Raw genomic sequence first — 143,428 nt, forward strand, 5'->3', positions numbered from 1 at the left:
TTAAATGTGTGTAGCACTTCCCCCTTCACTCTTGCTCTCCCACTCGGCCATGTGAAGAAGGTGCTTGCTTCCACTTTGCCCTTCCGCCATGATTGTAAGCTTCCTGAGGCCTCCCCAGCCATGCTTCCTGCACAGCCTGCAGAACTGTGAGGCAATTAAACCTCTTTTCTTCAGAAATTACCCAGTATCAAGTAGTTATTTATAGCAGTGTGAGAAAGGACTAATAACAGCGTCTTTAGTGAGAAGTTTATACCGGAACTAAATGAATCGTATGTACCGTGGGTTTATGTAAGAATGGCTAAATGGCTAAATGCAGCAGGATGTATTCCTTATCCACTGCTATGTAACAAATTTCACAGCTTAGAAAAACATACATTTATCACCTCATAGTTTCTGTGGGCTGGGCATCCAGGAATAATGTTGCTGGGTTCTCTGCTTCAGGATCCCCTCTGAAAGCTACAATCAAAGTGTCATCCACAAAATCTTATCTCAAGCCTTGACTAGAGAAGGACCCACTTCCAGGATCACATAGTTGAATGAATTCAGTCTTTGCAGCCCGTTGAACTGAGGGCCTCCCCAACATGCTCACCTGCTTCATCAAAGTCTGCGAGAGAGAGAGTCCACTAGCAAGAGGACATTGCAGTCTTATCTAATGCAATCACTGAAGTGACATCCAGTCACCTTGGTCACCTTTTCTATTCTATTCATTATAAATGAGTCCCAAGTCCTGCCACACTCAAGTAGAGGGGATTACCCAGGGCTGGAGTACCAGCGGTGGGGATAATTCGGGGTCATCTTAGAGTTCTTCCATCACACAGGAATTCTCAGCTCACCAAATCTGGGATTCTGCATCTGGCTATTCCTGAAGCTGAAGGCCTGGCATATTTTTGAGTGTCCATTTGGATCAGCTAATAAACCCAGGGTTTGTCTACTGGCTGGAGGAGTAAGAACTATAAGGCTAATTGAAATGACTCTACTTAAAATAGTGACCTGATTTTTCTAATAATTACTGGAAGGTAAGGGTTGATTGAGACTTTAAAATAAAACCAAAAATTATTCTAAATTTTTCATATTTTATGTAAGAAAGTTTTGATTTTTACTGCAACCATTTTCTAACTCTTAAAATAAAGGATAATTCAAGCATTGATATTTTCCCAACATAAATATACAGGAACATAATGTAGCTTACTTGTATTTTATCTTTGATTTACACAAAGAGAATTTTTATACAAATATTCTGGGCTCATTAGTTTTCCCAAAGGCTTCTCATAATCCTTTGATATTTAAATCATTCCCTTTCAAGTCATTTTTTATCTGCCTTGTCGGTACTCTTTTTGATAATTTGCCCAACTCATCTGGATCTTCCTTTGTCACTGGCTCTGTAAATTTGGGTATTTCTCCAATAATGCTCCTGTCAACTTTATGAAATCCTTTGTCTTTTGCAAGATTTAAAAATTCCCTTTATAATAAGCATTCTACAGTAAGTGAAGACTCACTAGCAAATATATGAGTGATGGATCAAGAGAGACAAAGTGTTAAAAATTGAGAGATGCAACTTTTAAAAATGAAATTCTTGGTTACAATCTAACAAAGTAAGTACAGGACCTGTATGCTGAAAACTACAAAACACTAATGAAGGAATCAAAGAAGGTGTAAATAAATGGAGAGATATACCATGTTCATGAATTGGAAGTCTCAGAATTATTAAAACATAAATTCTATCCAAATTGATCTATAGATTCAACCCAATCACAATCAGAATCCTAACTGGCTATATAAATTGACAAGCTGATTCCAACATTCATATAAAAATCCAAAGAATATAGAAGAGCCAAACAGCTTTGAGAAAAGGAGAAAAAAGTTAAAGGATTCACATTATCTGATTCCAAGACTTCTTATAAAGCTACAGTCATCGAGTCAGTATGGTACTGGCAAAAGGAGAGACACATTTTATGTATCTATCTGTCTATATATCTATGTGGAATGTAATAGAGTTCAGAAATAGATCCACAAATAAGATCAATTGAATTTTGACAAAGATGAAAAAATAATTCAATGGAGAAAGGACAGAATTTTCAATAAACGATGCTGAAACAATTAGACATCCATATGCAGGAAAAAAATGTTTGACCTATATGTTCATTTTATACAAAAAATTAATTCAAAAAGAATCATAGACCTAAATGTAAAATATAAAAACTTTTAAACTTTTAAAATAAAATATAGGTAAAATCTTCATGACCTACAGTTAGGCAGAGTTCTTGGAGATGACATCAAGAATTTAACTCATAAAAAGAAAAAATTTATAAGTTGGATTTCATTAAAACTAGAAACTTTTGCTCTAAAAAGAGCAAAATTAAAATTATAAGAATAAAAAGAAAAGCCATGGACTCTCATATACCTGAGAAAGGATATACAGACTATAGGAAGTACTCTCAAACTCAACAGTAAGAAAATAAGCAACCCAAGTTAAAAATGGGCAAAATATTTGAACAGACACTTCACTAAAGAAGATATATGGATGTCAAATAAGCATAAATAAAGAAGATATATGGATGGCAAATAAGCATAAGATTCTCAGCATCATTACTCATTAGGGAAATAAACATTGAAACCACAACGACATGCCACTACATACCTACTATAATGGGGATAAAACTGACAATACCAAGTGCAGAGCCACTGGAGCACTCATACATTGCTAATGGGAATACAAAATGGTAGAAACCACTTTACAAAAACAGTTTGGCAGTTTCTTCTAAAGTTATAACACCAAAACCAGAAACAACAAAATGTCACTCAACTGGTGAGGGGTGCTATGGTCTGAATGTTTCTGTCCTTCCAAAATTTATATGTTGAAACCTAATCCCCAGTGCATGGGTATTTGGAAGTGGGGAGTTTGGGGTGGGATTAAATTATGAAGGCAGACCGCTATGAATGGGATCAGTACCTGATATGGTTTAAATATGTGACCCTTCCAAATCTCATGTTGAAATATAGTCTCCAGTGTTGGAAGTGGGGCCTGGTGTGAGGTGTTTGGATCATGGAGGTGGATCCCTCATTAATGGCTTGGCACATCCCCTTGGTGATAAGTGAGCTCTCACTCTGAGTTCATGTGAGATCTGGTTGTTTAAAAGTATGTGGCATTCCCCCACACACACTTTTGCCATGCGATGTGCCTTCTCCTGTTTTATCTTCCACCATGAGTAAAAGCTTCCTGAGGCCTCCCCAGAAGTCGAGCAGATACCAGCACCATGCTTCCTGTAAAGTCTGCAGAATTATGAGCCAATAAAACCTCTTCTCTTTATAAATCACTCAATCTCAAGTATTTCTTTATAGCAATGCAACAATAGACAAAGGCCGAGTGCGGTGGCTCACGCCTGTAATCCCAGCAGTTTGGGAGGTGGGTGGATCACTTGAGGCCAGGAGTTCGAGACCAGCCTAGCCAACATGGTGAGACCCTATCTCTACTAAAAATATAAAAATTAGCCAGGCATGGTGCTGCACGCCTGTAATCCCAGCTACTCAGTAGGCTGAGGTAGGAGAATTGCTTGAACCTGGGAAGCAGAGGTTGCAGTGAGCCGAGATCACACCACTGCACTCTAGCCTGGGTGACAGAGTGAGACTCTGTCTCAAAAAAAAAAAAAAAAAAGAATGGACTAACACAGTGTCCTGACAAAAGAGGCCCCAGAAGATCCCCATCCACCATGTCAGATATGGCTAGAAGGTGCTGTCTTTGAACCAATAAGTGGACCCTCACCAGACACTCAATCTACCAAATCTGCTGATGCCTTTATCTTAGATTTGCCAGCCCCTGGAACTGAGATAAATATATTTCTGTTGCTTATAAACCACACAGTTTATGGTATTTTGTTATATAGCCCAAATGGACTGAGACAAGTGGATAAACCAGCTCTGGCACAGCCATACAATGAAACATTATTGAGCAGTAAAAAGGAAAGAAACATTGATACATGCAACAACTTGGGTGAATCTCAAGAGCATTATGCCATTTGAAAGAAGTTAGACTCAAAAGACTACATACTGTGTGATCCCGTTTATACAATATTCTGCAAAGGCAAAACTGTAGCAACAGGGAACATATCAGGGTTTCCAAGAGTTGGAGAGAAGGGAGGATTGGACTAACAAAGAGAAGTTGCATTACAGAGACTTTTAGGGTGATTGAACTGTTGAATACCTTAATTGTGGTAGTGGTTACACAAGTCCATGCTTTTGTCAAAATCATAAATCTGTACTCCAAAAAAAAAGTTACCATATGTAAATTAAAAGTAAACTTTTGAAAGTCATCAACAAAATTTGAAAATAATGAAAAAAATTTGATCAGGGTGTGTCTCATTTTATAAGGGATCAATTTATTGGTCACTTTATTGATGTACAAGGTTCAGGGGCACTCTGTTACTTATTCATTTATTCTTTTTTTTTTTTTTTTTTTGAGACAGAGCCTCACTCCATCACCCAGGCTGGAGTGCAGTAGCATGATCTTGGCTCATTGCAGCCTCCACCTCCCAGGTTCAAGGGATTCTTGTGCCTCAGCCTCCTGAGTAGCTGGAATTACAGGCATGCACCACCATGACTGGCTAATTTTTATATTTTTAGTAGAGACGGGGTTTCACCATGTTTGGCCAGGCTAGTCTCGAACTCCTGGCCTCAAGTGATCCACCTGCCTTGGTCTCCCAAAGTGCTGGGATTACAGGCATGAGCCACCACACCTGGTCTCATTCATTCTTTGTTTCTAAAATACCTGTTGAACAATGTACTAATGAAATTCCCTTGATTCTGTTCCTAACAGCTCTAGAAGCCCTCTCCTTCTCTACTATTCCAACCTTAGCTTGAGCATTCGCTCTACTATGGTATTCCCACAACTTTTCAATTGGTTTTCTTATTTCTAGCCTCAATCCCCCACCCCCAGGCCTTTTCCTGAAGCTACTGAAATGATTTTTCTAAAGCATAAATAAGATCTTACTCTCCCTTGCTTAAAACTCAACAGAACTTTTCATATCTTCAGTGGCTCTCCACTGACAATCAATGGAACCCAAACTCCCCAAGGCCCTACATGATATAGCTTCTCCTTGACTTCTTAATCTCTTTATTGTTGTAGCCATCCTTATGCCATACATTCTAGTCAGACTGAGTTATTAGCCTTTACTCAGACATATGGTACAGTGTGTTATTGGTCAGAATATTCACTGCCCTTCTCTGTGGGAGGGTTTGTATCCCTGATGCACTGACGTCAAGCTTGGCCATGTGACTCATCCTGTCAAATAAAATGTAAGTGGAAGAGACTCATTCCACCCCAGAGCAGAAACTTTAAGAACCAATGTATGGTTCTACTATCTCTCTTCTCTCTGCCACCAGCAATGAACATATAACATGAGCTAAAAATAAACCTTCATTGTCATAAGCTACCAATATTTGGGGTTTGTTTGTCACCACAACATAACTTAGCCTAAGCTGACTGAAACACTCTTAGGTTGAAAGCGCCCCAATTATTCACTTTGTAGTCTCTTTGCATAGTATAGACTCTTAACTGCATAACTGGCATTCACTACATACTTGTTGAATAAATGAATACAATGAGTGACTGAATAAACAAGTGACCAATGAATTAACAAGTGATCTGGGCCTTTGCACATGCTTTTCTCCCTGTAAAGAGTGGCCATCCCTGCTTCTTCACTTGCCTGACTCTTCCTCAAGTCAAACCTCGAAGATCTCCTTTAAGAAGACTTCCCTGCCTGTCTTAGGCCTTTTGTGCTGCTATAACAAAACATAGACTGGGTAACTTATAAACAACAGAAATGTATTCCTCACAGTTCTGGAGGCTTAGAAGTCCAAGATCAAGGCACAGCATTCAGTGTCTGGTGAGGGCCTCCTTGCTGCATCCTCACTCACATGGCAGAAAACAAAAATGCAAAAAGGACCTAAGCTGGTTCCTTCCAGTCCTTTAATAAAGCACTAACTCATTCATGAGGGCGGAGCTCTTTTGAGTTAATCACTTTCCAAAAAGCCTACCTCTTAATGCCACAACAATGGGGATTAAGTTCCAACAAATGAATTTGGGGAGACATTTAGACCACAGTACCATCCTCCCTCCTCTGCAAGGCATCCATGTATATTTCTGCTCTCGTAATAATTGTCTGTCTCCCTGCTCTGACTTTGAGACCCTAAGGCAGAGCTAGGTTGGCCTCACCTTAGTGGCTCCTGTGCCCAGCACAGTGCCTGGCCCAAAGCAAGTCAATGGATGAATGAATGAAGGAGTGAGACAGTGGGGAGTTTGCAGCTCTTCCAAGTAGCCACAGGCCCTCTCCTCTCCAGGCCTTTGCAAATGCTCTTCCCTCTTCCTGGAGCACCAGTCCCCTCCCTACTTGCCTGCCTAACCCTTCTAAATCCTTTAGCACCACCTGCCCCATCCACTGCCCACCCCTGTCACAACTAAGTCACTCCCTCTTCCTGTTACCACAAACTTAACATATCCCTCCAACAGAGCCCTTGTCACGTGGTTGAGATCCTCTGTGGTCTGTCTCTCTCTGAGCACCCTGAGGGCACGGATTGCATCTGATTCATCCTGTGTCCGCATACCTAACAACAACAAAATCATGATAGCAAAAACAAAAACAATAATAATAAATAACAACCAACCAGGGCTTGTTGCAGTCAAATTAATTAATATTTGAATGAATTAATGAATTAATTTGGATTGGTTCTCACCTCTTCTTCCATTGTCCCTCAGAAAGGCCCAGGCTCATTGGAGGATGACTTTCTGAATGTTATGGGACTCAGTTGAGGGGCCTTTTTTTTTTTTTTTTTTACCACCACTGACTTCTCTCCCAGTCCCTTGCACTTGTCCCTAACCTCATGGGCCACATGACCCCATAAGTGCGTGCAACAGAGCTGTAAGACTCAGCACACAGACCCCCTTCCCAAATCCACTTCCCATGTCCCCCAGCAGGCCTGCCAGAGATGTCTCAGAGCACATGACTCCAAGGAATTGTGCACACCAGGCCTAACTGGCTTGGAGCCTCCTCTAACCTGCAACCAAAGGAGATGACTAGGAGAGGGAGGAATGGAGAAAGGCAGGCAGTGAAGGAGGAGCAAGAAGGAGTCTGCATCTATCCTTAGGTCAACATGCATGGCTAATTGCATAATCAACTGCAGATGGGAGCCAGAACTCTGACAGTGAGACGAACATCCAAGGTCAAGACACACTAATCACCTCCTCACCACACATTCCTCTCTAACTGACTCTTCCTCTGGAAAATCCCAAGGGAAGAAAGGAGAACGAGAGGAGGAAAGAAAAAGAAGCACTCATTCCAAACCCATCCTACAGGAAGGCCTCCAGGAACTTCAATCACCCAGAAGCCAACCAGGAACTAGAAGCAGAAAGCTTCTGCAGAACTGATCACGACTCATCAGAGGCCATGAGAGCAAGGAAAGAATCAGGAACTGCCACGAATTGGAAGAGTCTAAGGAAACACAACAGCTATGAGCAATGTGGGATCCTGAATCAGATCCTGAAACAGAAAAAGAACACTAGAGAGAAACTGGTGAAATTTGCATAAGGTACAATAATAGCATTGTACCGGTGTTAATTTCCTGGTTTTGACCATTGTGCCGTGGTTCCGTAAGTTGTGAACATTAGGGGAAGCTGGGTGAAGGGTATGCATGAACTTTCTAAATTATTTTTGTAATTTTTCTGTAAGTCTAAAATTATCTTTAAAAGGGTGTTTTATTTTGTCTTTTAAAGGACTTCCAGGCAGCCAGCAACATCCTAGTAAGAATGAAGTCATTCCCACCAAACCTGGTTTTGCTGAATTGGCCATGAATGTGGCTTATTTATTTAGTAATCATGGATATTGTTCTCTCTAGAAAACTTCAGTTCTTCCGTGAAGTTTGGATATCTCAAACAGAAGGAGGAGGAGAGCTGGAAGTGACAGGAGGAGAGAAAGGATTAATGCAGGCAGGTTGGAGCCATTTAGCACAAGGGCAGACAGGCCTACACACCTGAAGGACCTCTGGAGGCAGCCTCCTGTTGCAGCACAATCACTGGTATCTTTATGATCCAGCTCCATTTTTGCAGCAAATGTTTCTGGAGCTCTGAACCACACATTAAACTAGGGACACAATATTGAAGTCCACAGTCCTTTGGAGGGCATGACTCAGTTTCTGCCCTCCAAAGGCTCACAAACAGGGAGGCAAGTATGCACAAATACAAAAGAAAATCATATGTGATTTCCATCATTTTGAAATGTGAGATGTGCTGTGGTACCTCAGATGAGGAAGCTACTCATTCAATCTGCAGGGAGTCAAGGTCAGAAAAGCCTCCAGAGAAGGGGGTATGGGCATTAGAGGTGCTAGAGCCCAGGAGTTGAGGTGGAGAGTGGCTAGAATAGGACCTAGAGACTGGGCAGGAACTAGATCAGAAAGGACCTTGACTATCTTGCTACAAGGCCATGTGGACTTGATTCTGCAGCAATGGAAAGTCCCTAAAGGGTTCTAGCAAGGGTGTGGCTTGATTTAAGGAAGCTCGGAGGCTGCAGTGTGGAGAGGTGTCTTTTTTTCAAGAGTCTGAGTTGTGGAGAGGTTATAGTGAGGCCAGTCTGTGCCCTGCTTTCAGGGGCAGAATGTACATTGTGTGACAGTGAAAATGAACACAGCAATAATCCAAGCACAGAGGCTGAGAAAACAACTTCTTCCGCACAGGACCTAATTCATGAGCCTCCACTGCCCATCAGGCCACCCTGCCTTTCCCCGTGTGCAAAAGCTCAGCTGCTCCAGGCCAGGAGGGTTGCTTGCTCACGTGCTAGACCGCCTTAAGGTGACATGATTAATGTTCTCCTTGGAATGACTTCCCCATAGCATTTCAGGTCCATCATGGCCAGCTCAAAATGAATAGCAAAGAGACTCAGACAGCCTCCTGGTGCCTGCCTAAGAGAAGCAGACGCAAGGGGAAGTGGAGCCCCCTCCCCGCAGCCGTCACATTGGGTTCAGGGATTCCCTGTTCCTCTGAGTGTTGCGGATGTGTGCAGGTGACATGGAGACATTCTTGAGTTCCCAAGAATCACCAGGAACCCTGGGAGAGAGCACCAGGACAGAAAGGAAAGGCACGAGCTGGGCAGGTGGCTCACACCTGTAATCCCAGCACTTTGGGAGGCTGAGGTGTTTGAGAGCACCCTGGCCAGGAGCTTGAGAGCACCCTGGCCAACATAGTGAAATACTAAAAATACAAAAATTAGCCAGGTGTAGTTCTGTGCTCCTATAATCCCAGCTACCCAGGAGGCTGAGGCAGGAGAATGGCTTGAATGCGGGAGGTGGAGTTGCAGTGAGCCCAGATGGGGCCACTGCACTCCAGGATTCCAGCATGGCTGACAGAGCAAGACTCTGTCTCGAAAAGACAGGTGAGGGAAGTGGAAAGAGGAGGGGAGGGGAGGGAAGGGGGAGCAGGAGGGGAGGGGAGGGAAGGTGAGGGGGGTGTGGAGGGGAGGGGAGGGAAGGTGAGGGGGGTGTGGAGGGGAGGGGAGGGAAGGTGAAGGGAAGGGAGGGAGGGAGGGAGGAAGGAAGGGAAGAGGGAGGAAGGAAGAAAGGGAGGGGAGGGAAGGTGAGGGAGGGAGGGAGGGAGAGAGGAAGGAAGGGAAGAGGGAGGGAGGAAGAAAGGGAGGGGAGGGAAGGTGACGGAGCGAGGGAGGGAGGCAGGCATGGTTGAAAGTCCCCAGTTACACTGCACTGACCACTTCAGCAGCAGGGACTGCAGGCTGGAGATGCTGTCAAGAAGACCCAGGTCCCAGGAAATGCACGAGGGTGACCTCGTCTGCTGGAATGACATTCTGGAAGGACAAATGATTTGTTCCAGAACACACAGCAAGTAAATGGCAGAAGGGGGATTTGAACTCAGGTCTTCAAATCCTCTAGACCCAGAGCCCAAGCCAGTCCAGAACATCTCCGTGCTTTCTGGAACTTAAAGGAGGCAGAGGCCTCACATGGCCCCCTGCGTTCCCTCCCTATCCGCCTGCTGGCCAACACTTCACAAGAGTATTGGGTATCTACTAGGGTCCAGGCCAGTCACTATCCCTCCTGAACCATGGCCTTTTCCCCTTTGTCCTCTGAAATGAACTGTGGAAATGTCTCTCACACACACAGGTTTTCTACAAATGCTTTTTGCACCATTTTTGTTTATTTATACACCATCTTCTTCCAAAAATTCATACATAGTATAATGTTTTCTTTAACAAGTGAGTAAACAGAGGCAAAGGAAACATACATTCGTCTTCATTTTTTTTTTTTTAATCAGGGAGTGATTCAAGCAATAGTTTAAAATAAACAAAAAGAATAAAAACTGTTTTTGGAAGAAATGAAACTATTTTTGTTACTAAGCCTGGAAAGAAAGTTCTCCCATAGACTGAATAAATATTAGTTCCTTTCTCTTTGCACCTTCTGCCTGGAACCCCAAATTCCTCCTCCATCTTCAAGCTGGAAGCCTAACTCTCTTGCCTCGGTTGGGCAAATGCATAAAGATAAGACACTCTTTTTAGAAAATTAAAGTATAACATACCTACATTAAAATGCACAGAAGTGTACTGTTCTGTCAATTTTCACAAATAAAATACACCTGTGTACCCAGCACCCAGCTCAAGAAACAGCATTACCAGCAAGTCCCCCACTTCTAGTCACTACCTTGCCCCAAAGGTAAATACTACTTGGGCTCCAATACCATGGATCTGCTTTTCCTGCTTTGGAACTTTATAGAAATGGAATCATACAGTATTTGGCTTCTTTAGCTCAACCCTGTGTTTGTAAGTTATTCATATGTTTGCTTGTAGTTGTAATGTGTTCACTTTCATTGCTGTGGAATGTTCTCATCCTGTGACTATACCACAATTTACTCTCCAGTAGGTTCATTCATTCTTGGTCAGGAAAATAAAGATGATCACAGGTTGCACGTGGGTATTTTTATCTGCATTAACTCTTGTTAATAATTCATGTAAGTGCTTGAGTTCAGGAGATGCCAACATTATTTTTCTAAACTTTTAAGTTAGACTCAAATGCAACATCCAAAAACTGTAAGTCTGGCAGCTGACATTATTCTGAACACTGAAATCTATTTTTGTAACCAAAGATGTCTTAGTCCTGTGGCCAGGGGAGCAACAAACAAATAGAAAAGGCATAAGAAATGTTTTTCTTTGCTCTTGTACAAATAGACATTCAACATGTGTAGGCAACATTTATTGAGACGTTACTGTGTGTCAGGAACTGTACTAAACACTTTGCATGTATTATTACATTCGATCCTGACAACAACCCTCTGAAACAGCTTTACTTGAATTACTCTCATTTTTCAAGCTCTGTCTGTGTCATCCCGTCTTTCTCATCCTCAGGACTTACTGTAGGATCCAGTATAACCAGGCACTCAATAAATGCTTATTAAATAGGGCAATGAATGAATAAAAGCAGCTACCATTTATTGAGCCCTTAGTATATACAAGGCACTGTGCCAAATATTTACATCAGTTATCCTGTTTAATCTTACCAACAAATCTGTGAGGACATAGGGAACACCTTCAGGGTTTTTGCCAGGCTCATGAGTCCCACCTTCTCTGAGAACGATGAATGCACATGAAAACAAGCTGCCATATTTGTGCTACATGATCCCACCCTTTGGTCACAGTTGATTGGACCAGGGGTGCAGTTCCACCAATTAGATTCTTTCTTGGGAATTTGGACTTGTGGTTGAAAGATGGCCAGTTAGTCCTGCCATTGAGGAGCTGTAAAGTCATTCTCAAGCTGCAGTGAGGGCTTTTTTTACAAAATAATGGAAAAAGAAGGTCTGCAGGGAGAAAAAAATTAAGTGATTAAGCAGAGAGGCACAGAGACAAGAGGCAGAGTCTTACCTAGGTTCCTGTCTGTTTCTCTGGTTCTCACTCCAAGGCCTCAGAAAGCCCAGATGTGAGTTCTAGTAAATTCTCCAGGTTTTGTTAAAATGGCCCAAGTTGGTTCCTACTAGTTACTACCAAAAAATGAAAATCTAAGCCAGGGACAGTGGCTCACACCTATAATCCCAGCAACTTGGGAGGCTGAGGCAGGAGGATTGCTTGAGACAAGGAGTTCAAGACCAGACAAGGAGTTCAAGACATCACAAGACCCTGTCTCTAAAAAATAAATAAATCTAAACGAAGATAGGTCAATATTATTTTTCCCATTCCGCAGATGAAAAAATGGAGGCTCTGAAGAAGTAAAGTGACTTGCCCAAGGTCACACATTCAGTGTGGCAGAGCAAAGACTTGAGCCCAAGCTCACCCAACTCTCTGCAGCCTGAGCAGCCTCCCCTTCCACACACCATTGTTCCTTGGGACATCTGTCCAAGCCAACGGGACATCTGTCTTTCCCTGCCACCTCCCCCCGCAAACCCCGCCGCTAGCTTTTTGAGGGCTGGGGTCATGTCTGACTCACTGTAGCAGCTCCCCCTAGGCTATACACCATCAGGTGTCACTTGCAAACCACCAGGGTGGAGATTTCACAGGGTTAGAAGAAACATCATGGCATGACTGATGGGAAATTAATGGGTTTTGGTGGCTGCAAATTGTAGAGGCAGAAAAGTGGAGCATGGAACTGAGACACTCCGTGGTGACATTGACAGAGAAGCCAGAGAGAAATCGATTAAAGTCTGTGGCAATGGACTTTAGATCCTAGATCAGAAGAGGGACAACCATAGACTAAAGCCTTTGGTGGGAGTACTGCATGTCACTGAAAATGGAGAGCCCCGGAACCTTCCTCATGCCCACAGTCTCAGCCCAGCTGTCCTGACTTCAGCCTTGGCAAAGGAAGTGGTTTTGGGTCCAGGCCAAATGTGGGGGCCTGGGCTGACCCAAGAGGCTGGACCCAGAGAATCCTAAGTCCTCACTCTGCAGAGGCTGGACCATTTGATCCCCCCTGCACCCATATACCCCAACTCATCTTCCATGCAGCAGAGAGATCTTTCTAAGACAACCTGACTGTGCCACCCCTCTTAAAGCCCTTATATGGCTCCCAAGGCCTTCACCCTATCATTCAAGGCCTTTATGGCCCGCCTTTCCTGTCTTTCCTCATAACACACCATTCATTCACACTCAACTTTGCTCCCAATGTTCCAAGTTACCTGTGTCCCTGGAATCACCTTGGTCTCTCGACACCTATTCCATCATTGTACACATAAGCTATTCCCTCTCCTGGAACAACTCACTCACTGCATCCCATCCATCTGATGAAATCTTAATTGAACTTTAAGCTCAACTCAAGAAGCACACCCTCAAAGAGGCCTTTTCTGACCTCCACAGATTGAGTTAAATGTTCTTTCTTTGAGCACACATCCGGCACAGAAAATATATTGTTCTGGGATCATTTGTTTATACATCTGCTTCTTTTAACACATCGCCAGCTCCTAGAGGGCAGGGACCTTGTTTTCCATATCCTTTTTTTTTTCATCAGTTCATAGCAGAGTTCTTGGCCTGTAGTGAGCATCAGTAAGTATGCATGGGACATATGGGTGGATAGATGCAGATGGGGTAAGTGGATGGGTGATGGGAGTTTGAATGGATAGATGAGGAGTGGGTGAATGGGAGGAAGAATAAATGCATGTGTAGGAGGATGGGGAGGTGGTTAGATGAGAGGAAGGAAGGAAGGCAGGAAGGAAGGAAGGATTGAAAGATGGGAGGAGGCCTAGGTGGATAAGTGGGAGGACAGATGGGTGAATGGGTGGATAAATGGATAGATCATAGGAGGATGGAGAAAGGATAAGTGGACCCATAGGAGGATAGATGAGTGGATGGATCAATCAGTTCTGCCTAGGCTTAGGGTTCAGTCCTTAGATTGTCTTGTGACCTGGACTCCTCTCAGAGTTCTGCTGCCTGCCGATGACTCCTGAAATTGAACATGTGTATAATCAAATTCATATTCTCCTTTCTCACATTTGATTCCCTTCTAGTGTTCTGTTCCTTGGTGACTGGCAACACCACCCACCTGCCTGCACCAGGTTGGCCTAACTTGTTTGGGGCAGGTTTAGGTAGAAATCTGGGTTCTGCTCCTAATTAGCTATGTGTCCTTGAGCAAGTTACTTGAGGGCCATAAACCTCACTGCTGCATGTGAAATATAAAGAAAATATTACCCACCTCCTCAGGATGTTGGGAGGATGGAATTAAATGCTGCATGTAGCATAACTAACACATTGTCAGGCCTCTCTAAGGAGATGTCAGGACTGGGCTGGGGGCAGGAGCAGAAAGTTCTATACCCAGTCCCTGCTTAGCGCTCAGCCGCTTACCCTGAAATAAGCTCTACCCTGAATACAGATCTTCAAGATGCCCCAGAAATAAGTTTCCCCAGAAAGGCCCCTGGAGATAGGAGAGGAGAGCCTGTCTTTTATACTTCAGCTCCTGGAGACCTAGTCCAGGGTCCTAGAAGAGAGGCTTCCCTCCTAAAGGAAGACAGAAGGGGCAGCCTGGCTGTGTTAAGCCGTTCTTACATTGCTATAAAGGAATATATGAGACTGGGTAATTTGTAAGGGGGTAAAGCAAAGACATTTCAAAGAAGGAAGGATGGTAGGGAAGTACAAGCTGATCAGGCCCAAGAGACCCTTCCAACATCTCCATGCCATGGGCTCTGTTTGGGATGAATGACATCATGGATCCTGTTCTTTGCAAACAGAAAAGACGTTTTTTGGGATTCCCTGTGAGTGGCTGGGGTAACATGAAGCACACTCTGGGGCAAGCCCCAAAGCCCAGCACTTGGGGACTCTCTGGGCATCTCACTGTCCTGAGATCTCACTTCCTGATTTCCCTCAGACTCATCCCTCCAGCATCCCTACCTATCCCTGGGCCAAGCAAACACTAAACACCATTGTGCCTCCTGGTACCCAGTAGATGCCCCTTCTGCAAATCTGACCCTACACGGAAGAAAGCCTCAAAACTATGACATACCTAGAGACATAAAGGATAGTCATGGGCATGCACAAGCCTCCCCATGAAGATGTCCCTTGCAGTGTTGTTTAGAAGTATGAAAAATGGAAACAAACTAAATGCTCAGAAATAGGGGATTGGTTAAAAAGATATGTGCAATACAACCATCTGATCCCATGCTAGGTAGCCACTAAAAGTGTGACATAGGACAGAAGATATCAGTCAGCAAGCTCACTCCATTTAAGGACACTTGTAGAGTTACACAAGTAAAAAGAAAGGAAAACAGGAAACCTCAATATTCACAATGACTGGTTTTTCTTTTCTTCTTTCTCCTTTTGGTGTTTTCCAAGTGCCCTACACTAATATATATTTGTGGATGGATACATAGACATACAGAGATTGGTAGGCACGCTGTCATAAGCCAGCTCCCTGAAGCTACACCCAACACCACTGGAAAACAGTCCTGGTTCCAGTCTGAGGAGCAAGCCAGATTTGCCAGGCCAGTGATGCACAAATAGGGGAGTGGACGGGAATTAACTCTTTAGGGCTAGGACCTTCCGCAAGGACTCACTCAAAGTGTGCCACACACACTTACCCCTGACTCCCCCACACCCCCACCACAACACACACACACACACACACACACACACACAGAGAGAGAGAGAGAGAGTCTTGCTAAAGGGGGCAGCTTACTGGCAAAACCACTCAACAACTAGAATATCCATCCTGGAAGGGTCAGCAGGTGTCCTCAGAGAGATCAAGGTTACCATGGGCACAGCCCTAGCTTGGGAGTTGTAGAGCCTCCAATCCTACCTCTTTGACCCTAGCCTATCCCCTCCTTTCTCTGATCCTTCATTTGTTCATTCATAAAATAAATGCATGAGGTTGGACAAAGGGTCTCTCAGGTCCCCTTCCTCGGTTCTCTGAGAATTTTTTCCCTTTATTCTAGCCTCATCCCTTACTCAGAGCTGATGTCCCCATGACAGCCCCAGTCTGCAGGAGGGCGGGGAGTGGGGGTGGGGGTAAGCAGTGCAGGGAGCAGAGCCCAGAATGAACAGTTACCAGAGGAGGCTGGGAGATGTCTTCGGGCACCCAAGCCCTAGACCATGCAGCTTCCCCTGCCTGGCCCCAAGGAAGCCCAAGACGTGATGACTGGCAGGACTGGGGTCCAGTGAGGTTTGTTTTCTCCACTGGAGCCTGCTCTGCCCCATCCTCTCTGCAGGGCCAGTCCCTGGCCAACTTTCCCTTCCACACCATCCCCATGGCTTCACTGCTTCCCCAAGGTTTAGCATCAACATGTTCAGCCCTTTGTCACCATGCTTTATTTTTGAGAACCACTTTCCGGCCAGTGACAAGCCTTTGGGTTTTGAAACAAACCCAGCTTTTGACTCCCCTTGCCTCCTAAGCCCCAGTTTCCTCATCAACAGTAGTGGTTCAGAGAGTGTTAGCAACAACACATTTCATCAATTCCTGCAGCAAATTCACTGAGTGTCCACTCTGTGCAGACCCCTGCAGCCCTACCCAGACGCTGCCCTCCAGACGCTGCCCTCCTGGCACTCCCAGGCAAGTGGCGGAGGTTAAATAAATAACTCCTCCATGCTGGCGAGCACCCCAACACAGTAGGGGTGCAATCATTGGGAGCAATATCCTAATGAGGACAGGGAGGCCTGAGAGATGGGCTGAGATTCGTCCAAGGCCCCAAAGCAGGATGGGGACAGAGCAGGTCCTGGAAGCCTGGAACCCCGGCCTGAGCCAGGCATCCCCTCGGGGCCGGCTTCCACCTGCCAGGGCTGAGCTCTATGCCCTGAGGTTTGGGCAGCGGGGAACGGGGGCACAGGGAGGGTGACGGGGTGAAGGAAACAGGCCTGCTGGTGTCTCCGAAGGAAGGTTTGGGCCAGGCCTAGCTGGAATCCCAAAACTCACCTGCCAGCAACCGCAAGCGGGAAGCCCTGCCAGGCTCACCTGCCCCTTCCAGCGGCCCAGCCACGCTGGGTCCCCCTCTCCATCCCGCCCTTTGCTCTTTGCCCACGACAGGGGTCCCCTGCTCAAATGCCCAGCCTAGCCTCAGTCCAACCTGTCTGGCTGTCCTTCCCTGACACCTCGTTTGTCTACCCTTCTCTGCACGTGTCAGTGGCTCCCCGCTTGCGTCCGTGTGTCATTCCCTACACACGCCTGTGTGTCCTCTTCACACGTCTGACTGGAGCGTCGGCCTCCCGCATTTCCCGGCCTCCTCGCCGCCCTGCCCCGCCTGCTGCTGTGTGGGTGTCGGGCTGGCTGTGCGCAAAGGGGCGCGGCTCGGCCCTCCCCTGCACCCGCGCCCCCCCCATCTCGGAGTGACCCGGGCCGCGGCGCCGCGGTGCTGAGGCCCGGGAGCCGCGCCACCGCCGAGGGGGGCCGGGGCCGGTGACGGTGGCGTGGGCGGCGGCGCGGGGACGACGGGCGGCCGGGCGGGGCTGCGGCAGGGCAGAGCCAGGGCCGGGGCCGGGGCCTGGGAAGCCGCCGCCGCCGCTGCCTCGGCTCGGGATCGCGGGCGGCGGGTCGGTCCGGCTCGCCCGGCTCGCCAGGCCCCCCTGGCCCGCCCCGCCCCGCCCCTGCGCGCCCAGCAGGCCGAAGCGTAGCGGCGCGCCCCCCGCGACGCCCGAACCCGAGCCCGAGCCCGAGCGCAGTGGCCTCCGAGCGGGAACCAGACTGGGAGCCGGAGCCGGAGCGGGAGCGGGAACCGGAGCTGGAGCCGAAGCTGGAGCCGGCACTGCGGCGCACGGAGCGGAGCGCTGCAGCCAAGCCGAGTAAGGGGCGTGGGGCTGGGCGGCGCGGGGGAGGGGCGGGCGGGGGGTCCCGGCCCCCTTCCCCCGCGCTTTGCGGCGGTACCGGCGAACGACACACCCGGGGGCGCGCCGCGCGGAGCCTCGGTGCGCGGGGCGGGCGGATGTGCGGTCCAGAACGGAACCGCAGCGCGCTGGGAACGGAGCGGGATCCCGGGTCTCCCGCGGACCCTCGACCCTGGGCTGGCCACTGGGATCTGCGCGAGCCGAAGCTGACCCTGATCGCGCCCTCAGGCTTCGGGGAAGGGGAGGTATCCAGGGTTTCTGCCTGACTCGAGTCCCCGACGAGCATCCACCCCATTTGGGGAACCCAAGACAGCCTCCCCACTAGCTTGCCCTCGGTTTTGGGGACCCCTGAACAACCCAACCAAGAAGGGAAAACTAGGGCGCTCTCTCGGCCGGGGTGGGAGAGGAAAGGGGCTGGGGCTTCGCAGAGTTTGGAGTTTGAACCCACCCGCACGCCTTTGAGCTAGGAAGTTTGACCCTTCGACGAGCAGGTCGCCTGGGGTATGCCCCTGTCTCCGTGCCTCTGTCTCAGCACCGAGCGTGGGAGAGAGAGCGCGCCCTCCGCACCTTCTCCCACTTTGGGGCGGACTTTCCCTTGCGCTGTCAGAGGGACCCGAGGCTGAGTACGAGGCAAGGCGGCGGCTCAGGCTGGCTGCGCAGCGCTGAGTGGCACCGCCGCCGCTCCCCAGGGCAGGGCCCACCCCACCCCCGGCTGACTCTCGCTGCCCTTCCTCTCTCCCTATCGGGCTCCGCGGTCTGGAGGCTGGAGAGCGGTGAGGACCAGGGACTGCCCTGTCCATCTCGGGCGGGTGCCAGCGTGGGTGGCCGGGCGCAGGCTGGGAAAGGGAGGGCGCAAGTAACTGGTGTGAGAGGCAGGGGTTCAGGGATCCTTGCTCTTGAGCCACGATTTCCGATGGGCCCCTGCCGAGAGCATGCCGCTCTGGACTCACTCCTCAAACATCATAACTGCTCTGCTGGAACGAGAGACTTCACCACCCTGTGCCTCAGTTTCCTCATCTGAAAGTAAGCAGGAGTCTGCTGTGAGCGGGATGTTTAAGGGCTTTGGAACCAGAAGGTGGGCTTGGCTGACTTCCTGGCTGTACAACCTTAAGCAAGACACGAACCTCTCTGAGCCTTAGTTTCCCCATCTGGAACATGGGGAAGGTGAATTGGGAGGATTAAATGAGATGATGCTGGTGGGGGTATGTAGCCTGGTGCCTGACACGCAGCCAGTGGTCAATTGTGGTGGGCTACAGGTGTCATGAGGTGTCCAGCACCAGTAGATGCTGAGATTGAGTGCCTCTGAATCTGAAGTGGTGCTCCCAGCCCCCTCCAAGGAGGCCTTTGAATTCCCCAAGCTGTTGACATTTAATTGCAAAGCAAAACTTTCTCCTTAGGGCCCACCCTTTCTCAGACACTCCCTCCTCCAAGGCTCTCTACCGCCCAGCCCAGTTCTCCCCTGCTACCTCCCATCTCTCTCCAGGGTGAAAAGGCTGCATCTGACTGTAAGGTGCACCCTTTTCCTCCTTGCCCTTAGCTGATGTCCGCTGCCCCAGAGAGGGGCACCCGCCCATTGCTCGAGCTCTGTACAAGGGAATTTAACACCTCCCTCCACTCCCGGGTGGAGGATTGCTTTCCCTGAGGAGCCATCAGGCTGTCAGGTGGCTTGGACACACCGATGGTGACGGTTCAGACAGGCAGCAAGAAGCACCAGGGAGACAGCCTAGAGGTCTGAGGGGTCCCAGCCTTGATTCTTCGCAGACTGTGATGTATTCGTCCAGGCGACTGGGCCACGAGGCTCCAGAAATGAAGGATGTCGGGGAGGAAATGGAGCCAGTGATTGACTGAGAGGTTCAAACTTCAGAGCAGGGTGTCCCCAGGAAGGGATTTGCTCCAGTCTGTGTGGCTGGGACCTTAGACCCAGAGCAGAGCAGGGCATAGGCCCAGGCGATAGGGGAGGATGCTGGGATCCTGGAGGTGGCAAGGAGCGGGTGGGCGGGCAGGAGTGATGGGAAGAAAGCGGTGGTCCAGTTCACACCCATGTTGGTCCCTGGCCACCTGTGGCCCAGCTGCCCAGAACAGGGATGGGGGAGGAATCTCAGATGAGGAAACATGTCCACATGGTGCCAGGGTACACCTGGTGAGACAGGCAGGATGAGCTGCCACCTGGGGACTCCTACAGGGAATCTCCCTCTCTCCTCTTCTTCCTCTGCAGCTTCCCCCTCCCCTTCCCCATTCACCCACTAGGGGTCACATCGCTGTGTCTTCCAAAATCCTCACTCCTCATCTTCCCAAAGGAGTTAATCAGGAACTAATTAGGCTTGAGTCTCCTGCTTCGCTCAGGATTTGGAACACAGCCAGTGGGGAACGTGACGGGGATGCAGGCATTACTGTCAGGCTTTAGGAATAATCAGCCAGACACCCTCAGAGGACCATTGTCTGAAACTGTTGCCCTGGAAGTACTCAGAGGATAGGGTGAGGGGCATCTGCTGTCAGCCTCCTAAAGGGAGAAACTGAGGCCAGGAGGGCTTCTGCAGTCCATTAGCAAGCAGGCACAAACAAGAGTCACAGCTGAGAGCAGTTTTTTGGAGCTGGACCGCCTGGGTTTATAGCATGTGGTTCTGGGCAGGTGACTTATTTTTCAAAGCCTCAGTTCCCTCTTGAAAATGGGAATAAATGTTACACACCTCCCAGAATAGTGTGAGGATGAAGAAATCATATACAGATAGCACATAGCCATGTCCAGTGTACCTCTGCCAGTGGCCTGCAGTGTCAACATTGTGAACATGCATCGCGCACACGCTGTTTCCTAAACGTATGCATTTTCTCTTTGAATTCTGATAACCAGCTCTCTGATTTAGGAACTATACTTGTCCCCATTTTATTGATGAGAACACTGAGGCTTAAAAAGTTGAAGGACTATCTAATTCTGCCAGGTATAGAATAATTAAAACATCACTATGACTCATCCTAATTGTATGAGTTTGTAAAACTGATAATTACCACATTGTAATTTAGATGACATGTAATCGGTTATTAGAATGATTCTTTCATGTACATCTTCAATCATTTTATGTCTGAGAACTGAAAAAGAATATGTTAATTGTCCACAGGCTATAGAATTTTTAGACACTTTCATATTTTGTTTTCCTGTTTGAACAGTAGTAATCAAACTGATTTAAAAGAGCAGTTCCCTGTTCATTACTTATCCTTCTTCTCTCCATTTTTCTCTAGAGCACTTATTACCCCCAACATCTATATATCTTATTCATTTGTCTATTGTATGCCCACACCAATATAATGTGAGCCCTGCAAGAACAAGGACTTTTGACTGTTTTGTTCACTATATCCTCAGAGCCTAGACTAGTACCCAGCACTTATTGTGCCTTCCAAAATTATAAAATGTTTTACAAACATGTGGTCTATTATTGTTATTATTTTTGCCAAGTGTATAGATTGATTGAAAATAAAACGTTAAGTTAATAGCAGAAACCATTCCCTCAAATATTTGGCAAATAGGACTTGCTCAAGTGCCAAGGATAATTTGATAAAGGTTAAAAACAATGGATATTATTTTTCTAATATTATAATAAAGCTTATCAGTGAGTTCAATGACAAGTAAATTAAACAAATTTTTTTCAATAACAAATGACATGTTCAAAGGCAATTAGATTAGCCTTAAAATTTTTCGTTGAGAACACCCTGGCATGGTGGCACATGCCTGTAGTCTCAGATGTTCCAGAGGCTGAGGCAGGATCTCTTGAGCCCAGGAGTTCAAGACCAACCTAGGCAACCCTGGCTCTTGACAACAAACAAACAAAAACCCCACAACTTCTAATGAATTAACGATCACTGACTTAGTCACTTAATTGCTTTCCATTTTGTTAGCACAAAATGTTTTTTTGAGTCATCATTTTAATGATTTTTCAGATTGTTATTAAAGTCATACATGTTCATTGTAAGAAATAAATTGTAAAATCATTAAAAATGTAAAACGCATAAAAATCCTCCTTAATTCCACCATTGCCCAGAGAGCACAATGACTGTGAACACATTAGTGTTCTTTCTATCTGTGTTCTGTCCTTTCTAATCTTTTGCTATGTATTAATATATTCCCTAGTTTTTTTTTCTTTTACAAAATAAGGATCATGATATATGCACAATTCTACAACCTGTTGTGTGTGTGTGTGTTTTAAAAAATAACAGGATTTTCCCCCTCTTAACATTATACTGAAAGTCTTTTTTACTTTTTTTTTCTTTTTTTTCCCCAGAAAGTCATCTTTAGACTGGACTGAAAGTCTCTATGTTATTAATTTTTTTTGTTGTTTGTTTGTTTATTTGAGACAGAGCTTCACTCTGTCCCAGGCTGGAGTGCAGTGACACGATCTCAGCTCACTGGAACCTCCGCCTCCTGGGTTTAAGCGATTCTCCTGCCTCAGTCTCCTGAGTAGCTGGGATTACAGGCTAACACCACTATGCCCAGCTAATTTTTGTATGTTTTGTAGAGATTAGGTTTCATTGTTATCGCACCACTGCACTCCAGCCTGGGCGACAGACTGAGACTTTTTCTGAAAAAACAAACAAACAAAGAAGGCCTCCTCAGTTTGAAGGCTGTCAAACACCTGGATCCCTTTTCTAGTATCAAGACCAAGTTACCTGTTTGCAAACCTCAGTGCCTCCTGCCCACCTCTTTCCCACTGGCTTCTCATTACTTTTCTCCGCCACTCCTAAATTCATAGATTTCTTTATTCAATCATATGACAGACATGAGGGTATCCACACTGGCCAAGGTATGTTCTCTATTAGGGAAGTTACTAGCTGGGTTTCACCTCACATGAAGACCTTCCTGGGACAGGAGAAAGGTGTTGCCTGCTGCCTGTGGACCCCCAACTGCAGCTTCACAAGTGAGCCCCTGCCTTGGTGAGGCAGATGCAGTCCTTTCAAGATCAGTGCAACTGACCGAAGTCCCTGGGATTTCTGACTTCCTTCTGGCTCTAGACAATCACATGCACACCCACAGATCCATGAAACCCCTGTGAGATGGCATCATGCATTCACTCAGCAGTCACGGGGCACTTCCTATGTGCCAGGCACCATGTTGAGTGCCAGGGACACAGTGATTGTCTGAGCTGTCAAGACCTGGAGTCACCATCTCTCCCATCTCCACCATCTGCCGGTCACCCAGGCAGACAGGGAATCACGTTACACTCCTCCTTCTTCCTCACCCTCTCTATCAGATCCATCTGTCCCTAAAACTCACCAAGGGTGTTCCCGCCCAGGGTCTTTTGCCCTCTCTGCTACCTCTACCCAGAATCCCCTCTCCCCAGGTATCTGCCCACCTAGCTTGCTTCCTCCAGTCTTTGCTTACCTGCACCCTCTCACCAAGGCTTTCTGCCGCCGCTGTATCTAACCATCTAACAGTGCAATTCCCACCTACACACACTACCTCTGTTTTTCCTATACCGTTAGCTTGCAGACTCCACCATTACCATTGCATCTCCAGTCCTAGTCAAAAAGGGACTGTCAAGTGTGGCTCACCAGTCTGTCCCCAGCACCTAAAACCTGCTGCACTAGGGACTTTCTTTCTTTATTTTATTTATTTGTTTGTTTTTATTTATTTATTTATTTATTTTAGATGGAGTCTCCTTCTGTTGCCCAGGCTGGAGTGCAGTAGTGCAATCTCGGCTCACTGCAACCTCCACCTCCCAGGTTCAAGTGATTCTCCTGCCTCAGCTTCCTGAGTAGCTGGGACTACAGGTGCACACCACCACGCTCAGCTAATTTTTTTGTATTTTTTGTAGAGATAGGATTTCACCATGTTGGCCAGGCTGGTCTCAAACTCCTAACTCCAAGTAATCCGCCCTCTTTGGCCTCTCAAAGTGCTGGGATTACAGGCGTGAGCCACTGCACTCAGCCGAGACTTTCAATAAACATTTGAACCAGTGATGGCAGCCTCTGCCCCTCCTCTGCAGTCACCGTTGCCTTTGTTTAGGCCCCATCACCTCTGGCCACAGCCTCCCATGCTCCCCGCCTCCTGTTTCCCTCATCTGGCGCCCCCTCCACCTAAAGAGAGAATAGCTGAGCAAGCCAATATCCTGCTTCAAATCCTCCTAGGAACCCTCTTGGGGCAGGGGCTCACCACCTCATCAGGCCCCTTATTCTTCTGAGTCTCAGTGTTGTCATCTGTGAATTGGGGATTTGTTTTGAGGATCCAGTAAGCTGACAGCATGTGGCAGCAACTGAGCAGAGGCTGTGTAAACAGGTGGCCATCCTGCGGCCTCTTTCACAAGGCCAGCCCACCCCCACAGTCCATCTCTGTCTGCCGCCCGTGGTGCGAGGCTGGCTGCTCCTGGGGCCTTCCAGCTCTGTAAGCCTCTGCCACGAGGATCCCCTGACACTGGCATGTCAGCAGACCCAGGCTCTCTCCCCTTAGCCACACGCTCCCCTGCCCAACTCTGAGTGTCACAGCAGAGCCTAGAGTGGAGATATTCCAGGAGCAGGGACGTGAAGGGGAGTGGGAATGACATGGACTTGCCACACACCATTCAGCCACTTCAAAGCCTGGAGTGCCACCCGCCCGCCCTCGAGTTCCCAGCCAGACAATCCAGTCGGAGATGAGTCACCGGCAGGAGCGAGCCTCGCATGCTGGGCTCAAAGAGAGGCGGGCAGGGGGAGAGGTGACCATGCTTTGTCTAGCAGCTGGGATGGGCCTGCCCCCGACCCCGACCCTGACCCCTGGCAAAGGAACCACAGTCCCAGCCCATCTGTGCCCCTCATGGCTGTCTCCTCACAGCAACTTCAGTCACATGTGCGGGACACCAGGATGGGCACTTGCTTACCTGGAGCCCCTACTCCCAGCTCCTTTGTCTTGACAAAGCTCTACCCTAGCAGAGGGTCTGATGCCACCAGGGAGTGGTTTTCTTCTGGGTCCTCTGGCAGAAATCCTGGAGTGGGGGAAGGGAGAAGGAAACAGGCAGCCAGGTTGAAAGTCCAGCTCCTATTTTAGGACCCCCCAAAGTCCCTCCATGTGTTTTCCAAGGGTTTTGTGGGACACTGCGTAGGTGCTTGGGAAATGAATCAATGGATGCAAGCCTGGGGTGCTAGGAAGTTGCAGCAGGAGCCTGTGTTTAAAGTGCTGATGGCATCGCAGGAGGCAGGGAGTGGCAGCCCGGGTTACTGTCGACATCGTGGTCACCAACAGTGACAAGATGCCTGGGAAGCATCTCAGCTTTTTGCACAGAGATCCTCCTCTTCAGCAAGCCAAGCATCTTTGAAAGGCAGCCTCCACCCCTCAGTCGTGCACTTGCATCAGGCTGAGGTTGGCTTGCTCTAGTGTTTCCATGCACTTTTGAACTTCCCCTCAGTTCCCAGCCCTGAGCTAGTTTGCAGAGGCCACACTGACCCTCCATGCCCTGGAGGAGCTACTGGTCTAGAATAATTTAGATCCAGAGTTGTCCTGGAAGGGCATCCAGGTGTGACAGAAACACAGCCAGAGTGATCATTCTGTCTCCAGCAGTCAAGGAGGACCTCACTGAAGAGGTGTCTTGATCTGGGTATTGACAGCTACATAGGAGTTTGCCAAGTGGAAGGAATGGCATGCTAGGGAGAGGGAACAGCCCAGAAGGATGATCAGCCCAGTGTGTCTAGGAAGCAGGCCAGCCAGAGCATCAGGGCAGCCGGTCTCTGGGGGTGTCCCTGGCAGTAACTGAGAGGCACTGGGGGTGACAGAGTCCCTCTGCACACAGCTCTTCCTCCATCTCTTCTCTGTGACCTTGGATGGGTTATTTCTCTGAGCCTGTTCTCTCATCTGCACAATGGAAATGATGTCCCCCACCTCAAAGGTCTGTTGCAATACCATTGGTGACATTAGGCACATGCAGGTATTTGGTGAATGTGAGCCACAGCTGGAGGCCCCAGTGCCCAGAAGGCTTCCTTGTAGGGAAATGCAGCCAAAGCGCACTGAGAAATAACTGGTTTGTTTTTGTTTTTTGAGATAAAGTCTCACTCTGTCACCCAGGCTGGAGTGCAGTGGCCCCATCTCAGCTCACTGCAACCTCCACCTCCCGGGTTCAAGCGATTCTCCTGCCTCAGCCTCCTGAGTAGCTGGGATCACAGGCACATGCCACCACACCTGGCTAATTTTTTGTATTTTTAGTAGAGACGGGGTTTCACTGTGTTAGCCAGGATGGTCTCGATCTCCTGACCTCATGATCCTCCCGCCTCGGCCTCCCAAAGTGCTGGGATTACAAGCGTGAGCCACCATGCCCGGCCAAAATAACTGGTTTTTCTATTTAACATGAATCAGAGAACTGTCTTTGGAGAGTCTGTGCTCAAAAGTCTAATCCTTCAGTGCTAATACCAGCTCTGCCACTTCTTGGAAGTGTTTTGCCTCTCTGAGCCTTGGTGTCCTCACATTCTTCTTAGCCCCTCCCAAACAGGGATGACAAGCCTCAATTTGCTTTAGGGATGAGGGATATATACCCCCTCATGACCCCTGCAGGGGCAAACTCTTTTCCCATTGGCTTTAGGGCTGCCAGCTTTGCCCTGCAAAAGCCCACAGGGCTTGGCACTCATGATCTCTGCTCACCAATGCCCACAGGTGCAGTTTCGCTTCTGCAAGGCAAGTGACCACACTCCCTAGAAATAAGAACCTTATCTCTCTCCTGTTCCTACAGCCTCATGTCCCTTGGGAGACATGAACCAATTCAGATCTTCAGCAACATGGGAGAATGGGCTCCTTTTTTTTTTGAGACAGAGTCTCGCTCTGTCACCCAGGCTGGAGTGCAGTGACACGATCTCGGCTCACTGCAAGCTCCGCCTCCCAGGTTGACGCCATTCTCCTGCCTCAGCCTCCTGAGTAGCTGGGACTACAGGCGCCCACCACCATGCCCAGCTGATTTTTGTAATTTTTTGTTTTGTTTTGTTTTTTTTTAGTAGAGACGGGGTTTCACCGTGTTAGCCAGGATGGTCTCGATCTCCTGACCTCATGATCTGCCCGCCTTGGCCTCCCAAAGTGCTGGGATTATAGGTGTGAGCCACTGTACCCAGCCCCTTTTTTTTTTAAAGAGAGGGTCTCACTCTGTCACCCAAGCTGGAGTGCAGTGGTGTGAACATGGCCCACTGCAGCCTTGACCTCCTGGACTCAAGCAATCCTCCCACCACAGCCTCCCAAAATACTGGGATTACAGGTGTGAGCCATCGCACCCAGCCATGAGTTACCTTTTTAAAATGTTTTCTCCATTGCAAATTGGAGTCAAAGTGGCCTGGCCCTCCCTCACTGCTCTGGACATCCACTTGTTCATCAGGTTCATACTGGGGGGCGGGGAGAGAGGGAAAGAAGCATTTTCATTCTGTAGGCCTTTGTTTCTGAATCGGTAATTTAATATACAGATGCCTTCTAAAGAATTGTTCTGGCTGACAGTGTGGGCTCTGGAGTCAAACTGATCCGGACTCAAGTCTCAGCCAGTAGTTAGAAGCTGTGTGGCTTTGGGCAACCTGCATAACCACTCTGAGCCTCAACTTCCTTGTTTATAAAATGAGGATGAAAAGAGCATCCTCCTCTTATTTATGTTGGGGTAATAATAATAATAATAATATGGTTTGGGCTAGGTGTCAATGAACACCCTTCAAAAGCCAGCTGTGAGAGCTTGAACTAACCCCTCACCTCTCCAGGTCTCAGTGTTCCCAGCCCTGATAGTTCCAAGTGGCTCATGATGCCATGGTCTGTTGAAGTTGTCCGAGGCAGTGGGATCTCACATTTTCATCATGAGACAGAAGAACTCTGAGATCCTAATTCCCACTCAAAGATCCACCCAAGAGAGATATCTCCTCCCCACCACCCCCCACCACTGGGACCCCAACACACACTTGCCCTACCCCTGTGTCCCTCTCCCCATTCTACAGCCCAGAGGTCCCCCAGCCCCTTGCCCAGACTGGGCATGTCCTCTCAAAGAAGTCACCATCCTCTCCCGCAGAGGTTGACAGCTCAGGAGATGTGAGCGCCCAGCCTGCAGGGGCTGTTGGTGCGGCATGGGTGCCCCAACACCTGCCTGTTTGTGTCTCCGCAGGTGAGTGGAGGGGCCTTCCCTGCGAGAAGTCAGAGTTGTGCCCGTGGGCAGGCTGGCTCCGCTGTTCTGCTCCAAGGATTACATGTCCTTCAAACGTCCCTGCCCCTGTAAGTTTCCTCCCCGCATCCTTCCACCACTTGGGGCCAGGCAAGGGCAGAGCTTGGAGTCGAGCTGCAGAGAACGGCTTGAGGTGTTTGGCCAAAGAACTGCGGGGGTCCAACCAGAGGCTAATGTGGCATTCTGGGTGGGGAGAGGGCAACACGGAAGACCCCTGACGTCTGCAAGATGCTCCCTGAGAACTGAAAAATCGCACTTTGGCCCATTCTTCTGTATCAGCCCTTCCCAAAGTGTGGATCGGAATTCCTCTGAGGGATGTTAATGGGATGACACACACCCACACACAAATAAAAGACTCCATGGCCAAGTAAGTGGGGAAAATGCTGCGGGAGTCACGTTAAGAAAGTTTTGCTCCTGCAGGACTTTCCTGAGCTTTTAATATGGTGATGTGTGGCCAGCGTGGTGGCTCATGCCTGTAATCCCAGCCCTTTGGGAAGCCGAGGCAGATGTATCACCTGAGGTCAGGAGTTCGAGACCAGCCTGGCCAACATGGTGAAACCCCATCTCTACTAAAAATGTAAACATTAGCTGGGCATGGTGGTGGGCACCTGTAATCCCAGCTACTCAGGAAGCTGAGGGAGGAGAATTGCTTGAACCCAGGAGGAGGAGGTTGCAGTGAGCCAAGATCGCACCATTGCACTCCAGCCTGGGGGACAGAGTGAAACTCTGTCTTAGAAAACAAATAATAATATGGTGATGTGTGTTGTGAGGCTCCCATAGGTAAGAGAAAACCCACTGCTCCTCTCAAACATTAACCACAAGGAATGTTTCATGGGATTGGTGTTCCCCAGAACACACTTCTTGGGGTTTACTCTCCTAAGGAAACCCATCCCGAGCATCCCCACCATGAAGTTCCTCATTCGTGGAAGCCAGTAGATGATCTTGCCCCTTGGCAGTCTTCTCATGGCTCCCTGAGGCCCCTGAGGCCAAGTGATGGAATCAGCCAGGGGTACCCCTGATGTCCAAGACTGCAGCCCCCTCGACTTCTCCCCTAGTCTCCACCCACTCGACTCATGCCACCACCCTTGCCCCAGGGCCCCTTTCACTTCTCCCACAGCAGCCACCTGCTTTCTTCCATGATGTTCCCTGAACCCCCCCAAACCACCACCACTTGCTATAATTTGGGGAGACATGCAGGACTGCCCCATCCCTTCTCCTTGATAAGTCAGGACTGTGAGTCTGTGAAATCAGGGACCCCAACCTCAGAGGGGGACCCTTTCCCCTCTCCCCTGCTCACTCTGGGTAATGCCTCCCCCACTCGCCATTGTCTGTTCCAATCTGTGCCATTGTTTACATGGATCATGGAGTGGGGGCCTCTCTTCCAAAAAGTCGAAGCCCTGATTGTTAAATCATTTGGATATCAAGGGACAGCTGCAGTGGGAGGTAGGGGACACTGGCATGTCCCACCTGGGTGAGATCATCACCAGACACGCCAGGGGGATGAGCTGGCTGTGGGGTTCATTGTTCAAAGAGTGGTGTCCAGAGGGTGGCAGAGCTCGGCCTGGCTGCTCTGGGTACCAGAGGAGGGGTAGTGATGGATAGTACAGGCTCAACAAATTGTTGTTGCTGTTGTCACTGTTGCTGTGGCATGATCAGGAAAGGAAAGCCCGAGTCCCAGGCCAGGAGAGGAGGCTGCTATTCAGGGCACCCCAGAGCCCAGGGACACCTGCCCTGCAGAGCGCTGGGATGGTCACGTTCTTGGCCCTATCTTCTGGCCAGGCAGGAGCAGCCCAGCATGGAGAAGCCTGGGAAAAGTCAAGGCTGGGGATGCTGAGTGCGGAGGGCTTTCCAGAACCTTTTGGGGTGAACCCCAGGCCATTGGAAGCTGGGTCCATCTCACTAACAGAAGCCATCCCTGCAGGGCAGCCCTCTGCATATCCACCTCCTGAGGACTCCAGGGTGTGGTCACCGACATTCGAGGCCATTTAGAAGCAGCTCCTGCACATCTCTGAAATTCCCCCTTCCCCAAAGACCCAATACCTAGCATGCAGTAAGCACTCAGTGTTTGTTGAGTGAATAAACACATAATTAAACACCCTGGAGGAGGAGCTAGAGGCCATTGGTCAGGGAGAAGCTGAAGCGCCTGACTCTGCCACCAGATCCCTCCATGACTTTGACCCAGACACATCTCTGAGGAAAAGGGGTCCACCAAGCCCAGTGGATTCCAAGAGCTCAGGACTGCTGCGAGGCTCCATGGAAACTCTGTCGTCGTCTCTGCCAAATTCTTCTCACATTGTCCAGTCTGAACTTGTCCAAGAAGCACCTGCTGTCCCCTTCCAGCACCCACAGTCAGCTTCAGTCTGGCTCCAGTCCAGCTTGTGCACCCACACCCCAACATCCCATCGACTTCTGTGTAGTTAAAACCATTCCATGGTTTCCATTTCTCAGCTGCGTCTCACCCTGTTGGGTACTTCTTTTTTTTTTTTTTTTAGATGGAGTTTCACGCTGCCACTCAGGCTGGAGTGCAGTGGCATGATCTTGGCTCACTGCAGGCTCCGCCTCCCAGGTTCAAGCGATTCTCCTGACTCAGCCTCCCGAGTAGCTGGGACCACAGGTGCCCACCACCACACCTGGCTAAGTTTTTTGTGTTTTTAATAGAGATAGGGTTTCATCATTTGACCAGGTTCGTCTCGAACTCCTGACTTCAGGTGATCTGCCTGCGTTGGCCTCCCAAAGAGCTGGGATTACAGGCGTGAGTCACAGTGCCTGGTCCCTGCTGGGTGCTTCTGTTTGTGATGACTTCTCCTGCTTTGGGTTCCTTGACTCAGAGTCCTCCCTGTGTCCTCCAGCCAGCCTCTCAGACCATCTGACCTTCCATTCATGGTCTCCTTTGGTGGTGGTGGAGGAGCAGGTATTCTCCCTGCACCTGCCCTGGGATGCTGGGCCCCCAGGGCTCCAGTGCAGCCCCCGCCCTTCTCGCTGTGCATGCCCCAGACCTTCTCAGCCTCACTGCTTTCAGCTGCAGCCTCTAGACCGGTAGCTTCCAACAGTCTCTCCCACCCTAGTTTCTTCCTGGGCTTTCTATTCCTTCTTCCTTCTGCTGTCTGTCTGCCTTGGGCAGCCCCCACCCCTAACCTGAGATTCAGCCTGACCCAAACTGAACTCTTTGTCTTCCCCTCTAGGCCAGCTTTGCTTGATTTTGCTTTATTGGTTTGGGGCGCTCAAGTCAGAAATCTGGAAATGAACCTCAGTTCCCCTCCTCTCATACATCCATCACTGCCAGCTGCCCAAGGAGACCCTTGGGGTTCTGAATTGGCTCAACAGATCATGATTCTGACCTGGCCCCCGTCTCGGCCCCCTCTTCAGATCCAATCTAGAAATTGCTCATTCATTAAGTCTCTCCTGCTTGTTCACTTGTTCGTGCCGCCGGTGGATGGTGAATGTCCAGGAAGCAGGGGCCATGCCTGCTGGGTTCCCGGTTCACCGGCAGCACCGTGCTCAGTGCCTGGCACATAGGAGGTGCTCAGTGTTTACTGAGCAACTGAACAAGCGAATGAGTCGAGATGAAGCAGATGCTTTGTGGACAGCCTCCATGGCTCACAGACCAGAGGCCCTCATACAAGTTCTGGGAGGGATGCTGGACCCCGAGCGCTCCAGACCCCCCAAAACAGACATAGGAACACTCAGGAAGGAAACCCGGAAATCCCAGGAGGGCACTCACATGGACACACACCCCTGTTTTTAATTCCTCATTCCAGATCTGGAGCTGTTGTGCATTTAGAAACATACAGAATTGCTTTAACTTCCTTAGCCCCCAAAATGAGCTTGCCAGGTACATGTGAAGACACTGAGGCCCCCACAAAATGGGAAAGTTAGAGTAGGAGCCCTAGCCTGTTTCCATTTGGGCTTCTCCACCCCTACTCCCTGCCAGCTTAGAAGAGTAGCCAGAAAAGTCTGCAGAAGGTAAAACAAGCCCAAACGTGTCCCAAGCAAAACCCTACCCCTAGGAGTCAGTGCACGTGAGGTCTGGAGAGAGTGAACAGCTATGCCCACCAAGTGCAGGGTGGCAAGGTGAGCGGCACCAGCCCACCTGTAACCCAGGTCTGCCAGCTTCCATGGCTGCAGGCCCTGGGGGAGCGGGCTTGTCCATCAGCCCCTCAGGAGTCCAGCAGGCATTAATCGGCCAGGCTGGGCTGACCCCTCCTAGACACTGCTCACACCCCAACTTCCACACCCCTCAATGCCATCTTGCTTTCAGGCATTTCAGCTCATCCCTGCCCCTCACGGAGATAGTGCCAGCAGCTCTTATTAACTCCCTCCTTTCAATTCGGCAGATGAGAAGACCAAGGCAGAGGGAGGAGGCAAATACAAGAAAGCGGGAGGCAGTCAAACCCTGACCCAGGGCAGCCCAGAGGGGTTTTGGCCAAGTGGCTGCAAAAGGGAGAGCAGTTTCTCTGCCTGCAAATACCAGGCCTGTGAGCCATTTCCCAGCCTTCAGAGGATCTGCCTCAAGCATTGAGTGAGTAGGAGAACCAGCCTGGCTCTTCAGGAAGGCTGGAGGTGGAGGAGCCTTCTCCATCAGGCCCCAGCTGGGAAAGGTGGCCCAGGACTCCCCCAGGATGCAAGCTCCAAGAACAGATGCTTCACAACCTCTTTCTGCCACCAGCTGATGGCAGCTCCGTGGAGCTCCCTGAAAGATGGGGCAGCCCGCCTCCCTCTGGCCTTTGGGAACAGATCTAAGGAAGGAGGGGTTTGGGGGCCCCAGAAGAGACTGAGTCTGTAGCAAAGCAGGAAGAAGAAGGGTGGGAGGTAGCATCTGATCATCCACAGAGAAGTCAAGTGGGGCTTGTCTCTGCTGGACTCATGGTGGCTGCCTGTAGGCTGGCAGGAATCGCAGCCAGGCAGGGCCTCTGGGTGGGCTTGGGTCTCCCTCAGAGATAGTATGATATACAGTGTGTGGGTTCCAGTGCAACCTGGCCCTGCTTCTTATCAGCTGGAGCAAGCAGCCTAATTTCTAAAAAGCTCAATTTGCTCATCTATAAAATGGGAATAACAATAGCACCCTTTTGGTTTGGTGCTCGAAATTGACATGCTACATGGAGAGTCTCGCTTGGTGCCTGGCACTGAGAAGATGCTCAAGAAATTTGAAAGTCTTGTCCTTTTGGCTACCTTCTCCCTACACAGGTCTGTATTGAGGGAGAGGGGGAAAGAGAGAGAGATAGGGACTCCTGGAGATGAATTTGGGGTTCAGACCAGATGTTGCTGATTTTTGCTCTGCTCATTGTGACAGTTATCTCTGCAGAGACCTAGCTACCAATAGAAGAAAGGACTTGAGGGCAAGGAGGGCAAACGATGGCACACACTGCAGAATTCACCACTTCTGTGCTCAGAGCAGACATCACTAATCAATTGCAGCACTCTTTCCCACTGAGCCGGAACACATGCAGACACTGCCCAATGATCTCTAGCCTGTGAAATGAAACCATTATCCATCCTTTGCTGAAGTGTGACTTTGGAGTGGGCAAGGGGATGGAGGGAGGGACTTCAGCCAGTGCTCTGTCTCTGAGGGTTGCTATGAGGATCAAATAAGGTATCATAGGTGAAGGATTTACGAGGCCTTATGATCATTTCTTTATGTGGCCTCCTTGCTTCCTTGAAGAATTCCTGCAAGGGAGGGGTCAGTGTGCCCATTCCACACATGAGGAAGCTGAGGCTCAAGGAGATGAAGAAATTAGTCTAGATGGCACAGCTAGAAAATGGTGGGGTCAGGGCTACGCCCCAAGTGAGTTTGTCCAGGGCTCAATCTTAGCCAAACCACAGCTGGAAAAAGGACAAGGGTGGAGTCGAATCTACTCCTTCATTGCCACAGCAGGGGTGAGGAATCCACTCTGCCACAGGACTTCATGGCCCCTGAACATCCTAGCTGCCCTTCCTCACGGTTCTCTGGTCTAGCACAGAGTCTGACGCTAGTGAGTACTCGGCATTTGATAGCTCATCTTAATTTTATTGCTAGCTCATCTTAATTTTTTTTTTAATACAAACTCTTGCTCTGTCACCCAGGCTGGAGTGCAGTGGCACAATCTCAGCTCACTGCAACCTCCACCTCCCCAGTTCAAGTGATTCTTCTGCCTCAGCCTCCCGAGCAGCTGGGATTACAGGTGCCCATCACCACCCCCAGCTAATTTTTTGTATTTTTAGTAGAGACGGGGTTTCACCATGTTGACCAGGCTGGTCTTGAACTCCTGGCCTCAAGTGATCCACCTGCCTCGGCCTCCCAAAGTGCTGGGATTACAGGCATGAGCCACCGCACCCAGCCCGCTCATCTTAATTTTCATTGCACAGTCATATCATATTCAGGTCTCTGGCAAGAGGGCGTTCAACCTGGCTGGAGGACTAAATGCAGTCTTAATAGCTCCAACTGTTGCAGAGCACTCTATGCTGGCAAAGTGCTTGCATTTCACTGTCCCCTGGTGGTGAGCTCACTGTCCCTGGTGGCAGCCCTGCCTGATAGCAGCTGGGTGGCTCTTCCCCTGTGTCCACCATGCCCCGAGGAAGGGCTTCCTGAGCTCTTCCCCAGAGCTTCCTTTGTTCTCTGAACTTAGATTTTCCCCAATCTGATCCTTCCCTTTCCTCATAGAGAGGCCTCAAGCCCCTCCTTCCTGACCTCACTCCAGGACAAAGGGCAAGTGAGGGCTGCAGGCCAGAGGAACATCAGCCTCCATGGCTTGTAGAGGGGCTTTGAGGCTGCAGGTGGAGCCAGCCAATCACAGGTGGCTGGAGGCAGGTCCCTCGGTGGTCCCTGCTGGTCACAGTGCAGGGGGAGGGTGGAGGGGAGGAAGACAGAGAGAGTGGGTGGCAAAGACCTAACCCATCTGTGAAATTTGCAATTGTTGGCAGGTCTTTCTGGGAACTGGGGCTTGAGGACACTGACTTGATCTGTGTCTTTCTCGCCAACAGCCCAGAAGAGGGTAACTGGAGCTGTGTTTTGGAGCACACAGACCTGAGTTTGAATCTTGCTCATGTCATTTGTGTACTACCTGACCTCCCTGAGCCTCAGTTCCCCCAGGTGTAAAATGGGGGTATCCTGGTGCTGTGAGAGTTACCATGAGGATTACCTGCCATGAGCGGGAGGTGGGGGCTTGAGCTAATATGTGCCAAATGCCCGGCACTGTGGCAGGAGCATTGCCGCCCTCCAGTTCAAGCTGGCCATGGGTTCTACAAGCCAGAAGGAAGCCTGAGGCTTGGTTATCTGCAGCACCGCTCCATCATGGTTCCTGTTGTAAACTGTGGACAGTCATCCCTGATATCAGGCATCCTCTTCCATTCATTTATTCATTCGTTCAACAATATTTATTGAACATTTGCTACATGCTGAAACCTTTCTGGGTGCCAGGGTTACAGCCTTGAACAAAGCAGAGTCCCAGCTCTTATGGTGCCGACATAGCCGGAAGAGACAGACACAAACAGACAAATGAATATCTAATGTGTCAAACTGGGGGAGGAGCTACAAAGACAAAAAAAGCAGAGTGAGGTGGCCGGGTGCGGTGGCTCATGCCTGTAATCCCAGCACTTTTGGAGGCTGAGGCGGGCAGATCACAAGGTCAGGAGATCAAGACCATCCTGGCTAACACGATGAAACCCTGTCTCTACTAAAAATACAAAAAATTAGCCGGGCGCAGTGGCGGGCGCCTGTAGTCCCAGCTACTCAGGAGGCTGAGGCAAGAGAATGGTGTGAACCCAGGAGGCAGAGCTTGCAATGAGCCAAGATCACGCCACTGCACTCCAGCCTGGGCAACAGAGTGAGACTCCGTCTCAAAAAAAAAAAAAAAAAGCAGAGTGAGGTGATGGGTCAGGGCACAGGCTCGCCAAGAAGGTAACACTGGAACAGAAGTTGCTAGAAGGAAGAGAGGGAGCCATACAGGTGTCCAGAGGAAGAGGGTCTAGGCAGAGGATTCTGAATCAGGAGCAGGTTTGGCTTGATCCATTAACAGCACGAAGGCCAGAGTGCCTGAAAGGAGGAGAGGAAAGGTACCAGAGGCAATAGGGACCAGATGATGTAGGGCCTTGGAAGCCATGGGAGGACTTTGGCATCTAATCAAGTAGTCATTGGAGGGGTTTGAGCTGAGAAGGGACCTGATCATCCTGGTTGTAGTAGAAGAGGCTAGAGGAGGACCCAGTTGGAAGCAAGTAGACCAGTTAGGAGGTTAAGACAGTGGTCCAGGCCGGGTGGCTCATGCCTGTAATCCCAGCACTTTGGGAGGCCGAGAAGGATGGATCACCTGAGGTCAGGAGTTCAAGACCAGCCTGGCCAACATAGTGAAACCCTGTCTCTACTAAAAATACAAAAATTAGCCAGGTGCAGTGGGGCACACCCGTAATCCCAGCTACTCGGGAGGCTGAGGCATGAGAATCGCTTGAACCCGGGAGGCAGAGGCTGCAGTGAGCCAAGATCATGCCACTAATCTCCAGCCTGGGTGACAGAGCGAGACTCTTAGTGTGAGACTCTAAAAAAAAAAAAAAAAAAAAAAAAAGGGACAGTGGTCTAGGTAATGACAATGGTACCTTGGACCAGGAAGTTCATAGTGGAAGTGTCAATATGGGATCAGATTTGAAGGTGAAACTGTTAGGATTTGCAAATTCATTGGATTTGGGGCAGATGAGAAGGAAGGGGTCAAAAAGGACAGTGTTTGGGGCTTGAAATGTGAAGGACTGAGCTGCCATTTGCTGAGATGGGGAATATTATGGGCAGGTTTGGTGGGGGACTGTGAGTCAAGATGCAGAGTTTTGACATGTTTTGTCTGAGACATTTTGCAGGCGTTGGAGTGGAGATACAGGGTAGACAGTTGGGTACATGAATGTGGAGTTCAGAGAAGAGTCTGGAGCTTGGGATGTAAATTTGAGGACTGTCAGTGTGTGAATGCCGCTCAGTGCTGTGAAGTGGGATGAAATCACCCAGGGAGCAAGTGTGGGAATGTGGGGAAGGGAAGGGTCAAAAGACTGAGCCTTGGGCTGGTGAAGGGAAAAATGATTTCTGTATCTAGAAGTCTTGCCAGGGAAAGCATGATCCCCTGGGGTCGTCACCCATGGCACCCCAAAGCCAAGTGCATTGGGGAGGGATTTTCCTACTAACAGGAATGAGTAAGGACATTTCTGTTTCTCTGCCAAGGGCTACCCTAAATTAGCTACCCTGATGCTCAGCTCTGCATCTGGACCTGTGCCCAGGTGATTGGGAAAGCCTGGTTGTCCTCTGCAGGTGTCACTGCAGAAGCATGCAGCCTGCATGCTTCGAAGACAAGAGAGGGGAACCCAGCCAGGTGCGGTGGCTCACACCTGTAGTCTCAGCACTTTGGGAGGCCAAGGCAGGAGGATCACTTGAGCTCAAGAGTTTGAGATCAGCCTGGGCAGCATACCAAGACTCTGTCTCTACAAAAAATTTAAAGATTAGCTGAGCATGGTGGCACATGCCTGTAGACCCAGCTACCCGGGAGGCTGAGGTAGGAGGATGACTTGAGCCCAGGAGTTTGAGGGTGCCTTCATACCTGGGTGGCACTTGTGTCCCCTAGGAATGGGCCTAAGGAAGAGGATTGGAGGTGAATGTGGCCTCGTGCAGTAACAACAGCAAGAGCTAAGAGACCCAGGTTTGAAAACCGCTGGAGCAAACGTATTTCAATCTTTTGAGCCTTTGTTTTTTCACCTGTAAAATGGGATCATTAGACCTAGTTTCCGATGTGACTATGAGGGTTTGGTGAACACAGGGGTGCTCAGTGAACATGTGTTCTTTTCTTTCTTTTTCAGAGTGTTTATCCTACAGTGACTGTTGCAGAACTAACTCAGTCTTCCCTGCAGGATTCTCCCCAGACTGCCCAGGGAGAGAACACATCTTCTCTCTCCCTTCCCTACCAGCCCCAGGTTGGTGTTGAGAGGCAGCTTGGCAAGGTGGCCCACCTGCATTTGCCAAGTTCCAGCAGGGGCCAGCCAGGTGCCAGCCTTGTGCCTGACCCCATCACAAGTACCTGATGGGGTAACTCAGGCAAATAGATTCTCCCTACCTCATAGGTTGGTTGCAAGAGGTCATCTGCCAAGCCTGTGAGTCTTGCCCTGGGGCTCTACCCTAACTGTCTTACACTACAGATGTGGAAACTTAGTCCAGAAAGGAATGGGACCAGGTCACAGTGTATGTTAGTAGCTGAAACTTCAACCTCCCATCCTGAGTCCACGTAAGGTGCTCTTTCTACATAAATGTGGAAAATGCCTCAGGAGGGAGCCTGCTGCTCTGTTCTCAGTGAAGATGCAGAGGAGAAGCCCTCTTTGGAAAGTAAAACTGTGACCCAAGGCACATCTTTAAAAAGACAAATGTCACAACCCGGTCCCCACCTGCCACTTAGGAGGCAGTGGACAGTCAGACCAGCAAAACTTTCCCCTCCTGCCTGTTGCAATCCCTCCCCGTAGGCCCCAAGACACTAGGAGAATCTCTGAACATCTACAGCAAGAACTGAGAATTCCTTTCCTAGAGAGATGCTCTAGGGTTTTGTTTTGTTTTGTTTTTGTTATTGTTGTTGTTGTTGTTGTTTTTAGTAGAAATACCAGCTCACAAGAGCCAATAGCTAAATAAGCAGGAGTTTCATGAGCCAGTTGCTAAACCACTGGTAACTTGAAATTCACCACAGTGAGAGTGTTTACACTGTGGAAAATGACAAATGGTACAAATCAGGGATTTTTTTTCTTTCTTCCTTTCTTTTTCTTTTTTTCCTGAAAGCTGGTTTGCCAGCATACCACTAAATATAGCATACATACAGAAAGGTGCACCAACCATCAGTGCAAGCTCAAGGAATGTTCACAAACTGAACACACTCATATCAAAAAACACGGCTGGGTGCGGTGGCTCACGCCTGTAATCCCAGCACTTTGGGAGGCTAAGGCAGGCAGATCACCTGAGGTCAGGAGTTCGAGACCAGCCTGGCCAACATGGCAAAACCCCGTCTCTACTGAAAAATACAAAAATTAGCTGGGTGTGGTGGTGGGTGCCTGTAGTCCCAGCTACTTGGGAGGCTGAGGCAGGAGAATCTCTTGAACCCAGGAGGTGGAGGTTGCGGTAAGCCAATATCACACCACTGCACTCGGGCAACAGAATAAGACTCTGTCTCAAAAAAAAAAAAGAAAGAAAGAAAAGAAACACATCCTTGGCCAGGCACAGTGGCTCACAGTGGCTCACAGGATTACTGCCTGTAATCCCAACACTTTGGGAGGCTTAGGCAGGAGGATTGCCAGTGTCCAGGAGTTCAAGGCTTCAGTGAGCTACAATCTTGCCACTGTACTCCAGCTTGGGTAACAGAGTGAGACCCTGTCTCAAAAAAGAAGATAAACACATCCTTACTTGCATCTTAGAACTCCCCTGATGTGTCCTCCCAGTCACTATCCCATGTCAAGGGTAACCATTAACTTGACTTTTGTCACCGTAAATTGGTTTTGCTTATTTTTGAATTTTATATATATGGAGTTGTATGTTTTCTTTCAGGTCTGGCTACTTTTGTTCAATATTATGTTGTGAGATTCACCCATGTGAGTGCACCACTGCACTCCAGCCTGGGCAACAGAGCAAGACCTTGTCTCAAAAAAAAATTCAGATTTTAAGTTAACTAAAATTTAAAAGATCACTCATGGGCCGGGTGCAGTAGCTCACATCTGTAATCTCAGCACTTTGGGAGACCAATGCGGGCAGATCACCTGAGATCGGGAGTTCGAGATCAGCCTGGCTAACATGGAGGAAACCCCGTCTCTACTAAATATACAAAATTAGGTGGGCATGGTGGTGCATGCCTGTAATCCCAGCTACTCAGGAGGCTGAGGCAGGAGAATTGCTTGAACCCAGGAGGCAGATGTTGCAGTGAGCCAGTATCACACCACTGCACTCCAGTCTGTGTGACAGAGTGAGACTCCGTCTCAAAAAAAAAAAAAAAAAAAAAAAAAATCACTAATGAAACAATTTGAAGTTTTTCAAAAAGATTATATTTTTTCAAGATAAAAAGCTACCTCCAATGCTTTAAAATATCAGCAGTGATCCCAATAGTTCAAGGACTATTGTGAGTATATGTGGCTATTATGCGTACACAGTATGTCACCAACACATTCTAAACAGTGAGAATAGAGCACTGTGGCATTGCTCCCATATTATTCTTGTGAGGGAGTAGGATGATCAATTACACCTGCAATACTAGCGTGCTGGCGTGTCTACCAAATGTAAGATCCAATTATCTAAAATCATATGATGATCAAATTCCCAGACATTATGTAATTTATAGCTGAATTTGTATATTCAGAAACCTGGGGAGTGCTCTTTAAATTCCTTCAAACTAGAAATTATCCTAAGCATTAAATAAAAACGCTGAACTAAATAGTGTAACCACAAGAGTGGCTGAAGTTCAGTATCCGACTTAACAAATGTTTACCTATCATTTCAATATCAATTTTAGCTCAATCTTAGCACATCCAGGGTTTCTCCTGCAGTGGGGCTTATTTTTCACTGTGCAAGAATGAAAGCCTCAGCTCTACACGATTGTCTTATTACGAGAGCCGTGGGGATGGCGAGCTGATGAAACACGTGCAGGAGAACATAGGTGCTCACAGCACTTTCCCTTTGTCTGACATTGGCTTTGATTGGCTTTGATTTAGAATAGAATGAAAAAAAACATATAAAAGCTGAATGAGGGTCTGTTTCTAAGTGTACTGCAATAACCAAGACCTATACTTCAGCTGCAAAAATCTTTGCAGGATGGGGTGGCTCATACCTGTAATCCCAGCACTTTGGGACGCCGAAACGGGAAGATCGCTTGAGGCCAGGAGTTTGAGACCAGCCTGGGCAACATAGCAAGACCCTGTGTATACAAACAAAATTTTAAGATTAGCCAGGTGTGGTGGTACACACCTATAGTCCCAGCTACTTGGAAGGCAAAGGCAGGGGGATCGCTTGAGCATAGGAGTTCGAGGCATCAGTGAGCTATGATTGTGCCACTGCACTCCAGCCTCCAGCCTGGGTGACAGAGCAAGAAGACCCTGTCTCAAAAAAAGAAAAAGAAAGAAAAGAAAAAGAAAAAATCTTTGCAGGATGAGAAGTATTCAAGGGACACCTACACTGAAGCATAGGTGAGCAGAGGTATCAAAAGCACTGATAATATGAGTCATCATTAAAAGACAGTCTAGGTAAATATCACACATTTCCATTCAGCAGCTGCTGCAGCTTGGGCTTGCATATTTTGAACTGAAAAGGAATCCTGTGGGGGCTTTTCACTTATCACTTATTTGAAGAAAGGCTGTTTTAGGCCCCCTCATTGAACACAAGGCCGAGGTTTCAAAATTAGTTTTCCAATATCGTCACCAGACATATTATACTCTGTTAATACTGTTTGACACTGAACTGCTGTAATTGATGGTGCAACTACTCTCTTGTGCATCCAGCAAAGAACAAACCTATTAGAGTGAAAAGCTAATCATGAAAAAATGGATGATTCCATAAAGACGTGAAGAAGGAACTCTTTGTGTCTCGGGATCTATTAACCACTTCCAGGCACCGGTACAGACAGATCCCTCCATGAGAAACATTCTCCAGTGTCCTGGGGCAGGTTGCAAATGATGAATATATTTAGAGAATCTTCTTTCAAAATCTTTCACTTGTTCCAGCCATGACCTTGACCTTGACCCTGGACGCCTCAGTCCCTGTGCAGGCCCTCAGCCCTCCACCACTTTGCAACCCAAACTCCAACCAAAGTTTTTTATTTTAATATAGTCCAATGTATCCATTTTTAAGTGGTTAGTATCTTCTGTGTCCTGTTTAAGAAATGCAAGGTCATGAAGATGTTCTCTGACGTTTTCCACCTCAAGCTTTACTCTTTTGTCTTTCACATTTAGTTCTGTGTCTAGGGAATGTCTTTAAATTTTGAATATTTGATTGTCATGTATTGGGCACCTATTATGAGCCAGGCATCCTGCTAGGCAGTTTGCTTTGATTAGCTCATAGCTGAAATTGCTGCTCCCATTTTACAGATGAGGCAATAGAGGCTTAGAGATCTGACTTGCTCAGTGGGCACTGCCAGCAAGAGGCAGTGCCAGGACTTGAACCCAGGATTGTCTGTGTCTTATTTAACCAGAGTGCTGTCCTAGTCCAAGAAGCAGGTCAGCTCCAGCAAAGGAACTCGGGGCTTTGGCTGCCCAAAGAAGGTGGCTGAGGGGTGATCCTTTTCCAGAGACCCTAGAGCTGCTCACCTTCTCACGATACTGAACGTTGGTGAACACAACGCCTGGGACTGGGACTGGTTTGATTTTCAAAATAGCTCAGGCCTGCAAAGCAATCTGATGGGGAGTGGGGGATAAAGAACTTCTCCCCAAATGCCCTATAATGTTTTTTGGAATCCACATTCCACGAACCTCATGCTGGGAAACTACTCCAAAGCTCCATGGTTTAGTGTGATGTTGGCAGTCCATTGAGATCATCAGGATCTATCATGGCAAAGAGGTAACTGTCTTTTCCTATTCTACTGGTTTCTCTCGTCCTGCCTACTGAAGTAACATACTATGCTAATAGATTTCCTGATCCTAAATCATCCTTGCATTTCTGGAATAAGTCCTAGCATACTAATTTTAATACACTGCTACCCTGATGCTGGTCTTCCAGATGCCCTTGTAAATTCTGGGAAATGAAGGAACCTCTGAGGATCAGAGGACAAAATCCTATCACCTTTAATGTGCTCCAGAATGGAAAACCACAGGGCCATGCCTTTTGTAGGCCTCTGGCTTTGGGCCTGGGTAGCATGGTGAACAGTGAAGGAGCCGTAATTGCTGTCCCATCAGAAAGGCCTAAAGGAGTTGGCAAAAGCGTGCCCATCCAATGTGACATTTACAGAGGTCAGGTGGCACCAGAATCCCTCATGGGTGTTTAGCGAAGGGATCTGTGGGGAGACCAGGAATCTGAGTGGGTTGTCAGGTGAGTGTTTATTGGGGAAATTTCTAGACGCTTTTTGCAGGACAGACATTCCAGAGTGTAGAGAAAAGGAGGATGGGGTTTAGAGATGGTTGGCTTCATAGCTTGGTTTCCCAATCCTCATGGCACCTCACATGGCAGACTCACTTACCCCAGTGCTCAACTGTACAGTCCCAGAGTAAGGAAGGGACACACAGCTCCCCAGGATGGAGAGAGGATATCATATTATTCCCTGGGCTATGGAGTCAGTTAGAACCAGGTTCAAATCCTGTCTCCCTCCCCGCAACTAAAAATTGTCTTTGTGATCTTGGGCAAGTCACTTCACCTTCCTGAGTCTCAGTACCCTCATCTATTAAATCAGATTACTAGCACCTACCTCATAAGGCTGCTAAGATTTGTAAATTTTATCTTTTCAAAAAAACAACTTTCGGTTTCATTGATATTCTCTGTTGCTTTTCTGTTTTCTAGTTCGTTGATTTCTGCTCTCATCTTTATTATTTCCTTCCTCTACTTGCTTTGGGTTTTGTTTACTCTTTTTCTAGTTTCTTAACATGAAAGCTTAGGTTTTCAAGTTGAGGCCTTTCTTCTTTTCCTTTCTTCTTTTCTAATATAAGTATTTAAAGCTATGAATTTCCCATTAAGCATTGCTTTCGCTGAATTCCATAAATTTTGATACTATGTTGTGTTTTTTTCATTCTGTTCTATATATATATATATATATACACACACACACATTGTTTTGTTTTGTTTTTTGAAGACAAAGGCTTCAAAAGGCTGGAGTGCAGTGGTGCAATCATAGCTCACTGTAACCTTGAACTCCTGGGCTCCAGTAGTCCTCCCACTTCAGCCTCCCAAGTAGCTGGGACTATAGGCATGCGCCACCATACCCAGCTAATTTTTATTATTTTTGTAGATACAGCGTCTCATTATGTTGCCCAGGCTGATCTCAAACTCCCGGGCTCAAGCGATCCTCCCACTTTAACCCTCCCAAGTAGCTGGAACTATAGGCACACACAACCATGGCCGGCTTTTTATTATTTTTGTATATACAGGATCTCACTATGTTGCCCAAGCTCGTGTCAAACTCCTGGGCTAAGGCAATCCTCCCACCTTGGCCTCCCAAAGTGTTGGGATTACAGGCATGAGCCACCGTGCCTGGCCTAAAATATATTTTTATTTTTATTGTGATTTCTTCTTTGACCTATAGATTATTTAGAAGCATGTAGTTTAATTTCTTTGTGTGTGTGTGGGGGGGGGTGGTAAAAAGCCTTGCTCTGTTGCCCAGGCTGGAGTGCAGTGGCACGATCTCAGCTCACTGCAACCTCTGTCTCCCAGGTTCAAATGATTCTCCTGCCTCAGCCTCCCAAGTAGCTGGGATTACAGGCACGTGCCAACACACCTGGCTAATTTTTGTATTTTTAGTAGAGACAGGGTTTTGCCATGTTGGCCAGGGTGGTCTCGAACTCCTGACCTCAAGTGATCCTCCTGCCTCAGCCTCCCAAAGTGCTGGGATTCCAGGCATGAGCCCACCACGCCCGGCCTAATTTCTAAATAGTTGGGGTTTTCCCGGATATTTTTCTATTTTGGATCTCTAATTCCATTGTGGTCAGAGAACATATTTTGTATGATTTAAATCTTTTTAAATCTATTGAGACTTGTTTTATGGCCCATACATGGTCTATCCTGGAGAATGTCTCACGTGCACTTGAAAAGAATGAGTAATCTTCAGTTGGTGAAGGCTTCTATGAATATCACACTGGTTGATAGCGTCATTCAAGTCTTCTGTATCCTAGCTGAGTTTCTAATTGCTTTGTCAGTTATTGAGATTGGGACATTAAAATCTCCACTATTATTGCTGAATTATCTATATCTTCTTTCAATTCTCACAGTTTTTACTTCATGTTTTGGGGGGCTTGTTAAGTGCATATATAATACATATATAGTTTCTATATCTTCCTAATATGTTGACTTTTTTGTTATTATGAAATGTCTTTGTCTCTAGAAATATATATCTTGCCTTAAAGTCTATTTTGTCTGATATCAGCATAACCACTCAAGCTGTTTGTATGCTATATCTCCTTCCATCCTTTTATTTTCAAACTATTTGTGTCTTTGAATCAGGTGTGTTTCTTGCAGTCAGCATACAGGTAGGTCTTGTCTTTTTATTTACTCTGACAATCTCTGCCCTTTAAGTGGAGTTATTAATCCATTCATATATCTTCCTTTTCTTTTTTTTTTTTTTTTTTTTTTTTTTGGTGAGGCGAGATCTCACTCTGTCACCCACGCTGGAGTTCAATGGCTCTATATAGACCTCCCAGGCTTAAGCAATCCTCATAGGCACACACCACCAAGCCCAGCTAACTTTTTCTACTTTTTATAGAGATAGGGGTCTTGCTGTGTTGCCTAGGCTGCATTCATATCTTTGTGTTTTTGGGGGTTTTTTTGGTTTTTTTATTTTGAGATGGAGTCTCACTCTATCACCCAGGCTGGAGCGCAAGTGGCACAATCTTGGCTCACTACAACCTCCGCCTCCCGGATTTAAGCGATTCTCCTGCCTCAGCCTCCCGAGTAACTGGGATTACAGACGTTCGCCACCACGCCTGGCTAATTTTTGCATTTTTAGTACAGATAGGGTTTCACCATGTTGGCCAGGCTTGTCTTGAACTTCTGACCTCAAGTGATCCGCCCACCTCAGCCTCCCAAAGTGCTGGGATTACAGGCATGAGCAGCTGTGCCCGGCCACCATTCATATCTTTTTTAAAACACAAGTTAATTTAATAAAATATAAATGTTGATATGGTTAGATGTATCAGCCATTTTGCTATTTGTTTTCTTTTTGTTTCACGTCTTTTTTGTTTATCTGCTCTTCCTTTACTTCCTTCTTTTGTGTTAAACATGTGTAATGTACTATTTTGATTCTTTTGGGGTTTTTTTCCTGTTTAATTATTATTATTATTATTTTTTTTTTTTTGAGACAGAGTCTCGCTCTGTTGCCCAGGCTGGAGTGCAGTGGCGCGAATTCGGCTCACTGCAAGCTCCACCTCCTGGGTTCACGCCATTCTCCCGCCTCAGCCTCCCAAGTAGCTGGGACTACAGCCGCACGCCATCACGCCTGGCTAATTTTTTTGTGTGTGTTTTTTAGTAGAGACGGGGTTACAGGTGTGAGCCACCATGCCCGGCCTTTCCTGTTTAATTATTTAATTAATGGTTATATAGGGATTACATATGCATCTTACTTTATCACAATCTACTTCGGTGTAATATTAACTCAAATCCAATAAGATATAGAAACCTTGCCAATATATTTCATTTTCCTCTCCCCAATTTTGTGCTTTCATTGTAATATATATTACACCTATATATATAAGTCCAACAAAATGGTATTATAATTATTGTTTATATAATCGTATGTCTTTTAAAGAAGTTATGAGAATAAATGAGAAAGAGATGTAGTGAGAACCTTTGATATTTACCTATATATTTACCATATCCAGAACTTTTCATTTCTTCCTGCAGATTTAAGTAGCATCTAGCATCAATCATTTTCTTTCAGCCTGAAAGACTACCTTTAGTAATTATCATAAGGCATATCCGCTAGCAACAAAATCTTTTTTTTTTTTTTCTGGAAATGTCTTTGTTTTACCTTCAATTTTGAAGGATAGTTTCGCTAATATAGAACTCTTCTTTGAGCCGAGCATAGTGTTTCACACCTGTAATCCCAGCACTTTGGGAGGCTGAGGTGGGCAAATCACTTGAGCTCAGGAGTTCAACACCAGCCTAAACAACATGACGAAACCCATGTCTACCAAAAATACATAAAATTAGCCAGGCGTGGTGGGGTGCACCTGTGGTCCCAGGAGGGGACCTACTCAGGAGGCTGAGGCAGGAGGATCACTTGAGCCCGGGAGGCAGAGGTTGCAGTGAGTCGAGATTGCACCACTGGGCAACACAGTAAGACCCCGTTTCAAAAAAAGAGAGAGAGAAAAGAAAGAAAAGAAAAAAGAAAGAACTCTTCTTGGTTTAGTTTTGGTTTTTGTTCTTGTTTCTTTTTTTTCCCTAGCACTTTGGGATTATTTTGTTTTATGGAGTGGTGTGATCTCAGCTCACTGTAAAACCTCCACCTCCCGGGTTCAAGCATTTCTTGTGCCTTAGCCTCCTGAATAGCTGAGATTATAGGTGTGTGCCACTATGCCCAGCTAATCTTTTGTATTTTTTAGTAAAGATGGGGTTTCACCATGTTGGCCAGGCTGCTTTTGAACTCCTGGCCTCAAGTGACCCACCTGCCTCAGCCTCCCAAAGTGCTGGGATTACAGGCATGAGCCACTATGCCCAGCCTTTCCTAGCACTTTGAACATGTCATTCCACTGCCTTCTGTCTTCCACTGTTTCTGATTAGACATTAACCATTAACCATATTGTTGTTCCCCGTTTGTGATGAGCTGTTTTTCTCTTGGTGCTTTCATGATTTCTCTTTGTCTTTTGTCTTTAGCTTTCAGTAGTTTGACTGTGATGTGTGTAGGTGTGGATCTCTTTGTGTTTATTCTACATGGGATTTGTTGAATTTCGTGGATATGTAGGTTTTTTGGTCAAACTTGGGGAATTGTCACCATTATTTCTTCAAATATTTTTTCATCCCCTTTCTCTCCTTTCCTTCCAGGACTCCCATTATACATACTTTGCTATGCTTGATGTTGTTCCAGAAGTTTTTAAGTCTCTGTTCATTTTTTTCTTCAATCCATTTTTCTCCCTCTTCTTCACGTTGGATTACTTCTTAATTGGTTCATTTTCAAGTTCATCTGTTCTTTCTTCTGCCATCTCAAATCTGCCAATGAATCCCTCCAGTGATTTTTTATTTGAGTTATATTTTTCAAATCAGAATTTCCATTTGGTTATTTATTGTAATTTCTGTCTATTAAGATTCTCTATTCATTGAGACATTGTCATCCTACTCTTCTTTAATTATTTAGACATGACTTTGCTTAGTCTTTTTCATACTAGGTGCTTCTCAGTTCATTGTATGCCTTTGATCAATTTCCAGAGAACTGCAATGGTACTTTGACAGTTTTGTCCAGCTTTATAGTTGCATGTATGGACTGCTAAATTATCTCCCTTAATCCTCACAGAAACACTCTGAGTGGTCATTACTCTTTTAGAGATGAGGAAGCTAAGGTACATACGTGTTAAATACCCTGGTCGGTGTCACTAAGCCAGGCTCTTAAACACTGCATTTACCACTTCCAGGTACATCCTCTCCCAATAGCTTTTAGAGCAATGCAAGAAACACCCCCAAATCATGATGATTATTCACAGCTACAACAGCAAGTAATGTAATGGTGACCTGCACATACCATAAGTTGGCTCATTCTCCCAAATCTGAATCACAGAGGGAATTTGTAAATTGGCTGTGTCGAATGATGCTAACTAGCACCAGAGAGCCAAAGAAGGACTAGTTTCCTTTCCTTTTGAAGTTGAGCTACAGAGTGTCTCTGAGCTTCCTGGAGGCCAAAGCAAAACAGCAAAGAGGATCAGTTACATGATTCTCATGGTCTATGAGGAGAAAGTAGCTCTTTTGGAGAAAGAAAAGCTTTCCCTGGCCCTCATATCTTGGAGAAATTTCTTACATGGAGTCTTACCTAGGGGTACTGACAGGTATAGTGGACAATACCTACAACACACACTTATAATAAAGCTACCTTTTTTTTTTTTTTTTTGAAACAGAGTCTCATTCTATTGCCCAAGCTGAAGTGCAGTAGTGCAGTCACAGCTCACCACAGCCTCGACCTCCCAAGTTCAAGTGATCCTCCCACCTCAGCCTCCCAAGCAGCTGGGACTACAGGCACACACCACCATGCCCAACTAATTTTGGTATTTTTTTTAAGAGTCAGGATTTCACCATATTGCCCAGCGTGGTCTTGAGCTCCTGCGCTCAAGCAATCCACCCACCTCAGGCTCCCGATGTGCTGGGATTACAGGTGTGAGCCACTGCTCCTGGCTATGATAAAGCTACTTCTTAAGCTAGTCCCCTCAATACAGGCTCTGAGCATAAGGCAAAGCCCAGCTCCAGGAAGCTCATTCTTGGGAAGGAGGCTCAGTCACTGTGGCCTAGGAACACAGGTCTAGGCTGGTTGAACTTGTTCCAAGGACTAAAACCTTTACTGTGCAGAGCAGCGTGTGGATGACATGGCCTTCACATAATCCTTTGTAAATATTCTCTCTCCCCTGGGTGGGTTAGCTGATGAAAATTCGCAGCATTCATGAATTTAACATTTTACATGTCAATTATTCACTAGCTTCCTGGAAAGTCCATATTATAGTCAAAGGTCATTTTTCTGAGCCACGATTTTGAGTAGCAAAATGCAAGCTGGGGTGTGGGAGCAAATCCCCTAGCTGGTAGGTGGGCCCAGCCAGCCACTGAGAATCTGCTTCTCAACCCAATTCCACTGTCTCCTACTTATCAGGCATGCACAGTAACTCCACTGGCATTTTATATATATATTAAAAGCCTCTGAGCTCTTTGTGGAAAATGGCCCAAGAGCCAACTCTAGGTGGTGATGGAAGGGAAGAGAATATGAGCAGGTTGAGTCCAGTCATTATTCTAGCAAGAAAATGAGAGCTTGGTGTGGGTTCAAGTGGAATGTTTAATTCTACTATGGCTTGGTTCTGTGATGTCAACCAGTTTGCCATTTCCTCTGCAGAAATAGAGAAAAGTAATCTGTGAAATTGTTCCAGTGAGTTTTTCAGCCAATAAGTAAGTTCTTCTTTAAGATGGAGTTAAAACCTTAGTGAATGATGACAAGGTGGTAAACTGAAGTTAGATACGCAGAGGAATATGTGCGTTAATCTTAGTGAGTTTATTTAAATAAACTTAAGTGGCAGAATGTATCTTAATAGTGGAATGAATTGCTTTCATCTTACATTTACAGAACCATTAAGGGTTTGTGGGTGGTCACTTGTATTTTTCCAGTTATGTTTTAACACAATGGTTGAAAAGCTTCTATTTGGCAGTGAAGTGCTCTCCTGTTCACTCTGACACACTAAACAGATGGAAGCAGAGGTGGGAGCAGGGAATAGTGCCAGGGCAGCTGTGTGGGACCTCTTGCCTTCCCCAGTTTGAGAGGTCCATTTTAGTCTGATTCATATTTGTGTTCCCAGTGTCTAGCATATATCCAGGCATGGATTAAGCATTTGGTGAGTATTGGTGAGGGGATGGGTGGATGGATGGATGAATGACAGATGGATGGATGATTAATGGTTGGATGGATAAGTGGATGATTGAGTGGATGTTGAGTAGATGCATAGATAGGTAAATGCCTGAGAGGATGGATGATTTGCTGGCTGGGTGAATTGATGGAGGATTGTTGAATAGGGACTGATGAATAGGTATATGACTTCACCTTCCATGTCTCCTGTTCACTGTAATCTGCCCCGCTCCCAATGCCACAAATGTCAGGTGGCATGGACCATGACAAGACATTAGTTGACTTCTTGTAGAGATGCATCCCCATTGTAAGAAGTAGTCTGAACACAAGTATCCTTTTCCTCACCCCATGATCCAAATGTTCAGCTGCCGTCAAGGTGACATCCTACAGGCTCACCCCTCTGTGTTCCTGCCCATGCTCTTCTCTCCCTTTACTGATCCTGGTATGCTTAGTTCATCTTTAGAGACCCAGCCCTTCTGTGTCCTCCTCTCTGAGATGTCCCTGGCCTGTCCCCAGACCTCCAACATCCCTCTGTCAGTCTCCTGGTGACCAGAGGACAGATATCAGCAAGTGAGCTAAAAAGTTGCCCCAAAAAAAAACAGCAGCAGAGGAGACTCAGAAGTATCCAAACCAATGAGCTCTGCCCTGCCATGTCCCCTCCCCCAGCCCTTCTTGAAGTCCCTGCTTGGAGGATGGGACCAGCCAATGGTGAACAGAGGGAAAATGGTGCCTGAGTCATGTTCCCTACACTCCCTCCAATGACTCCACGCCTCACCCTGTCCATTTCAGCAGTGGAGGAAGAGTGTACTGATGAGGCCAGACTTGCCAGGGAAGTGGACCTGTGACAAATGTCTTTGGAATTTTTGTGACAGGAACCATCCATTAGTTCCGAGTCCTTGGCCCCCCTTCTCCCTCTAACCAGCATCTCTGAGAGAGTGGGCAGGATTGGCAGTCTGAAGGTGCTGAGTCAGCACTTTTGCATCTCTGTTCCTTCCCTTTGTCACTGCAGCTCAGGTAGCTTCAGGCTGCAAAGAGCACTTCCCTGAACCCAGACAGAATGACTGTGGAGCTGCCTCCATGCTACACTCAGCAAGGACTTGGGAGTGATGGTCTGCCTCAGTTTCCCTGCCCTTAATGTTCCCCAGGTTCCCCACACTGGAGCCAGCCCTGACCTAAGCCACCTGATACAGGCCTGGATCTCATTCCCTCCCCTCATAGTTTTTGGCCCCCTTCCCTCCTACCCTGGAGGGAGTTGAATAATCAGTGCCTCTTCAAACAGCCAGCAGGTTCAGAGAGGGCAAGGGGCATGCCAAAGGTCACACAGTGAATGAGTGACAGAACGAGGAACAGAGCCCAGTTCTCCAGCCCCCACCCCCAAACCCCTCAGCCCTACAAAATCCTGCTCTCTTCTTCTGCTCTATGCTACTATTTGATAAATTATCAGATAAACCTGAGTTCAAACCCCAGATCTGCCACAAAACTAGGTGGGCAATCTTGAACACATAACTTTAGCTCACCAAGACAAAATGTCCTCATCTGTAAATGAGAGTGACAATGGCATCCACACAGAGAGGAAGCAAGCCCCAGACTCACTCCCACATCCAGGTCTGCAAAAGGACCTTTTTGCATTTAGGACCTTCTGATTCCATGGAGTTCCCAGTCCCAGCCCTGGACTAGAAGCTGGAGGAGCCAAAGCTGGCTTCTGCCTTGCACAGCAGAGGCCCATGGACCCAGGTACCACTGCTGCCTCGTCAGAGGACTTGGGGTCCCATCTGTGGAATGGGAATAATACCAGGGCTGTCTCTGAAGCCTGCTCAGAGGACAACTAATTGGAGAGGCTAAGGAACTCCCTGCAGTGTCATTCTGTGGCATCAAGTGTGCTCATCCAAGCCGTACTCAGCTCTGTGCTCACCTCTGTGCAGAGCAGGGGCCGTGGGCTCAGCTTCCTCTAGCCCGAGTTCCAGGCTCATGAGGACCCTCGCTGCAGCCTCCTCCCTGGTCTCCTGCCCCGAACCCTGCCTCTGCCCATTCTGTCCTCCATCTGCAACCAGAGGCTCTCCTAAAACATTCTGACCACGACCCTCTTTGCCCTTGGGGAAAAGGACAATCTCTCTCTCTTTTTTTTCTTTTTCTCTTTTGAGGTGGCGTTTCACTCTGTCACCCAGGCTGGAGTGCAGTGGCACAATCTCAGCTCACCGCAACCTCTGCCTCCTGGGTTCAAGCGATTCTCCTGCCTCAGCTTCCCGAGTGGCTGGGATTACAGGCACCTGCCACCACGCAAGGCTAATTTTTTGTATTTTTAGTAGAGACAGGTTTTCATCATGTTGACGAGGCTGACCTCAAACTCCTGACCTCAGGTGGTCCACCTACCTCGGCCTCCCAAAATGCTGAGATTACAGGCGTGAGCCACTGCACCTGTCCCAAAGGACAGTCTCTTGATGTGACCTTCAAGATCCCTCACGGTATGGCCCCTGCAAGCCCCTCCAAACTTAGCCCCCAGCAGGCTTCTCTCCAGCCTCCTCCTCTCTTATGATTCCTCAAATGCATCAAGTCCTCAGCAGGGCCCCAAGGTTCTCCTATAATGGAATTTGCCAGACCGATTTATCATTGATGGGTAGCCCATTCCAGACCAGCTCTTTAAGTCCTGACTTGCTCTTCTGGCTGAAAGCACTTCCTCTGTTCCGACAATCTGCCACTGCTTGTAAATGTCTGTGGATCCCACGATTGGGCTGTGGGGGTTGGGTGGGTGATGGATGGAAGGATGGGCCAATGGGTGACTGGGAGCAGTTCCCCTGAGATGCACTCAGGCACACCGTGCACACCAAGCAACCAGTCACAGACTGCCCCTGGTCCAATTCAAATGGCTCCTGAGCTTCCTCTCTGCACTAGCCCTGCCCAGTATCCTAGGCAAATGGGGTGACGAGAGAGAGACACAGGCCTCACCCTCCTGGCGTTCTCAGTCCCTGTGGAACCAGAGCGCTGGAGAGTGCCAGTTCAAGAATTACAAAGAGCATTCCAGGCTCACCACTTTAACCAGCTCTGTACTCAGCTTCCCTATCTGTAAGATGGAGGAAAGACACTCTCCACCTCTCAGGGCTGCTGTGAAGATTAAATGAGAGAAGCATGCATGAAAAGAGTTTAGAGCCTGATGGACGTACAGTAAGTGCTGTCAGTGAGAGCTATCTTATCGTTATCCTTGTTCTTCCTCAGTAAAATCACCCATGGGTCCCTACCTGCAATCTAGAACATCTCTAGGACATACCCAGAGATAGAACAGATACAGAACAGGAGGTCCTCGCACGTCCCTGGATGATTTGCTTCTCCCCAAGCACCTGCCTGCTGTGGCCCGTCTCTTCCTGAGACACACAGGCTCCCATCTCTGGAATCCTGGTATCTTATTGCAATGTTCAGCTGTTGATACGCCTTCATCCTGAATAGCCCCAGGTCATGGCTGGCTCTGGCTATATATCAAGTGGCTCAGAAGAAGCAAAACATCATTTTGGGGAGAAGAGCATTTTCCCTTCACAAGATTTAAGAAATCAGAACTCCCAGTGCACGGTGCCTGGTAGCCACAGAATAGCATATTGGCTAAGAGCACAGGGCTTCAGTTTTTCACTGACCCAGGTCTCTATCTGTGGGGCTGAGTGACCTTGGGAAAGTTACTTAACCTCTCTGAGGCTGTTTCCTTACCTGTTAACTGGGGAATCCCATTATAGACCATCATGAGGATTAAATGAGATAATATGGTACGTGACAAGTACCATGTATGGTGTAAGGCATACAATACAGTAGGTGCTCAGGAGATGGTAATTACTCATGCTGGCATGGGGGGGAGGTGGTATCTCAGAGAGGAGCCTATTTTTTTGAGGTTTCCACTGGATCATGAGCACCTTTGTAGAAACTGCTTGGGAAGAAAGTCCAGGAAGGAGGCAAAGCTTGTTTCATCTTCTATCCTTGCCGCAGCTGGTACAGGGGGACAGGGAGGCTGGGGGTGGGAAGGGGGATTGTCATCATGTTATTTCTCTGCAGTCATATTTATCTTTTTGATAAAATAGGTCCTTGGTATGGAAATTGGAAGAATTTCCCTCATAATTTAAAGCAGCGCCTACCTCTGCCGTTGTGGTGACTGGGAGATTAATTTCCTAGCCATCCAAGCAGGCGGATGCATGCACCAACTGGCTCCATCTTGCAGGCAGGGATGATGCCATCTCCTGCCCAGCTGGTAATGAGCCTGGTGCTGCTATACAAGGGCAAGGCTCTCATCTGCTGCTGAGGCAGGTGAAGGGAGGGGCATCTTCAAGGTGACCCCATGGGGCTGGTCCCAGAGGCAGGTTCTGCGTGCTGTGCAAGGCAGGCAGGCGCGCACACACACACACAAACGCACGCACATCCAACTCTAGGTTTGCAGTCTAAGCACCTGCAACCCTGCCATGGCCAGGGGTCCTGGGGGATCATGGGGTGACCAGTGTGTCCCAGCCCACATCTGGGGTCAGAAGACATTCCAGAGCCCCATCAGGGACAAGATTCTTGGAGCCAGCCCACTATTTTACAGCAGTGTGAGCCCCTCACACTACCCTCCCTAAGGAGGGCTGATATCCCTAACATTCCCAAGTCCTGCCCTGGGCTCTGAAGGTGAGAGGATGCATGACAGAGAGCAATCAGAGTGGCCATTGGCTCAGGAGTGGTAGCAGGGAGGACCGGGATCATGCTAGTTGAGTGGTAGCCAAAAGCTCCATTTCATAACCAGCTCTAGCCAGTTGTAGTCACAGCATGGAGTGCTGTGTTGAGAAGGATGCCGAGTCTGCCTTCTGAACCAAACTGGAAAGAGAACCATGTTCGATTGGTAATGTCTGCCACTGGCATAGACTTAGAAAGTGGTGGCAGGTATGCTATGGATTCACCAGACAAGGACTAGATTTCTCCTAAGTTGAGATCAAACAAGCCAAATTAAACTGACTCCATTGCCTGCAAGAAAAAGATGGAGGAGAGCCTCACCTTGCCACCTTTTCTCTGTGAGTCTTGAAGAAAAATTACAATCTTTAGTTTACAGTAGCCAAGGGAATAAAAGTTAGAGGTTGGCACTTCATCCAAAACTCAAGCTGTCACAATCAGTCAAAAAATAGAGAAGAAACTGAATTCTAGACTAATGAAGAGACAGACACAGAGCCAACTAAGTTCTCTGCAGTTCACTCAGTCACCCAATAAATATTTAATGAGCACCTATTATGTGCCCAGCACCTGGCTGGGCGCTGCAGATTCGTGCAATAAAAGAGTCAGGACAAGGCCAGGGGCAGTGGCTCATACCTGTAATCCCAGCACTTTGGGAGGCCAAGGCGGGTGGGTCACCTGAGGTCAGGAGTTCGAGACCAGCCTGGCCAGCATGGTGAAGCCCTGTCTCTGCTAAAAATACAAAATTAGCCAGGTATGGTGGCACATGCCTATAATCCCAGCTACTTGGGAGGCTGAGGCAGGAGAACTGCTTGAACCCGGGAGGCAGAGGTTGCGGTGAGCTGAGATCGCGCCATTGCACTCCAGCCTAGGCAACAAGAGCAAAACTGTCTCAAAAAAAAAAGAAAAAAGTCAGGACAGATGAGATATCTGCCTTCAAAGATCTAACAATCAAATGAGGTGGACAGGGAATCCAAAGACATCGCAATTTAATAAACAAGTAAACAAATAAATAAGCAGGATGTTTAGTGATTGTGATGACTGCTGTTCAAAGAAAACACATGGCGTGATATATAGTGGGGTGGAGGTCAATCAGGAGCAACCTGTCTGAGGAGCTGACTTTTAAGGAAAGATCTAAAGGATGAGAAAGAGGCAGCTGTGCACCATGTACTTTGCAGGACTACCATGAATATTCGTGTACAAATTGCGGGACTACCATGAATATTCATGTACAAATTTTTGTGTGGACTTATGTTTTCATTTTTCTTGGGTATATGCCTAGGAGTGCAAGTGCTGGATCATGTGATAATTATGTTTAACCATTTGAGAACTGCCAGTCTGTGTTCACAAAGCAGCTGTACCATTCTACATTCCCACCAGAAGTTTATAAGGGTTTCCATTTCTCCACATCCTCACCAACACTTGGCATTATCTGTCTTTTTGATTATAGCCATCCTACTGGGTGTGAAATGGTATCTCATTGTGGCTTTGATTTGCATTTCTCTGATGGCTAATGATGTTCGGCAACTTTTCATGTGCTTACTGGCCAATTGTATCTTCTTTGGAGAAATGTCTATTCAGATCTTTTGACAATTTTTAATTGGGTTGTCTTTTTATTATTGAGTTGTAATAGCTCTTTACATATTCTAGGTAAAAGCCCCTTATCAGATAAGTGATACACAAATATCTTCTCCCATTCTACCGACTGTCTCTTCACTTTCTTGAAAGTGTCCTTTGATGCACTAGTTTTTAATTTTGATGTTTATCTATTTTTCTTTTGCTTCTTGTGCTTCTGGTGTCGTATCTAAGAATCATTTGCCAAATCCAAAATCATGACAACTTACCCCTATGTTTTTATCTAAGAGTTTTATAGTTTTAGGTCATACATTTAGGTCTTTAATCCATTTTCAGTTAATTTTTGTATATTATGTAGGGAATCCAACTTCATTCTTTTGAATGTAAGCATTCAGTTGTCCTAACACCATTTGTTGAAAAGACTATTCTTTCTTCCATTTAACTGTCTTGGCACCCTTGCTGAAAATCCACTGACCATAAATATGAGGGTCTGTTTCTCAACTCTCAATTCTAGTCCATTTATTTATATGTCTATCTCCATGCTAGTACCACACTATCTTGATCACAGTAGCTCCGTAGTAAGTTTAGAAATCAGGAAATGTGTCCCCTCCAACTTTGTTCTTCTTTTGAGGTTATTTTAGCTGTTTGGTCCCTTGAATTTTCACGTGAATTTTAAGATCAGCTTAAGATCATTTCGGTTTCTGCAAGGCAGGCTGGGACTTTGATCAGCATTGTGTTGAATCTTCAGATGAATTTGGGGAGTATTATCATCTTAACAATATTTAGTCTTCTGAAACATGAACATGGGATGTCTTTCTATTTATTTGGGTCTTTAATTTCTTTTGAAAATGTTTTGGAGTTTTCAGAATATAAGTTTTGTACTTTTTTTTTTTTTTCTTGAGACAGAGTCTCGCTCTATCACCCAGGCTGGAGTGCAGTGGCGCGATCTCGGCTCACTGCAAACTCCGTCTCCCGGGCTCAAATGATTCTCCTGCCACAGCTTCCTGAGTAGCTGGAATTACAGGTGCCTGGCACCACACCTGGCTAATTTTATTTGTATTTTTAGTAGAGACGGATTTCACCATGTTGGCTAGGCGGGTTTCAAACTCCTGACCTCAGGTGATCCACCCGCCTCAGCCTCCCAAAGTGCTAGGATTACAGGTGTGCGCCACTGTACCCAGCCTAAGTTTTGTATTTCTTTAGTTAAATTTACTTCTATTTCATTCTTAATTTCATTTTAGGTTTGGTCATTGCTACCATATAAATATACTATTGATTTTTATCTATCAGTCTTATATCTTGCAACCTTGCTGAATTTATTAGTTCTAATAGTTTTTTAATGAATTCCTTAGGATTTTTTATATACAAGATTATGTCATCTGCAAATGTAGTTTTACTTCTTCCTTTACAATGTGGATGCTTTTTATTTCACTTTCTTGCCTAAATTGCCCTGGCTAGAATCTCCAATATAATGTTGAATAGAAGTGGCAAAAGTGGACATTCTTGTCTAGATCCTGATCATAGGGAGAAGGTTTTAGTATTTCACCATTAAGCACCATGTTATCTGTGAGTCTTTCATAAAGGCCCTTTATCAGGTTGAGGAAGTTCCCTTCTATTTTTAGTTTGTTGAGTGATTTTATCAAGAAGGAGAATTCAATTTTGTCATATTTTTCTGTATCTGTTTTGATCATGTGGTTTTTGTCCTAAAGTCTATTGATATGGTATATTACATTAATTGATTTTTTGGATGTTAAACCAATCTTGCATTCCCCGGATAAATCGTATCTAGTCCTGGTGTATAATCCTTTTTATGTATTACTGGATCCAATTTGTTAGTATTTTGTTGGGGATTTTTGCATCTATATTCCTAGGAGATATTGTTCTGTAATTTTCTTTTCTTGTAATGTCTTTGTCTAGTTTTGGTATCAGGGTAATGCTGGCCTTATAGAATGAGTTGATAAGTGTTCCCTCCTCTTCTATGTTTTAGAAAAGTTTATGGAAATTGATATTATTTCCTTTTTAGCTTTTTCTGTTGTGATAAAATATATATAACATAAAATTTATCACTTTAACCATTTTTAAGTATACAGTTGGCTGGTATTAAGTACATTCACATTGCTATGCAGCCATCAACACTATCCATCTCCAGAACTCTTCTTATCATCCCAAACTGAAATCCTATATGCATTAAAGTTATTATTTCTTCTGTAAATTTTTGGTAGAATTCTCCAATGAAGCTATCTGGTCCTGGGATTTTCTTTCTGGAAAAAGAAGCTGAAAACTTTCTCGTGTTAATAATTCAATCTCTTTGCTTGTGATAGGCCTCACCAGAGTTTCTGTTTCTTTTTAAGTCTTTTTCCTTACTTTTGTGTATTTCTTGGAATTTGCACATTTTATCCAAGTTACCCAATTTGTTGGCATACAGTTGTTCATAGTATTCCCTGAAAATTCTTATTTCTGTAAGCTCTGCAGTAACACCTGTAACTGGGACCACAGGTGTGTGCCACCACACCTGGTTTTGTATTTTTAGTAGAGATGGAGTTTCACCATGTTGGCCAGGCTGGACTTGAACTCCTGGTCTCAAGTGATCCACCCACCTCGGCCTCCCAAAGTGCTGGGATTATAGGTGTGAGCCACCGCAGCTGGCCAAATTTGTTAATCTTTTTAAAGAACCAACTTCTGGGCTGGGCGTGGTGGCTCACACCTATGGTCCCAATTACTCAGGAGGCTGAGGCAGGAGAATCACTTGAACCTGGGAAGCAGAGGTTGCAGCTGCACTCCAGCCTGGGAGACAATACGAGACTCTGTCTCAAAAAAAAAAAAAAAAAAAAACTTCTGGTTTTATTGGCTTTCTCTATTGTTTTTCTATATTTCACTAATTTCCACTCTAATCTTTATTATTTCCTTCTCTCTGCCCACTTCAGATTTTAGTTTGCTCTTCTCTTTCCAGTATCTTAAGGTAGGTTAGGTTGTTGATTTGAGATCTTTTTTCATTTTTAATGTAGACATTTACATACATAAATTTCCCTCTAAACACTGCATTAGCTGCATCCTGCAAGTTTTTTGTTTTGTTTTTGTTTTTGTTTTGAGATGGAGTTTTGCTCTTGTTGCCCAGGCTGGAGTGCAGTGGCACGATCTTTGCTCACTGCAACCTCCGCTTCCCAGGTTCAAGTGATTCTGCTGCCTCAGGCTCCCAAGTAGCTGGGATTACAAGCACCCACCACCACGCCCGGGTAAACTTTTTGTATTTTTAGTAGAGACGAAGTTTCACCATCTTGGTCAGGCGGGTCTCAAACTCCTGACCTCAAGTGATCCACCCACTTTACCCTCCCAAAATGCTGGGATTACAGGCATGAGCCACTGCGCCAAGCCTGCGTCTCACAAGTTTTAGTGTGATGTCATTTTAACTTATCTCAAAGTATTTTCTAATTTCCTTTATGCTTTTGTCTTTGACTATTTATTAGTGTGCTGTTTAATTTCCATGTATTTGTGCATTTCACAAATTTCTTTTTATTAATTTCAGATTTTATTTTATTATAACCAGAAACATACTTTGTACAATTTCAATCATTTTAAAATCTATTGAGGCTTGTATTATGGCCTATCATATGGCCTATCCTTAAAAATGTTCCACATGTGCTTGAGAAGAATGCATATTCTGCTGTTGTTGGGTGAAGCATTCTATAGATGTCTATTAGGTCTAGTTTGTGTATAATGCTGTTCTAATCTTATATTTCCTGATTGGTCTCTGCCTAGTTTCTCTATACCTTATTAAAAATGGAATATTGGAGTCCCCAACTATTATTGTTTTATTGTATTTTCCCTCAATTTATTAAACTTTGCTTCATGAATTTGGGGACTCTATTGTTAGGTGCATATATGTTTATAATTGTTATAACTTCCTGATGGATTAACTCTTTATCACTATAAAATGACCCTTTTATCTCTAGTAACATTTTTTGTCTTAAAGTCTATTTTTTCTGATATTATGGCCACTGCAGCTTTCTTATTATTGCAATTTGCTTGGCATTTCTCTTTCCATCCTTTTACTTTCAACCTATTTGTGTCTTTGGTTCACAAATGAGACTCTTATAGACAGTATATAGTTGGATTCTGTTTTTTACCCATTCTGACAACCTCTTCCTTTTGATGGGATTATTTAATCAATCATATTTAATGCTTTTCATACAGTTGGATTTACATCTGCCATTTTGTTTTTTGTCTTGTATATGTCTCATGTCTTTTTTGTTTCTCTTTTTCTCCTTTTTGCTTCAAGTGAATATTTTCTACTGTAATATTTTAATTTCTTTAATGATTTTTTCAGTATATTTGAGTTATGTCCTTAGTGGTTGCTCTAGGGCTTGCCATATACATCTGAACTCATCAGAATCTACTTAATATTTATACTAACTTCATTCCAATGAGAATTAAGTTACTCCAGTTACTCCTATATAACTCTATTCCCTCATCCCCCTTTTTGTGCTATTTTTCTTATATATCAGAGAACTTCTTATCCAGCTCCTTATGATTTACTGGGGAGACCAAGGCCCAGAGAGAGTCTGGCTTGGCTATGTACTGGCTGTCTAACCACAGATGAGTCACTTAAAATTCTTTGAGCTTCAGTGTCCTCACCTGTAAAATGGGGAGAATTGGATGAAATAGCTCCAAGAATGAAATGAGCTCTTATCACTTATCCTACACATAGTAGGAGCTCTGAAAACAGTGGCCTGTGTTTGACCTCAAAGAATTCCAGGAATTTTTATACCCCACTGTTCTTTAAAAGGCCATATATGCAAATCAACCCCCAAATGCAGAAGTAGCCAAGAAGCCACAAAGTGAGGCAGACAAATCTAATTTGTCAGTACAGAGTGATTTATTTGGGGAACTTAAGGATGGAAGTGTAGTCTTGGAGAGCAGCAAAACAGGTAGATCTCCACACTGTTGCTCCCCAGACCCAGGGCTTATATATCATAGGGAAAGGGTATACATGCTCTGTGCAAGACAATTAAAGGCAGCCCTCCAGAACAGGCAAGAATGCTACATGCGTCATAACCTATAATTTGTGCAATAACATCAAGGCTGACATGTTCTTACGCTAAAGACAGTAAATAAAGTGAGAATCAGGAGGTTTTCAGAGGACCAAGGCTAATCAGAAGTCAACATGGCGGATTAGCATCTGTATTAGTCCATTCTCACATTGCTATGAAGAAATACCTGAGGCTGGATAACTTATAAAGAAAAGAGGTTTAATTGACTCACGGTTCCACATGGCTGGGGAGGCCTCAAGAAACACACAATCGTGGCAGAAGGCACCTCTTCACAGGGCAGTAGGAGAGAGAATGAGTGCAAGCAGGGGAAATGCCAGACACTTATAAAACCATCAGATCTCATGAGACTCACTCATTATCACGAGAACAGCATGGGAGAAACTGCCCCCAAGGTTCAATTACCTCCACCTGGTCCTGCCCTTAACACGTGGGGATTATAGGGATTACAATTAAAGGTGAGATTTGGATGGGGACACAGAGCCAAACTATATCAGCATCCAAGATGGAGTCACTCCTGTCTCCACACCCCGCATTCTCACATCGGAGAGTCAGGAAGCATGCATGTCCAACCAAAGCCTTAGGGCGCTCCCTCACTCCAGTGCATGCCTCTCCTGGGGAGCGTCTTACAGTGAACTTCAGCAAAGGCTTGGCTCTCAAGAGTGAGATGACATACTGGCCCAGACGCTAGGGCCTCCATCTCACTCCCTCCTGATGAAGGCTAGTAGGCTGCAAGAGCCACCAGCATGGGCCACACCTGCCCCAAGGGCATGTTTCTAGCCCCAGCTAAGGTCCCGAGTTTGTGCTTTACCACCTGTTCCTGACCTAGGTTGAGTGTGGTTGAGGCTTTTGGAGTCAGTGCTAGAAACATATGGGAAGGAGAAACGATCACAGCTGAGTGTCAAGCCTCTGATTGGTAGATGGCCAGGCCTTCACCTGGGAAAAAGCCCTCCTACAGCTACTCAGGCAGGTGGCCACCCACGCTCTCCTTGATTACCAGCCAAGACAGAGGCCTCACTCTCCTGAGGCATCGCAAGGCCTCCCTGCCATTTCCCCATCTGGTCTCAAGACTGGAGCTACTCACTCAATACACGCATTAGGAAACTTTGGAGTGCCCAGCCCCATTGTTGAGTTTGAGGACACAGAGAGTGATCAAACACAAGCCCTGGAAACCAGACATGATCATATGTAACAAATGCAAAGCTGGGGTTTGAACATGGGCTCTGGGAGAACGTGCAAGGGGACCCCTCTCAGAACAGAGCCTAGTAAAGATCTGACCTTCCTGGTGCTTGCCGGTGACCCTGTGGTTCATTGAATGTCTGAAGCTGGCTCCCTACTGCTGTTCAGAGATCTGGCTGACAGCCTCAGGAAGGGTTTGCACTGAGAGCAGGAGAGGCACTGAGGGCAAGAGAGCAAGCACTGGACTTTGAAGCCAGATCTGGGTTCTAGCTTAGCTCTGCCGTGGAGTAACTGAGCAACCATGGGCCAGTCACTTCCCAGCGCTGAGTCTCAGTCCACCCATCTGTGAAAGGAGAAAGTTGCATCCTGAGTTGCAGGGCTGAGTTGGAGGGAATTCAGTGGCACTCCAAGACACTCACTAATGAGGAGCTGACTGTCCAAGTGAGGCAGTGGGTGCCCATGGCTGCCCCTAGCTGACTCTGACCCCTCCCCAGGACCCAGCTCCCAAGGCCCCAGCATCTTTTCCGGTGGGAGGACTAAGTCACCCATCCCCAGGAGCTTCTTTCCGTAGGACTCTCAAGGATCCAGCTGTTAGTCCTGGAGGAGGTTACTGCACTCTCCCCTTGCTCCCACCACACCACATCCTCCCTGGAAGTCCCCTCCACCCTTCTGTGCCTTTGTCCCTCCTCGAATACCTCTCCCTGCCTTCCCTGAGCTAACTCATCCTCACCCTCCAAGATCACCTTGGCCTTACCTCTTCTGGGAAACTCTCTCATCTGATCCAACCCCCTGACGCATCTGGGTCAATTTCAGCCCACAGCCCCAGGCCTGCCTGAAGCCGGCAGAATCGTTCCTCATACTCTGTCCCCCTGTGCATCCCCCACCGCTTCCTAAGACATTGGTAAAATCATGTTGACCTTTCAACTTGTCCAGCTCTAAGAGTCTTGGATTCAAGCCTCAGCTCTACCACTAATTTGCTGGGTGACTTTGGGCAAGTCCACTGCCATCTCTGAGCTTCCCATTTCCTATCTGTGAGGTAGTTCAGCTTGTGGGCAGAGGCTTCAGAGGAGAGGAGGGACAGTCAGCCCTCACTACCAGAGGCTCCTGCAGGCAGCGGAGTGAGGTGCTGCTCTCCTTCTCCCTCCCAGAAGCAGCCAGGATAGAGTCCGTGGGCCTGAGCCCAGACCCTCCTCCATTTATTTAGGGAGCAACAGCTCACAGGGCAGCAGGGGCAGAGGAGGAAGGGGTGTGGCAGGCCTGGGCTCCAGCTCAGTGTCCTCTCTCTCTGTCCACAGTAGCACGATACAACCGCACCAGCTACTTCTACCCCACATTCTCAGAGAGCTCGGAGCACAGCCATCTGCTCGTGTCCCCCGTGCTGGTGGCGAGTGCTGTCATAGGTGTGGTCATCATCCTCTCCTGCATCACCATCATTGTGGGCAGCATCCGCAGGGACAGGCAGGCCCGGCTTCAGCGGCACCACCACCGCCACCGCCGCCACCACCACCACCACCATCACCACCGCCGGCGTCGACACCAAGAGTACGAGCACGGCTACGGTGAGCTGCTGCCCACCCTGGGGCCCTGGGACCTCATCTGATTGCAATTGCAACACAGGAGGCATCAAGGAGTTGGCAACTCTGCCCTGGGTGGAGCAGGGTGGTCAGGAAAGCATCCTAGAAGTCTTGGGCAGTCAGGAAGAGCTCACAGGTACCCACCATAATGTTCTCAGTGACATGAGAGACCCAGGTGACTGCTAAGAGAGAAACTCAGAGTGAGGCTGAAGGTCAGAGGGAGAGTGTGTCACTGCTCCCCTGCCACTGTTGGTCCAGGCTGCACCAAGGGCTAGTCCAGCTGGCGTCTGGATGGATGGATGGATGGATGGATGGATGGATGGATGGATGGAGAGATGAGTGGATGAATGAAGAGAGGAATGGATGGGTGAGAAGGGAGAAGGACTCGTAGGAAAATGGATGGGTGAGGGGTGAGGCGATGGATAGATGGAGGTTGAGTGGAAGAGTCAGTGGATAGGTGGAGAGATGGATGGGTGGAGGGTATGAATGGATAAATGGGTAGATGAAAGGATGGATGAATGAGAAAATGGAGGGATGGATAGATGGGTGGATTGAGTGTTATGCCTGAGTGGAGGGATGGAAGGGAGGGTTGAGTGGACAAATGGAAAGATAAATAGGTGGGCAGTTGCATGGGTTGATGGGGGTGAATATATGAATAAGTGAATGGGTGAATTTACAGAATGAATGATGAGTGAATAAAACTATCCCTGGTGAGAGTCAGCAGAGTGCAAATAGGACTGATCTGAGGGTCTCCCAGTTGTTGGGATCACCCTTAAACAGAGTTGGTGGCTAATTCTTGGGTGACAAGTCCCAAATTTGTGCATGTGGCCAGAATGCCTGAACTTTTTACAGAACGCAGCCACCTGACTGTGTCACTCCTGGAAGGGGCCAGCTGTCTAAGGCAGCAGGAAAAAATTCAATTGCATTCCATTCTCAGACGATTTTCAATGTCAGGAAAAAGCCAGACTCTTCCTTCCCAAATCACCATCCACAGGCCTTCAGGGGCCTCTGCCTAGGTCCAAGGCCACCCACCAGATAGGGAAAAGAAAAGCAGGACCTTGGAGGTGCTTAACAGCAGTAGGCACCCTTCACACTGCAGGGTGAAGTGATGCCAATCTCCTAGGAGCCAGAGCCACGGCCAGACCTGAGGCGTCTCCCCCTCCAAGGCAGGAAAAGCTTGGGGAAAAGAAAGATAGGAAACATTTTTAAAATAGATTGAATTTGATCTGATCAGCCCTGGCCTTTGGGGACCCTCCTCCCCCTCCCAGACACACCCTGATTAGCCAGTTTTGGGGTATTTCCTGTCCTTTTTCAGAGTTAACTGGTTAAGGAGGGGACTGATGGGTAGCTGGAGTTGGTGAACAGGAGCCTGGTAGTAATGGCCAGTGAGTAAGGAGTGCTTGCTGGATGCCTGGTGCTGTCTGCGCACATAATCTCACTGCAAAATCCTCACCATAGTCCTAGTGAGATGATAAAAGTCCTACCTTTTATCATCATTCCAACTGACAGATCGAAAAGTTGAGGCTGTAGTGATTAAGTAACCAGGTGGGATCACTCAGCCAGCAAGTGGTGGATCCCAGACTTGAGCCTAGACAGCCTGACCTGGCACCCACAGGCTGCCCGCTGCACAGCACTGCCCGGGAAGGGAGCTGGAGGTGTCGGGGAGACGCCCCTGGGAGCCGCCCCATGGGCTCAAGGCAGTGTCCGGCAGACACGTACATGGCCACAGTGGGTGTCACTCAGACCTGGATGTCGCTTCCCTGGGAAAGCTGTTAGGAGAACCAGAAGAGCAGGAGGCTGAACCTTATGTAAGACACAGACGGACATCCCGGGATAAGTCGGGACAAGTGGCCACAGTTGAGGAAAGACACAGCAGGCTAGTGGACTGTCCTCACTGTCCAGCAATGAGGATCAAAGAGAAAGTTCAGCATGAATAAAACAGATGTGGAAAGCTCAGCCCACCCAGTCTCCGCAAGTTTCCCAAGAAGCCAGGGACTCCCCAAGGAGACAAGCCAGGAGCACTCCCAGGCCAGGATGGGCCTGTCCCACCCCTGCATCACCAACCTGAGCCTGGAGAGTCCAGCGCTCCTGCCCAGAGCATGCCCGTCCCCTGCAAGAGAAACCCAGGACCCCAAGCCCTGGAGGGTGCCGGGCAGACCCAGGATGGTCAGTCTGCCGCCTGCCCCTCCCACAGCCTGGCCCTTGCCCAGCTCCTCACACTCCTCTCCAATCCCCTGTCCATGCTCCTTCCAGCCTCTGCCCTTTGCCTGGGCTCTTCCCTCTGCCCTGACTGCCATTCCCTGGGCTTCTCCAACCGAAAAAAGCCTTCCAGGCCCCACTCAAAGGCTGCCTCCTTATGGGAGCTTGTCTGGCCTCTCCTCGCACCTACCAGGCAGAGCTGGATGGGTGTCCCCCTCCTCTGTACCTCCTCGGCATTGCACCCATGCCTCCCTCAGTGTCTCAGTCATGGGGTGATTGTGCTGCATCCATGAGAGCAGGGCCCGCAGGTGACTCGCCCCCACACAGGCTCAGGCCTGGAGGAAGCGCTCCATGGGCAAGGTAGGAGCCACCGTATTTTATCCTTAAGGCAAAAGATGTAGTTGCCCCCTTTAAAGACTAGGAAACTAGTCAGGTGCGGTGGCTCATGCCTGTAATCCTAGCACTTTGGGAGGCTGAGGCGGACAGATCATCTGAGGTCAGGAGTTCAAGACCAGCCTGGCCAACATGGCAAAACCTTGTCTCTACTAAAAATACAAAAATTAGCCGGGCATGATGGCACATGCCTCTCATCCCAGCTACTCAGGAGGCAGAGGTACAAGAATCGCTTGAACTGGGAGGCATAGGTTACAGTGAGCTGAGATTATGCCACTGCACTCCAGCCTGGGTGGCAGAACAAGACTCTGTCTCAAAAAATAAAAAATAAATAAAGAATAGGAAACTGGGCTGGATGCCATGGCTCACACCTGTAATTTCAACACTTTGGGAGGCAGAGGTGGGAGGATCGCTTCAGACCAGGAGTTTGAGACCAGCCTGGGCAACACAGCAAGACCCCATCTCCACAAAAAAAATGTAAAAATTATCCAGGTGTGGTGGCACATGCCTGTAGTCCCATCTACTCAGGAGGCTGAGTCAGGAGGGTCCCTTGAGCCCAGGTCAAGGCTTCAGTGAGCTATGATCTCACCACTGCATGCCAGCCTGGGTGACAGCAGAGAGAGACCCTGTCTCTAAAAAAATAAGAAAAAAATTAAGACTGGGAAACTGAGGCACAAAGAAGCAACTTGTTCAATGACTTATCTTGGAGCGCATGCTAGGGGCCCACAGTAGTTCCCAAGCTGAGAGGGCTGAGGGATTGGCCTTGGCGCAGAGGAAAGAGATGGGCCTAGGGGCAGGCCAGCCCCTCTGTAGCCTGTGGTGGCCTTGGGACTGGTGCCAATGAATGAGGCCTCGGCTCTGTCCCTGGGGTGGGTGGGATGACTGAGGTCACAGCTCTGCCAAGTGGGGTCAGGCCTTGGCTTCCCCACTGCAGCCTGTGGTGGTGGTGACCCCCGTGGGGTTCCGGCCTCCCTGCCCCACTTCTGCTCTCGGCTCCAGCTTTGACACCTCCTGGGGCCTCGGCAGGGAGCCCAGAGGTGCTGTTGCCCCATACCTTCCCCTGGCCTTCTAGAGGATGCACAGGGGCTGCTGGGAGCCTTGGGAGGGTGTCAGGGAAGAGGGAAACGCACTGTGAGCAGCTGTGGGAGAACATGAAAGCAGCACCGCCAGGCGCAGTGCCTCACACCTGTAATCCCAGCACTTTGGGAGGCCAAGATGGGAGGATAGCTTGAGCTCAGGGGTTTCAGGCTGCAGTGAGCTACGATCACACCACTGCACTCCAGCCTGAGCAACAGAGCAAGACCTGTCTCTAAAAAAATAAAAAAAATAATAAATAATAAATAAAAAAAGAGGGAGGGGCAGTGCACCAGCGAACCCCAACCTTTGGCACTGGGCCCCTTCCACCTGTCATACACGCTCACAGCCCCCCAGCTCTGGGGACTGAAGCCCTCCTGGCTCTCTCCTACACCTCTGGCTGTGGATTCCTCTCCTCTCTCCCTCTATAGGTCAAGGTCCCTCAGATCCCACGCCTTGGTCCTGGTCCTCTCTCTACACCCACTCCCTGCTCTATCTCATACACCATCCATCATCCTCCCTTACCTAGCTCCAGCCCTCAGGTCAGGTCCAGAACTGCGTGCCCAGAAGTCCCCTGGACATCACCCTGTGAAGCCCCACAGGCACCCCAGGCTCCAGGTGTCCACGGAGGCCTGATTTCCTACTTCCTATGCGCATCCTCAGGAAAGCTGCCAAAACTCTCTTTGCCTCAGGCGAGTCGTCTATAAAACTGGTACAAGAGGATCCACCTCAAACAGTTATTGTGAGGACTAAATTAGCACAGCACCTGGCTAACAGGTAAATACATGCTCAATAAATGTGAGCTATTTTCATCATCTCTTTCTCCAAGAAAACCTGCTCCCAGGCCACTGCACTAACGTCAGCTGTCCCTGTCTGCCAGCCACCAGCCTGGCACCTCCAAGGCATTCTCCACAAGGCAACCAAAGTGACAGGACTGTGACCACTTCCCAGTGGCTCCCCATCACCCTCAGGACAGAGTTGGCCCTCTGCCTGCCCACAGAGCCTTTCTGTAGTCTAGCCGGACACAGAGAGGAGCCACAAATGTTTGAGAATGAGATGGGGGTGGGGGAGGAAGAAGAAAGAGGGAGGGAGGGAGGGAGGGAGGAAGGAAGGGAGGGAGGGAGGGGAAATAGAGAAGAAAGAGAGAAGGAAAGAAGAAAGAGAAGAGAAGGAAGAAGAGAGAGAGAAAAAAGGAAAGAAAGGAAAAGGAAAAAGAAAGAAAAAAGAAAGGAAAGAAAGAGAAAGAGAGAAGAAAGAAAGGGGAGAGAAGGAAAGAAAGAAAAAGAAAATTCTGTAATTCTGTTCCATCTCGAGCTTTAAGAAAGATCTGGTGGCTGACTGTCTCCTGTCACTTCTGCAGGTTTAGAGCAAGTGACTTCACTCTCGGTCTCTTCATCTGGTGGAAGGGGTAACCACTGCTCTCCTCCCCCAGTGGGGTGTGAGGTAGATGAGATCATAGAGATTGAGCACAGTAGGTGCTCATGAGTGCCAGTTCCTCTTCCTCCCTCTCCCAGAGCCTGTCAAGGGGCAGTGAACTTGGAGTGATGTTAAATAATGAACCAAGGTATTGGGGTAAAGAGGAGGTTTCACCTTATGTGAAGTGGGAAGCAGGGCTTCCGGAGTCCTGGACTCTTTGGGTCTGTGCTGACAGGGAAGTCAGGAGATAAGGGAAAAGAAGGGATTTGGGAAGTTCAAATGGGAGTGGAGGGTGCGGGTTTCTTTCCAGCTGTCTCTCAGGAGCTCTGCCCAGCTCCTGGATGTCTCAGGTTTGGGGTCTGAGCACCTTAGGGCAGCCTCAGTTTTCCCAAGATGTTCCCCTCTGGGAAGTCCAAGAAAAAGCAGCCCAAGAAGAAAGGGTAGATAGCAGTTTGCTTCAGCCCTAACAGCTCTCAGCGCTGCCCACCCAGTCATTCCTCTCAGGTCCAGGAAGCAGCCCTGACTTTCCCCAGGGATCCCTGTGTGACAGGCACACCTACTGCCCTGCAGGTGGAACCCTCCCTGAACCCAAAAACCCTTCCCTGGCAATGCTGGCTGGTAGGGGGAAGGGTACCTGGCACCCGAGCCCAGCAGCCCTGGTTCAACTTCCAGCCTCACCTTGTTGCTGTGTGCTGTTGTCTTTTCTTAGTTTCTTCCCTAAGTTCTTCCAAAAATTCTCTCAGCTGGTGTCCTGAACAGGAGAAACAAATCGCATTTCAGCTCCTTTTTTTTACACCATATGTTATTGACTTCATTTCTCCTAGTAGAAAAGTAATGTGTGTTCATTATAGAAAACCTTAAAAATATAGACAATATAAGAAAAGAAATATAAAGAAAGAAATAGGCCAGGCGCGGTGGCTCACGCCTGTAATCCCAGCACTTTGGGAGGCCGAGGCGAGTGGATCACGAGGTCAGGATCGAGGCCATCCTGGCTAACACGGTGAAACCCCATTTCTACTAAAAATACAAAAAATGAGCCGGACGTGGTGGCGGGTGCCTGTAGTCCCAGCTGCTCGGGAGGCTGAGGCAGGAGAATGGCGTGGACCCGGGAGGCGGAGCTTGCAGTGAGCCGAGATCGTGCCACTGCACTCCAGCCTGGGCGACAGTGAGAGATTCCGTCTCAAAAAAAAAAAAAAAGAAAAGAAAAGAAAAAAAGAAAAAGAAATAAGAGTCATGATCCTCTGTCATCTGGACAGGGCCACCATCAACATTTTTGGAATATTTTCTTCTGAGAGCTTTCTTGGTGTCTGTATATAACCCTGGAATTGGAATTGTACCTGCAGATAGAGTTGCATATCCAGATTCTTCCACTCACTATTATATGAAGAGTGGGAAAAAGAGTTTAGGGGAGTGGGAAGAGCAGTCTTTGGGGTTATACAGAGTGCATAAATTCCAACTCCATGCTTCACCACGTATGTGACCCTGAGTATCAGCTTCCTTGTCTGTAGAATGGGGATGGCAACAGTGCCACTCACAGCAGAGAAAGGTTATAGCTCCGCCCCTGATGCCAAGCCCCGCCCCCAGAGGGGAGGAGGCACCTGGGAGCCCTGGACTGAGGAGACCTCGTGTCTCAGCCACCTTTGCAGCTCCCAGTGTTCCCATCCAGGACTAGACCTGTCAGAAACTGGGCTGTAGAGAGCTTAGCAAGGAGGAGCCAAGACACCCAGCTGGCCTCTGGCCCAACCACTCACTGTGTGTTGTCCTCCAGCAAGTCACCGGGCCTCCCAGAACCTCAGCTGTGGAATGAGAGGATTGTGCTCCAGCAGCATTTCCTAAGCAGTGTTACTAGGTCTAAGAAAGGAAGATTCTGAGGTCGAATGCTGGACAGGCACAGTTAAATGTGTTTCTTAGCTGCAGGACTTTTCAGAGCCTTTGATGTACTGGTGCATGGTAAAAAACGCGGAGGAGAATGCAGTGTGGGGAGCTGCCAGACTCATCATACATGCCCCTTTTTTTCCCCAAGATACCTAAAGGGAATTGAGTGTGATTGGGGTGGGGGAGTGCTGATCCCAGAGTTCTCTGCAGTCCTCGTTCCTTGCTACTCTCCACCCCATTTTCCATGTCCAGCCCAACTCCACAGCTCAAAGCTCCCTGTTCACACCACACTCTTCTTTCTTATCTCCCTCCTTGGAAGGCTAGTCAGTTCCCTCCTCCCGGCCTTCCCCTCTTCCCCTGGTTAAATCCTAGACAAGACTCAGCTGTAGCAGCCCCTCCTCCAGGAAGCCCTCCCTGACTTCCAGACTGGTCAGGCCTGCCTTTACTCCCACAGTCCCAGTAGGACCTCTACCAAAGCTCATGACACAGTGCCTAGTGCCGGGTTATCCCCAAGGCAGGCTGCCACCACCTTGGGAGCTGGCCAGGACAGGGCCAGCTCTGCTTCTTGTCTGTATCCCCATGCCCAACATGACAGTGGCACCCACATTCTGGAGCTGTCATTGATGGATGAAGGCAGCTGCACTTGGTGAGGAGAGAAGTGGTCAGGTGGGGAATCAGAGCCTCCATGGCCCCAGGTAGACCTACAGACCCATGAGGACCGTCCCTGGATCCTGGTCTGAGGTCCAGGCCGGTGGTCTGTTCCCTGCAGTGTCAGATGGGCACGCATACAGCCGCTCAAGCCACAGGATGCGCTATGCCTGCAGCTCCTCAGAGGACTGGCCCCCACCCTTGGACATCAGCTCTGACGGGGACGTGGATGCCACAGTGCTCAGGGAGCTGTACCCAGATTCTCCACCAGGGTAAGGAGGCCTCGTGGGGAAGGGGGCATCAGAGGATGGGGCCTTGGACACAAAGACCCCCCAACTCCATCATGGGAAAGAGTGGCACCTCTCCACGTCGTATAAATGCAGAAAGCATCTGCTCAGTGGGCATGGCCACCTCCTCCCCACTCCTGACCAAGTAGGTCCCACTGAGGCAGTGTGACTTAGCAGATGTCACCTGGAAGTGCTAGGAAAGGAAGAGACAAGCCCAGCTCCTCAGGCTGCTGAGCAGGTGTGCCAGGAATGCCCTTGCAGTTTCAGGGGAGGTTCCATGGCAGCTGTTCTGAATTCCCTGGGGAGCTGCTCCTCCAGGTGTCTCCCTCAGGGTGTGGGGGAAGGCCAGTGGAGTATTTGGCTATTTCAGTGGCCGAGGGATCAACTTCCCCATAGGGAAAAAGAAATGCATTGTGTTTCTATAAATAACACCAGGGACTGGGGGGTAAAGCGGGGACAAGCCCATATGCTGACATCTGATGGCCCCAGGTGCACTCGCTCTGGAAATTCTTTCTTGTATGATCATGAGCAAGTTACTTAATCCCACTGTGCCTGCTTCTCCGTTGTTGAAATGTCCATGTAATAATACCTGCCCCAGCCGGGCGCGGGGGCTCACGCCTGTAATCCCAGCACTTTGGGAGGCTGAGGTGGGGGGATCACGAGGTCAGGAGATCGAGACCATCCTGGCTAACACGGTGAAACCCCATCTCTACTAAAAATACAGAAAATTCGCCGGGCGTGGTGGCGGGCGCCTGTAGTCCCAGCTACTTGGGAGGCTGAGGCAGGAGGATCGCTTGAACCTGGGAGGCGGAGGTTGTAGTGAGCTGAGATCGCACCACTGCACTCCAGCCTTGGCGACAGAGCGAGACTTCGTCTCAAAAAAAAAAAAAAAAAATAATAATAATAATAATAATATCTGCCCCACAGGATACTCATGAAAATGACACAGAAGTGCCAGTAAAATGCTCAGCAAGGCACTGGCTCTTCCCACCAGTGGTGTCGTTACTATTTCGGGGCCACAGGTGGTAACTATCATGCTGAGGAGGACAAGGGGAGGGGATCGGGGAGGATGGGCTGACACGGGAAATCAGCCTTTGTCAAGGGTGTGTGGTGCTTGGGTTGGGAGGCACTAGGACCTTCAGAGATACAGAGGAGGGTGTGACCAGCAGAGGGCACAGATGAGCAAAGGCCCAGAGGCAGGCGAGCACGCATGTGCCACGCTACAGAGGGCACAGTGGGGTTTGACCTCCTCTCCCCTTCCCCTGCCCTGGCTTTCCAGTCATACCCACCTGGGTTTGAGACCATCCTGGACGCCGCCCAGGTTGATGCTCTCAGGCATGTCACTGTGGCTTTCAGGGGCTCCATTTCTTTGTTTATGAAATAAGGACAAATAACCCTGATTCCTGGGTTTTCCTGGGAAGGAAGATACTGTGGGTATCTGGGGATGTGGCTCAGGGTTAGACCCGAGCCCTTGGTTCCTGAGGCCATAGCCTGAGGACACAGGCACCTCTCCCATCCCCAGCTGCCTCTGCTCGGTGCAGTTCATCTAAAGGACAGGAACAGGTGGGGCTGCTTCTGATGGAGGTGGAGGTGCACAGATGCCCTGGGGGTGCCTGGGAGCTGACTTCTTCCTGAGTCAGAGCAGAGGGTTGGGTTGGCCTCAGGCACGAGGGGGCGCCCCAGCTGCAGGCCTCCATTGTGGTCAGGCACCCCCAAGGCTGGTTGGGTCCAGTGCCTGGACAGGGCTGGGCAGGCATGAGGCAGGGGTGGGGAGCGGTGGGGAAGGTGGGGGCACGACTACGAAGACAGGGCTGATTCCCCCTCCAAACACACACACATACATGCACACACGAACACACACACGCACACACCTGCCGAGACCTCCCAGGCAACAAGGGTCTGGCTGAGCCTGGGGTCTCTGTGGCCTCACCTGCAGCCACTGAGGCAGAGACTGGCCTTAGGGATCAAGATGGGTTCCTCTCAGAGAAGTGGGGGGTCATGGAGCCGGAAGGAGGGAGTTATGCCCGCAGCTCGTGGGGACCCCAGAGACAGTGGCAGTGGGAAGAGAAAGGGACAGGTGGAGCTTGTGGCCAGGAGGACCCTGTGCCTGTGATCATGCCCACAGGAGTGGCTGTGTCCAAACTGCCCTCAGGGCCCTCAGGCAGCCCCCTCCCCGTGGGGAGCTCTTCTCTGGAGGGCCTTTGTTCCTCTCCTGCCAGCCCCCCTCAGGCAGGTCACCCATCAGTACTCGAAGAGGGAAAGGGGTCAGGGCCTCCACCGTTCCCTGCTAGGAGACCCCTCCAGCCCTGGATGAATGGCCCGTGTCCTCCTCCTTGCCCTTCCACCTTCACCCCTGCCCCAGGGGCTCAAGCAGGGGTGATGCTGCCAGTCCTTTCCGGGGCAATGGGTGCTCTTTTGCTCTGCATCTGTGGGTTCAGAGGGGCCCAGGGGACTCTTTCCTAAACTGAGAAGGGGAACTTTGGAGTGGCTGGAGACCAAGGTGTCTGGTAGCCTGAGGTTGGTCCTACCCAGCCTCTGCACGCCCAGTGCACTGCAGGGAGATGCTCCCTAGACAGTGGCCACTGCTGTTGCGAGGCTTGCGAGCCACTGCAGACCCAGGCAGCTCAGTGCTCATGCGTTGAGCTCACACCGCACATGAGGGCTGAGTCACGTCCCGAATCCAGGTCCCAGGGTTCTGAAGTCCCCCTCTGGAGGTGAAGGGAAGTAGCAGGGTTTCATTGGAGCCAGAGTGGGCAAGGCCCACCCTGGTCCACAGCCAGGACAGCTTGTCACTGCAGATAGACCCCCAGGCCTTTGGGAGAGACCCAGCCCTAAGGCCTAGGTGGGGCACTGAGGGAGCCTCTTCTCTCGTAGCTACGAGGAGTGTGTGGGGCCAGGGGCCACTCAGCTGTATGTCCCCACGGACGCACCGCCACCCTACTCGCTGACTGATTCCTGCCCCACGCTGGACGGCACCTCCGACTCAGGCAGCGGCCACAGCCCTGGCCGACACCAGCAGGAGCAGAGGACTCCGGCCCAAGGTGGCCTCCACACGGTCTCCATGGACACCCTTCCCCCCTATGAGGCTGTGTGTGGGGCCGGCCCCCCATCAGGCCTGCTGCCACTGCCGGGCCCAGGCCCAGGGCCAAGGGGCTCCCAGGGCTCACCCACCCCAATCCGGGCCCCAGCCTCTGGCCCAGAGAGGATTGTGTGAGGGACCCAGCCAGCCGGGTCCTGCTGGTCCCTACGGGCTGAACCACATTCTTTAGGCACACAAAGGCGTGCACACACACAAACACACACACAGAGATGCACACGTGACTCATACACACACATAGACCAAACTTGTATACACGCAGACATACCCCATGTACACACACAGATCTAGACGTGCTCCACATGTGTGTGAACATGCGCACATACAGGCCTACCACAAACACAAAACCCACCTGCAAACGTTTCACGGAACGTGGAGCTGTCCTGGCCTCCCGTCCCTCCTCCCGGCCTGTTAATTGTGCCTCTGTAGAGAGCGCTGCGGGGAGAGAGGCGAAGTAGGAAGTGGGACTTTCTCTTCCCTCTCCTGGGCCCGTTTGCCCCTACCCTCGCTCAGCAAGCTGCACCCAAATTCTATTCTGCCTCTGGAAACTGCTGGACCATCCAAGGTCAGCTGCCTGCCCTGACCCCTACCCCAGGGTCAGCTTGTCCTCCTGGGAGGCGGGACAGGCCCCAGTGAGGTTCCATTGTGCGCTGTGCCTATCTCTCGATTCCAGGGCCGATGAGCCACAACATCACCACCCTGCCACTTACAAGGTGGGGGACCCGGGTCTGGGGTCTCAGGCGCAACCTGGAGGCCCTCACAGCCCACTAGGCCCCCTCCCGACCCCAGTACCCTCAGTCAGGTGGTGCTAGTAGAGCTGTCTCTGATGCTGCAGGCCCCAGGTAGATGGGCAGGGCCCTCCGTGGGTGTGCAGCGGCGGTTCCCTCATCAGTCCAGCCACTGCCCAGGACTAAGGGTCTTCAAGGAAGATGAGGCCATTGCCCTTCTCCAGGTGGCTTTACCGCAGTGCTGCCTGGGCACCTCTCTGAGGCAGAGAAGGGGCCCCTCCCTCAGTCCCTGCCTGGCCGACCACTGTGGCCTGCACACGAATGGGTCAGAGCCAGACCCTGGAGCTGGTGCTGTCCTTCTAGGTGGCCGCTCATAGCTGGGGATGGTGAGTGGCTGTGTTCTGGCCTTGCCCACATGGGTGTTTGCACAGACAAAATGAAGGGGATATGCTCCCCATAAATACCACCTTGCCACCACAAGAAGACCAGAAGGCTACTCGGCCTTGCTGTCACAGAAGGGGATTTGTAGGGTCAGCCTGGCTGCAGAAAGGCTGGCTCAGATCTTGACCGAGAAACCCCAGCAATTTCCATCAAAGACCACGCAGGTAACGGGGGTGATTCCTGAGGACCCAGCCCACCGAGGGTGGCAGCCAAGCGTCTTTGAGGAGTGTCCCTGCTAGCATCGCCAGCGGCCATCACTCTGCCTCCCTCCCACCTCTTGTCCCCCATGGTTAAAAAACAGCACCCTATCCTGCCTCCCCACATTTCCATTCCTCCAATGAAGGGCTAAGACGATTTAGTAATCTCTTTCTTAAGCAGAGGAGTGGCAAGGATGGCGATCTTGAATTTTATTTTCTGTAGAGATAGCATTTCTTCTGGTGCGGAGCTGAAAGGAATCCACCCAGAAGTTCTGTAGCATCCTGCGTGCAGCCTCCTGGAGCCCCAGACTCCATCTGGGGGAGGGACTTGTTTACAAGGAGTTCTGACCACCTTAGTGGTGTACTGTTTTCTAGGCAAAAAATATCTGTCTGTTGTACTGTATAGCCTTTAAAATGCACTCCAGGAATGAGACTTTTTTAAGAAACACATCCTGCTTCTGCAACTCCAGAGAGTGCTGGGGAGAAAAAAGGGATAAAAATTCCTACCTGCTCATCAGTGTTTGAAAGATGGAGCTGAATAGCTTTTCTTGTTCCTGGACTAGGCAATGAATAAGCAACAATGTATCTTTTCTGTGTTCAAAATAAATACATCATATCAATAAAATGTAGCAAGAAGTAACACTTTGAGAGAGTGCATAAGGGTTCTTTTTTTTTCTTTTCTTTTTTTCTTCAGACAGGGTCTCACTCAGTCGCCTAGGCTGCAGTGCAATGGTATGAACATAGCTCACTGTAGCCTTGAACTCCTGGGCTCAAGTGATCCTCCCACCTCAGCCTCCTAAGCAGCTGGGACTACAGGCATGCACCACCATACCCGGCTAATTTTTGATTTTTAACTTTTGTAAAGACAGGGTCTCACTATGTTGCCCAGGCTAGTTCAACCTCCTGGTCTCAAGCGATCCTCTCGCCTCAGCCTCCCAAGTAGGGTTTATACCTTCTGAAACTTGTAAGGAAAGGAAACACTAAATAGCAACAGAATGAAAATACACCTCCCGCTAGCAATCCCTACCCATTCATTACCTCTCAAGATTAAGCACCACTGAAGCCTTGTCATTTTCCTGTTGATGTGGATATTTGGGTAGTCAGTGCCTTACAGGAGTTGCTTTTTTGTTTTAAACCTCACTGAAACTTGGCATCATTTCTCTGAGACATGGCTGGTGTAACGTCATGAGGATGGGCCATCAACTTCAGGACCTGACTCTAGGAACTTCAGAGACTACACGTTTTACTCTAACAGGAGTTGGCTTGTAGCACCCTGATGGTTTGTACTACTAGGAAAGAAAGGAAAATGGCAATGAAACGGAAATGAGCTGTTGTCTCGCCCTCTGCAGGAATTCCCCTCTTCCTTTCCATGCCCTCCACAACACCATGGCTTGGGCTATTGATCTCTTAGTGGACAGAGCCTGGGCCCCTTCCTCTGTCACATTTCCCTCCCACCAGAACGCCAATAGAGCCCACTGACATAGTCCTAGATGCCCCCAAGTGCCTTGAAAGTTGGGTGCAATCCAAAATTCAAATAGTCCATTAATATAGTCCTAGACCCCCAAGTGCCTTGCAAGTGGGGTGCAATCCTGAAGGAGGGTGCAGCGGGGGGAAAGACCGTGAGACAGGCTCATCCTTCTGGTTCTCCAGCCCATGTCCCTGCTGGACAGGCCAAGGCTGGCTCTGCCGCGCCCATCACCCCCACCCTGAGCCCACACTGCCACCTGCCGGCTCACTGCTGCCACTGCTCAAAGTGAACAAGTCAGGCCCTGAAGAATGAGGAAGCCCCTCCTCTCACCTTGAAACACACTACCCACCGACACTCATAATTGCAGACAAAACCCGTCATTTTAATCCTGGGCTTTTCTTCCACTCTTGAGATGTTCTATGAGGTTTAACCCATTCAAGTATTCCATTTTTGGGGCTCACTCCCGCCCCGCCAGCATCTCTCTCTGGACAGAGCCTGACACTTATGTCCCCCTCTCTGTATGCAAAATAATCACCCCTCTGTTCTGAACACCACTAGGCACGGCTCTGGTGCCAGCTCAGTGCTCTGGGGCTCCACCTCCTGGGAATGAATGCAGAAACTTCCACGGTGATGGTGTCCAGCTATGTGCTGCCCCCAACCTAAACCACCCCACACCGACACCCAGCTCCCACCACAAAGACTTAGGATCCCACAGGCCTTTGGGACTGTCACACTCTTGGCTTTTCCTGCTCCTCCATCCACGACATGCCCTATGCTGTGGTGTGTCACATATGGCACCACATTCAAGGTCCTTTGCACATTCCTAAGGAGATGCCGCTTGTCTGTGCCGGGGCCAAGGAGAACACCCCAGGTACCTGGGCTCATTAGAGGCCCAAGGAGATGGGAGGTGAAGCTGCATCACAGGACGGTGGAGACAGGGGCCCCAGGGCCAGACCCTGGGATGAGGATGTGGGTGCGAGGGCTTGGTTAGGGAGGTGATCCCAGGAGTACCAGATGGAGTGAGGCAGGAAACAAGGAAGGCAAGGAAGCCAGTGAGGGGGTCGCCAAGCAGGTCACCACTGCAGGCAACTGAGTGCAGTCCCACTGGTGACTCTGAGAGACAGAGTAGAACGCACCTCAAAGTGATGCCCGCCCTCAGGTGGGGGAGATGGGTTGTTTGTACTCTGATGCTCAGCAGACATTTTTGGAGGCTGCTCTTTGGAGAATGTTCATTCCTGCCCCTTGTGGAGGCCAAACGGGCTCCTCTGGCCAGAAAAAGTCTTCAGGGGAGTCACCATGCTGGCGATGACGCCATCGTGATAGTCCACAAGAGCCATCACTGGGTCCCCGTGTATGGGCGTGGCGAGGTCCCAGGTCTCTGCAAAGGGCTCCAGCAGCTGCTGCCACACACAAGCAACAGACATCGCCCAGAAGAGGGCAGAAGGAGGGCTGATACAGAGTAAGGCTGTTCACAGCCACCACGAGGAACATCCATTGTCACACTGGCCAAGCCTACATGCACATACACACACTGGGGCCCCTCCCACCAAGTTCCTAGAGACACCCCTGGCACACACTCACATGTAGCATCCCTCAGCTCCACCTCCTGTGGTTTCATGGACATTTGCTCAGACAGCTTTGGTGCACTCACACTAGTGCCCTTCTCACTTAGAGCTTGTGCATGTACACACTTGGTGTTGCATACTCCAGTGCCACTGACACTCCCACTCAGCTGTTCCTATCCATGCCCATCTGCATGTCCAAACAGGCTCTTGGCATGAGCGGTGGACAGACAGTAAGCTTCATCATCTGAGGAAGTGAATCTTCTGTCCTGGTCTCTGCTTTGCTTCACCCCACATTGCACGTCCTCAGGGCCAGAGGAACTCTCTGGAGCCCAGGACTGGTTGCCTAGATCAGGCCGGATATCTCTGGGCTTGGGAGCTGGGCAGATCTTTACCCCCAGGGTGGCAGCCCAGTTGTGCCAGCCCAACATATCTCCAAGAAATCCAAGGTTGCAGGTCCTCAGGCCCTGCCATCCCCACCTCAGCCATGCCACCACTGACCATCTCACCAGCATGACTCCTGGGGGCCTGGGACTGCCTGTCTCTCTTCCACTGCCAGTGGCTGCCTGGTCCACAGCCCACAAGGCTGGCACCACCTGAACTGTGTGGTGGAGCAGAAGGGAATCCCTTGAAAAGGACCCTCCACTCCCTGCCACTCTGAGCCTCATTATCCAACTGCAAGTGTCAGAAACCCAACTTGAATCTTCATAAGCAAGGAAGAATACTTACTGAATTGTCCAAGTCGGGCATGGCTGGATCCAGAAAGTCCGGGAACATGGGCAGGTATGTCATCTCTCTCTGGACTCTGCTGTCCACCACAGTGCCTTCATTCTCCCATCAGAACAAAAGTATGGAAGCCCCAAGTCTACTTTGGTTGGTTCACAATCCAAAACAAAGAGATCCTCTCTCTCCCAGAGAGCAAATACCAAGTCTCAGAGAAAACTGGCCCAGACATGTCCTCATCCCTGACTCTCTGAATGGCTGTGGCTGGGATTAGGGTCTCTGTTGTTTGTTTGTTTGTTGTTTGTTTGTTTTTGAGTCAAAGTCTCACCCTGTCGCCCACACTGGAGTGCAGTGGTACGATCTCGGCTCACTGCAACCTCCATCTCCCAGGTTCAAGCGATTATCCTGCCTCAGCCTCCTGAGTAGCTGGGATTACGGGCACATGTCACTGTGCCCAGCTAAATTTTTGTATTTTTTAGTAGAGACGGGGGGATCTCACCATGTTGGCCAGGCTGGTCTTGAACTCCTGACCTCAGGTGATCTGCCTGCTTTGGCCACCCAAAGTGCTGGGATTACAGGCGTGAGCCACCGCGCCCAGCCGGGATTAGGGCCTCTGGCTGACTGAGCCTGGGTCATGCCAAAGCAGCCCCTGCACATCTCCCATGCCTCCATCTTCCCTCCCGGCCTGCCACTCTGTGGAGGGTGAGGAGAAGGAGCCACATTCATCTCTCCTGGAATGGGTTTTGCAAAGAAAAGAGGGGAGGAGGCTGGGAGGACTGGAGACACACAGATGAGCAGCCTCTGCCATGTTCCATGGACAGGGACAGGCACTACCCCTCAGATCTCAGTCTGAGCGATGACCCCAAGCCACAGATAGACAATGAGCTGGGCAGTGAGTCAGGGCAGGTGCTGGGGCAGGGTCAGGCAGAGAGTGGTTGCTAAGCAGGGCCCATGGCAAAGAAAGGAGGAAAGAGCAACAGCCTCCAGCCAGGCCTGAGGGCTCCAGGCTCACTGGACACCATCTTGAATCTGTGCCAGCTCTTTCCCACGGTTGCCATAGCAGGGAGGGGGCTTGGACCAGAGAGGCCCAGCTCCACTGCCCACTGGGAGGGGCCCCAGCCAGCTGCAGGGAGCCAGCTGAGCTCCACACTGAGGGCAGTCTGTGACTTGTGAACTTACAAGACTCTCCCAAGGAATACACTCACCCACAGTGTATGGTTACACAGTTTTGTTCCTGAAGAGGAACATAAATTCGGGCAAAAGGCCAAGGTATGAATCTATGCAACTGGGCCTGAGACTCCACTCCAGGCACTGACTTCTCCCTAGGACAATTTCACCATGGGCTCCTGCATCTTCTCCTCCTCCTTACAGCCCTTCCCTTCCTGGGCTGTCCCCAAGGGCCTGAGTCATGCCTCCCAGACTAGGGGCCTGGAATTGTGGCCCAAGCTGACTCCTGTCCAGGTGGTGGGCCCAGCACAGAGCCCAGGAGGGTTTATGGGGTAGATAATCAGCAGGAAATCCCAGCTCAATTATGAGAGAAATGGTGCTTCCTGCCAGTCACACACAGACTTGATGACAGTAAGTGCTGAGTTCCAGACCTGGGACCCTCTGCCCAGCCAGCATCCCCATCCAGCTCCTCCTCCTCACCCTCTGCAGAGTGGGCACATGACTCAGGCTCAGCCAGCCAGAGACCTTGTGGCCTCTGAGCTCCTAAGCTCTGCAAGGAACTTGGGAGCTGCTGTGAGTGAAGGCTGAGTATGGGGACCCAGAGGTCTGGCTTCTCCGCTTCTGTCATCAGCTCACCATGTGAACTTGAACCAGGCCTCAGGACCCCCATGCCCCATCAGCCCACCTAGGCCAAAGCAGACCCTGCAGATCTCCCATGCCTCCACCTCCCCTCCCTGCCTGCACTGTTCCCAAAGCCAGTCACACTGACGGGCAGAGAGAGCAGGTTCTCACGAAGTCAGTCACTCCCCCAAGGACCCAGAAAATGTGAACAATGCAATTAACACCAAATCCAACTGTTGAAGGAGACTGCAGCGAGCCAATGGGGAGAAACAGGGCTGACTCCAGCATGAGAGGGCAGGGAAGGGGTGATTTTAGGCACCATGCCCAGCGTTCTCACCTTCACTGTCTCAGCCACCCTGGGAAAGATGAGGGTGGCTGGCAGTTCACAGGCGTGACAGGTTCCCCATGAGGGGAACGGCGGACTAAAATGTCCAGAATGAATGTAGTTAGTAAACAACCAAAAGCAATAGAAGAATCACAGTGGTGGGGCGGGGGAATGGGGGGGAGGCGGGCCTTGGAATGTACCAATTTGTGGAATTTTAGCTATTAACAAGAAAAAAACAAAGGCCATTCTAGGCCTCTCCCTAGGGAACAAAACTGCCTGGGGTCAAATAATGAGAGAAAAAGAGAGAACCTTGGCCTGGTGACTATACTCTTCAACACAACTCAGGGAGGCCAGGTGTGGTGGCTCAGACCTATAACCCCAGCACTTTGGGAGGCAGAGGTGGGAGGATAGCTTGAGCCCAGGAGTTGGAAACCAGCCTGGGCAACATAGTGAGATCTTATCACTACAAAAAAAAAAAAAAAAAATTGTTTTAATTAGCCAGATGCTATGGGGTGTGCCTGTAGTCCCAGCTACAGGGGAGGCTGGGGCAGGAGGATTGTTTGAGCCCAGGAGGTCAAGGCTGCAGTGAGCTATGATTGTGCCACTGCACTCCAGCCTGGGCAACAGAGTGAGATCGTATCTCAAAAAGCAAAAAAAACAAAAACAAACCAACAGAAAACTACACTGCTGGCTTTTAAGATGGAGGAAGGGGCCCTGAGCCAAGGAATGTAGGCGGCCTCTAGGAACTGGAAAAAGCAAGGAAATGAATTCTCCCCAAAGGAACAAGCCCAGTGAGACTGATTTTGGACCTCGGTCTCATCTTTAAAAGTATAAAATAGGCCAGGCAAGGTGGCTCACACCTGTAATCCCAGCACTTTGGGAGGCCAAGGCAGGCAGATTGCCTGAGGTCAGGAGTTCGAGAACAGCCTGGGCAACATGGTGAAACCCTGTCTCTACTAAAAATACAAAAATTAGCTGGGTGTGGTGGCGGGCACCTGTAATCCCAGCTACTTGGGAGGCTGAGACAGGATAATCACTTGAACCCAAGAGGTGGAGGTAGCAGTGAGCCGAGACCACACTGTTGTACTTCAGCCTGGGCAAGAAGAGTGAAACTCCATCTCAAAAAAAACAAAAAAAAGTATAATAAATGCTTCTTCTTTTAAACCACTAAACCCATAGAAATTCACTGCAGCATCAATAGGAAACGAATACACTTGGGTTCCAATCCCAGCTCTTGCTCTTCCTGCCTCAATCTCTTGGTTCATAAGATGAGAGGAAGGCAGATTTGGACAAGTGATGGGCAAAGGCCTCTCCAACCCTCTTTGACCCCAGGCCATGATCATGCCAACTCTTAGCATTCTCTCACATGAACCTGCCCTGGGCCTTACCTGTGTCTTCATTTCAGAGGGAGGTAGACAGGGAAGCCAAGTGGTGGCCAGGACCTAACATTTCTGATGTTCAGGATCAGATGAGCCCGTGTGTGTGAATGAGTAGCACCCGCAGTGTTGTGGGTAGTGACTATCTGGAGCCAGTGGTGTGGGTGGTAAAGGAATTTACCAAGACAGTTGTGGATACAGAAAGGCAGATTTATTAGAGAAGGTAGGAAAGAAAGAAAATACGTTGCAAGGTTGCAACGGGCAGCATAGCAGAGACAGGACTGTCTGCACAGAGGCAGAGGTTGGAGGGAAGTTTTATAGGATCATGCTGGAGGGGGCTACATACAGAAAGGGGTTGTGCTGCTGAACTATCACGGTGCTACTCCAGGGGGATCTATTTTCGAGTAGAACTCCAACTGGGATGCAGTTTCTCAATCAAAGGGATATGAATTGCCCTGGCCACTGACTTCAGAGAACATTGTAGGGGGCAGGGGAGTTGGGAGCGGGGAGCAGAGATCCCAGCTGTGGTGAGCCCACGTCTGAGGCAGCTCCAAGACCAAGCACCCAGGTGGCTGTCCTTCCTGGTGACTGGAGAGGCAGGAGCCCAGCAGTCTCATAGAAAGCAAATGACGATCAAGAACAGGTCCTCAGCCAGATGCGGTGGCTCATGCCTGTAATCCCAGCACTTTGGGAGGCCAAGGTGGGCAGATCACCTCAGGTCAGGAGTTTGAGATCAGCCTGGCCAACATGGTGAAATCCCATCTCTACTAAAAAAAAAAAAAAAAAAAAAAAAAAAAAAATTAGCCAGGCATAGTGGCACATGCATGTAGTCCCAACTACTTGGGAGGCTGAGGCAGGAGAATCGCTTGAACCCAGAAGGTGGAGGTTGCAGTGGGCCAAGATCACGTCACTGCACTCCAGCCTGGGCAACAAAACGAGACTGTTTCAATAAAATAAAATAAACCTCTAAATTGATTGAGATCTGCCTCCGACACTTTTCAGTTTAAAAAAAATACCTAAGAATTGGCCACCCAGGGGCAGGAAGCTGGGGTTTCTATCCAGTAACTCTCACCCTGCTGGCCCTTGGTTGGTTGAGGGTCGCCACTTTCCTGGCGCTTCCAGCCTGTCCCGCACACTAGCAGAGTATGCCTCTGCAGCCAGGAGCACTCAGACATGAGGCATTACTGGGGATATCTGGATGGGATGGTAGTGTGGAAAGATGCAGATGCTGATGTGACTGGTCTTCATTTTTTGTGGGACAGGGGGACAAAGAAAGGACAAATCCTGACCTAGGTCCTGCTCCACTGGGAGGGGCCCGGTCACCCTCCGATCTCAGCCTTTCAGAGTGACAAGCAGTGGCAGGGCCTGGCTGCACATAGCTTTATCTCTTGCTAGCACAACTTCCTCCTTTGCTTCCGGATTGGGCTTTGGAGCAGGAGAGGCAGGACCCATCCATTCCTCCAAGTGCCCAGCCTGAGCCTGACCTGGGACAGGACTCTCTCCTCCATATCCAGCCCTACCGGAGCCACCATGAGCAGGTCCCAATCCCCAGGCCCAGGCAAAGCTGCTCTGGGTGAGACCCTCCTGGGCAACATCATCAGCTACTACCAGGAGAGGGCAGGGGAGGGCCAGCTCGATGTCTGCAGGCAAGCAGCCCTTACCCTGCCTGCCCTTACCCACAGGGCCAGATGGCTCCTGGGCAGGAGGGCCCCTCCATGGCTCTGTCTGCCAAAGGAAGTGGCCCTTGCTCTGGGTGGCTGCTGTTGTGGGGATCCCAGCCCTGTCCCAAAAGTCAGCCCTGAGCTGGTGCATGCACTAGAGTTCCTGGAGCTGATCTCTGTCAACCTGCTTCTCTTTCCCTGGAGGAAGGAAATCAGGTCCCTAAAGGTAGGCACTGCCACATGTCTGAGCAAGGGGGTTTCAGCCAGGGGTTGGGGCTCTGCCTCTGGGAGAAACAGCATGCCCATCATACCTATTGACTTCAGTCCCATTTCAGTTTAAGAAATTGAGGGCTAAAGAGACAGATGCAACTTATCTATGGTCAACAGCTAGCAAATGGTACAACTGCTCCTAACCACAAGACCAGCGGTCCCCAACCTTTTTGGCACCAGGGGCCAGCTTCGTAGAAGACAATTTTTCCACAGACAGGGTGGAGGGATGGGGGTGGGGGCTGGTTTTGGGATGAAACTCTTCCACCTCAGACCATCAGGCATTAGATTTTCATAAGGAGCATGCAACCTAGATCCCTCTCATGCACAGTTCACAATAGGGTTCCACTCCTATGAGAATCTAATGCCACTGCTGATTGTGACAGGAGGCGGAGATCAAGTCGTAATGCTTGCTTGCTCGCCACTCACCTCCTGCTGTGCGGCCAGGTTCCTAACAGACCATAGACCAGTACTGGTCCAAGGCCTGGGGGCTGGGGACTCCTGCACTGGACTGTACTGCCTCTCCCAGGAAAGATGAACCAAGGAGCTCATAATAAACAAGGGGAGGAGTTGGGCTCTGGAGATCTACCAGAGAGGTTTTGTTTTTTTGTTGGTTTTCATTTTGTTTTGTTTTTGAGACAGAGTCTTGCTCTGTCACCCAGGCTGGAGTACAGTGGCGCGATCTTGGCTCACTGCAACTTCTGCCTCTCAGGATTAAGCGATTCTCCTGCCTCTGCCCCCCGAGTAGCTGGGATTACAGGTGTCCACCAACACACCTGGCTAATTTTTGTATTTTTACTAGAGGGGTTTCACCATGTTGGCCAGGCTGGTCTCAAACTCCTGACCTGAAGTGATCTGCCTGCCTCGTCCTCCCAAAGTGCTGGGTTTACAGATGTGAACAATCACACTCGGCCCCTACTAGAGAGTTTTAATTTCTTCCTGCTCCAGGACCTGACTGCTAGGCTGGGAGCTGGGATACCTAGAGCCTTACCCCAGCTCAGTCACTCTCTTTTTGTGTTTTTTTGTTTTTTGAGATGGAGTCTTGCTCTGTGGCCCAGGCTGGAGAGCAGTGGTGCAATCTGTGCTTACTGCAACCTCCACCTCCTGGGTTCAAGCAATTCTCCTGCCTCAGCCTCCCAAGTAGCTGGGATTACAGGCACCCACCACCATGCCCGGCTAATTTTTTGGTATCTTTAGTAGAGAGGGGTTTCACCATGTTGGCTAGGCTGGTCTCGAACTCCTGACCTCAGGTGATCCACCCTCCTTGGCCTCCCAAAGTGCTGGGATTACAGGCGTGAGCCACCACACCCAGCCACTTTCTGTGTGTCTTTGGACAGATCCTGCTTTGTCTTTGAGCCTCAGTGTACCCCTGATCATGGGCCAGGCTTTCCTTTGGCCAAATGCCCTCATCCACATGCTTCTCAGGAGCCCCTCGTGTCCCTCAGTACCAGCCCTTGGTCCTGCCTGGCCTGGCCCCTCTCAGCCACTCTGCTGAGGCCTGTCCCACTCCTAACAAGCTCCCTTGTCTGTTCTAGATGTACACTGGGAGCTTTACCTACTGGGTGCGATCTGTGCTTTCCAGACACAAACTGGACACCATCCTGGGCAGGCTGGGCTACACGGCCACCTTGGAATCTGAGTTCTCACTGGTCCAGGCCATCAGCAAAGAGGATGTCAAGTAGATGGTATTCGAGATCTTCCTGGCAAGGGTCTTATGTGAAGCCGTTCTCAGAACCGCGGGCATACGGATGCTTGAGCCAGGCACAGAGAAACTCGCTAGGACCCACAGCAGGCACAGCTCAGAGAAAAGGCTGGTGAAGCCCTGCAGCTGCCTCGAGGGAGTCCAGCCAGGCCCAGGTTCCGGGGGACCACAGCAAGGTCCCTCAGAAGGGGTGGGGTCCGAGAGGGCCCTGGCAGAGGGCACTGCTGGCCAGAGATCTCTGCCTATGGCTCTGAGCCTATCTGAGATCTCAACAGCCCCCAACAGCCTCCCCAGTGGCTCTCCAGTCCTCTAGGGCCCCCAGTGCCATGGCAGCACATGCCTGGACAGTGAGGAGGTCCTGCCTTGCTTCAGTGACCCTGTCTTACACTGGATTCCCTGGTTTCCCAAGGACATTTTCTTGAGAAGCCTGAAGGGAAACCAACTCCCAGGCCCAGCCCTGGCCCCTGGCCCTTCATCGGGTGAGGTGGTCACCGCCTCAGGGTGCAGCAGGGGGCAGCCCCTGGTCTCGGATGCAGTTCCTGAGAGCAAAGAAGTCACCATTCTCAGCCAGCTCTGCCTGACACCAGATCCCCAATCTCCAGGGCAGCGCTTAGACCGGAAGCCAGAAGCATAGCTGGAGCTGGCCAGCCCCAGAATAGACGCTGCACCTCCCAGCACCTCTTCCAAGAGGAATGAGCTCTGTGAGTGCTCCCTCACCTTCCTGGTCCCTCAACTCCTGCAGGCCATCCTAGAGGCATCCCGCGCCCTGAGGTGGAGGAAGATGGACAACTAGGGCCTCTTGTGGGGCCAGAGCCAACTGGTGATGATGGCAGCCCAGAAAGTGGAGTCACTCCATTCTGGAGGTCTACCCAGGCTCCCCTGCATGGATGAGAGCCCCCCAGCACCCACTATACCCCCCAGTGGGGGCTGGTGGCACCAATCCCCACCCAAAGACACCATCCCAGCAATAGCTGAGGGAGTGATCTCTCACTGGTACAGGGCAGGCACCCTGAATAAGCAAATAGCTCTCACTGTGATGTCCACCAGGAGGTGACTGCTAGAGAGGTACTAGACCTGGGATCACAGCACAGGAGGAGAAGCAGGGCATGGGGGAAGAGTGGGCAAACCTATGGCTTGCTTGTGAGGCATAGGAGCCAATCTGCTAACCCCAAAAGGTCTCAAATTCCAGCCCTGCCATCGATGGCTTGTGTGACCTTGGGCAACTCACTCTACCTCTCTGAGCCTCGTTTTCCTCATGTGTAAAGTGACTATGGTCAGACCTCCTTCCCAGGAGGCTGGGAAGAGTTAGTGAGGTGAGGTGTGCTCAGTGCCCATCAGAGACCGACCCAGAGAAGGGCCCCTCCCTTTAGGCTTTCTGTCCCCTTCATGTCCCAGCTCAGTTGTGTGACCCTGGGTAAGTCATCCTGCAGCTCTGAGTAGCCGCTTCCCTCAGCAGCCTTCAGACCCATTTCACCTGTCACAGTGCAAATAAAGAGGGCAGAGATGTGTAGACAACTGGATGTGTAGTACACCATTAATCCATCTAGGATCCACTACTGGCCTCCCTTTTCTTTCGGCTAATTTGTTGGGAGCTCAGGGTCAACTCTCATGCCTGCTCTCCATCCAGGAGTGGGGGCACCCCCTCTACCTGCCATCTCCTGCCCCTTTATGTACACATATACATGCACATGTGCACTCAAGTAGGTACACTCAGGCATGGCACATGCACATACACACGCCCTTGGTCATTCCTCATTGGGATCCCAACAGAGGGCATCCTCCTCTAACCAGGGGCTTCTCTATGTGGTGGCAGGTGTCACTAACCCAGGGACGGCCTCTAGGCTTCCCATCTGTGAAATGGGAAAAATTAAATAGATGAAGGTCCCTTCGGGGTGCAAAGCAGGTGCTTAATAATTGTTGGTACCTGCCTTTGCTCTCCCTGAAACTGAGCATATAACCACACCACTTTCAGTCCTTAAGATCAAGGGGGGCCTCAGGCTGGAAGGATTTTAAAAGCTTTGGCTCCACCTGCATCCAAGTCAGACAGCAGTCCACTAAGACAGCCCCTACACAGGCTTTCTGAGACACAAATCAGGAAGCAGTATGCACTGGGCAGCACAGGGCATGCTGGTTATCACCCACTCATCCATCCAACCATCCATCCCTCCCTGCCTCCCACCCCCGTCCTTCCCTTGATTCTTCCTTCCTTCCTTCCCTCCATCCAACCGTCCATCCATCCCTGCCTCCCACCTCCCTCCTGCCCTTGATCCTTCCTTCCTTCCTTCCTTCTTTCCTTCCTTCCCTCCATCCAACCATCCATCCATCCATCCATCCATCCATCCACCCATCCTAATCACTTAGCACAGCATCTGGCAGCCCACAGCCAAGCTGGAGAGCTGTCAGGGTGTAGAGCATTATTGGGAAAGTGAGGGAGCCACACTCCAGCCACAAGCTTTCATCAGGAACATCAAAAACAAGTGGGGCCAGGTGCGGTGGCTCATACCTATAATCCCAGCACTTTGGGAGGCCAAGATGGGAGGATCACTTGAGCCCAGGAGTTTGAGACCAGCCTGGACAACATAGCAAGACCTTGTCTCTATAAAAAAAAAAATTAGGAGGTGGAGCCAAGATGACCGAATAGGAACAGCTCCAGTCTACAGCTCCCAGTGTGAGCGACGCAGAAGACGGGTGATTTCTGCATTTCCAACTGAGGTACCAGGTTCATCTCACTGGGGAGTGTCGGAAAGTGGGTACAGGACAGTGGGTGCAGTGCACCGAGCGTGAGCCGAAGCAGGGCAAGGCATCGCCTCACCCAGGAAGCGCAAGGGGTCAGGGAATTCCCTTTCCTAGCCAAAGAAAGGGGTGACAGACAGCACCTAGAAAATTGGGTCACTCCCACCCTAATACTGCGCTTTGCCAATGGTCTTAGCAAATGGCGCACCAGGAGATTATATCCCGCGCCTGGCTCAGAGGGTCCTACGCCCACAGAGCCTAGCTCATTGCTAGCACAGCAGTCTGAGATCCAACTGCAAGGTGGCAGCGAGGCTGGGGGAGGGGCGCCCGCCATTGCCAAGGCTTGAGTAGGTAAACAAAGCACCTGGGAAGCTCGAACTGGGTGAAGCCCACCACAGCTCAAGGAAGCCTGCCTGCCTCTGTAGATTCCACCTCTGGGGGCAGGGCACAGCCAAACAAAAGGCAGCAGAATCCTCTGCAGACTTAAATGTCCCTGTCTGACAGCTTTGAAGAGAGTAGTGGTTCTCCCAGCATGCAGCTGGAGATCTGAGAATGGACAGACTGCCGCCTCAAGTGGGTCCCTGAACCCCGAGTAGCCTAACTGGGAGGCACCCCCCAGTAGGGGCAGACTGACACCTCACACAGCCGGGTACTCCTCTGAGACAAAACTTCCAGAGGAACGATCAGGCAGCAACATTTGCTGTTCACGAAAATCCACTGTCCTGCAGCCTCCGCTGCTGATACCCAGGTAAACAGGGTCTGGAGTGGACCTCCGGCAAACTCCAACAGACCTGCAGCTGAGGGTCCTGACTGTTAGAAGGAAAACTAACAAACAGAAAGGACATCCACACCAAAACTCCATCTGTACGTCACCATCATCAAAGACCAAAGGTAGATAAAACCACAAAGATGGGGAAAAAACAGAGCAGAAAAACTGGATACTAAAAATCAGAGCGTCTCTCCTCCTCCAAAGGAACACAGCTCCTCACCAGCAACAGAAGAAAGCTGGATGGAGAATGACTTTGACAAGTTATGAGGAGAAGGCTTCAGATGATCAAACTACTCCAAGCTAAAGGAGGAAGTCCAAACCCATGGCAAAGAAGTTAAAAACCTTGAAAAAAAATTAGACGAATGGCTAACTAGAATAACCAATGCAGGGAAGTCCTTTAAGGACCTGATGGAGCTGAAAACCAAGGCACGAGAACTACGTGACGAATGCACAAGCCCCAGTAGCCGATTCGATCAACTGGAAGAAAGGGTATCAATGATGGAAGATCAAGTGAATGAAATGAAGCGAGAAGTTTAGAGAAAAAAGAATAAAAAGAAACGAACACAGCCTCCAAGAAATATGGGACAATGTGAAAAGACCAAATCTATGTCTGATTGGTGTACCTGACAGTGACGGGGAGAATGGAACCAAGTTGGAAAACACTCTGCAGGATATTATCCAGGAGAACTTCCCCAACCTAGCAAGGCAGGCCAACATTCAAATTCAGGAAATACAGAGAATGCCACAAAGATACTCCTCGAGAAGAGCAACTCCAAGACACATAATTGTCAGATTCACCAAAGTTGAAATGAAGGAAAAAATGTTAAGGGCAGCCAGAGAGAAAGGTCGGGTTACCCGCAAAGGGAAGCCCATCAGACTAACAGCTGCTCTCTCGGCAGAAACTCTACAAGCCAGAAGAGAGTGGGGGCCAATACTCAACATTCTTAAAGAAAAGAATTTTCAACCCAGAATTTCATATCCAGCCAAACTAGGCTTCATAAGTGAAGGAGAAATAAAATATTTTACAGACAAGCAAATGCTGAGAGATTTTGTCACCACCAGGCCTGCCCTAAAAGAGCTCCTGAAGGAAGCACTAAACATGGAAAGGAACAACCAGTACCAGCCACTGCAAAAACATGCCAAATTGTAAAGACCATCGAGGCTAGGAAGAGACTGCATCAACTAATGAGCAAAATAACCAGCTAACATCATAATGACAGGATCAAATTCACACACAACAATATTAACCTTAAATGTAAATGGGCTAAATGCTCCAATTAAAAGACACAGACTGGCAAATTGGATAAAGAGTCAAGACCCATCAGTGTGCTATATCCAGGAGACCCATCTCACATGCAGAGACACACACAGGCTCAAAATAAAGGGATGGAGGAAGATCTATGAAGCAAATGGAAAACGAAAAAAGGCAGGGGTTGCAATGCTAGTCTCTGATAAAGCAGACTTTAAACCAACAAAGATCAAAAGAGACAAAGAAGGCCATTACATAATGGTAAAGGGATCAATTCAACAAGAAGAGCTAACTATCCTAAATATATATGCACCCAATACAGGAGCACCCCAGATTCATAAAGCGAGCCCTTAGAGACCTACAACCCCCCACACCATACTAATGGGAGACTTTAACAACCCACTGTCAACATTAGACAGATCAACAAGACAGAAAGTTAACAAAGATATCCAGGAATTGAACTCAGCTCTGCACCAAGCAGACCTAATAGACATCTACAGAACTCTCCACCCCAAACCAAGAGAATATATATTCTTTTCAGCACCACACCTATTCCAAAATTGACCACATAGTTGGAAGTAAAGCACTCCTCAGCAAATGTAAAAGAGCAGAAATGATAACAAACTATCTCTCAGACCACAGTGCAATCAAACTAGAACTCAGCATTAAGAGACTCACTCAAAACCGCTCAACTACATGGAAACTGAACAACCTGCTCCTGAATGACTACTGGGTACATAACGAAATGAAGGCAGAAATAAAGATGTTCTTTGAAACCAACGAGAACAAAGACACAACATACCAGAATCTCTGGGACACATTCAAAGCAGTGTGTAGGGGGAAATTTATAGCACTAAATGCCCACAAGAGATAGCAGGAAAGATCTAAAATTGACACCCTAACATCACAATTAAAAGAACTAGAGAAGCAAGAGCAAACACATTCAAAAGCTAGCAGAAGGCAAGAAATAACTAAGATCAGAGCAGAACTGAAGGAGATAGAAACACAAAAAACCTTTCAAAAAATCAATGAATCCAGGAGCTGGTTTTTTGAAAAGATCAACAAAATTGATAGACTGCTAGCAAGACTAATAAAGAAGAAAAGAGAGAAGAATCAAATAGACACAATAAAAAATGATAAGGGGGATATCACCACCGATCCCACAGAAATGCAAACTACCAACAGAGAATACTATAAACACTTCTACGCAAATAAACTAGAAAATCTAGAAGAAATGGATAAATTCCTCGACACATACACCCTCCCAAGACTAAACCAGGAAGAAGTTGAATCCCTGAATAGACCAATAACAGGCTCTGAAATTGAAGCAATAATTAATAGCTTACCAACCAAAAAAAGTCCAGGACCAGATGGATTCACAGCCAAATTCTACCAGAGGTACAAGGAGGAGCTGGTACCATTCCTTCTGAAACTATTCCAATCTATAGAAAAAGAGGGAATCCTCCCTAACTCATTTTATGAGGCCAGCATCATCCTGATACCAAAACCTGGCAGAGACCCAACAAAAAAAGAGAATTTTAGGCCAATATCCCTGATGAACATCGATGCAAAAATCCTCAATAAAATACTGGCAAACCGAATCGAGCAGCACATCAAAAAGCTTATCCACCACGATCAAGTGGGCTTCATCCCTGGGATGCAAGGCTGGTTCAACATATGCAAATCAATAAACGTAATCCAGCATATAAACAGAACCAACGACAAAAACCATACGATTATCTCAATAGATGCAGAAAAGGCCTTTGACAAAATTCAACAACCCTTCATGCTAAAAACTCTCAATAAATTAGGTATTGATGGGATGTATCTCAAAATAATAAGAGCTATCTATGACAAACCCACAGCCAATATCATACTGAATGGGCAAAAACTGGAAGCATTCCGTTTGAAAACTGGCACAACACAGGGATGCCCTCTCTCACCACTCCTATTCAACATAGTGGTGGAAGTTCTGGCCAGGGCAATCAGGCAGGAGAAGGAAATAAAGGGTATTCAATTAGGAAAACAGGAAGTCAAATTGTCCCTGTTTGCAGATGACATGACTGTATATGTAGAAAACCCCATCGTCTCAGGCCAAAATCTCCTTAAGCTGATAGGCAACTTCAGCAAAGTCTCAGGATGCAAAGTCTCAGGATACAAAATCAAAGTGCAAAAATCACAAGCATTCTTATACACCAATAACAGACAAAAAGAGAGCCAAATCATGAGTTAACTCCCATTCACAATTGCTTCAAAGAGAATAAAATACCTAGGAATCCAACTTACAAGGGACATGAAGGACTTCTTCAAGGAGAACTACAGACCACTGCTCAATGAAATAAAAGAGGATAAAATAAATGGAAGAACATTCCATGCTCATGGGTAGGAAGAACCAATATCATGAAAATGGCCATACTGCCCAAGGTAATTTATAGATTCAATGCCATCCCCATGAAGCTACCAATGACTTTCTTCACAGAATTGGAAAAAACTACTTTAAAGTTCCTATGGAACCAAAAAAGAGCCCACATTGCCAAGTCAATCCTAAGCCAAAAGAACAAAGCTGAAGGTATCACGTTACCTGACTTCAAACTATACTACAAGGCTACAGTAACCAAAACAGCATGGTACTGGTACCAAAACAGAGATATAGACCAACGGAACAGAACAGAGCCCTCAGAAATATTGCCGCATATCTACAACCATCTGATCTTTGACAAACCTGACAAAAACAGGAAATGGGGAAAGGATTCCCTATTTAATAAATGGTGCTGGGAAAACTGGCTAGCCATATGTAGAAAGCTGAAACTGGATCCCTTCCTTACACCTTATATAAAAATTAATTCAAGATGGATTAAAGACTTAAATGTTAGACCTAAAACCATAAAAACACTAGAAGAAAACCTAGGCAATACCATTCAGGACACAGGCATGGGCAAGGACTTCATGTCTAAAACACCAAAAGCAATGGCAACAAAAGCCAAAATTGACAAATGGGATCTAATTAAACTAAAGAGCTTCTGCACAGCAAAAGAAACTACCATCAGAGTGAAAAGGCAACCCACAGAATGGGAGAAAATTTTTGCAATCTACTCATCTGACAAAGGGCTAATATCCAGAATCTATAATGAACTCAAACAAATTTACAAGAAAAAAAACAAACAACCCCATCAAAAAGTGGGCAAAGGATATGAACAGACACTTCTCGAAAGAAGACATTTACGCAGCCAAAAGACACATGAAAAAATGTTCATCATCACTAGCCATCAGAGAAATGCAAATCAAAACCACAATGAGATACCATCTCACACCAGTTAGAATGGCGATCATTAAAAAGTCAGGAAATAACAGGTGCTGGAGAGGATGTGGAGAAATAGGAACACTCTTACACTGTTGGTGGGACTGTAAACTAGTTCAACCATTGTGGAAGTCAGTGTGGCGATTCCTCAGGGATCTAGAACTAGAAATACCATTTGACTCAGCAATCCCATTACTGGATATATACCCAAAGGATTATAAATCATGCTGCTATAAAGACACATGCACACATATGTTTACTGCAGCATTATTCACAATAGCAAAGACTTGGAACCAAGCCAAATGTCCAACAATGATAGACTGGATTAAGAAAATGTGGCACATATACACCATGGAATACTATGTTGCCATAAAAAATGAAGAGTTCATGTCCTTTGTAGGGACATGGATGAAGCTGGAAACGATCATTCTCAGCAAACTATCGCAAGGACAAAAAACCAAACACCGCATATTCTCACTCATAGGTGGGAATTGAACAATTAGAACACATGGACATAGGAAGGGGAACATCACACACCGGGGCCTGTTGTGGAGTGGGGGGAGGGGGGAGGGGTAGCATTAGGAGATATACCTAATGTTAAATGATGAGTTAATGGGTGCAGGACACCAAGATGGCACATGTATACATATGTAACTAACCTGCACGTTGTGCACATGTACTCTAAAACTTAAAGTATAATTAAAAAAAAAATTAAAATTAGCCAGCCATGTAGTCCCAGCTACTCAGGAGGCTGAGATGAGAGGACGGATTGAGCCCAGGAGCTCAAGGCTGCAGTAAGCCATGATTACACCACTGCACTCCAGCCTGGGTGACAGAGTGAGACCCTGTCTCTTAAAATAAATAAATGGAAAAAAAAAAAGAACATGCTGATCTGGAGGCAGAACAGGTCAGCAGTCTCAGGGAGAAGGATGAGGCAAGAGGCTGCATCAGCCTGGAACCATGACAGCCACTCCAAGGCATATCCCCCAGGGCACCTGACCTGCAGCAAAGGAACCTGGGAGAGCAACTTAGGCCAAGGATTCCAGGGGCAGGAAAGGTGAGCTAATTATTTTTTTTTATTCATTCTTTTCTGACCATTAACATAATAAGCATGCTTATTCCAACCCAAAACAGAACTTTTGCTCTCTCCACTAAGCCTGCCCCTCCCGCGTTCCCTATCTGGGTAAATGAGTCCACCATCCACTCACTCACACCAATCCAATGCAGACATCACCCTTGAATGACATATATATCTCTCTCCTCTCTCTCTCCTCTCTCTCTCCTCCTCTCCCCGCTCTATCACATCCTTCATCCAATTCCTAGCTCCTCTCTTTCACAACAGAGTCTGAATCCAACCCCTTCCCACCTCCTTCCACAGTAACCAAATTCACCATCGTCTCTCACTCACGTCCCTGGAGGCTGCCAGCCTTCTGCAGCCTGTGCTGCACCTGAATGCCAGAGGATTCTGTTAAACCTACATTAGGGCTGTGCATGGTGGCTCATGCCTGTAATTCCAGCACTTTGGAAAGCTGAGGTGGGAGGACTGCTTGAGTCCAAGAGTTTGAGACCAGCCTGGGCAACATAGAAAGACCCCGTCTCTATATATTTAAAAAATAAAATAAAATAAAAAATGTTAAAAAAAAAACAAAACACCTACATTTGATCATGATTCTCATGTGTTCAGTTCCCTCCAGGGGTGCCTGAGGCCATATCAAGTCCCAGGCTCAGCCCCTCACTTTCCCTCTGAACTCATCTCAGGTCCCTTCCCCATTGTCCACTGTAGCCAAAGCCACCCTGGCTTCTGCAAGGTTCTGGAACATGCTGAGCCTGGCCCTATTCCCAGCCTCTGCAGACTGTTCCCTCTGCTCTGTCTCCCTACCCCACCCTGCCATGTTCTCTTCCTTGTTATTCACATCTCCCCTTAAATGTCACCTTCTCAGAGAGGCCCCCTCTAACCAACCATCTATCACATCAGCTTAATTTTCTGCACAAAGATTTTAATTCATGTATTCATTTTCCATTTCCCCCCATTAGAAGATAAGCTCCATGAGAGATAAACTTCATCTTGTCTCATTCACCGTTGTTTCCAAGGATCCATCATATTAAACCATCAAATGAGTAGAAAACTTAGAAAGTACAGATGAATATGAAAACGAAAGCAAACCTTACCATCATTTCCACCATTCAGAGATACCCAATGTCACCACATTCCTGCAATTCCTCCCAGTCTTTTTTCTATATACGCATATATTAAACATTTGGGATTGTAATATTTACAGTGTTGTGCTCTGCCTTTATTTCCCATGAAGGGCATTATCCTAACTAATTTTAGACGGAAAGAAAAGTTGCAAAATAGTACAAAGAACTCCTTTCCACTCCTGGCCCTGCTTCTCCTGAAGTTGACATCTTATGTAACCACAGTATAATGATCAAGAACAGGAAATTAATATTGATACAATGTTATTAACTATACTACAAACCTTATTTAAGTTTCCCCAGTGGTCCATTAATATCCTTTCTCTATTCCAGGAGCATATACAGGATCCCACATTGCACTGAAGTTGACATCTTATGTAACCATAATATAATGATCAAGAACAGGAAATTAATATTGATACAATGTTATTAACTATACTACAAACATTATTTAAGTTTCCTAGTGTTCTATTAATATCCTTTCTCTATTCCAGGAGCCTATCCAGGATCCCACATTGCATTTGTATATTTTCCTTTGTCTCCTCCAGTCTGTAATAGTTCTTCAGTTTTTTCCTTGTCTAACATGACCTTGATGCTTTTAAAGAGTTTTTTACAATCAGTTATTTTGTTGAATGTCCCTCCATGTGGGTTTGTCTGGTGCTTTATTACTGGAGTCAAGTATGCATTTCTGGCAAGGATACCACACCAAAAAAAAAATGATGCTGCCAGGCATGATGGCTCACACTGTAATCCCAGCACTTTCAGAGGCCAAGGCAGGCAGATCGCTTGAGCTCAGGAGTTCGAGTCCAGCCTGGGCAACACGACAAAAGCCCTACTCTACAAAAAATACAAAAAATTAGCCAGCCTGGTGGCACGCACCTGTAGTCCCAGCTCCCCGGGAAGCTGAGGAGGATCACCTGAGCCCAGGAGGTCGAGGCTGCAGTGAGCTGTGATTGCGCCACTGCATTCCAGCCTGGGTGACAGAGGGAGACCCTGTCTCAAAAAAAAAAAAACAAACAAAAAACTGATGCTGTCCTCAGTGCATCTTTGTAAAGGCTTCATGATGTCACTACATCTCATTACCTTGATCACTTATTAAGCTGGTGTCTATGGGGTTTCCAACTCCACTGTCAAATTAGTTACTTTCTTTCCTTTTTTACTTGATAAGTATATTGGGGGAAATAGAAACTATGCAAATCTTGTTTCTCCTCAAACTTCTGTCTACTAATTTTAATATCAACAGGTAAATCTTGTCTGTGATTATATATATACATACACACACACACACACACACACACACATATATATATATATATATATTTTTTTTTTTTTCCTAGACGAGTCTCGCAGTCTCACTCTGTCGCCCAGGCTGGAGTGCAGTGGCATGATCTCGGCTGACTGCAAGCTCTGCCTCCTGGGTTCACGCCATTCTCCTGCCTCAGCCTCCAGAGTAGCTGGGACTACAGGCGCCCGCCACCATGCCCAGCTAATTTTTTGTATTTTTAGTAGAGACGGGGTTTCACCATGTTAGCCAGGATGGTTTCGATCTCCTGACCTTGTGATCCGCCTGCCTCGGCCTCCCAAAATGCTGGGATTACAGGCGTGAGCCACTGCGCCCGGCCTGTCTGTGATTTTTTAACTGTGGTGTTTGTGTAATCGTAAGTCTCTGTTTTCCTCTTGCCTTTTATGTGTATTAACTGGAAATCTATCATAAGGAAGCACTCCCTTTCTTCCCTATTTACTTATTTCTTCAACTGTTTATATCAGCATGGATTCGTGGATATTTATTTTAGTCTATGTGTTAGAATCCAATACTATCATAATTTATTTTGTTCCTCAAACTGTTCCAGCTTTGGCCATTAGGAACTTCAGGCAAGCTCCTCAATTCCCTTGACATAGCTCCATCATCCCCCCACACCCCTGCACTCTTTCTAGCACCACAAGATATTCCAGACTCATCTTGTCCTTCCCCTGTGGCATCCCTGGAATCAACCACATCTCCTAGGAGCCCTAGTTCCTTTTACAGGACAATGATGTTTAGAGACCAAGAACTGGGTACCGGGTGTGCTCACTGTTACTGGGTGCCATTGCTTCTAGACCCACTCAGGACAGAGCTAGGAAACACAGGTATGTATACTAAGCACATATAAACACATATACACACACACATATCTATATTTCTGTATCCATCTATATATAATTTTATTTATTATTTATTTAGAGATAGGGTCTTCCTTTGTTACCCAGGCTGGAGTGCAGTGGTACAACCACAGCTCTCTTCAGCCTTGAACTCCTGGACTCAATCTATTCTCACACCTCAGCCTCCCAAGTAGCTGGGACTACAAGTGCACACCATCACACCTGGCTAATTTTTGTATTTTCTGTAGAGATGGGGTTTTGCCACATTGCCCAGGCTGATCTCTAACTCCTGGGCTCAAGCTATTCACCTGCCTTGGCCTCCCGAAGTGCTGGGATTACAAGAGTGAGCCACCAGAGCCTAAAATTTTAAAATCATGAGTTTAGACTGACACCTCCTACTCTAACCCAGCACCACAGGGTTTATTCTAGACCCCTATTATTTGTAACCTCTTTCACTAACAGTAAGAAATCCAGCCCTCATAGTCTACAATCTATTTACTTGTTTGTTCAACTTTAGTATACATAGTTTCAGAATCACTAACCTATACTCCTGTGAGAAACACTTTTTTTTGCCCATTGCAACCTCTGCCTCCTGGGTTCAAGCAATTCTCAGCCTTCCGACATAGCTGGGATTCCAGGCGTGCACCACCACGCCCAGCTAATTTTTGTATTTTTAGTAGAGACAGGGTTTCACCATGTTGGCCAGGCTGGTCTCTAACTCCCGACCTCAGGTGATCCGCCCACCCTGGCCTCCCAGTGCTGGGATTACAGGTGTGAGCCACCACGCGTGGTCAAGAAACATTTTTAATAACTATACAACTTTTATGTACAGAAATTTTTGCCTTTACTCTTACCATATCCAGTAAAGATACTGTTTTCCACAGTTACTTGTTAGTTCTGTTCTTTCCTGCCCCCTTCAGTATGGTTATGTTACTCACCTGTGGTATGGTGGAGTTCATCTGTAATTTTGTTTTCTGTTTTCCCTACATCCTGGTTGCTCTTATTTATTTTGGCAGTATGTGAAGGGTATGTGAAACATTGCTACGTCACAGTATGTAACAGTCACAGTTATAGAAAAAGACATTTCAGGCTGGGCGCAGTGGTTCACTAATCCCAGTACTTTGGGAGACCAAGGTGGGCATATCACTTGAGCGCAGCCAGGCCAACCTGGGGAAACCCCGTCTCTACTAAAAGTACAAAAATTAGCCAGGCGTAGTGGCACACACCTGTAATCCCAGCTACTCAGGAGGCTGAGGCACAAGAATCACTTGAGCCCGGAAGGTGGAGGTTGCAGTGAGCCAAGATCACACCACTGCACTCCAGCCTGGGCAACAGGGTGAGACCCTGTCTCAAAAAAAATAAATAAATAAAATAAAAAGATATTTCAGAGAAGTGTCATTCCCTTCTCATCCCTGTAGCCCAGTCTCATCCTTTCCTTCTTTCTAGCCTTTTCCCACCAACCTATTATGTCTCTGGGCGTCCTTCCTTATTTCCTTTGCATCTGTGTATTTTCTTCTATCACTTTTCTTTTTATTTTTCAAGATGGAGTTTCATTCTTGCTGCCCAGACTGGAGTGCAATGGTGCAGTCTTGGCTCACTGCAGCCTCCAGCTCCTGGGTTCAAGTGATTCTCTTGCCTCAGCCTCTCAAGTAATTGGGATTACAGGTGCCCACCACCACGCTGACTTTTTTGTATTTTTGGTAGAGGTGGGGTTCCACCATGTTGCAGGCTGGTCTCGAACTCCTGACCTCAGGTGATCCACCCACCTCCCAAAGTGCTGGGATTACAGGCATGAGCTACCGCACCTGGCCTCTCTTCTTTCTAATATAAAGGGTAGCACACTATAGACACTCGTTTGGGCATTGCTTTTTTCACATAACTTTATGTCCTAGACATTACTTCATATCTATTCAGAGAGATCTTCCTCATTCTTCTATACAGCTGCATAGTACTCCACCATGTGAATGGAAAATGGTTTATTTGACCACTCTCTTATGTATGCATCTTTAGATTGTTTCCAATATTTTGTAATGATTAACCATCTCCCAGGACACCTGTGTTCCACAGAACCTAGTCTGGTAAACAACAGTCTTAAAGAAAAAAAAGAAGAGACACAGAAAGAAATTCAAGACAGCTTCTGTGGACAGCAGTAAATGGCAATACCCATTCTGGATTCCACGACACAGGCTTTCTCTTAGCTTCTGTTTAATGATAGCTCTTGCCAAGTTCACCATCTTATGTAAACTAGAGGAACACGAAATTCACTCTAGCCTTAGGAAAGCTGAGGGGATGGGATTATTAGGAAAAGAAAGTGTGTGCCAGTAACCCTGAGGCCTTCAGTGAGTAATCCTGGCCAAGCCCAGAGCAACCAGGGATGTATTATTGCTATTCCATTCTGAACAATGGATGACTGACATTTGCAAGAGCTTGTCAATTATTTTAATAACTAACTCTTCAAGGTGGAGAGGGCCAAGGAGATGGGTGTTCCTCATTCCACACACATGTGAACACTTGAGGGAGCTCCCCACCCCAGGGCTCTAGGAAAAAACAAGTGATTCAGATTCCATAGCACCCTGTGGGTAGACAGGTTTCAGGACCACCTTTTACCTGCTCTGAGGTTTAAATGGCACCACCGTCCCTCGGGTCTAATGGTGCAAGTCTGCAGGAAGATTGTTCTGACTGATATATTCCCCAGGCAGGGGGACACTTCTCATCTAGGTGAAGGGCTCCTATGGAAATGAAAGGGGCAGAAAGAGAAAGTGAAAAGTAAAAACAAGCTGGGTAATGTTTCCAGAGGTCCACATTCACTCGTTTGTAAATTCGGTCACTCATGTCATTGGAACAAGGATGAGGTGGTTTCATTCCTCACAGTTAGGCCTCGCAAGGGACATTACGGTACGGGATGGGAATGGTGAGGGTGAAGATGAGGGTAGGATGACGTGGGGGCAGAGGGGAGAGGGAGGTGAGGACCAAAGGACCCCACAGCGCTGATGCCAGGTCATGTGACCCGGTCTGTGGGTGGGCACTGCCCTCTTGCCTTTCCCCCACCTCCCAGGGCCTCTAGCAAAGCCTTGTAGGAACCTTCCAGCTTATCTTAGTTATGCCTTGGAAAGGGACATTATCAGCATCTGGATTAAAGAGTGGATGGGGAGCAGTGGGCTCTGATGCCAACCGTGGCCAGAGCAGGAGCTCCAGCTGCCATCCTGGACAGTCAGGCCCCGGGGGAAGGAAGCCAGGAGCCAAGAGGTGGACCCAAAAGAGAAAGGTGGGAAAAGCCTGCGACCCCGATGGCCACTAAGCCACCACAAAGCCCTGGACCACCCCGCTACACACTTCTTTTATGTAAAAGATAAATATATTTCTATCTAGTTTCCAAAAAAAAACAGGTACATAAGATATTTTTAAATGGTTATAATCATATATTTTACATGTACAGTCAAAAAGCTTAAATAAAAGCTGAAATAAATGCTAATTGAAAGAAAATGTATATGATGTGCAACAAAAAAGTCAGCGAGAGGTAGAGCAGCTGAGCAGCTCTGGGGTGTACTGACTTTATGTCCCCATGGAACTCCAGTCTCACAGCAACGATGAGGTGAGCCCAACACATCTGGAATGTCACTGCCCTGGGTGGCCCCTCTGGCTCTACAGGGATGCCAGCCCCTGCCATGCCCCTCCCAGCCATGACCCCCTAGTGCTCTAAGGACAAGGCCCTGTTGTGCCCATGTGCCATCTGCCCTTCTCCTGCCCTGGTCCACAATGTCTATGACTGCTCTGTGACCCCTGCCCCCACCAGCTCTGCCTGCCGCAGGGGAACAGCAGTCCTTGTGCAAGCTGGCTTCAGCCGTTTCAGGTGCGGTCTCTAGGCTAGGAGGTTTCTGCGACCCGCCCTGGCCACTGCTGATGCGCCCAGCCTCCTCCCCAAGGTGGAAGGCAGGGAGGACAGCAGGCTCTTCTTAGACCCATACACTCCACGTTAGGAAACACGGAGTCTGAAAAATAAAAACACGTCACTCTACTGGCAAAAGGAGCTGGCAGAAGCTAAAATCATTGGCCTAGGAAGCACTTCAAAATCAACAACAGGGCTTAGGTGAAGGAGTAATTGGGTATCACAGAGCAAGAGAAAAATCATGGGTACATGTTCTCGGGACCTCTTGAGATTGTGCCTTAGGCAAAAAAAAAAAAAAAAGAGAGAGAGAAATCACATTTCCCCCAAAATGCATGCGCAAAATGAGCCGAGAGGAAATATTGGACTGTTCATTTACAAATTCTCAAAGACAGACCCCACATGTCAAGATTCCTGGTAACAAAGGTTCTGCCTTCCCCAGTTTTCCAGCTCATTAGCAGCACGTGGGCTACAGGTGCTGCTAGACACAGCTCCCGCCTGGCTGCTGCCTCTCATCCTGCCAATGGCACAAGAACTGGTCCAAACAGGAAGAACCAGGAGTTGGAGTCCTTGACTTCCTAACTCTCTGGGACTGGCCCAGCAGGGGCACTTGGCACCTCTGCAGAGTCGGAGCATCGCATGCACAGGTACCCACACTCACAGGGGCCTGGGAGTGGCCTTGCTACCTCTATTTACAGCCAACGGCTGCTCTGAGAGGCTGTGGCCTGTTTCTCCAGAGTTGAGCCTTAATCCTTTCCAGGGTTTGCATCTAGTCTTCTTGAAGCTCTCTCTGCCCACCTCCAAAGCTTCAGGACCAGCAATGCTTCCAGAGCCTTTATTTGCAAATCCCAACTTTCCAGACTATCCCCAAAGGGAATGTTCTTTCTTTCTCTTGTTTTCTGCTTGATCCAAGGGACAGCCTCGCCTTCAATGCAGTTCCAGCTGAGTGAAGCTAAGGTATTTTCTGAACCGACAAAGATGATTTCAGGCTCTATGGCTCGAGGCATTTCCCTGGATGAAATAACATTTCAAAAAGACTTAAGGCCACTTGTGTCTCTCTCTTGGGCCACAGACTTTCAGTAATTCCAAGAGCAAAGCTCCTTATACAAGGACACAGACAGTACGGGAGCCTTGGAAGCCAGGGCTGGCTTCCCCTTGCCCCAGCTTGGCTCTGGGCAAACCAGCCAGGCACCAAAAGCGACTTCCCCGACATGGAGTTGGCAGCAGTTCAAGCAGGACCTTCATCACCAAGGAGACGGAGCACCCTTCAGGAGCCAGCGTGTGAATCTCAAGGTCCACATGAAGACGTGGTAGATGGGGCTGCAGCGGCCTCCGGCAGGGAAACCACTGAACACCGGGCTCCAGCCAAATGCAGCATAATTTTGTGGAAGTCTAGAAATGCTGACTGTCCTTGGGAACTGCTCAATATTGGGAAAATGTTATCGGCTCCGCACACTGCCAGCTCTCCCCAAAGAGACATGAGAGCCTCCAACCGGAAGAGGCAGGGCAGTGGGGAACAGCTCTCAGGAGGAGGCAGCCCAGGGCAAGGGAAAGTTGCGGAGTCGGCTGAAAGTCTGAATGGTGCCAGCTCCACTGCACACGGGCTGTGTGACCTCTGGGGAGCCCCTCAACCTTTCTGAGCTTCAAATTCCTCACCTGGGATATAAGACTCCTACCTCGGCCTCCTAATGAAGGCTGAGACGATTGGTACACAGCTCCAGCGTGGTGTCAGGCACACAACAGGTGCTCTCCCTAAGGGCTTCATGAGAACAACTCGGCAGCACAAAGCCACTGGGAGAGGCAGCGGGGGAATGTGAGGCTGCGAACAGCAAAGGGCTTGGCAAACCCATTGGTCCCGTTTGTCATTTACCCACGAGGGCCAGAGACGCATGACAAAGACACTAGCAAAGGAGATGAGACCATTAGGAAAATCAAGCTGGCCAGACACAAAGCCCTCCTGGGAGCAAGTTTTTCCAGATTGCTCCCAATAGCTAACTTGGCAGCAGCAGGCATTTTTCAGACATGAGCCATAGACCTTTTGTCTCCTATGGGCAACGCTTCCGATTCTCTGGAGTTAATATTCGATCCCGATTTTGTTCAAAGAGTTCTAACATCCTCTCCATGTGGTGGTCAGCCTCAATCACCTGGAAATTAGACACATGGGTCACAGGGCTGCACTGACCTCAGCAGCATCCTCCTTTCACAGCTGGAGACAGACAGATGGAAGCAGGCAGCAGGGGGCAGGGAGGGGCACAGAAGGTTGCAGGCAGATAAAAAGGAAGGTTAGAGCCAAATTACTCTCAGCTCTAGGGCAATCTACATTTCCAATGAGGTTTTCACTTAAGAATGTACCTAGGTATGGTGGCTCATGTCTATTATCCAAGCACTTTGGGAGGCTGAGACCTGAAGATTACACGAGCCCAGGAGTTTGAGACCAGCCTGGGCAACACAGTGAGACTCTGTAAGCTCATGAATGATTTGTTTTTTTCTCTCATCACTTTCTACCCTCCTTTTTTTTTTTTTTCATAATGAGGGAGAAAAATAAGCTGTACTTATTTAAAAATCTACTACAGTAGGCCGGGTGCAGTGGCTCATGCCTGTAATCCCAGAATTTTGGGAGGCTGAGGCAGGCAGATCACTTGAGGCCAGGAGTTTGAGACCAGCCTGGCCAACATGGCAAAATCCCATCTCTACGAAAAATATAAAAAATTAGCCAGGCATGGTGGCATGCGCCTGTAGTCCCAGCTACTCAGAAGGCTGAGGCAAGAGAATCATTTGAACCCAGGAGGCAGAGGTTGCAGCGAGCCGAGATTGCGTCACTGCATTCCAGCCTGGGCAACAGAGCGAGGCTCTGTCTCAAAAACAAACAAACAAAAAACTACTACAGTAATATCTCACTTTCCGGCAACCTCACTGCCTGCAATAGCCATAAGCAGAAGTGTTTGAGCCCAAACAGATGTTCCTATGGCCACGCACAAAAGCTCATGCACAGTCCTGCCTCACATCCCATCAAACAATGTTCCTGTAGCCATTCACAAAAGCTTGCGCACAGCCCTGCCTCACAGCCAACCCCATGTTGTGTATGTAACCATCTTAGGTTCCCTCCAATCAAGACTCAGAGGGACCCCAGACTCCGCATTTCTTGGGAGCATCTGGGCCACTGCACGTTTGTCTGAGTAAAGAAATCTGGAAAGAGCAAACTGGAAAACAAGGAGTTGGGGAAGTGAGGAAATGCTGACGGGGGCAGACACATCAATATCAGTCAAAAATGACACATGGCAGCAAGAGAAAGGAGGGTTACTGTAAAAAGTAAACACAGGAACGCAGAGACATTAGTGGGCAGGGCAGACAGTTCCACACACCTCAGCACTTCCTAAGGGCATCACTGTGTGACAGCCCAGACCAGACACTGACATTCCTTCTGATGACCTGAGTCACCAAACAAAGGTGAAATGAGGCTCTGTGTCATCCACGGAAGAAGGAAGGTCACATCAGAGGAACTACCATCCCAAATGGTGAAAACTGAAACCTGGGTCTAGAGTCTTCGCTGAAGATGCTGGATCAGTGACAACTGCCAGGTGTGATGGCACTGGCACAGACTGCCTTCCCTCGGGTCTGGCCAACTCACTGAGACTCAGCCCAGAAACAGGGACTGGGAGAGAGAGGACCAGCCTTCCCACCTTCCTCCTTCCAAGTTGTCAAATTCTAGAGGACTGTGCCCTCCCCTGTCTGCAAGGTGGCTGACATTCCCTGGGTCACTCCTCTTTCTAGAACAGTCTCGTACCCTGTAAGGGAGTCTTACCAGAACAGGGGCTGCCACGGGGAAAAGGCTGCCTTTAATGAGCCACTCCTCATGGAGATGGTGAATTGCTTCTAGGTATTCCTGCCAGGGAAACACAAGCAGTCTGTCGGGAGTGGGCAGAGCAGACCCCACCCACCAAGGGTCTCAAGCAGAGGGGGGCAAAGTAGTCAATGACCAAGGGGAGTGACTCAGACAAAGGAATCCTGCAAGAGCAAACCTGGCTCAGGTGGACAGCGGCAGACGCAGCCACACACTCGGTGGCCAGGCTGAGCAAAACAGCAGAAGTGTCACCAGCCACCCTGCTCTGCTCCACTGGGGGTTCGTGGGCACAAACACTGGCCCTTCCCCTGGCGCCTGAATCAAAGCCAAGGCAAAAGGCAGGACCCACACCTGGCTTCTCCCATTTACTGCCACTTCTGCAGCAGCAGGGCCTCAGTTCCTTCAGGCAGGGGCCCAGCCCTGGGCAGCCTCTAAACCCTCCCCTCTGTCTTGCCACCAAGAGGACTGTGACCCTCACACATTGCCCTTCTACCCCCTCAACAACTCGTAACCTATAGACCCTCCAGACTATAAAGACCACCAACTGCAGAAAGCCTGATGCGGCAGAGCCCAAGGGAAAAGCGGCACAGGCCCTCCCGAGCCATGGGCCCTGCATGCCAGGCAGAGCAGATACTCGTGCTCTCCCAGGCACAGAGTGGGACGGCTCCTCACACGGATTCCACTCGCCATCCCAGAGGCTCGCGTGTCAACTCTGCAGCTGCCTTTTCATCTCCTGCCCAGCTCTCCCTTGGCAACAGGAGCCAGATGTGTCCCATGGACCTGGTCAAACCCTTAAGACAATGGCTTGGATCACGGCTTGGAGGGACCCCAGGCTTGGGGAGCATCTGGGTCACTGCACACAGCTGCTGCGCCCATCACAGCATGGTCCAGCCTGGCCCCATTCCACCACATTCCATCTTCCTAGCATTCTTGTCTCCAAGATTTCAAAGGAGCTGCCCAGAGTGAGGCCTGGGCCTTCATGGCAGGAATGCATCGTGCTGGCACCAGGGAAAAACAAGGCTGAGCAGGGCTTCAGGAGTTGGATAGGCTTCCCAAGGCCTCCAGTCCAGTCTATCCTGAGCTCAGAGCCCCTGACACCCCACTGAATGCTTGTCCAGCCTCTGTCTCCCTCCAGTGGCAGCTTCTCACATGGGACATTCAGTTCAATACTAACTGAGCAACTACTAGGCACCAGGCCCCAAGGCACGTGCAGAGGACACAGAGGGAATAAGACCCAATCTTAAAAAGCTCACATTAGTGAGGGATAGGGAACAAAGGTATAAACAAATAGTGTCAGTATGCTGTCCTAAGGCCCATGATCACAGAAAGCCAGGGGTTGGTTTGGGGGGGGTTACAATGGAAGGAAGGTCAGGGGTGGCTTCCTGGAGGAGGTGACATCTGCGTAACACTTTAAAGACAAAGGAAACGACTGTGCAAAGGCACATTTGCATAACTCCACTGTGTGTGTGGATGTTTGTGTGTGGCCACAACTAGTTCCTTATAGCCAGAGCATAGGAAGTAGGGAACGGAGGACGATGATGCCAGAGAGGCAGTTGGGGCCGGGTCGTAAGCTGTATTACAAAGTGGGGACTGCATTCTAGCCAGCAGCAAGGCACTGAAGGGTTCTGGGCTGGGAAATTGCACGAGTGGTGATGAGTATTGGAAATATCAGCCGTGCAGCAGCCTGGAGGCCAGATTTTGAAGGGAGATGTGAGGAGGGAAGGGCCAGGGCGAGATGCACAGCCCGGGCCTATACTGGCGGAGTCCCCATGAGAGTCAGTGTGGCCTGAGCAGAACTCAGAAGGGCATGGCATCTCTCCAGTGGGCAAACACCACTAAGCATAAGCACCGCCTCCGTGCCGGGCACTGTGCTAAGCACTAGAGATGCAGCAGTGCACAAGAGGGCTGGGTCCTGCCCTCCTGGAACTCGCATTCTAGGGAGGACCCAGAGAGCACAAGGCCAGGCAATCTTCAGGAGGCAGAACAGACAAGCCCTGGTGCTGCCAAGATGGGGAGGGGCAGGTGGGGAGGGGAGGGGAACGCCTCCAAGCAGGAGGGTTGCCAAACCGTGAGTCAGCGACCACAGGAAGCCAAGCAGATCTGGACATCCACGTGGGTCTCTGGCCAAACAGGAAGTCAGAGTTCACCCTCTGATATACTTGGTTCCTGTTTCTCTCTCTGCAGACAAGAGCACAATTATCTCATGGGGGTGGGGCCGGGAGAGGAAGCCGGGCTTGGACAGAGGTGGTTTCCCAGTTTGTCTTTAACCAAGTCAAAGAGGCCTCTTACCAGCGGAATGACCTTCTCCTCTTCCCTGCATCTCCTCTTTAACCTCTGGTAACAAGTCTCAGGATTGGTCCGAAGGTAAACTGAGGTTAAAAGAATACGTGGCTCTCAGGACTCTGCTCATGGCTTGGAAGCAAAGCAGGCACGCAGGCAAAGGCGGGAGGAAGGTCTGCACAGCTCGAGCAGGAGGCAGGGAGGGCCAGCTCTCGGCTTGACCACTGACCCTCAGCCTCGACTTTCATTCTCTTTCCGTGTCAGCGGCCCCGTGGGGTCGTTTTGAGGCTGAATGGGATTCTGTTCATAGACAGAGCTCAAAACAGGCCTCACACCCAGCAGGTCTCAGTGAATGTTCAGGCTCTGTCCTTCCTGTTTCTTTGCAAACTAGAAAAACCCATCAGATCACAGAGGATTTGGGTCTGAAAGTAGCTAAGCCAGGGAGGGAAGTTTAAAGAACAAAGGCCAGGGTTCTTCTCCATGAGAGACCAGAAGTCCTGAATTCTGTCTGCCCTCAGGGAGAAAGCTGAACTCCCATGGGGAAGGAATTGCCGAGGGCAAGTGCCTCACCCACTGCCCCCAAGGGTTGGGGCCCAGCCAAGCACATCCTCAAGGGACCCAGGAGAGAGACCAGAGAGGGAGAAGGGAGGGGTGCATCTCACCTATCAAATCAACGGACACGTCCATGTTCCTCAAGATCCAGTCAAACCATTCTGACAGAACTACATAGTCCACTTCTGGCATCTTCCCACTGCAATGAGAGTTGTAAGGGCTTGTTCACCTAAGAGAAAACTTCTGGGCTATGCAATTCCCCCAAAAGGATCTGGAGACGGCTCTCACTGAAAGGGAGTCACCAAGGGTACCAGGGCACAGTGTGATCCGTGCAATACTGGACATGCAGTGACAAGGACCCTAAGCATTCCCAACCTCCTGCTGCCTGGGAGCGGCTTATGGCACAATGCTGCAAGGGCCATGGCACAGAGTGATGGGAGAATTCACTTGGGATTGGAACTCTAAGCAGAGAAAGGGACTTTAAAGCTTGTACCCTGAGAACAAAGACAGTGCTCAGGTTGGGCAATGAATCAGCAAACCAATTTCATTTCTAGAAATTTATTTTGTGGACCCGGGTGGTGGCTCATGCCTGTAATCCCAGCACTTTGGGAGGGTGAGGTGGGAGGATCGCTTGAGGCCAGAAGTTCAAGACCTGCCTGGGCAACATGGAAAGACCCCATCTCTACAAAAACTACAAAAAAATTAGCTAGGGGAGGTGGCGCATGCCTATGGTCCCAGCTACTCGGGAAACTGAGGCAGGAGGCTCACTTGAGCCCAGGGGTTTAAGGCAGTAGTGGGTCATGATCATGCCACTGCACTCCAGCCTGGGCAACAGAGTGAGACCCCTGACTCAAACAAAACAAAAAATTTATTTTGTGAAAATAATCATGATGCTCACTGCAGCATTGTTTAAACCAATAAAAAACTAAATCTTGGTAAATATAACAGAAAATTCACGCAGTAACTGAAGGATTATATTGTAAAATAATATTTAATGGCATGGAGAAATTTCAAATCTAATGTTCGGTGAAAGCAACAGGATCTAAAACTGTGTATACCCCAACCACATTTCCAAAAGTATTCACCAATGCATCTTGGAAAGGCGGGAAAGAAAAATATCAAAATGTAAAAAGTGCTTTTCTCAAGCTGCAGGACTACATGAGATGTTTCTTTTTTTCTTTATAACTTTTTGTATTTTCCAAATTTTAACAACACATTACTTCTCAAATCAGCAGTGGGGGTTGGGGAGCATTATTACATATTTTATTTTTTATTTATTTTATTTATTTATTTTTTTTTATTTTTTGAGACGGAGTCTCGCTCTGTCGCCCAGGCTGGAGTGCAGTAGTGTGATCTTGGCTCACTGCAAGCTCTGCCACCCAGGTTCATGCCATTCTCCTGCCTCAGCCTCCCGAGTAGCTGGGACTACAGGCACCCGCCACCACGCCTGGCTAATTTTTTGTATTTTTAGTAGAGACGGGGTTTCACCGTGTTAGCCAGGATGGTCTATTTTTTATTTTTTTAAGACAGAGTCTCACTCTGTCGCCCAGGCTGGAGTGCAGCGGCGTGATCTCAGCTCACTGCAACCTCCGCCTCCTAGGTTCAAGCGATTCTCCTGCCTCAGCCTCCTGAGTAGCTGGGACTACAGGCGTGCGCCACCATGCCTGGCTAATTTTTGTATTTTTAGTAGACACGGGGTTTCACTATGTTGGCCAGGCTGGTCTCAAACTCCTGACCTCAAATGATCCACCCGCCTCGGCCTCCCAAAGTGCTGGGATTACAGGCATGAGCCACTGCGCCCGGCCTACTACACATTTTAAATGTTAACTTTAAAAGAAAGAAAAGAAGGCAAGAAAGTGGGAAGGAAGAACGAGCCAGGGTGAAGGAGAAATCTGGCATCTGTTCCTGGTATTCCTGTGGGTTTCCTGTGCCCTGGGAGGAAATCAACAGGAAAGAGAGAGCAGGAATGGCCACAGCTGGAGGGCACAAGCCCATCAGCAGGCAGACGACCCTCACAGGCCTAGCAGAGGAATTCTCCCTTTAACATCCTCCATTCCACTAATGGCTCCACGTGGGTCCTGCTCAGAGCTGGGTTCGGCAAGACTGGCCATGGGGGAGTGAGTGGCCGTACCCGAGCCATGTGCAATGGGAGGCTCCCAGTGGGGAGGGGGCAGGGAGGGGCTGACTCCAGTCCCATGAGGGGATGCGGATGGAAGGAAGAGGCTGGAAAAGTGAGGCAGGCACTCTGGGAGGCCAAGGGCACAAGTAGCCCTGTCTTGGGGCCCTAACAGCAAGGCATGGCACCAACTGGAGAGGGACATTCTCCCCTAGTCTCTGAGACCACCCCCATGTCCTCAGCAGAGAAGAGTATTTGACAGAGGAGCGGGAGAGTGGACGGAGAACAGCAGCGGGGCCTGAGCAGACTTCAGCACAGAGGCCAGGGCAGACCAACCTGTGGGACTGCCAGCACTCCCAGAAAACCTGGGGAAGCTGTGTAGGGGAGGGGAGGCGGGAGGAGTGGGAAGGAAATCCTACAGCATTGCAAAGGGGACTCCCAGCCAACAAAACTCAGGCACTACAAGTTCAGGCGACAACTTTGTGCCCACAGGCTGCCTCCCTGCCTCCTCTCCACTTACCTCCTTAAAAGTAGCCCATTCTTTATTCAGGGTCCATCCACAGATCCAAGGGCTTCAGGGAAACCTCACCCCACCCCAAGCTTCCATGCTTTAGGGTAGGCACAATTGGTCTAAGGGAAGTCGTCTCCCCTAGTTCCAGCGATGGGTTCAGGAAGCCAAGCTAAGTCAATCAGTGCAGGGCCTCCCCCAGCCAGGGGCCCGATTTGGATTAGGCAGGCGTGAGGGAGGTTTGCAGGGACTTACAGAAAAGATATTTCCGCACGCTTAGGGAAGAGCCACTAGCAAGACACCTGCTCTTACTCCAACCAGCGAGTGAGAAGCCCAATGCTGCCATGACTACATTGTCACCCTGAGAGAATTGCACTGAGGACACAAACAGGATGCAGAGTAGCAAAATGTAGAGAAACCAGGCCAGAGGCACCAAATTAAGCCATCTGTTGGGAGTTGATGACAACTCATTGTTCAGGCTACCCTGAGTTGGGTTTCAGTTAGTTCAGCTCCGAAAATTTGATGTTCAAGAAACCAAACCACTCTCTCTTATTTTCCTTTTCTGGAAAAAGAAGACTGAGAACAAAATTGACTCTAAGAAAATGAGGATGTGCAATGAGGAAGCTGCTGATTAGCTTCTCCCCTACTCCAGCAAACTCACAGCTTGAGGGCACAGAAAAGGTGGCACCGAAGGGGTGGGGCCGGTTAGCAGCAACTGGAGAGAAGCAGAGCTGCCCATGGGACAGTCTCCCAAGTGTCCAAGGCTGGACTAGCCACCGGAGTACCTCATGTGTCTGCACAGCTCGAGGGAGACTCTGTCCAATCCCAGAGCTGGGAGGGTGCCCACAGATATGACCATGGAACTGAACCACAGCTCAGAACACATGAAGCAGTGTTAACTAAAACCAAACCGACCACCACTGCAAAACAGTCACAGTGCACGGAGGTCCGCACGTGGAGACATGGGAAGGGGGTCACATCTGTGGGGGACTCTGGGACTGAGAGACTCCAGTGGCTCTGCCCCTGCCACAGCTCCCCTGGGAATCAGCTCCAGGTAGTCACAGGGGCCTCCCACTCCCACCCCCACCACAGCCAAACAAAAGGCTTCCCCCACAGGGTTGGTGCAGACTGAGGGGCAGCCTCTCCATTCCCAATGCTCTTGGAAGGGGTCCTTGGTCGGGTGGCCTCCCGTGGGCAGGGTCAGTAGGCCAGACCTATTGAAAACCCTTCCATGACTAGAACTGTGTGCCGGAAGAGGCTGGGGGATCCAGGAGGACTGAATGACCAGTGGCTGAGCTGAGCGAGGAAACAGAAGCCTGATCTCCATGACTCCAAGGGACATGGGGCACAGTGGGCGCTGTTCTAACCGTATTTCCTCCTAGGAACTCTGCCCAGCTCCTCCTGTGTCTGTCTCAAGCATGGGGCCCCCCACACCACCGACAAGACAAGCCACTGCCTTTATTTCTACAGAATGCACAGAGAGCAATACCAAGCAAATCCAAGCTTGGCAAATCCAAGCACATGACTCAACAGTGGGAACGGGGGTCTCAGCCCTCCCCTGACCCCAAGGGGGCAAAACCAAGGTCTTGGTCCACATGAATCCTGCTGTTACATCAGTACAATTTCTTACATCCTTCCCTGAGGCCAAGAGAGCCCCCAAGTCTGTGCGGAATGGATTAGAAGAACTCCCTTGTATACGTTATTTCCTTTTGTTTTCACAAGACCTTGTGAGGCTGGCTTCAGTCCCAGTTTATAGAAGAAACCTGAGGATCAGAGAAGTGAAGGCCAACTCTGTCTGAGCAGGGGTCCAAGCCTGGCTCTCCCTACCCCCAAACCCAAATACTCTCCATTGCACCACCCGCCCACCCCAGTCTGTCAGCTGACCCGGATCAAGTCCAGTGTCTCTCTAGCCTGAGCTCCAGGAAGGCCACAGCTCTTAGGCGCATGACCCAGACCAGGAGTTTCAGTCTAGACAGGAGCTGGGAAGAACCTAAGCCCCTGGGCCAATCAGCAGGGGAGGAGGCCCAGCCTGTGGTTCCAAACACCAGGTCTTACTCAGTGTCCCCAACCACCAGCCACAGGTGAGTCAGCATGCCACTTCCCCAGCTGGGTCCCACTCCACGCCCTCACTTCTGTTCATAGAAAAGGACAACCAGGCAATCTTGTAAAACCTTTGCCTCCCATTACTCAGCCCACACAGTCACCTGTGTGGCCTCTTTAGCTACCTGAATCTTGCTCACCACCTTCAGCTTTTCATGCCAGCCAGCTGCCTGCCCCTTACAAGTTCCTGTCTTTGGCCAGACACAATGGCTCACGCCTGTAATCCCAGCACTTTGGCAGGCTGAGGCAGGCAGATCACCTGAGGTCGGGAGTTTGAGACTAGCCTGACCAACATGGACAAACCCCATCTATACTAAAAATACAAAATTAGCCGGGCGTTGTGGCACATGACTAATACCAGCTACTCGGGAGGCTGAGGCAGGAGAATCGTTTGAACCCAGGAGGTGGAGGCTGCAGTGAGCCGAGATTGCACCATTGCACTCCAGCCTGGGCAATAAGAGCAAAACTCCGTCTCAAAAAAAAAAAAAAAAGAAGTTCTCGTCTTTAAGGACACTGTGTAACTGGAATCTTCCTCTCCAGCAATTAACACAGCCCTCTCAAATCCCTGGTGGCATAACTGCACTTACATTCGGTACACCCCAACCTCGCCGGGGTAGACAGTGCCAGAAGAGGCGGGTCTCTCCCCTGGCGACAGCCCAAAGAGCAAGAACACCCTTCAAGAAATTTTACTTTGAGGAGATGCAGGATTCCAATATGTGGGCTTTTCTGGGGACTTGAGCCTGCCGTATACCCTTCTGTCCAGGCCCCCACAGATCCCGAACCAAGGCTGCAAGAGCTTCTGAGAGGGAGAAAAAGATCAACCCGAGCACTGAAGGGGCAATGGTAATGTGCCCTCCCACCTTGTGAAGGGCTCCCCATCATGGCATTTTGGGAAGCCTTTTCCTAGAGCATCCCAGGAAATGAGGAGACACAAGCTCCCAGGCAGGAGCTGATGCCCCACATGCCACCGTATGGTTCCCAGTACCTGGCTGAACTCCTTGCAAGTGGGAACCAAGACACCTTATTCTAGGTATGGGCAAAGGACCCAGCCAAACTCAGTTCTATGCTACATTTTGCATAGGTAGTGACAATGACAGTAATCTGCATTTTGGAGGAGCAGAAACCTCTAAAAACATCTACTTTGGCCAGGCACAGTGGTTCACGCCTGTAATCTCAACACTTCGGGAGGCTGAGGCAAGCAGATCACTTGAGGTCAGGAGTTCAAGATCAGCCTGGCCAACATGGTAAAACCCCGTCTCTACTAAAAATACAAAAATGAGCCGGGCATGGTGGTGGACGCCTGTAATCCCAGCTACTCAGGAGGCTGAGGCAGGAGAATTGCTGGAATTTGGGAAGCAGAGGTTGCAGTGAGCTGAGATCCCACCTCTGCACTCCAGCCTGAGCAACAGAGCAAGATTCTGCCTCAAAATCGAAAAGACAAAAAACAAAAAACAAAAAAACCCCACATCTACTTTCTCAGTAATACTTCGTTGTGGATGACCGCTGCATCGAGGGCAGCTGGAGTTGTCCGGAGAGTGGCCAAGCTCTAGTCTTCCTTCCCTTCATCCCTTCTGTGGCTCTGGCTAAAAATACTTTTTACTTTGCCCGATGGCTGCCTGATTCTCGGCCTAGGAATAAGGCCAGAAACCTTAAAAACAAAGATAACACAACACAGCCCCCAGCAACCCAAATATGAAGCAACAAACGTGAAATTAAGAAACCACAGGCCAGGTACAGGAAACAGGAAATCCTGCACTGCGCAGAACTTTTCACCATGGCCCCGAAGACAACCCTCAGGCCGAGGCTGTTGCTTTTATGACCCCCAAAGGTCCAGTGACGCCCCAAGGAAGCCCACCTCACCGTCAGAACTCCAGGGGAAAAGGGTCGCGGCATTGGGATGGAGGGTGCCCTGTGGACCACCTGGCTACCAGCTTTTTTTATTTTTATTTTTTGAGACAAAGTCCCACTGTGTCACTTGGGCTGGAGTGCAGTGGCCTGCTCATGGCTCACTGCAGCCCTGACCTCCTGGGCTCAAGCAATCCTCCTGCCTCAGTCTCCTAAGTAGCTGGGACTACAGATGTGCACCACCAGGCCCAGCTAATTTTTTAATTTTTTTGTAGAGATGGGGGTCTTACTTTGTTGCCCAGGCTGGTCTCGAACTCCTGGCTTCAAGTGATCCTTCCCCTTCTGCCTCCCAAAATGCTGGGATTACAAGCATAAGCCACTACACCCGGCCCTGCCACCTTCTTCTGAGGCCCGTATTCCTCAAAGTGTGATCCCTGACCAGTAGGAGTATGGTCCCACCTGGGCACCTGCTAGAAATGTGGCCTCTCAGGCCCCACCTCAGTGCTACTGAAGTGGAATTGGCCCATAAACAAGATGCACAGGTGGTTGTGGTAGAAGCTTAGAGTAAGGCCTGTCTGGAAAGAGGCAGAGTCTCCCCCTGGGGCTAGTACCTCAGGATTCTCAGCTTTGGGGGCCCCAGTGGGCCCTGAAGCCTTTGGCCTTGATGAGAGAAATCTAGATGCCTCCTGCTACTTCCTCATTTGCCGCTTGCTCCCACACAGCAGGGTTCAGAACACCTTCCTCTCCTGTGGTTAGTTCCTGCCTGATCAGGAAGGAGCACTGGCTTTGTAATCCTTTCTCAGTTCCTTATCTGCCCAATAGGGTCAACAACCAGATAATAAACGCAGCTCCTGTCCATGGGTCCCTGCCCTGTTCCTTAACCATGAGAGCAGATGCCCCCGTTTCCAGGGAACACATAAGCAGGTGCAGTTCACAAGTGAATCACTTGCCCTGGGAAGGTGTTTTGAATGCCCCTACCTCTCGGTTCTCTGCCTCCTGGACTTAGGGACTCTGGGGTATGTGGCTGAGGGAGTGGGAACTCCAAGCCACATGCAAAGCATGGTGTTTAATACAGGAGCATCCATTGTCCTCAATGATAAGTATGTAAATTATTATTTTTAGATACAAACTTGAGAACATATTATGGAGGAAAATGCAAAATCTCAATGAATTCTAGGTTAAAACAGGAGACTCCAGGAAACTTCTGGTTTGTTGGCAGGTGGCTGCTTTGGACCACAGGGGCTGGGAGGATGAGGAAGCAGTGCTGTGGGGAGCTTTCCTCTGCCTTCAGAGGATTCGGATGAAAGGGTCTGAGGAACACCGCCTTTTCTCATCTCCCTGGAGACCATGTTAGATAGCCTGGCCCTCCAGGCTGGGAGCCACAGTGCTCCCAGTAGCCTCTGGAGTGCCCGAGGCCACATGACCACTGACAGTCTTTGGCTTCAAGAGAACCCAGTGATGGGTCTCAAGGCCCCAACAAGGTCTTCAGGGGAATCTGAGCCCCCCGAAAGCCATATGAACTTAAAACAATTAGATCCCAAGAACAGAAAGAAGGATGCTGTAAGTTTCTTCTGTGGTTCATTGTCCCCCAGAAATCCTAACCACAGAGGCCATGCATTCTGGGAGGGCTGGGGAGAGACATAAATATAAAGTCATCAGGACAGGAAAAGAGCTAAAAAAAATTAAAAGCTACATTCTCTTCCTGAACTACCCATAAAACAGCTCCAGGCGAGGCCCATGTCATCTGGACCAATGCCATAACCATAGAGATTGGGAGATACAGAACTGACACATCAGAAATGTGGTGACGCAGGACCATGGGCGTGAGTTACCAAAGCCCATGGCCATCAGCAGGAACTGTGACCTGGGCCAAACAAAGACAAATGGCTCCTGGGGAAATCTACCTGGCACTGGGTGGCCTACAGGTTTGGGGGTAGGATTGGGGAACTCACAAATTTAATAAAGACCAAGGTGGGCAAGGACCCACAAAAGGGTCCTAAGATACGAAGGAGGTGGCAGGTCCAAAGGCTCTTCAGAGATGGACAAGAGGAATCAGAGATGAGAGATGGGCTCAGAGAAATTTAGAAACTTGGTCTTGCTCACAAACAGAGCAAACTTCAGAGCCAGGATAGAACCCAGGCCCACCAAATGCCACACTCTATCCTCCTCTCCCCTTAACCTCTGGTCATTCCATTCCAGATTACTTGCTTCAAAAAGAGCCATGAGGCCGAGCACAGCTGTAACCAGGCTCATGCCTGTAATCCCAGTATTTTGGGAAGCTCAGACAGGAGGATCGTTTGAGCCCAGGAGTTTGAGACCAGCCTGGGCAACACAGGGAGACCCTGTCTCTACAAAAAATAAGAAATAAATTAGCCAGAAGTGGTGACATGTGCTGTAGGCCCAGCTATTCAGGAGGCTGAGGTGGGAGGATCTCTTGAGCCCAGGACATCAAGACCGCAGTGAGCCATGATCATGGCACTGCACTACAGTCTGGGTGACAGAGCACAAGCACATCTCAAAAATAAAAAAAGCAACAAGAGCCACTGACCCCACACAGAACAGGCCAAGCTAAATGTGATTAAAAGACAGACACAGCCCTACTCTGCGAGGTTCATAGGTAATCCCACCCCATTGCCAAGATCTGTTGCTCAGGCTACAGTTCTTTTTTTGAGACGGCGTCTCGCTCTGTTGCCCAGGCTGGAGTGCAGTGGCGCAATCTCGGCTCATTGCAACCTCCGCCTCGGGCTACAGTTCTAATCAGAGCAGTACACAAACATAACAGGGGCTCCCTTCTGCTCTCGCTCTCCTCTGTCCTGCCTGTCCTCCCTCTGGCTGAGGTGCTAAGGAGCAGGAGCTGAGGAGGGCAGAGGGCTGGATAAACCTAGCAGTGGACACCTGGAAACCCAGGTTGTCAGGTGAAAATGGGGCTCTAAGGTCAGGAATGCCACCTGCTGAGAGGGCAAGCTGCAGCCCACAAGAAAAGTCTGAGGCCAGGGGGCAAAGCCATGGCCAGGACTCACCTTGGCTGCCAGCCCCTGAGCCCACAGCATTGCTCTGATGCTCTGGGTGGATTTGGGGCAGAGGCTCTCATTTTGGGGGGTGACACAGGCTCAAAGGCATGATCCATGGCAGCTCAGGGCTCCTAGGAGAAGCCTTTTTAGTGGCCCGTCAAATGAAAGGTGCAAAACAGTGGGGGACCAGAGCCTGGGGAACAAGTTGGGCTGGAGACCAAAGCACAGCCACAGGTCCCCTCATCCAACAATAGCTAACAAGTATCAACGAGGATCCTGCTCTGTGCTGGGTCCACCCTAGGCAAGGACACCAAACTTGGTGCCTGCCCTTAGGAGCTTATGGTCCGGGGGGGCAATAAACAATTAGACACATACTAAGTTGAACCACACAAAACTGCCATTTTTGTAGGTCGTAACTGGTTAAATGATTTCATATGATTGCCTTAAATACTACAAAGAAAACTAACAGAAGGTAGTCCTTAAGAATAACAAGGGGACCAGGCACAGTGGCTCACACCTGTAATCCCAGCACTTTGGGAGGCCAAGGCAGGAGGATCACCTGAGCCCAGGAGTTCAAGACCAACCTGGGCAACATGACGAAATCCTGTCTCTACTAAAAATACAAAATAAATAGCCAGGTGTGGTGGTGTGTGCCTGTAGTCCCAGCTACTCGGGAGGCTGAAGCGGGAGGATGGCTTGAGCCTGGGGGACGGAGGTTACAGTGAGCTAAGATTGTGCCACCGTACTCCAGCTTGGGTGATAGAGCCAGACCCTGCCTCAAAAAACAAAAACCAAAACCAAAAACGAAACAAAGACTAACAAGGTTCTTGCCCTATCTAGACAAGGTGGTCGGGGAGGGCTGGGAGACAGGGCATTTAGGAAGACAGCTGCAGATTAGAGTGGGAGGAAGGGCCTCCAGCGCTGACATTCGAACAGCTCTGCGAGGGAAGGACAGCAGTACCCCAAGTTCACGGCAGGGACAGGTGGGGTCTGCAACCCATTTCCCCAAGACCCCTAGAAATCAGCAGTCTCTGAGCACAGGGATGGAGGGCCCCATGCCTGAGCCCTTGGCACTGACGGGCCACCAGAAGCCCCTAACTAGGTATATATCACAGAGTCTGCTCTCATGAGGGAAGCTTTTAGCGAAAAACACAACAAATGCGACGCACACCGTGCGTCTGACTCGCCCAACTCTCCACCCTTCCCTTTAGCCTTGCAACATGCTGTGTAACTCACTGGACCCTCCCACCTTTCCACCCTGGGCTCATGTGACCATGTGACTTGCTTTGGCCAATGGAATGTTAGTAAACTTGTAGCAGAGGCCTGAAAATATGTCCTTGCATCTCTGCTGTTGCTTCTACCCTCTGTCACCGTGAGAAGTGGACACCTGGGCTGGTTTGCTGGTCCCAGAAGGAGGGTGACAGGCAAGAGGAAAAGAGATGAGCCACCTCCAGTCACCCTTGCTTAGGCTATCCTACATCGGCTGATCCCCAGACATCTCATTGAGCCCAGCCAAGGTAAGCAGAGCTGCCTGGTGACCACCCTGGCTGACTGGGCAATGAATGCAGATAGAATGCAGATAGCTGTCTGCCATGAGGATTAGTGGCTGTTTGTTACACCGCGTTGCTATGGCAATGGATAACTGATACAACAGCAGGTACTCCATATCTGTCAAATAAACAAGTTTCTATTTCATTTTGAAAAATTAGTGGTTTAATAAATTATCAATTACGCCAACTACAGTACCTTCTATACAGGTTTTCTACAAAAATGTATCTTGCACTGTGAATCGACCTCTCCATCAACCGTACAGATGACACCTAAAGGAAAACAAAAAGAGAATCACTAACTCAGGGGAAGAGGAGACAGCCAGGAGGCCTTGAGAAATGTCTGTTACTCCCCCTGCCTGGGGACTTTGCTGAATACGAGAATCAAGGCGGCAGAAAGAGTGAAGCAGGAGGACCTCCTCACTCCCCTGCCAGGAAGAGAAGCCACATCTGCCACCAGGCTCAGGCTGTGTCCTCCTTACACTCTGACCTACCCCACACCCCAAAGGTGCATGCATGGCCCAGCAATGCCGAGGCTGAGGGCTCATCAGCAGCCGCCTCTTTGATGAGAGGTGAGTCTCAACTGGAACACGGCCAAGCCCTGGAGAAACCATCCAAAGCTGTCCACTTGAGGCAACATGCGGTGACTATCATAGACCTAAATAGGGTGACTTTGCTTAAGCAGAGGGACCGCATGCATGAGGTACAGCCCCATGAGGGTCGGGTTGGGGGTGATGTTCTGGGGGCTCTGCCCATGGATACTGGGAAGAACGATGCCCAAGAGAGAGGAAGACAGCCTGACAGTGCCCCTCTCTACCAGGATGCTCAAACCCTCTGCAGACGATCTTGCCCTTTGTCCAGCATTCCTCTGGGAAGCAAGAGGCGCCCTCACCCTTGATACCAGGCAGACAAACACTACTCTCACTTGGCCATGGCCCACAGCACCCATGGGACCTGGGCCAACAAATCCAAGGCAGATTCAAAGCCATAACCCAGGCACTTCCTCCCTCTCCCTGCTGTCCCTCTGTCCATCCATCCTCTGTCCAACCATCTTCCTTTCCATTCTTCCGTCCTCTCTTTCCTTACTTCCTAGCTCCCCATTCATCCCTCTGGTCTCCTTCTGCTCATCCTTCCTGGTCTGTCCATCTCTCTGCCTCCTGAGGTAGATTTCCTTAAATAGAGGAGCACATTTACATCCCTTCCTATTCAAATATCATTAGATACAACTTAGGTTTGCAATTGAGTGCCTGCTCAGGAAAAGCAGATTAGCAAAGGCAAAATGCGCTAACCTCAGATCTTTTGATTTGTGGATTTGTGTCATTTAGACAGATATCTGGGGAGATGGAAATTCTTATTCACCAAAAAGGTCCCGCTCACATCTTTCAATTTTAAAAGACAGACTTACAGAAGAATGGTAGCTATTGTTGCAGGTACCCAGACTGGGATTGAACTGTCCAGCCCAGCAGCTGTGCCAGTGTTAACTGGCTGTAGGGATAGTCTGTCTCCTTCATGCAGAGCCTTAAAGCTGGCATCGTAAGTTGTGCTTACAGCTTTGAAACATAGGTGCTGATCAGGACCTCCACAGCCCCCTTTCTTCTAAGAGACTCTGTCTCTAGATGCATCCTCACTGATGGAATAGGCCTAAGCAGCCATGTTTGTGCCTTGGTGTCCTGTCCCCAACACCTGATTGAACCAGGGCTGGATACCTGACCAAAGCTGAACCAATCAGATTCTTTGTCTCAAGAATTTGAACTAAGAGCCAGACCCCATGAAGGTTAAATTAGTGGTTCTCAAATGTGAAAACAAACAAAGCATGCATTCAAGTCACCTGGAGGGCTTGATAAAACACAGATTGCTGGGCCTCATCCCTAGAATTTCTAATTCAGCAGGTCTGGGATGTGACTAGAAAATTTGCATTTCTTTCTTTTTTTTTTTTTTTTGAGATGGAGTCTCACTCTGTCATCCAGGCTGGAGTGCAGTGGTATGATCTCAGCTCACTGCAACCTCCGCCTCCTGGGTTCAAGCCATTCTCCTGCCTCAGCCTCCCAAGTGGCTGGGATTATAGGCACACACCACCACACCAGACTAATTTTTGTATTTTTTAGTAGAGATGGGGTTTCACCATGTTGGCCAGGCTGGTCTTGAACTCCTGACCTCAGGTGATCCGCATGCCTCGGCCTCCCAAAGTGCTGGGATTACAGGTGGGATTCACCGCACCCAGCTGAAAATGTGCATTTCTAACAAGTTTCCAGGTGATGCTTCTGCTGCTGGTCCAGGGACCACACTTTGAGAAGAACTGAGTTAAACGGTGTTGAGCCCAGCAGTGGTCAGGTCATAAAGATGTGAGCTCAGAATGGTGGCGGGGGCACCACCTGGCTGGCTGAGGTTTGTGGGTGGGGGCACTAGAGGCTGGTCAGAAGAGAACCAAAGGAGCCAGAGACCTTGGCCCCACACAGAGAGGCCTGCACAGCACTGAAGGCCTAGCCTGGCTTCCTTGTGAAGTTTCCCTTCCTGGCAATCACATATCCCAAGTCTGAAGAAAACATTTAAGAAGGTTGAAACTGAGCATCTGAAACGTACCTGAGGACGAGTATGCCTGTCCAGCATGGTGAGCTGCACATAAGTCTGTAGCGTAAGGCCCCAGCGAGAGGCATCGTGGTACATCAGGCCCTGCAGAAGGGAAAACACAGCACTTTCCATCAAAGTGGCATCTGCAGGAGGACCCTGGTCTCACAGGGCACTGAAGGACAGCTCAAGAAACCAACACAGGCAGGGCTGGGGCTGGAGATGAACTCAGCATGATCATAGGGCTGTTACAGCAGGGTGGACAAAGGCAGACACTGAAACAATTATAGGACAGTATGGTAACAGCTATAATAGGAGCTTATGGAAAGTTTCCAAGGGACCAGAGCAAGTAGGCCAGACAAAGAAATGAAGGGCATCCAAATTGGAAAGGAAGAAGTCATCTTAACCTTGTTCACAGACAACACAATCTTACACTTAGAAAAGCTTAAAGACTCAGGCCATTATCCTAAGCTAATTAATGCAGGAACAGAAAACCAAATACTGCATGTTCTCGCTTTAAGTGGGTATTTATAAGTGGGTACAATGGGTACTTATGGACATAAAGATAGCAACAATAGACACTGGGGACTCCTAGAGTGGGGAGGAAGGGAGGGGGCAAAGGCTGAAAAAGTGCCTATTGGGTACTATGCTCAGTACCTAGGTGATGGGATTCACTATACCCTAAACCTCAGCATCATGAAATATACCCAGGTAACAAACCTGCACATGTACTCCCCTAAAAGTAAAATAAAAGTTGAACTGACCAAAAAAACAAACAAACAAACAAACAAACACCTTAAAGACTCCACCAAACAACTGTTAGAACTGATGAACCAACTCAGTAATACTGCAGGATACAAATCAACACATAAAAATCGGTAGCAAGTATATACACCAACAGTGAACAATCTGAGAAAGAAATCAAGAAAGGAATCCCATTTGCGATAGCTACAAAGAATATAAAATACCGGCCAGGCACAGTGGCTCATGCTTGTAATCCCAGCACTTTGGGAGGTTGAGGCAAGTGGATCACTCGAGGCCAGGAGTTCAAGACCAGCCTGGCCAGCATGACGAAATCCTGTCTCTATTAAAAATACAAAAAATTAGCTGGGTGTGGTGGCGCGCACCTGTGATCCCAGCTACTCTAGAGGCTGAGACATGAGAATTGCTTGAACCCAGGAGGCAGAGGCTGCAGTGGGCCAAGATCGCACCACTGTACTCCAGCCTGGATGACAGAGTGAGACCCTATCTCGAAAAAAATAAATAAATAAATAAAAGTAAAATACCTAGGAATCTATTTAACCAAAGAAATGAAAGATCTATACAAGGAAAATTATAAAACACCGATGAAAGAAATTGAAGAGAACACACACAAAAAAAGAGATATTCAACACTCATGGATCAGAAGAACTAATACTGTTAAAATGACAATACTGCCCAAAGCAATTTACAGATTCAATGTAATCTCTATCAAAATACCCATGACAGTCTTTGCAAAAATAGGAAAAAAAAAATCCTAAAATTGACATGAAACCACAAAAGACCCCAAATAGCCAAAGCAATCCTGAGCAAAAAAAAAACAAAGTTGGAGGCATCACACTGCCTGACTTCATACTGTTCTCTATAGTAGCTGTACTAATTCACATTCCCACCAACTATGTATGAGGGTTCCCCTTTCTCCACAACTATCGCCTGTCTTTTTGATAAAAGTCATTTTTTTTTTTAAACAGTCTTGCTCTGTCACCCAGACTGAAGTGCAGTGGCATGATCTCAGCTCACCGCAACCTCCACCTCCTGGGTTCAAGCGATTCTCCTGCCTCAGCCTCCCAAGTAGCTAGGATTACAGGCATGCACCACCACACCCAGCTAAATTTTTTTGTATTTTTAGTAGAGACGGGGTTTCACCATGCTGGCCAGGCAGATCATGCCACTGTACTCCAGCCTGGGCGACAGAGCGAGACTCCATCTCAAAAAAAAAAAAGAGTTATAAGAGAATAATTTGAATGTTTCTAGCATAAAGAAAAGAGCGCTAGGTGCAGTGGCTCATGCCTATAATCCCAGCACTTTGGGAGCCCAAGGCAGGAGGATCACTTGAGCCCAGGAGTTAAAGGTTACAGTGAGCTATAATTGTGCCACTGCACCCCAGCCTGGGTGATATAGCAAGACCCTATCTCCAAAATAAATAAATAAATAAATAAATAAGTTTTAAATTTTAAAGAAAGTTAAGTTCTTTAAGATCATCTTTAACAAATAATACTTTGGTTTGAATGAATCCCCCAAATTTCATGTGTTAGAAACTTAATCCCCCATGTGGCAGTATGTAGCAGGTGGTGCCTTTAAGAAATGATTGAATCGGCCGGGCGCGGTGGCTCACGCCTGTAATCCCAGCACTTTGGGAGGCCGAGGTGGGCGGATCACGAGGTCAGGAGATCGAGACCATCCTGGCTAACGCAGTGAAATCCTGTCTCTACTAAAAAATACAAAAAATTAGCCAGGCGTGGCGGTGGGCGCCTGTAGTCCCAGTTACTCGGGACGCTGAGGCAGGAGAATGGCGTGAACTCAGGAGGCAGAGCTTGCAGTGAGCCGAGATCGCACCACTGCACTCCAGCCTGGGCCACAGAGTAAGACTCTGTCTCAAAAAAAAAAAAAAAGAAATGATTGGATCATGAGTACAGAGCCCTCTTGAATGGATTAATCTATTCACGGATTAATAGATTAATGGGTTATCTTACACTGGTGGCTTTATGAGAAAAGGGAGAGAGACCTGACCTAGCACGCTCAACTCCCTCACCATGTGACACCCTGCACCACCTGGGGACTCTGAAGAGTCCCCACTAGCAAGAAAGCCCTCACCAGATGCACCCCTTCAACCTTGGACTTCTCAGGTGCCCTAACTGTAAAAAATAAATTACTTTTCTTTGGAAATTCAAAAAATAAAATCACCAAGGAACATGCGTTCAAGTCATTAAGTGAATGGTCTTTGAGCCCTCTGTAGTCTGTTCTCTATCCAGCCACAAGAGTGAGTCTGTGAAACCTAAATCAGTTCTTGCCACTCCCCTGCTCAGAACCTTCCAGTGGCTTCCCATTGCATGCGGAATGAAATCCAAACCCTTATCACGGCCCACAAGGCCTTCTCTCATCTCCTACCACTCTCCCTCTGGCCTGGTTGGCTTCCAACCACATGAGCTTACTTAGCATTCTTCAAACACACCAAGCATGGTCCCATCTCAGAGCCTTTGCCTCTGCAGCACCTTCTGCCTAAACACTCTTCATCCAGATATCTGCAGTGCTCACACCCTCATGTTTAAGCATCTTATCATAGACACATTCCCTGGTTATCTCATGTAAAACAGAAGCCAACCCGCCTACTCAATCACTCTCCATCCCTTCTAGATGCAAAACACTTCATGCTCCAGCGTACTTGCTAAGAAACCTGTTCTGCTCTTTTCCTCATTTTTAAATTAATTTTATTTACTTTTATTTCTTTTAGAGATGGGGGTCTCATTATGTTGACCAGGGTGGTCTCAAACTCCTGGCTTCAAGCGATCCTCTGATCTTGGCCTCCCAACGTGCTGGGATTATAGGCATGAGCCACCACACCCAGCCTTTTCCTCATTTTCGCTTTTCGTTTTTCTCTTGGTGCAAACTAATGAAACTCCAGTGCTCTTCATTGAGAACTGCAGACTCCTCTGACTGCAGTTGAGAGAAAATCTCATAAAGGCTAGGAGAAACACTCCCTCTTGCCTGATGGCCGCAGAAACAGTCACCTTTCTGCATCAGAAAACCAATTCAGATAAAGTGATGAATTGAGATTTTTCACAAAAGTATCGATCTTTCTTTTGGTCTAGAGTGGAAACTTATATAAAAATAGCTACTTCTATTGTATTTTTTATTAGGAAACTCTCATTGAAAAGGCTATCTGTACCAAGGACACTAAGACTTCTGAGGCTGTGATTCTGTCCTGTGAAATGTCACTTATGATCCCTAACACCTGCAACTCTAGCTGTCTTACTTAATAACTGAGCCTGGGTTCCTCCTTGGCTTCTAGAGAATATGAATGTTACAGAGGTTTCTTTGTTATATCCAAAGAAGATGACTGGTATTCCATCTTCTCCCGAATGCACAGAGAAGAAATTCTTCTTGTCTCTGTAGGATTCTTTATTGAAAGACTGAAAGGTTTTGCCTTATTTAAGAAACATCCTTTCACCTACTTTAGTTTTCTTCCTAGGCCCTATCACCACCCACCAGATTATATGTTTGTCTTCTGCCTCCCCACACTGGAATATTAGGGGCAGGAGAGCAAGGGCTTTGAATTTATCACTGCCATATCATCTAGAACAGTGTCTGCCACATGGCTGACATGCACTGCATATTGGTTGAATGAATGGATGAATGCACAAGCCCCTACTAAGTGCTAGGCAGTGTGCCTTGGTTTTAGCAAATAACAGTGAACAAAGTAGCCACAGTCCGTGCTCCTAGTAGAACTCAGAGTCTAACGAACCACACAGGAGATGCCAATTGTGTTGCTAAAAATCAGGGGGCATGGCCGGGCACAGTGGCTCATGCCCGTAATCCCAGCACTTTGGGAGGCTGAGGTGGGTGGCTCATGAGGGTCAGGAGATGGAGACCATCCTGGCGAACATGGTGAAACCCTGTCTCTACTAAAAACACAAAAATTAGCTGGGCCTGGTCGCGCGCACCTGTAGTCCCAGCTAGTCAGGAGAGTGAGGCAGGAGAATCGCTTGAACCTGGGAGACAGAGGTTGCAGTGAGCCGAGATCGCGCCACTGCACTCCAGCCTAGAGACAGACTGAGACTCCATCTCAAAAAAAAAAAAAAAAAAAAAATCAGGGGGCAGCACAGGCTTCCAAGTCCATTTACTAACTGTGTGACCTCAGGCAACTTATTTAAGTGCAATTTCCTAAGCTGAAAAATGAGACTCATCATCCCTACCTCACGGGATGGGAGCTCAGAACCAACATCCCCTTCTAAAGCTCTCTCTTGCAGGACCCAGATTCTATCCATCTCTTTCAAGCAACCAGAGCAGAACCTCGAATTGGGGAAGGTGAAGGAAGGGACACAGCACACTACAGCCCCTGTTGCTAGGTTTGCCCTTGGGAAAGCAGGTTGGCGGCTTCCAGGTAAGCCAGAGGTGGCCCCTGCTACCAGACAGGGCCAAGTTGCAAACCCAAGTCAGGGGTCCACCAAGGATCCTGGTTACTTAGAGATAGGTCCTGGGGGGGTTAGGCCTGAGAAGTCCCGGGTTCTGATAGGTTTCTTCTAGGGGAGGGGAAGGCTGGAATGAGCAATAAGAAATGGACACCCCTAGTGGCTAAGGTCGGCCACTGGGAAGAGTATGGAATAGCTGACGGGAAGTCCCTAGGCTCTGTGTACAGCCACTCAGGCCTCAGAGATCCTTGACCTCAGAACACCAACATGCCACCATTTTCTGCTTGTCCCTCCCTGGTCTTCTCCAACTCAGTTAAGAGCGCAGAGAATGCCTGGGCAGGCTCAGGCTCAGGCAGAGGCACCACCATTCTCAGGTGCTTAAGGGAAAGCCAGGGGTTCATGCAACCAACAACCCACTCACCAGAGGATTGTGGCCACGGACATTTCTCCACTTGGACACAGGCTCCGTTAACACCTGGAAGGAAAGAAAACATCAGAGCTACTGTTTTTCTGTGCTGAACCCTGTAAAAGTGTGTGTTGAGGGGAAAGCGAGGAGAGAAGGGAAAAAGAGAGAAAAAGACTATCCAAATTTGGGTGCCCAAGGTAGGCCAAAATAGCTGACAACCCCCGTGAGGTCACAACTCTATCTAGACACAGCTTCCTCACATTACTTCCAGAAATGTCCTGAGAATAACTCTATCCATCCCTGTACCCAATGTGCCAAGCATAGGTACATCCTACCTCTCTATTGCCCTGGTAGCCTCCCCAAGGTCAGAGCTGGCTCTGTCCATCTCTCTTCTGTGTATTCTATCCCAGCCCTGCCTGCCTCCCACATCAAGCTGGCAGGTGGGTGGGAGAAGCCAGGAGGGACACTGGACAGGGCTAGGCCTTGGCAGGCCACCTGCCTCCATTTCCTGCCTCTGATCACTGCACTGGGTGCGCTGGCTGCTGAGAGTCCCTGTTTCTTTAGTACGCTTCCTGTCTCACTGGTTTGGAGGCATTCTTTCCCTCTGGTCCTGTTTGTACCTTTTAGGATGACTGCCAATTTCTCCAACATCCTATGTGTTTTCAGACACATATCAGGATCTCTGCTGGGCATTTCTAGAGCCTCCATCTGTGGTCTAGACACACAAATCTGGGACAACCCCAGACTCTGCTAGAGCCTTTTTGGGTATGCAGGTGTGTGCTAGAAAAGATTTAAATGGTGTTCTTGGGGCCAAGATCTTCAGAGTGCCAGGATCCATCTGGGAACTTTCAGAGTACATGTGAGAAGGGGCCATAAGTGACAAAAGACCAATGGCAGGCAATGCATGGAACTCTTGAAAAGTAGCCACCCTGGCTGGGCGCAGTGGCTCACACCTGTTAATCCCAGCACTTTGGGAGGCCGAGGCAGGCAGATCACTTGAGGTCAGGAGTTCAAGTCCAGCCTGGCCAACATGGTGAAACCCCATCTCTACTAAAAATACAAAAATTAGCCGGATGTAGTGGCACATGCCTGTAATCCCAGATACTCGGGAGGCTGAGGCAGGAGAATCACTTGAACCCAGGAGGCAAAGGTTGCAGTGAGCCAAGATCACGCTACTGCACTCCAGCCTGGGTGACAGAGCAAGACTCCGTCTCTAAAAAGAAAAGAAAAGCAATCACCCCCCACCCTTCACTCCTGACCTCAAGTGATCCACCCTCAAGCAAGACACTGTGTCTTTGCTTACATCGTTTCTTCTGACCAGCATTCCCACCCCATTCCACTTCACATCAACTTTCATCACATGGAAAACTCCTATACACCCTTCAAAATCCAGTTCAAATATGCCCTTCCCCTGCCCCTCTCAAACCCCCTCTCCTTCTTCTAGGTCTTCTTCCTAGCCCCTAAGTAGCATACACAGCACCACACAGGCCCACCAGAGTCTGGGTCACAGGCAGCCTTGCTCCCCGACCCAGCTCAGGGGTGCTCCATCCATAGCACTGTCACCCAACAAACATTTATTGAGTGCCCACTGTGTGCCAGATATCCATGCTAGGCACTGAGGATACAACAGTAGCAAAACCAGCCCAGCCTCTGCCTTCACAGAACCTTAAGCCTACCAGGGGAAGCAGACATTACTCAGGTAATCACAGAAGCCAACACGTTTTCAAATCCCAAGAAGTGGTATAAAAGAGAGGTACAGAGAGGCCAGGGGATCCTCCATCAGGAAGCATAAACTCGCTGGGAAGGTCAGGAGACACAGAGCTCAGATCTGAAGGGAGAGTGGTCTTCCTAAAGCCAACAAAGCTCTTCGTACCACAGAACCAAACAAGGGTGTGGCCCCTGGAACCAGACAGCCTGGGCTGGGATCTGGCTGTATCCAGGCTGGGATCTGGCTGTATCACACACTGGCCTAGGGACCCTGGACAAGCCACTTAACCTCACTGGGCCATGGTTTCCTCATCTAAAACTGTGGTAAAAATGGTACCTACTTCAGAGGGACTACTCTTGTGAGGATGAGATCATTTAGTATTTACGATGAACCCTCAACACAGTGTTGGGCAAATAGCAGTATACTCATTGGATGTTAACTATCATTGTTGTTAATCGGCTCCAAGGTCTTCAGTGAGACTATAAGCACTTCTAAAGTGCCATTAAGAGTCATATCACTCAGGACAGGGGTCAAGAGTCCCCAAGACCCCCCTCCTCCCCAGGTTTGATGATTCATGAGAACTCACAGGACACAGCACGAAGTCATACTCACAGCTAAGATGGATTACACCGAAAGGACACAAAACAAGATCAGCAAAGGGGAATGGGCACGGTGGCTCACGCCTGTAATCCCAGCACTTTGGGAGGCTGAGGCGGGTGGATCACTTGAGGTCAGGAGTTCGAAACCAGCCTGGCCAACATGGTGAAACCCCATCTCTACTAAAAATACAAAAAAATTAGCCAGGCATGGTGGTGGGCGCCTGTAATCCCAGCTACTCAGGAGGCTGAGGCAGGAGAATTGCTTGAACCCGGGAGGCGGAAGTTGCGGTGAGCCGAGATCATGCCACTGCACTCCAGCCTGGGTGACAGCGCGAGACTCCATCTCAGAAAAAAAAAAAAGAAAGAAAGAAAAAGAAAAAAGGATCAGCAAAGGGAAAAAGGGCAGGCACAAAGTCTGGAGGAAACCAGGCACAAGTTTCCAAGGTCCTCTCATAGAGGAGCTGCACAGTACACACGGAATTCCCCAGGCAACAAGATGTGACAATACGTGTGAAATGTTGTCTAGCAGGCAAGCTGGCCTGAACCTGGGAGTTCAGGGTTTTCATCAGTGCTCAGCCATGCAGGCAACCACTTCCTGACATGTACCAAAATTCCGGACTCCCAGGAAGAAAGCAGGTGTCAGCATAAACCATATTGTTTGCAGAAACAATTTAGGCAGGGAGCCACTGTTATCAGTTAGGAATGGTGAGGGCCCTCCCAAGATCTAAAGACCACCCTTGCAAGCAGGCATTTCTAAAGGGCAGCAGTCTTAGGTCTGCTATGTTAACTCCTGCACAGCAGCACATGAACGCAGCAGGACAAGGGCTATATAATGTTTATTATTATTTTTATCCAACTATATATATTTCTTTTCTTTTTTTTTTTTTTTTTTGAGACAGGGCCTCACTCTGTCACCCAGGTTGGAGTCCTGGCTCACCACAGCCTCAACCTCCTGGGCTTAAATAATCCTCCCACCTCAGCCTCCTGAGCAACTGGGACTACAGGCATGTGCCACCACATCCAGCTAAGTTTTGTATTTTTTGTAGACATGTGGTTTTGTCATGTTGGCCAGGCTACTCTCAAACTACTGGGCTCAGGTGATCCTCTCCCTTCAGCCTCCTAAAGTGCTGGGATTACAGGCATGAGCCACCACACCTGGCCATACATATATTTCTAGCAGAAGTAAAAACAGGAAAGGAAGGGAAGAAGGAAAGAAAATGACTATAAAAGTATAGAAATTGTAGCTTCTGCAGTAACAAAAGAGAGCCATCAATACAGAAGATTATACCGCTAAAATCTAGAACAAGGAAGACAGGTCAATGTCTTAGTGTAGAGATGATTCTTAAACATCTCTGAGGTTAGTTTTAGTCACTAGGCTTTAAATGAACTAGACATTAAATTAATTGCCTATGCATAGTAATACCCACTGCTCAGACATTGCTATCTCAGATGTCACACTTCTAGCCCTGCTCAATAGCCTGTCCTTTCTTCTTACCCACGTAGACTCTTTTCCTAACCAGACTTTGGGGCAGTCAACACTTGCACTGTCCAATAGAGTGGCCATGAGCCACAGGCAACTATTAAGACCTTGAAATATGACTAGTCCAAATTAAGATATGCTATAAGTTACACTTATTTTACAAATACAAATAGTTTGAGCATCCCTAATTGAAAAATCCAAAATCCTAAATGCTCCAAACTCCAAAACTTTCTGAAAACCGATGACACTTCAAATGAAAAATTGCACACATCAATACTTAACACAAACTTGTTTCATTCACAAAATTATTTAAAATATTGTATAAAATTACCTTCAGGCTATGTATATATGAAACATAAATGAATTTCGTGTTTTGGCTTGGGTCCCATCCTCAAGATATCTCATTACGTTTATGCAAATATTCCAAAATCTGAAAAATTCTGAAATCTAAAACACTTCTGGTCTCAAGCATTTCAGATAAGGGATGCTCAACCAGTATCATATTCCAAAGACTTAGTATAACAAGATAGAATGCAAAATAGCTCATTGATGATTTTTGTATTGATTAAATGTTGACATGATCACATTTGGCATATGTTATGTGAAATAAAATGTCCTTTGTATTTTTTGTGGGTTTTTTCTTTTTTTGAGACAGGGTTTCACTCCTGCTGCTCAGGATGCAGTGCAATGGCGTGATCTCAGCTCACTGCAACCTCCGCCTCCTGGGCTTAAGCAATCCTCCCACCTCAGCCTCCCAAGTAGCTGGGGCTACAGGCACGTACCACCATGCCTGGCATATTTTTGTAGAGATGGGGTCTCGCCATGTGGCCCAGGCTGGTCTGGAACTCCCGGGCTGAAGCAATCCACCTGCTTCTGCCTCCCAAAGTGCTAGGATTACAGGCTTGAGCCACTGCACCAGCCTCTTTTGTTTTTTTAATGAGGATATTAGAAATGCTAAATTACACCTGTGGCTTGCACTTGTGACTCAAATTATAGTCCTATTGGACAAGGTTAGTCCACACCCTCTATAAATTATCCCATCAAGCTTTCTCGGCTTCCTTCAAACCTAGCATGGAGGTCGTACCTCAACATCTGTCGCATTGGAGAAGAATTCCAGGCATGTCGTCTTCCCACTTGCAATATTGCCCTCGACACAGATCTGGCAAAAGACGAATGCACATTAGAGCCAGAACTCAAGCACCCAGGGGAACATCAGGGAATGATGGCCAGGGAAAGGGCTCACGTGAGCAGCATAATTGGTTCAGTCCAAGACTTTCACATGTAAACCAAAATCCCTCCTCAGGAAACTGGCAAGGTCTCATGGTTAATAATAACAGATAAGTCGATCCTACCCGAGTGGCAGGCTCACGTGGTCCCCCAAGACCAGACCCTCCTTTACATCAACTCCTAAACCATACACAGCTTGTCTGCCCAGCCCAGCTCTGCCCTTCCTTAGTTCAACCCCAGAGACTATTAGATTTTAGGCCTAAGTGTCCTGCCTCCTTAACGAGAGCTTAATCAATGGCTTTGAGGCTAGGAAACACATATATGTTATCTAGAACAGAATTCACTGCTTTACAGAAAAAAAAAAGCACTTGGTCACTGACTGGAAACCATTAAGAAAGGGGAGAAGAAAAAATGAGCAAGGACTTTGTTAAGCACCTTGTCACAGGCCAAGCCCTGAGACAGGTAACACACCATTATCACATGTAACCTCACTGAAACCTGAGAAGGGTTAAGTCCTAAAATTTTTCACAGAAAAGAAAAATGAGGCTTGTAGAAGACAATAAAGCAAGGACAGCTTGAACCTAGACTCTGCTCACACTGACTGCACCTGGGAGGGAAAGGGGGTCATGGCACTAGTGGGAGGGGCCAGAAACAGCCTTCTGGGGTCTACCTATACCAAAGACCAAACAGCATCCTAGAAGTAACTCATCTTAGGGAGAGAAGGTATTCCAGGCAGCAGTTCTCAGCTTTGGCTATATGCTAGGACCACCTGGGACCTTTTAAAAATCTCTACAGGGATGCCACAGCCCAGACCAATTACACCATAATCTCTGAGAGTGAGACTCAAGCCTCAGTAACTTTTTTTTCTTTGAGACAGAGTTTCACTCTTGTTGCCCAGGCTGGAGCACAGTGGCGTGATCTCAGCTCACTGTAACCTCCGCCTCCTGGGTTCAAGCCATTCTCCTGCCTCAGCCTCCTGAGTAGCTGGGATTACAGGTGCCCACCACCACACCTGGCTAATTTTTTGTATTTTTAGTAGAGACATGGTTTCACCATGTTGGCCAGGCTGGTCTCAAACTCCCGACCTCAGGTGATCCACCCGCCTCAGCCTCCCAAAATGCTGGGATTACAGGCGTGAGCCACTGCACCCGGCCAAGCCTCAGTAACTTTTAAAGCTCTCCAGGCGATTTCAATGTGCAGGCAAGATTGGGCACCATGAGGCTGGAGCAGAGCTTCTCCATGTCTAGTCCACAGATACCTGCTTCAGATGCACCAGAGGAGCTGGTTAAACATGAGGCGGCACCAGGTAGCATCCAGACCCTAAATCAGACTCTAGGCTGGAGCCCTTGAACCTGTGGCCCAGTGATTCTGACCAAGCTCTGCTCAGCCAGGCACTGCTGATGACATAGACTGGCCTAGTGGCTCTGGCTCCAGCAGATGGCCACAGGGAACGGGCAGCTCCAATACATAGAAGACAAACCGTTCCCTGAGAACACGTTAGACATCCTCCAGGGGCACGAGGGGCCCAACCTGCTGCACAGAGGCCTGTTCCTTTGCACTCAGGCTGGAAGCACCCAGAGAAACCTGGGCAACACAGATAACTTACCCAAGCGCCAGACCTGGCTAGGGAAGAATCAGAATTAGAATTCACATCCAGGCCCCTTCTCACGACTCCTGATGGAGCCTCAGTCACACCTCACATAAACACCAGGTCACAGTGGGCTGTCTCACCCCCCACTAAAGTCTCCCCAGCAACTAGAACTCTGTCAGCGGGCGGAGAAGGCTCCTCCTGCCTTGATCCTAACGGGTATCCAGGAGACACAAGGCCACTCTCCCATCCTGGGTCCCTCCCAGCCCACTCCTTTAGAGCCCCAAACTACAAAATGAAACCAAGGGAATGAACAAAAGGGCATGAAAAGACCCCATTAGGGCACTAATGGATTTAATTTTTTTATTGTTCTTTAAAGAAAACTTTTCCTCTTCCTAGATATATAAAAAGAGCTCAACCTAGACATCACTCTACAGAGCCTTTTTTCTTTCCTGTTCATTGCAAGCATTTTAACAGATAAGTCCTTCTCCTAGAAACTTGTTCCTATTCCCAGCATGAAATCCTGAAGAGTTGGTGAATGTCAGGCCCTGAATGAGCTCAGCCAATCTGCCCTCCGGTTTAGAGCAGGCAACGCAGGAAGAATCTCACAAAGTTCCCCTGAAATGGAAGGGAGAACAGGAAGCAAGCAAAGGGAGTCTTTACATTTCTTTTTAAAGTGATGTCTAAAAAGATTATAAGAGAAGTGCATGCCCATTGAAGAAAATACAGAAAATCAAAAAGGAGAAACTATCACCCATAATCCCAATACTAAGAGATAAACCCCATGACATGTGAGCATATTTCATGCCAAACATTATTTTCTATACAGTCCTCATCTTTGAGCATGTTTCAACTGCTTATTGAAGGCCTATGCTGTGCCAGGCACTGTGTACTCAGGGCCTCGTTGCAACGGCCAAAGAGCTCATGGGTGTGTGGAGGAAAGCAACAGCAAACTGTGAAAAGGAGATGGTCCCCATGCTGTGGGAGCACATGGCCGGCCTGGCCCAAGGCTCTGTGACTCCGCTACAATTTATCTCCATTTTCCTCTGCTATGAGCCCTTGAGTCCAATTTTCCATCATTATAACTGAAACTGTGACGAGCCATCTATCCCTATTATAAGTAACAATATTTAATCTTTCCTAAAAATGGAAATTAAGCATTCTTGTGCTAAGAAATACATTCTCAGTGGCCAGGCGCAGTGGCTCACGCCTGTAATCCCAGCACTTTAGGAGGCCGAGGCAGGGGATCATTTGAGGTCAGGAGATCAAGACCAGCCTGGCCAACATGGTGAAACCCCATCTCTACTAAAAATACAAAAATTAGCCAGGCGTGGTGGCAGATGCCTGTAATCCCAGCTACCGGGGAGGCTGAGGCAGAAGAATCGCTTGAGCCTGGGAGCTGGGAGGCGGAGGTTGTGGTGAGCCAAGATCACACCACTGCACTCCAGTCTGGGTGACAGAGTGAGACCCTGTCTCCAAAAAAAAAAAGAAATACATTCTCACACACAAGAATGTATGTATGCACGAATATATGCATATGTTTATGAATATGCATATATGTATTTATCAGTTGGATTTCTCTGATCAAACCTTCATTATTACACAATCTCTAAAAGAAGAAAATCAAAATCACTCGTAAATCCCAGCAACCATTGTCATTTGGATGTTTAATTAGAACCCAGGGTTCCAGAGGCAAACTGGCTTGGGTGCCAAAGCCTCCACAGGGAGAATTCAAATATCTTGTCTTATCAAAGACCCTGAGAAATCTGCAGTCAAAAGAAACTTGCCCAAACGTCTAACAACTGGCAAGTGGATAAACAAAGTGCACTACAGCCACGCCATGAATACTATTCAGCTATAGGAAAAAATGACATACTAATACGTGCTACAAGGCAGATGCACATCAAAATATTATGCTAAGCAACCAGGAGCGGTTGCTCACCTGTAATCCCAGCACTTTGGGAAGCCTAGACAGGTGGATCACCTGAGGTTAGGAGTTCGAGACCAGCCTGCCCAATGTGGTAAAACCCCATCTCTATTAAAAATACAAAAATTAGCTGCACGTGGTGGCACATGACTGTAATCCCAGCCACTTGGGAGGCTGAGGCAGGAAAATGGCTTGAACCCTTGTGGCGGAGGTTGCAGTGAGCCAAGATCATGCCATTGCACTCCAGCCTGGGCAACAGAGCGAGACTCCATCTCAAAAAAGAAAAAAAAATGTGCTAAGTGAAAGAAGCCAGATACAAAAGATCCCATGCTATATGTTCCGTTTTATATGAAACGTCCAGAAAACGCAAATCCCTAGAGAGACAGGAAGTAGATTAGTGGTCACCTGGGGCCAGAAGAGATTGCGAATGGGCACGAGGTTTCTTTTTGGAGTAATGGAAATGTTATAAAATTAGATTGCACAGCCTGGGCAACATGTAGAAACCCCATCTCTACAACAAATACAAAAATTAGCCAGGAATGGTGGTATGTGCCTGTAGTCCCAGCTACTTGGGAGGCTGATGTGGGAGGATCACCTGAGCCCAGGAAGTCGAGGCTGCAGTAAGTTGTGATTGTGCCACTGCCCTCCAGCCAGACCTTGTCTCAAAAAATAAAAAATAAAAATAAAATATAATTAGATTGTAGTGGTGTTTACTCTGTAGTGCTGTTTACTCTGTAAATTTACTAAAAATCATTGAATTGCACATTTAAAATGGATGAATTCTGTGGTATGCAAATTATAATAAAGCTGTTTTAAAAAGGAACCCAGCTGAATTTCATTTAACATTCAAATAACTAAGGGAAGACACTTTTACCCCATCACACCACAAACTCTCTTACATGCTCCTTGTTAACCCCACATCTATCCCTTAACTAGACTGAGAATTTCGGCATTAATGTTTATAATATTTCTTTCCTGTTTGTTTCCTAAGGACACTTGTTTTTTTTTTCATTTGGGATCATACTTCATATACTTTTGTTGGTTTTGTTATTTTTTTTACATCTTTTACATAGTGAGTGCCTTCCCAGGTCACTAAATGTTTTTCAAAAACACGGTTTTTAATGGCTTTACATATTCCATTATATAAGACCTGTCACAATTTATTGAACTCCCTACCATTTGATTTTTTTTTTTTTTTTTTTTTTTGAGACAGGGTCTCGTTCTGTTGCCCAGGATGGAGTGCAGCAATGCAATAACAGCTCACTGCAGCCTTGACCTCCCAGGCTCAAGCAACCCTCCTACCTCAGCCTCCCGAGTAGCTAGGACTACTGGTGCATGTCACCATGCCCAGTTAATTTTTTGTATTTTTTGTAGAAACAGCATTTTGCCATGTTGCCCAGGCTGGTCTCAGACTCCTGAGCTCAAGCAATCCTCCCACCTTGGCCTCCCGAAGTGCTGGGATTATAGGCATGAGCCATTAGGCATGGCCCTGTTGGATGTTAAGTTCTGTCCAGTTACTTTATTAAAAAATTTTGTTGTGATACTCAATTATTTCATATTGTAAACTGTGCCATGTGATGGCTGCACATCCACCCAGACACCTTTAACGCTCCGGACATCTCTCCTCACCCACCAACACCAGTCAACCAACCAGCAACGCCCCTGGGCCCTGCCTTCCCACTCAGCTGCGGGCTCTGTGCCATCTCTAGTTTAGTTAAGGTCTCTCCCCTTCCAGTCTGGCCCAGCTAGGCCCTCCACTCGTGGTCGCCCACATCGCTCCCTGAGAGGCAACCTGGATCGTGCTGGGTGGGGGTGAAGCCCTTCAGTGACTCTGGGTTTTAGGACCTATTTGCAGTCCCTCTGCACCTATCCCCCAGCCCTCCCCAGCCACCTCTCTAGGGACTGGCCACAAGCCCAGGCCTGCAGGTTCTCATTCTTCTGTGATTTGTACCTGTTCCAACACTCCTGCCTCAAACTCTGCTCCATCTCCCAGCAGGCAATAAGGCTTCCCAAAGCTCCTCTCAGTCATCAGCCCCCCTACTCACAGCCCCCACATTCACTGCTGTTCTAGTTTCACCATTCTCCTAGTTACTGCTGTCTCCCTCATCAGACAGACCTCCCCCATCAGACAGACCTCCCCCATCAGACAGACCTCAGACTCCCAAATGTCAGGGCTGTTTGATTGCCAGGTGCCCACGTCCTAGCCCAGTGCGTCCCATGCAGGAGCTCACAGGACTTGAATGGTTACAAACAGTCCTGAGCCTGAATGCAGGCTCCATACTACTTTCTATGAACTAAGTACTGTGTGTCTGGGGGCACATCAAACCACACACAAAAAGCACAAAGAACAGGCCCAGCTCACATCAATGCTAGCTCAATAATTAATAAATAGCCAGGCACAGTGGCTCACACTTGTCATCACAGCTACTCAGGAGGCTGATGCCAGAGGATCACTTGAGCCCAGGAGTTGGAGGCCAGCCTGAGCAACACAGCAAGACCCCGTCTCTTAACTATATAAACAAACAATAATACATTAATTACCATCCAGCTCAACTTTGCATTTCCCTCCCCTTCTATGGCACTTGCTGGCATATCCTTCTCCTAATTTCAACAAACTTCCACAAATCTCAAGCATTTCAATCCTATGTGATTTCACTACTTCCCAAGAGCTCTCCACCACCCTGAGTACCCTGGGGGCCTGCCCACACTTGTCTACCCTCTGCAGATCCCAGCCATGGTACTCCTGCCACCACTTGCCAAGCCACCCCCTTCCCAGCCACAGGAGCTAGGGACTTTCAGTTCTTTTAAGGAATTGAGCCTTGGTTGGTGACCAAAATATCACTCCCCACCCCAGCCAGCTAAAGCACCCAACATCCCCATGGACACCAATCTGACCCTTCTTTGACCTTCGACCTCACACTAGTCACAGCCCCAGCCCAGAGCCAGCATCTCAAAGCCACCCTGATGACTGAACCCACATCTGTGGACCCTCATTGTTTCTCTCTGATCCCCTGCCCACTCACCAGTCTCAGCACTGGGGGGAGAGGGTGGTGGTCGACAGAGCTTCCCTCACATCTGAGCTGCCCAACCCAAGATGAAACTGACCTTCCCCACAACACAATGAGCGTTTTTCAAATCCTTTCACAATCATCCCTTAAGCTTTAACAGCCCAAATCTACCTGAAGGATACAAATACTTGTGTGCTCCTACCTGTGCAGACTCTGGGGAAAGATACAAGAAATTGGTAACAGAGGTGGCCTTCTGGGAGGGTGACAGACTTCCTTCTCCCTGGAGATCCTCTTGTATTTTTGCTTTTTACTCTGGAATGTATTTTTGCTTTTTACTCTGCTTTTTTCTCTCTCCTCTTCAAAAAAATAAATAAAAATTATCCTAGACAGTACACATAAAAGAGGGACTTACCACTGATTTTTTCTCTTTTTCCTGTTCTTTATCTACAAAGAAAGGAAATCAGTTTTTAAACTCACTTTTAAATAACTCTCCTCTGCCCTAATTTGCTACATGACCACAAAAACACTAATGTTTATGCTCACTCCGTGGCCTAAAAATATTTTCCATTTTGGGTGCCCTCCGAGGTTGGAGGCGCACACCACCGTCTCGCCGATGTGCCACCCTGGGCTGCAGCTGCAGCTGCGTGGGCCCCCAGTGTGCTCGAGTTCTTTCACTTAGTACATTATACTTTGCATTTTCCACGTTATTTACTTAGATCTTCACAGACTGGATGTTAAGCAAGTGGAAAGGCAGAACAGCCTCCACTCGCCGTGCACGGGGAAGAGTGGGCGGCGGGCGTGGGTTTGGGCCTGGGACCCAGGTGTTCCTCTAGGCCCAGGGAGGGCATCGCTGCCCACCTGCCTCACAGGTGGTTCTGAGGCGTCTCTCAACAGCCATATGGCGGACACCAGAACTCGGGTATAACAGTGACCCGTTTCTGTGTGGGTCCCCACTCCCAGGGAGGGCAGGAAAGCGCCGGGGGCGTAACCCCCCTCCCCCACGCTGGCACCAGAGTGTGAGGAGAATCGGCTTAAGGCAGCTCCCAGTCCCCATGGCCCCCAAGGTCGAAAGAATCGGGACAGGAAACGGGTCGAGGGACCAAGTTTGGGCCGCAATGTTCAGAGCGTGTCCATCCTGCTCTTTAAATCCCCTCTCCATCCCAGAACAAAAGCCGGGCGCAGAACCCCATCGCCCCCCGCGCTCGCTGCGGTCTCGCGCCCGGGTAACGGCCGATGGCCGCCCCTGCCCCAGCCGCAGCCGGGGAGGAAATCCCGCGCCTCGGAGGAGGCGCTTCGGGCTCGGGCGGGTTCCGGGAGCCGAGGGGGCCGGGAGTAGGTGGGCGCATAGGGGCTCCTGGGAGGCGGGACCAAGACGCGCGTTACCGGGAGACCAGGCCCCGCGCTGCACCCTCCGCGGCCCGGGGCCTGAAGCCGGGCTCCCCCGGCTTCCCGGCCCAAAGCAACGCAGCGCCCGGGCGGCCCAGCCCCGCAGCGGCCGCAGCAGCATAGCTGGGCGAGCGGATCCAGAGGCCTGGGCTTCCTTCCTGTGCGAGCCGGCGCGGCCGACTGCTCGTCCAGCCCTTGCGCGCCGCCTGGATCCCGGCGCCTGGCCCTTAAAGAGACCCGGTCGCATTTCATCTTCTCAGCAAGAGGAGAAATACTCGAAGGAAGAGGTTCGCCGCTGGCAGCCAGAAGCCTTACCACTGGTAGGACGCTGGCAAAACGCACCCATAACTTGGCAACACTCGGAGGATGGATGGCAAATAATACCAGAGACTGATGGGTTAATTAATGATTGCAGATTAATTGAACACCTTCTGTAATCAGACACCTGGCACACACTCATGATGTCACTTATTCCTCCCAACAACCCTGCAAATAGATATTGTCTCTCCCCTTCTCCGAGCTAGTCCTCAGAGAATTAGGTAACTTGTTCAAAATGGTCAGAAGCAACAGATATAACTCCTTGCTCTACTCTTTCCCCCCTTCTCACTACTGCACTTGACTAGTCTTTTTAAAACATAAAATTTTTTGGCCAGGCACGGTGGCTCACGCCTGTAATCCCAGCACTTTGGGAGGCCAAGGAAGGCGGATCACCTGAGGCCAGAAGTTCAAGACCAGCCTTGGCCAACATGGCGAAACCCCATCTCTACTAAAAATGCAAAAATTAGCTGGGTGTCGTGGGGGGCACCTGTATTCCCAGCTACTCAGGAGGCTGAGGCAGGAAAATCGCTTGAACCTGGGAGGCGGAGATTGCAGTGAGCCGAGATCGCTGCACTGCACTCCAGCCTGAGCAACAGAGGGACACTTCGTTCCCCCCCCCCGCCAAAAAAATTTTTTTTTTAATGATCAGAAGCGG

At 48.7% G+C, this 143,428-nt stretch overlaps 3 protein-coding genes, 1 long non-coding RNA gene and 1 pseudogene across 13 annotated transcripts in view; 1 reads left to right on the forward strand and 4 right to left on the reverse strand.

Annotated features, from left to right (window-relative positions):
- The first annotated feature begins 17,696 nt into the window (after positions 1–17,696).
- On the forward strand, positions 17,697–77,102 carry BEAN1 (brain expressed associated with NEDD4 1). Its single transcript, XM_054534031.2, has 5 exons — positions 17,697–17,723; positions 27,833–27,939; positions 63,821–64,084; positions 71,826–71,976; positions 74,866–77,102. Exons 2-5 carry the CDS (start codon positions 27,915–27,917, stop codon positions 75,203–75,205), a joined length of 780 nt encoding a protein of 259 aa, XP_054390006.1. The 5' UTR covers positions 17,697–17,723; positions 27,833–27,914; the 3' UTR covers positions 75,206–77,102.
- On the reverse strand, positions 41,212–63,383 carry LOC112129430 (nuclear envelope phosphatase-regulatory subunit 1-like; annotated as a pseudogene).
- LOC134760405 (uncharacterized) lies at positions 63,687–74,871 on the reverse strand. The gene is made up of 3 exons (XR_010137787.1): positions 73,281–74,871; positions 69,860–69,932; positions 63,687–65,275 (listed from the first exon to the last, which is right to left on the reverse strand). It is a non-coding gene; the product is annotated as an uncharacterized LOC134760405 (long non-coding RNA).
- On the reverse strand, positions 77,074–80,667 carry LOC100458487 (uncharacterized). The gene is given in 3 exon segments (XM_054534032.2): positions 77,074–78,902; positions 78,905–79,194; positions 79,197–80,667. Coding segments are annotated over 3 exon segments (603 nt in total). The 5' UTR covers positions 79,414–80,667; the 3' UTR covers positions 77,074–78,806.
- A 22,441-nt stretch (positions 80,668–103,108) lies between these two features.
- TK2 (thymidine kinase 2) overlaps positions 103,109–143,428 on the reverse strand; it is a 41,887-nt gene continuing 1,567 nt past the window's right edge. The window contains exons 1-10 of one of the 10 annotated variants that reach the window (XM_002826499.5): positions 142,453–142,702; positions 141,482–141,513; positions 134,404–134,478; positions 129,548–129,601; positions 123,974–124,063; positions 121,593–121,666; positions 110,377–110,465; positions 109,724–109,803; positions 107,396–107,476; positions 103,109–105,737 (exon numbers count right to left, since the gene is read on the reverse strand). In XM_002826499.5, coding sequence (XP_002826545.1) covers positions 105,639–105,737; positions 107,396–107,476; positions 109,724–109,803; positions 110,377–110,465; positions 121,593–121,666; positions 123,974–124,063; positions 129,548–129,601; positions 134,404–134,478; positions 141,482–141,513; positions 142,453–142,702 — 924 coding nt within the window. In that variant the 3' untranslated portion in view covers positions 103,109–105,638. The other 9 variants (XM_054534025.2, XM_009250789.4, XM_063717336.1 and 6 more) reach the window with 9 other exon arrangements.

This window comes from Pongo abelii, chromosome 18, assembly GCF_028885655.2.
Source record: "Pongo abelii isolate AG06213 chromosome 18, NHGRI_mPonAbe1-v2.0_pri, whole genome shotgun sequence".
Classification (NCBI taxonomy): domain Eukaryota; kingdom Metazoa; phylum Chordata; class Mammalia; order Primates; family Hominidae; genus Pongo; species Pongo abelii.

Bases quoted from the DNA above. Each gene is read 5' to 3' on its own strand.
- BEAN1 (XM_054534031.2), top strand. From the start codon at position 27,915: ATGTCCTTCAAACGTCCCTGCCCCT. The intron at 27,940-63,820 runs GTAAGTTTCCTC...CTCTGTCCACAG, and splicing joins CTTCAAACGTCCCTGCCCCT to TAGCACGATACAACCGCACC. The intron at 71,977-74,865 runs GTAAGGAGGCCT...CTTCTCTCGTAG, and splicing joins TACCCAGATTCTCCACCAGG to CTACGAGGAGTGTGTGGGGC.